This window comes from Anas platyrhynchos, chromosome 21 (assembly GCF_047663525.1).
Source record: "Anas platyrhynchos isolate ZD024472 breed Pekin duck chromosome 21, IASCAAS_PekinDuck_T2T, whole genome shotgun sequence".
In the NCBI taxonomy this organism is placed as follows: domain Eukaryota; kingdom Metazoa; phylum Chordata; class Aves; order Anseriformes; family Anatidae; genus Anas; species Anas platyrhynchos.
The window spans coordinates 17,568,680-17,670,322 of record NC_092607.1 but is presented as its reverse complement, the minus strand read 5'-3'; the positions used below and the strand labels follow the sequence as shown (position 1 = coordinate 17,670,322).

The 101,643-nt window shown below is 60.5% G+C and overlaps 11 protein-coding genes across 23 annotated transcripts; 5 read left to right on the top strand and 6 right to left on the bottom strand.

Annotated features, from left to right (window-relative positions):
- The first annotated feature begins 456 nt into the window (after positions 1–456).
- On the top strand, positions 457–2,248 carry PDRG1 (p53 and DNA damage regulated 1). Its single transcript, XM_038166463.2, has 5 exons — positions 457–645; positions 804–879; positions 1,005–1,079; positions 1,422–1,502; positions 1,817–2,248. Exons 1-5 carry the CDS (start codon positions 562–564, stop codon positions 1,897–1,899), a joined length of 399 nt encoding a protein of 132 aa, XP_038022391.2. The 5' UTR covers positions 457–561; the 3' UTR covers positions 1,900–2,248.
- Positions 2,249–2,481: 233 nt separating this feature from the next.
- Positions 2,482–14,286, bottom strand: TTLL9 (tubulin tyrosine ligase like 9). Of its 4 annotated transcripts, none has more exons than XM_072026324.1 (13): positions 14,029–14,286; positions 13,713–13,930; positions 13,166–13,277; positions 11,832–12,017; positions 9,820–9,888; positions 9,445–9,535; positions 9,034–9,074; positions 8,836–8,947; positions 7,943–8,001; positions 6,907–7,103; positions 5,094–5,231; positions 4,486–4,607; positions 2,482–3,929 (listed from the first exon to the last, which is right to left on the bottom strand). In XM_072026324.1, exons 1-13 carry the CDS (start codon positions 14,074–14,076, stop codon positions 3,859–3,861), a joined length of 1,464 nt encoding a protein of 487 aa, XP_071882425.1. In that variant the 5' UTR covers positions 14,077–14,286; the 3' UTR covers positions 2,482–3,858. The 4 variants fall into 4 exon arrangements, with proteins under 4 accessions (XP_071882425.1, XP_071882427.1, XP_071882426.1 ...); XM_072026326.1 differs by having other exon boundaries at positions 5,094–5,207; XM_072026325.1 differs by having other exon boundaries at positions 8,860–8,947.
- Positions 14,287–15,552: 1,266 nt separating this feature from the next.
- DUSP15 (dual specificity phosphatase 15) lies at positions 15,553–22,842 on the top strand. Its single transcript, XM_038166462.2, has 7 exons — positions 15,553–15,669; positions 17,569–17,602; positions 19,991–20,073; positions 20,486–20,535; positions 20,995–21,069; positions 21,558–21,729; positions 21,909–22,842. Exons 1-7 carry the CDS (start codon positions 15,649–15,651, stop codon positions 22,116–22,118), a joined length of 645 nt encoding a protein of 214 aa, XP_038022390.1. The 5' UTR covers positions 15,553–15,648; the 3' UTR covers positions 22,119–22,842.
- A 3,701-nt stretch (positions 22,843–26,543) lies between these two features.
- Positions 26,544–29,663, top strand: LOC101796142 (interferon regulatory factor 4). Its single transcript, XM_072026482.1, has 8 exons — positions 26,544–26,845; positions 27,108–27,297; positions 27,601–27,644; positions 27,751–27,853; positions 28,152–28,253; positions 28,335–28,730; positions 28,861–28,979; positions 29,080–29,663. The coding sequence occupies exons 1-8, from the start codon at positions 26,672–26,674 to the stop codon at positions 29,218–29,220; spliced, it is 1,269 nt and encodes a 422-aa protein (XP_071882583.1). The 5' UTR covers positions 26,544–26,671; the 3' UTR covers positions 29,221–29,663.
- A 654-nt stretch (positions 29,664–30,317) lies between these two features.
- Positions 30,318–31,935, top strand: FOXS1 (forkhead box S1). Its single transcript, XM_072026483.1, has one exon. It carries the CDS (start codon positions 30,458–30,460, stop codon positions 31,850–31,852), a length of 1,395 nt encoding a protein of 464 aa, XP_071882584.1. The 5' UTR covers positions 30,318–30,457; the 3' UTR covers positions 31,853–31,935.
- Positions 31,936–34,884: 2,949 nt separating this feature from the next.
- MYLK2 (myosin light chain kinase 2) lies at positions 34,885–42,173 on the bottom strand. The gene is made up of 12 exons (XM_038166457.2): positions 41,968–42,173; positions 40,136–41,205; positions 39,684–40,018; positions 38,788–38,893; positions 38,502–38,595; positions 38,239–38,348; positions 37,983–38,124; positions 37,815–37,885; positions 37,595–37,723; positions 37,324–37,476; positions 36,817–36,949; positions 34,885–36,430 (listed from the first exon to the last, which is right to left on the bottom strand). Exons 2-12 carry the CDS (start codon positions 41,188–41,190, stop codon positions 36,350–36,352), a joined length of 2,409 nt encoding a protein of 802 aa, XP_038022385.2. The 5' UTR covers positions 41,191–41,205; positions 41,968–42,173; the 3' UTR covers positions 34,885–36,349.
- A 2,867-nt stretch (positions 42,174–45,040) lies between these two features.
- On the bottom strand, positions 45,041–59,635 carry TPX2 (TPX2 microtubule nucleation factor). Of its 6 annotated transcripts, none has more exons than XM_027472741.3 (18): positions 59,483–59,635; positions 55,414–55,564; positions 55,076–55,201; positions 54,773–54,893; positions 54,097–54,228; positions 53,560–53,610; positions 53,309–53,431; positions 52,751–52,884; positions 52,402–52,559; positions 51,793–51,964; positions 51,509–51,647; positions 51,081–51,297; positions 50,775–50,873; positions 49,896–50,072; positions 49,606–49,752; positions 49,211–49,322; positions 48,385–48,572; positions 45,041–47,982 (listed from the first exon to the last, which is right to left on the bottom strand). In XM_027472741.3, exons 2-18 carry the CDS (start codon positions 55,514–55,516, stop codon positions 47,872–47,874), a joined length of 2,310 nt encoding a protein of 769 aa, XP_027328542.3. In that variant the 5' UTR covers positions 55,517–55,564; positions 59,483–59,635; the 3' UTR covers positions 45,041–47,871. The 6 variants fall into 6 exon arrangements, with proteins under 6 accessions (XP_027328542.3, XP_027328544.3, XP_071882762.1 ...); XM_027472743.3 differs by having other exon boundaries at positions 48,385–48,551; XM_072026661.1 differs by lacking the exon at positions 59,483–59,635 and adding an exon at positions 59,229–59,451.
- A 660-nt stretch (positions 59,636–60,295) lies between these two features.
- On the top strand, positions 60,296–75,129 carry BCL2L1 (BCL2 like 1). Of its 2 annotated transcripts, XM_038166460.2 has the most exons (4): positions 60,296–60,495; positions 61,938–62,007; positions 62,954–63,587; positions 73,394–75,129. In XM_038166460.2, the coding sequence occupies exons 3-4, from the start codon at positions 63,042–63,044 to the stop codon at positions 73,529–73,531; spliced, it is 684 nt and encodes a 227-aa protein (XP_038022388.1). In that variant the 5' UTR covers positions 60,296–60,495; positions 61,938–62,007; positions 62,954–63,041; the 3' UTR covers positions 73,532–75,129. The 2 variants fall into 2 exon arrangements, with proteins under 2 accessions (XP_038022388.1, XP_038022389.1); XM_038166461.2 differs by lacking the exons at positions 60,296–60,495; positions 61,938–62,007 and adding an exon at positions 62,616–62,768.
- Positions 75,130–75,808: 679 nt separating this feature from the next.
- Positions 75,809–80,531, bottom strand: LOC113839663 (bactericidal permeability-increasing protein-like). The gene is made up of 16 exons (XM_072026662.1): positions 80,346–80,531; positions 79,266–79,442; positions 79,009–79,123; positions 78,546–78,674; positions 78,318–78,473; positions 78,148–78,211; positions 77,976–78,036; positions 77,700–77,791; positions 77,439–77,615; positions 77,267–77,326; positions 76,853–77,020; positions 76,668–76,735; positions 76,435–76,477; positions 76,195–76,258; positions 75,986–76,062; positions 75,809–75,906 (listed from the first exon to the last, which is right to left on the bottom strand). The coding sequence occupies exons 1-16, from the start codon at positions 80,413–80,415 to the stop codon at positions 75,865–75,867; spliced, it is 1,563 nt and encodes a 520-aa protein (XP_071882763.1). The 5' UTR covers positions 80,416–80,531; the 3' UTR covers positions 75,809–75,864.
- A 2,111-nt stretch (positions 80,532–82,642) lies between these two features.
- On the bottom strand, positions 82,643–83,763 carry ID1 (inhibitor of DNA binding 1). The gene is made up of 2 exons (XM_038166453.2): positions 83,354–83,763; positions 82,643–82,935 (listed from the first exon to the last, which is right to left on the bottom strand). The coding sequence occupies exons 1-2, from the start codon at positions 83,672–83,674 to the stop codon at positions 82,894–82,896; spliced, it is 363 nt and encodes a 120-aa protein (XP_038022381.2). The 5' UTR covers positions 83,675–83,763; the 3' UTR covers positions 82,643–82,893.
- Positions 83,764–88,374: 4,611 nt separating this feature from the next.
- On the bottom strand, positions 88,375–99,525 carry HM13 (histocompatibility minor 13). 4 transcript variants are annotated; one of them, XM_038166326.2, is made up of 13 exons: positions 99,276–99,525; positions 98,239–98,337; positions 97,010–97,092; positions 96,092–96,180; positions 95,401–95,486; positions 95,173–95,298; positions 93,563–93,620; positions 93,189–93,272; positions 92,851–92,887; positions 91,791–91,893; positions 90,990–91,171; positions 89,229–89,422; positions 88,375–88,767 (listed from the first exon to the last, which is right to left on the bottom strand). In XM_038166326.2, the coding sequence occupies exons 1-12, from the start codon at positions 99,468–99,470 to the stop codon at positions 89,272–89,274; spliced, it is 1,293 nt and encodes a 430-aa protein (XP_038022254.2). In that variant the 5' UTR covers positions 99,471–99,525; the 3' UTR covers positions 88,375–88,767; positions 89,229–89,271. The 4 variants fall into 4 exon arrangements, with proteins under 4 accessions (XP_038022254.2, XP_038022256.2, XP_038022255.2 ...); XM_038166328.2 differs by having other exon boundaries at positions 91,086–91,171; positions 99,276–99,524; XM_038166327.2 differs by lacking the exon at positions 89,229–89,422 and having other exon boundaries at positions 99,276–99,524.
- Positions 99,526–101,643: the final 2,118 nt, after the last annotated feature.

Below are 101,643 nucleotides of genomic sequence, written 5' to 3'. Positions count from 1 at the left end.
AGGCTCTGGGATGGGCTGCCCAGGGAAGTGGTTGAGGTTAAATACATCCAGGGAGGTATTTATATACCTGGAGGGTTATTAAATAACTATTTCAATACCTCCAGGGAGGTATTTAAGAGACATTTAGATGCAGAGCTCAGCGATGGGGTCAGTGGGGGACTGGGCAGTGCTGGCTCAGAGGCTGGGCCAGGTGATCCCGGAGCCAACCGAGGTGATTCTGAGACTGTCCCCGGCCGGGGGGTGCCGGGCCTGGGCACCCCGGGCCTGGTGGCCCTGGGCCTGGTGACCTCGGGCCTGGTGGCCCTGGGCCTCCTGGGCCTGGTGGCCCCGGGCCTGGTGACCCTGGGGCCTGGTGGCCCTGGGCCTCCTGGGCCTGCAGGCCCCGGCCCTGAGGCCCTCGGGCTCCGTTCCCGGCCCGGTGCCGCTGCGGCCGCGCGGGGGCGCGCTGCGGGCCCGGCCCCTGCGGGCGCGGAACTCGGGAACGCGGCCGCGGCCTCCACCGGGCGGGGAGCGGGGACGGGACCGGGACCGGGAGCAGGGCCGGGAGCGGGGCCGCCGGGCATGGCGAGGGACCCGGGCTTCGTCCTGCGCTACCTGGCCGAGGTGGAGGAGCTGGCTGAGGATGTGCTGGCGGCACGGCAGCAGGTACGGCCCGGTACGGCCCGGTACGGCCCAGTAAGGCCCGGTAAGGCCCGGTAAGGCCCAGTAAGGCCCGGTAAGGCCCGGTAAGGCCCAGTAAGGCCCGGTAAGGCCCGGTAAGGCCCAGTACGGCCCGGCTAAGGCCTCCTGTGTCCCTCCCGCAGATCGTGGACCTGGACGTGAAACGCAACCGAAACCGCGAGGCCCTGCGGGCGCTGCACAAGGACCCGGAGCCCGAGGGTGAGGCCGGGCCCCGAGCCCTGCCCGGTGTCGGTGGCGAGCACCGGGAGCCCGGTGGTGCTGTGGAGGGGGGGAGAGGCAGTGGGTCTGTGCTGAGCCCCTTCTCGTGTCTCTGTGCCCTGCAGGAAAAGCCATGGTGTGCTTCGGGAACATGTTCGTGGAGCTGCCGAAGGCTCGCACCAAGGAGATGATGCAGAAGGGTACGGAGACCCCGATAAGGATGGAGATGAGCAGGGCAACGCTTCCCTGCTGTGTTAATTTCTGGCAGTGCCCCAAAACACTCACCAAGACTGGCCACTGTCATTGTCACACTGCCCAGGGCACGGTCCCAGAGCACATTTTGGCTCAAGGCTGCCAGAAGCTCAGTGCCTGCGGGCATTCAGGGCTGAGGTGGGACCTGGAGGTCCAGGAACACAGCCCAGGAAGGGCCCCTTCTGCCCCCAGGTCTGCGCTTCAGCACCGAGCATCCCGCAGGTTGTGTGTTGTTCCTATGCGAACCCCAAAGCCCCTACTCCTTCTTATCCCTGTCCCTTTTTTCTCAGATCAGGAGCATCTGGATGAGGAGATAAATAAGCTGCGGAAGGAGCTGCGCGTCAAGGTCAACCGTCTCTACGAGGCTCAAGGTAAACGCTCCTGTTCTTGAGCCCTACAGTGAGCGTCTGAGAGCAGATGTCAGGAGGAGGTTCCAGAAACTCGAGGTCTGGAGGCTCCTGGGGCCCCTTTTCCTCTCACTTTGCAACTCCTGCCCTGTTCCAGCAATACCGTGCTGCTTTTGCTAGGAAGCCGTCACCCAGCAGCGTGCTGAATATATTCCTAAAGCACATGGGGAGACCCTGTATCAGCTTCCAGTGCTGCTACTGCCCTCCCCAGAACAGTTTGATGGGGACTACTTAATTTATTTTATAGCAAACCCCTGATTTTCTGCACCTTCTCACAGGTAAAGCTGAGCTGAAGGGATTTAACCTGAACCCCATGACCACTGAGGAAATGAAGCTGATCAATCGCATACTGGAGGGTTGAGGCGGTGGTGCCATCGCCAGGGCTGTTTGCAGACCCCACTGGACGTGCTGTGCTCAGCACTGGACGTGCTGTGCTCAGGTGTCAGTCGTGGCACTCACACTCTGTCAGCCACAGCCTCAAAGATTTCCAGAACGCCTGTGTTGCTGGAGCCTCTCTCAGGTGATGGACTGAGTGGACACAGGGAAACATTTGAATCCTCAGCTGCAGCTCCTCTGGCTCTAAACCCTTCCTGCTCCTTGCTGGCAGAGCAGTGCAGAGGCAATGCTGGAACACAGGCGCATTCATGGCCTCTGACAAACACCCTCTTGCAAGTGGGATTATTAAAATCAGAGCTGCGGGACATTCCTAACTGTGTGTGTGTGTTTTCAGATTTTTGTGTGAGAGCTTCTGTAGCTTGGCTTCAGAGCTAGGAACAGGAGTAGGAGGAATTGTAAATCCACAGCGTGCCCAAAGCATAGAAGAGCTGTGTGTGCCTGTGGTATTAAAACAAAGTGAAACTGTGCATCTGAAACATGTCAGGAATCTCCTTAAAGAGGTATAGGGACGGACAGAAGGCAGCATCCTTGTAGTCTCCAAGGGAAAACACATTCTGCTGTCGAGAGGCAAGAGAACACAGAAAGTGAGGCTTTCCAGAACAAGATGATGGGATAAAATGTATGTACATTAACAAAACCCCGCAGCTTAAGGAGGGCTGACCAGGGAGATTCACTGCACCTGGCCAGTTGACATGACCAGTGATTTCTTCAAAGGCTTTAAAATTTGTCTTCTGCACTACCCTCTTTAGTCTGGACTTGTGACCCCCTTACAAGTTGTTTAAGACCTTATAAATTATTCATAATTAGTAATTGACTACAGTGATTTTTTTTTTTGGTATAGGAAACCATCTGCCCTTTGTTTTCCAAACTTCTGTGAAGACTGTCTTTGATGTAAATTAAGGACTTTAAATGTTGCATTTGTCCATGTTTCACTGTCTCTCCAGCTAGCTCACCTGTTCTGTCAAACCTAACACAAAGTTGGATCTGACTCTGCCCTTGCTCTGTGCCTTCCTGCAGCTTTTGCACAGCCGTGTCAAACTTCACGCAGCACCACCCTTTTCCTGGCTCCGTGATCCACCTTCCAGCACAACAGGTCAGAGATGTGTCCTCCAGTCAGCCCTACATTGCCTTGTTTAGCTCCACATGCACTTCAAATTAGGCAGAGTTAAAAAAAAAATCCTGTCAGACTCATTAAAACTGAGGGATTGCTCATTTTTAAAATTTTTAAAGCTAACTACCATTTATTTGATCTAAGTTTTAAAATTCTGCAACTAACACAACATAGCCTAAGTGTTCAACTGCAAGAAGCAAGGCTGTCCACTTCAGGCTTACGCTTCAGACACATAAATTAAGAGTAACATCAGCTTATTATCTGATCTGTCTTACCAGGAGCTTTTCAGAAAGCTGCATCTCTTCTGGAAGTGAATGGCAGTACCCTGCCAAGTGCCTGTGTTGTAACTACGCTCTTACATAACCTGTGTAGTACAGCCAGGAAATGTCTCCTTAACATGTGATGGCAAGGTTATTTTTACAGTATCATGGCAACAGGTTTTATGGTCTGACATGTTTCCATAGTAGTAGCAGCAGAAGGATCAGGTGCCCGCCTTCCTTAAAAGCTTTGTTTTGCTATGCAGAATGTGTTTAGCTGCTTTATTTTCTCCCAGTCTGTACAGGTTGCAGGTGGTCAGCTGAGGAGCCAGCATCACTTGTGAGTGTCTTGTGTTGGCCATTATGAAATATTTTATTCAAGCCTGTTGCAGCCTCCCAGCTGGGGAACCCTTAGGAAACAAGGTCAGCAGCCTTGTGCTGAGGCAGACATGTCCAGAGAGAGATGGGAACTGCTGCTGCATGATATGAGGAAGAGAGGCAGAGACACCACAGACTTCACTTACGGTGCTCTCCCAACCCAAGCTTGGTATCGGCCTCATGCTGTCTGCTGCGCAGAAAGAGTCCTGAAAAGCTGCTTCAGTTGTTGCTTCCTGTCATTATAGCAGCCTGCAATGAAAATACCAACAGGGGAGTTGCACATGACCTTACTCTTCATGCCTGTGAAGGGTAAGATAATTGCTGTACTCGTGTTTTTTTAGTTAGGAACTACAGGCAGTGATGATCATATGCACACTGAGCACTACAAAATAAACTTAAGATACATTAGCCTCTCGTAAGTATGACTTCAGAATCCATGTACTACTTCACAACAGTTAGATACACAGCTAGCTTTAGGGGAGTGCTTAGTAAATGGTTACCACAATCATTGTAGAGCAGATTTGCTGCGATACTGACATATGAAAAAACTCTGCAGTGACTTAAAACTTGAAAAGCAGGGCTACAAACAAAGTTGTTTCCCCTACATTTATGTGCTTGTTTTCAACAGTGCTTCTGCAGTCTGGTTGCTTATCTCTGCTTTTGGAAAACGTTTGTTCCTTTTGGACCCTTAATCCCAGAATCCACACTCCCTGTTCTCTTGTTCTCAAGTGCAAGGCGCGTGCTCTCCTCTTAGTGAGGAAAGGATGTGAGCAGGGCACCCTGCCAGTGCTGGGTGAGTACGTACCTAGGTGTGTGTTTGCCATGAAGTTCCCATTCACCAGGGTACCCAGGTTTCCCTCTCTGCTGACAGGCCCGTCGTTCCATATCAGATCAAAGCCTCCAACACGCTTCTCCTTCCCTGTCAGCCTACAACATCAAATACATGAACTGAAGTACCTGAGTAACGATTATCTGTCTGTGCACGGGAATAAACTCCCTGTCAGAGACAGAGCTGAACAGCTGAAAGCAGTGGACATCTTTCTACTATTAATATCCGAGGTTAGCACAGTTGTAAAGTCAATCACAAAGTGATGCAAGACAAGCTTCTTGGAACAGATTGCTCCAGAAGCGATAGGTGTGGGAGGCACAATGCAGAAGAAACTGAAAGAGTTCTTGTGCAAGTCCCAGCTCTAACACTGACTTAATTCCCTTTGCAACCCTGGGCTGTTTTGTTTTCCCCACTGAAGTGGCAGTAGGCTTGCTTGCTTTGCTCCGTTTCTGGAAATTTGTTATTTAACAGTTACAAAGCTTAGAGCATTACAATCACTTGCCAAGAACAGACAGGACAGAACCAGACCACCCGTTCCACACGTTAATAAAAGCCCTTAGAAGGTCATAAGCTTCTTTGCCCACCTGCCTTCCATGTCCACAATATGAAGTGTGTCTTTGAGAAGATGACACTTGAGTTCATAGTCCTCCTGGCTACTGGCAATAAGGGAAGGTGAAGCATTTACCTCCAGGAGCCAGCTGAGGAGATAAGACAAGAGTAACTTAGGGGGAACCAGGCAGTTTTGTCAGTGGTTCATCTAACAGAAGCGTCCATCCGCAATAACCCTCCTGCCTGCTAGCAGGATAATAAGTGTGAAGCAATAGGAAATCTAACCCCAAATCTCTTTACCGCACACCAAGCCAAAGAACATTCTGAGCTTATTGCAAAGTTTCTATTCCTGTTCTCAACAGTAATAAAGAAAAAATCCCTCTAGCATCCAGAAAGTCATGCAAGTTAAAACCAAACTCTAGATGAAGCAGTAAACACTGAGGGTAATTCACAGAATAAGCACTAACCCGTTTTTGGTGGAAGAATGCAAATGTATCCTGGGAGCAGTTTGCTAGCACAACAGCATTCAAATAGCTCTCCTACAAGAGCCAAGTAAACGTAGCGAACAGCAGCGGTGGCCTCTAAGCACTGTAACATCAGTGGCTTTTATTCCGATTCACCACTTGGATTTGTTTCCCAATGAACTGAAGTCACTCCAGCTGTTTATGTGCATGCTGCCTAAGCAGTAATTCGGTTTTAGGCTATGGACAGAGCAGACCGTACAAATTAGAGCTACCAGGACCACAGCTGAGCTGCATTTACTTGCTCATTCGAGATAAAGCTGTCTCCAGTGGTGCAACGTGAAATATTAGACTGATGCTGACAGGACACAGGGCTGTTACAGGTATGCCAGCTACTGTGTGCTGGTAGAGGAAAGAGTTAAAAAAAAATAAAAAAAAATTAAAGACATTTCATAAGAGAACACCATCAACATAAGTCATATCTGAGGGACATTTCCTTACCTATGGTACTATTTGCATTTTATATGATTAAGGCTGAAAGAATTATCCAATCTCATTGTCATCTCTGAAGTACTACTTGCTGTTTCTATTTTTCTCAGCTCATGTAATGACAAATCAGTTGCACTTTCAGGTTCCTGCTGTTGCAATCCTTGGGTTGCGTATGCAGCAGATAAAAACCTGAGAATTTCAGCTGAACGTTTAGTCATATTTTTCACTTAGTGAATAAAAGCTGAATTTAAAGATCTCTCAATAGAGTCAAATTATGTTTTCAGTTTTTTGGGAAGAGGGGTTGTTTGGTTGTTTTAAACATCCTCAGCTCCTGTGAAGCCTCTTCTTCTCTACAGTTAACAAAAGGCATCTCTTCCAGTTGGAGTCTACCTTTTAGCCAGCGTACCACAAACACAAGGGGCACGTTTTAGTGCTAGCAGCCTAATGGTGCTGGCTGGGCGTTTATCATTGCCAACAGGACACTGCTCCTCATTTATATTGCAGCAGAAAAGATGATTGTAACCCCCCCACCTCCAGCAATTGCTGTGATACACTGATACTCTGGGGGAAAACATCACAGAAATAGCCGAGTTAGCAGGTTTCCACAATGCAGTGCTAGAGATCCTACAGACAAACTCACATGGTGCGGATCCCTTTTAATGCACCCTGACACTCTGAGCAAAACCAGCTGTATTCCTTCTGTATTTCAGCTTCCTGTGCTTAAAACAATTCAAACCCCTCCATGCTTCACTTGCAGCTCCTGGACTGGCTCGCTTGTAGCCAGCCTGCAAGCAGCTATCTACGCTGAAGGCAGAAGCATCTCGAGGTGTCCCCACCACCACAGGGAAAGCAGCTGGCCTGCTACTATAATCCCTTTTATGTTCATTAACACCCTTACGGTTTCAGATTCCGATCGATCAAGATGTCATAGCCGTAGAGCTCGAAGCAGTGCTTGTCACTGATAATCACTTTCTGAACACTCTGGAGGCTCTTGATGAAAATGTTGTCCATATCCGCGAAGAGAACTTCCACCGATCCTGCTCCATGCTTGGCAGTCAAGTACTGCCTGAGCTGCTGAATCATCCACTTGCAGCCCTGAGACATCCAAACACAGTTATACTAAGCTGTTCCCAATGGGTGAACACACATTTTATCTGCATGATTTTCAGTTATCCCTCCATAGTCTCTACAGCCAAGCAAGAATTCTTAGCAAAAACCCAGAGACCAGAAGGCAAGGGCCACTAACCCCACGCTGCAGTTAAGCAATTCAAGCTTGATTGTTGTATAGCTATAGGGGAAGGGGGAAAAAAGTCTCCAGGTCCCCATCAGAAGTTCCCAAACAGCAAATCACCATCTTATCTTCTGTCAGGGTATTGCAGAGACCCTCCTTTCCATACAGATGAGAGATTTATAAGAGGGGATACACTATAAAAACGGGAAGTTCAACACAATCCTCTATTACTCCCAAACGTCAACCCTCATCTCAGATTCAGTAGGAATCTGACATCTCATTTAAGATTATTTTCTCTTTCAGCTGCCACCTCTTGAGACACGAGGCTTAAGAGTGACAGTTGTGTGCAGCAGTGGTAACCTTGTTGTATCACTGAGGTCTTAGAAATGAAGGGCCAAGTGATAAGGTATCTACAGCTCAGAAGAGCTCTGAGCAGAAAGCTATTAAAGTCAAAACCATCAGCCTTGTAGATGAGCAGACGGCTGCAATGCAATAGTTAAAGCAGAGCGCTCGCCCAGCCTCTCTCCTATCAATGAAATCACATTTATGGGTGTCTGGAGACAAGGCAGCACATTTAAGTGGCTGCCGCACATGTCCACAGCATGGCAGCTGGCAGGATGAGGTCAGCTTGCTCGCATCTGCCAGAAGAGCCCAAATGGCAGGCATCAGGGGAATAGTCTGCAGACAACACACACGTGCTCACCTTCTCGGGATCATAATCACGAGCAGTCTTTTGCACCGCCACATTGGTGAGATGAACATCTGGCATAAAGCAGAGATAAGGATCAAAGACACACAGATGCTGAACCAGTAAATGCTGAATTTTTACTCTAAGCCATCCTCCTTTGCCTCAGTACTAATTAATTATCCTCCTTGTCTGTAATCAGAGGCTGCAGCCACCTGAGCTTATATATAGCACTGCATGATATCTTACTAACAATTGCAGGAAAAAATAAAAGAGCAGTCACCTTCCAAACAGCATTCTTGAAAGAGTGACTGCCCTGAACAAACCATGTACCTCCTGGCTGGGATGAAGCTCTTCATGTAAGTGTGCCTCCAGACCCCAGTGCACCCCCACCCAAGACTGCTGTACCCCCATCCTGGTACAGCTTTGGGTCGTTCAGAGCACTCTTGAACTCTGCTGAACTTTCAGTGAGAGATGTGATGGATTTTCCTGTCTCCTAAGCCATCAAATTAAGGTCAGATACCTTTTGGGAAGATGTGTTAATCAAGTAAAAGCTATCAAACTCAATACAGTAACAAGCGTGACACATAGGAAATCAAATAGTTCTATCCCATGAATCACTCTGTCCTTCCATTCTGAAGCTAAGGAAGGGGAAAGGCAGCCAAAATTCAACCACTAACAATAAAATCAGGACTGACATTTCAGCATGGGTTCCTAGCTGATTTGTCAAACTGACATTTCCCATGATCTGGTGACACCAGCCTTCCAGTGAAGAAGAGACAGGAGAAACAGAATAACAGCAGCAGCAGGAGGACAAGAGAATCCTACAGGTGTCAGAACTGACAAGGCTCAGCTGATGTATCTAATACCAAGCAGTAAAACTGTACATTTATTTTCTTACCCCTCCTTACCACACACACGGACAGGTAGGATACAGTGATCATCTATGCTGTTCAGAGTAAATCGAGTATTGGAAAAGCGAGCAAATCCATCTCTGTATAACCAGGCCTTCAGTGGGATGTACTGGGAGAAAAGGAAAGGAACAACTGAGCACCGAGGGAAAAATCCAGTTTTGATGTAAGAATTTAGTAACGGTGGCTTGCACTTACGGATGTCACTAGAACATAAACTCTCAAGTCAAACTTTCGACCTATGAAGAACAGAAAAATAATGCAATACAGTCAGTACTGCTACCTACAAGTACCCAATATCAGTTTATATCTAATTAAGCACGCAAAGGTAGAGGACTGAGATTCATACTTTTTTTTTTTTTTAGAATCAGGAACATTTATCTAATATTAAGAACACCAGTAGGACCACTATTCCAGGTCAATGACTATTAACAATTGAATGACTATTTATTATTTATAGGCCCAGAAACAGGTCACTCCAGGAAGTTAGCCACATATGGTTCAGCACAGAGAACAACCTACGGTGTCCTCTCTGTCCAGGGGGAATCCCGTAGGTTAGGGTAATTTTTCCCCAAACCAGAAAAGCAGAGGCTTGGATGGGCATCTTACCTCCTATTAAGTATGGATTTTCAATATATTGCTGGGCTACGTAAGTTTCTATTTGCGTTTCATCTTTCTGCTCCTCTGTGCGGCCACCATCCTGCGAGAGAAACAACGTGCAGTTTCCCCTTTCAAGAAACTGTTTTTCCACCATCTTTCCCCACATACACTCGTTTTCTTCTGGATGCTCTGTCTCCATTTAAGAAGTCAGATCCCAGATAAAATATCCAATTATTTGGGAAAACCCACTCTAAGAAGCTTTGCTGTCACTCAAGGGAATAGCAAAGGAATATTGCAGAGGACAGAACAAGTCATTGGCAAAAACAGAGGATGAAAGAATAGCAAAAGAACAAGATTGCCTAAGGAGAAGACAGTTGTTCTCACCTTCTTCCAGTCAACGATATCCTTCAGTTTTCGGAACAGGAAGATTCCTTTACCTTGAGACCTGCCGACCTACAGCATGGAGAGGCAGTTACTTGCTGTCACGTTAGGATTTCCTGCTGTTCCCCAGAGTTTCAGCATAGCAGCCCTGCATAACCCGATTCATCATCTGTTTGTATGTAAGCGTATTTATTTAATGTTATGGGGACAGGGAGAAAACGAAGGGATCCAACAACAGCTCTCAAGTGCTAAACGCTCCGATTACAAGTGCTAGGAGAATTCCTGGTGGAAAGGGCAAAGCAGGCAGACAGCCTATGGGGAAGTTCCATAGTAACGAATAAACAACTCTGTCACATGCTTGCAGAAATATAAGTAACACAACATATGTTGTTGGGAATTTTTAAGTCACACTTGAAATTTGTGTATGCTACAGAACTTAATTAAACAGGGAAGTCATGAAAGATGTCAGAGAGCTACGGCAAGCAAGAGCAGAACAAACCTGAAGCCAGCCTAGTTTGTGCTATGTATTAAAAGCAAGTGAGAAGTGGTCTGGATAAGCCACCCAAGAAGCAAGACTCCCCAGAACACCTTCAAAGAAAGTCCAGATTCCTACAGATTCTGGCACCATGCACATCCTGACCTATAGTACCCAAGCATGGGAGGAGGCAGGCCAAGACATCACTACGTGGGGCTGCTCAAGAACACAGACCGACAGAACGAGCACCAGAGTTATTTTTACTTGTTTGTGAACTTCTCAGGTCACTCACAAACTATTTCATTTAAGAAGTTGGTAAAATCCCTGTAATCACTGGCTTTTCATATATCCTTGTTTACCGTATGCTGTTTTTTTCACCATTTTAATTGAGGTTGTGGGCATAAAAATCAGCTTAATATAAGGTTTTCCATTGACAATTAACACATCCCCATTTGCAGAGTTGGATAATCACTAGCTGCTATCCTCCTGGCTGTAATTCACATGTTAGTTTGCATAATTACCTCGCATTTTCTTCTCAGAAGCATGCCCTTACTGATGGGTCTGACTTGCAGCTACGGCAAGTTGTCCTGTCCCAACCTTCTTGCCAGACCTACGGCACAAAGCAACGTGCCCGTCCTCTCATAGTCCCACAGATCAGTGTATTTTTAATTACGCATCATGGCATGATACTCATGGCATTACACGGCCTGAATCAACTGGCAGAAGCAAGACATTTCTCAGCTTTACATTGAGATTTGTAAAGGAAATAGTACAGTTTTTTCTTGGTTCCCGAGGACGCTGGTTGAATTGGAAGTTGCTTCAATCAGCACAGTTCCACAGAGCCGTAAGTTTTGTGGGACAAATTGGATTCAGAGCACGAGGCTACACTTCAGGTCTCTAACTGCGGAGCATAAAAAAAGCTAATGCCAACCAAATCCACCCCAATTTACACTCCAGGCTGCTCGTGGAGTTTCCTGTCATCCTAAGAACGTTAAGAGATTAAAGTCCACTCAGTAAGTTGGCTGGATTTACAAGGGCTGACATCTAATGTAGTGGGATTTCCTTGAAACCAAACAGATGTTTTCATAGCTCCATCTTTAGGAGCTGCCTTAAAATACTGCTTAACCAGAAGCCCGATTAGACAGCTGCCCTACATACACACACACCTTCTTGTACACCTGCAGCTGAATTGAAATATTTCAGAGCATGAACTTGGCCGTAGCCCCATAGCAACAATCCCTAAGAGCACAATCTGTTCCTACACACAAAAATCCTGGGCTTTATACCCTCACCATTGAGTTAACTTTGGCTCTACAAATAAAATGAGCTGTTTTTCAGCTGCTGAAATAAATTGTGACACAAAATGCAGTGTTTTGGTAGTACGTGTTGGCCAGGAAACTGGACAGAAGTATTGCTGCTCCTAACCACCTTGCTACATGCCATTATTCCTGTGGATTTCCTGCATATTTTCCTCTCCTTCCACAGGATGAAGGCATCCATTCATCACTGTCTCACTTTCCTCAGAGGAACATACACTTACCGGTTTCATTATCCAAGTGGTGCCAGGCTTCTTGTGAAATTCTTCCACAAACAAATGGTACTCTGAAGGCATTTCAAACGTCTTTGGAAAAAAGTCACATTTTGCTGCCTCAAGCTTTCCTGCCTCCCTTTCTAACTGCTTCCGAAACCTCTTCAGGTTCTTCACTAAGTAATTCTTCCGACTCAGCTGGGTAGAAAGAGAAATATAAGGTTAGGTTCAACAGATGCTCATACAGCCTGACTCACTTTCATTGCCCTTGAGATGTTTCTGGTGACATCTGGGGAATCAACTGCACCACATATGCCTCAGGAAAAAAATAAACAAACGTGGAAATCATTGAGAACTGCTCTTGCTTTGTCGCAGAGAAGGCTTGATTTCAATTTTTATTTAATCCCTGCACAAACAGAGAGAAGCTAAACAGAGCAGGTTTTACAACCCATGTTTTACCATTTCTAACGTAACCTTTCAGTGCAGTCAACACACTCATTTCCAGCAGACAGCCCTGTTCAGCACTGCCCACACCGACAGCTGTAACCATGTCTGCAGGCAGGCTTAACCCAAACCACCGCAGCCCCACCGCTCCCCAGATTGCTGCCCCTGTGGCAAGATCAGCTGAGCTGGAAGTGTATCGGCTCCTGAACTGCTGCAGGTTACAGACAAGCGTTACAAACCACTGCCAGTCCCCATTTATGCTAACACTGGTGAGCATGAAGGCTCAGAACAGATGCACACCCTGCTCAGCAGCCCTTACTGCTGAAATGAAGTCAGCATCCATGAGAGGATGGGGGGCAGACCTCTGAGATGATAAGTTTTAGCTGCTGCAACTAAATCTGCTCATAAATAGAAATAAGGTTCCCCAAAACACTGCCCTTTTGGAGGACCTGTTGCAATGCACCAGCCTTAGGTGTATGTAGGGTAAAAGCTCTCTTTCACTAGGCAAACGAGAACACGTGTGTCCAATCCTAATGCATTAGAGACCCCGCCTGCAAACGTGTCAGGAAACTCACCTACACAGAGGAAGGCATTTTCTATTTTAACTAGATCCCCTACACAACTGGTTTTGTAATTTTCAAGATTCATGACCTTGCTGGTGCCTACTAAATTGGCAACAGGGTAAAGTGAAGTGTCAGGATCCAGAGCAAAGCCCTACCTGAGGCAGAGGGATGTTGATACATTCTGAAGGTTTATCAGAGCTGTAAGAGAAGCCAGTTTTCACGGTGGAAAACATGACCAGGTATTTCCAGTCATAACCACTTCTTGTGGAAACTTACAGGCAAGTTAAAAATACCTCCTCAAACCCTCCTAGTTTCACTCCACCTCTGAGGGGTTCTTACCTCATAGTGATTGCGAAAGTGGCAGATGCGAACATGCTCCTCCATGTACGCGTGGTCAAAATTCTCCCGAAGCCAACTGACATCACACCAGAGAAAATCCCACTCCTCCTCGCTGGGGAGGAAGGCCCCATGCAGAAAGCACCGCGCTTCCCCGGGGTCACCACCACCCACGGCCACCTCCCCTCCCCGCACCCCCTCCACCAGAGGAGAGATACTCGGGCTGGGGGCGTTCTCCTCATCTTTAAAATCAGAAGGGGAGAAATTTCAGGATTCCCCCCCCCCAGGCCTGCTTTAACCTACACAAACCCAGGATCTGCGGGCACAACCTGGGGAGCGCTATGGGGCTGCTCTGGGCCTGGCACCCAGCACGGCCCAGGCCCCAACTGCCCCGGGGGACCCCAAACTGCTCCAAGGGACCCCAAACTGCCCCGGGGGACCCCAAACTGCCCCGGGGGGACCCCAAACTGCCCCCAGGGAGCCGCTGCCGAACAGGAGGCGGCGAGAGGGACCCCCATGGCCGGGGGCAGCGGGGCCAGGCCTCGCTTACTCCTTCGCCTGCTGCCAACCGGGCCGGCTGCTCAGCACATCCAGGACGGGCCCGGTGAAGCCGCACTTGAAGCGGACACAGGGCCGGGGGCGGCCGGAGGGCGCTGGGGGCGGGAGGGGGGCGGCCCCGGGGGCAGAGCCGCCCGTGCTGCCCGGCCCGGCCCCGCCGCGCTCCGCCGGGCGCTGCTTCGGCTTCTTCGGGGCACGAGGAGCGGCGGCCTGCGGGGAGAGGAGCGGAGAGGAGAGGCGGTGAGAGGGCGAGGAGGAGGAGGAGGAGGAGGAGGAGGAGGAGGAAGGCCGGGGGGCAGCGGCCTCACCCTCCGCCCCGCCATGGCGCAGGCCCCGCAGGCCGCAGCCGTCGCCATGGCAACCGCAGCGCAGCAGGGGGCGCCCGCGGCCTAGGGCCTGGGGGGGGGCCCTTGGGCCTGGGGGGTCCCTCACGGTCACCCCCAGAGCCCCCCCAGTTCCAACCCGTGGGTCCCTAACGCAGCCCCGGGGTCCCCAGGGTGCGGGGTTGGCCTGGCTCCTTGCCCAGCCCAGGGGGAGTGCTGTGGGGGTGTCCCCTTGTTATGGGGTTGTCCCCTGCTATGGGGTTGTTCCCTTGCTATGGGGTTGTCCTTTGCTGTGGGGTTGTCCCCTGCTGTGAGGTTGTCCCCTGCTATGGGGTTGTTCCCTGCTGTGGGGTTGTTCCCTTGTTATGGGGTTGTTCCCTGCTATGGGGTTGTCCCCTTGGTATGAGGTTGTCCTTTGCTGTGGGGTTGTCCTTTGCTGAGGTTGTCCCCTGCCATGGGGTTATCACCTGCCATGGGGTTGTCCCCTTGCTATAGGGTTGTCACCTCCCATGGGGTTGTCCTGTGCTGTGGGGTTGTCCCCTGCTATGGGGTTGTCCCCTGCTGTCAGGTTGTCTCCTGCTATGGGGTTGTCCCCTGTCGTGAGGTTGATCCCTGCCATGGGGTTGTCCCCCACCCCAGTGACACCAAGGGGGCAGCTGCCACCCCACAGGCCCCACAGGGCACACAGGGCAGGGGCTGCAGGGTCCCCATAGGGGCTGGGAGTCCTGCCCAGCTGAGGACGGGGGGCGCAGGCCAGGCCCCAACCTGCCCCTGGGAGTCCTGCAGCCCTGTCAGCGCCCTGCAGGGACAGTGCCAACGCTTCCCAGTGCTCAGGTCACCAAAAGGACCCGGACTTTGCTCCGGTGTGGGTGACGCAGGAGGGAGGGAGCAGCCCTGGGGTGCTGGCTGGGCACCCGCCAGCTGAACCTGGCCTCTCAGGTGCCGGCACCCGCTGGTGCTGCCCGATCTGTGGGGACAAAAGGGACATTTCCCCCGGGAAGAGAGACATTTCACCTGTGTGCAGGTGGGTACGGAGCTGCCACCGCTGCCAGCCTGCGGTTCTGGGGTCCTGAGCCCCCCACGGCAGGCACAGGGAGGGCCGGGCATGCCACCGGGCGCTTGGCTGCGTGGCCAAACAGACTGTCCTTGATGGGGCAGGACAAAGGTTTTGTTCTTCTCTTCACACTGCAGCCTTGTCCGGCCGTGCTGGCAGCGGCGGCCGTCAGCAGACAGCGCGCCCAGCGCTCCCACACCACCGCTCAGAGGTGGAGTTTCTCCTCCTTTGTCTCCTCCCGGTAAGAAGGAGCAGTCGGTGCGAGGGAGGCGGGTGCTGGGGAAGGGCTTCGGCTTTGGCAGGAGCCTCAGGGGAAGCGGCCAAGGTCTCTCCTGGCCAGGAGAGCCCGCTGCTGCCGGGGGATTGGCCTCCGTGTGCTGAAATCAAGCCCCCCCGTGACAAGCGGCTGTCCCGCAGGAGCAAGCTCTTCATGACGAAAATCCTCCCAGGGAGCGTCCGGAGCAGCTTCGCCTGGGGACAGGGCGGACGACGGTAGCATCGGGGACAAGGACACCTGCTCCCCGCCCCTCCCGGGGCGCGTACTGCAGACCATGGGAAATGGCATGAGCAAGGTAAAGGGAGCGCCGGGGTGCAGCTCTGCAGGGCCGGGCGCTGCAGGACGGGCTTGCAGTGCTGGAGGTGGGAGATGTCGGTCTGCTTCTGGTTGCTCTGCGATGCCGAGCAGCGTTTCGCGTGCCAGGGAGCCTCCCCGCCGATGCTGAAAGCGGCAGCGGGCACGGCTGCTGGAGGAGGTTGTTTTCCTGCAGGCTGAGCAAAATCCGATGAGAAGCAGGCAGAGATGCCGTGCGGAGCTGCAGCTCGGACTTGTCCCCAGCCACTTCTCACAGGGCAGGCCAGGTTTGAACAGCACTGCCGGGTTCACAGCGGAGTGTGGAGGACAGGAGGTCACAGCAACCCCTCCGAGGGAGGGAGGAAACTTTCAACACCTTTAAAGCAAAGGCACGAGATCCCAAGCACACGCCAGCAGCCCTGTTAGACCCTGAGGGTGGTGTGGTGCCACGTCCTGTGCTTGCCAGCTCTGCACAGTGCTCAAGGCTCGACAGAGGGCACGGGCACTATTTCCTGCTTGTCTGAGCTTTTCCCAGGTCACAGGTGAACGGAGACATCTTCTTTATGCTTTAAACATCCCCTCCAACCTAAAACCACTCATTATCTGGGAAAGTTTTCGGTGTTTCAGGCAGAGCTGCAATGGCCCATTTTATTCAGCGAGGAGTGGATCAGAAAGTTACAGGGACAGGAATGTGCCATTATTCATGGCTCAGCGTCCTGCCCCTGGGAGCTGGCCTTGCTAAATGGCTCTGGTGCCATCTCATTTGCCGTGCAGCTGCTGAAAGTTAAAGGCGCCCCGTCGATATAAAATTGATCTAAAATTTAAGGAATCATAAAAAAAGATCTTTAAGCTGTTAGAGCAATAGAAATGTTTCCAAACATGAGCAGTGAGATAAGACATTGTGCAAGCACAACTGTGTTTGTAGAAATCCTCTCTGCTTGCCCAGGTCCCGGCCCACCAAACACGCAGCAGGGAGAAGCTGGAAGTGAACCTGAGCGCACAGAAGTGTGCCCAGGCTGTTAGTCCTCATTTTCCAAGATGGGAAACAGGAAAATACAAAACAGCTAAGGGTAGGAATGGATGCAGGGTGTCTCACTTCTGTAATCTGCAGTGCTGTTAATAGAGGCATTGTCAAGTAATTATCTTTTCATCACAAGAAGTGAAGTTTTGCAAGGCAATTCCATTCAAGGCACAGTGTTCAGAGCAATCTGTCCCAGGCCTGTTAGAAACGGGCTCCCCATGGAGCACAGGGAGCAGAGCAGAGCTGGGAACGTGTCATCACTCCCCACCCTGCCAGCGCTGGCCAAGGCTGTCCTGGGTCACGTTCTCCAGGTTCCCTGGGTCTGCTGCTTCCTCGTGCCTCCAACAGCAGGAGGAGCACAGGTCAGGGGCGGTCCGAGGCTGCCTTAAGGCGTACGCAGCGTGCTGAGCCCAGATAAAAATAGATAATGAGCAAAAGGAGCAATAAGAAATCGCTAAAGAAATTGAGAGTGAAATTGATAAGGGAGCAATAAGAGAGACCTGGCAGCCTTCCCGTGCCTGCAAGGGCCTGGAGCATGAGGCAGGAAGGCAGAACGGGGCTGCCACTGGTGTGGCCAAAGATCAGCTGGGCTGGATGTCAGGCACTGAGCTGCGCTGCTGCAGGCCTGGAGGCAGCGAGGTGACAGCGGACAGGTCATTCAGCCATTCTTGGTGGCAGCACTTATGCCTTTCCAGCTGAGGCTGGGCTCACCAGAGTGGTGAATGCTGCTGGTTCCCTTTGTGTGCTTCGTCCTGGCCTCTGCTGTGCTCAGGCAGAGGTGGTGGCAGGGGCAGGTTGGCACGAGGAGCCCCAGCACAGTGGGTACCAGGGACTGTGTTAGCTGCTGACGGACTGACACCTCTTCTCTGTGTCCTGCAGATCCTCCCCGGCCTTTACCTGGGAAACTTCATCGGTAAGCAGAGCCCCACGCCGCGGAGGAGTCCTTGAGCTGGGCAGCTCTGTCTGCCCCAACCCCACAGGCTCGTGCTGCACGGGTGGGCTGAGCTCAGAGGGTCAGCAGCAGCCACGTCAGGAAGGTTTAGGGGCTCCAGGGTGTGTGAGTGCATGATGCTTCCTCTTGCAGCTGAGGGATAAAAGCTGCTCTCCTGTTGCACTCCCATCATTCGGGTTTGTTTGAGCCCTGCTCAGGATGTCCCTTTACCTAGCAGATGGGCCAGCTCCTCCCTCAGCACTGCCTTCCTCTGCCTCCTCTTCCCATCTCCAGCCTTGCTTTGCTTTCCTGGAGTGGGGAAGAATCAGGAGCTCAGGCCTGGGCAGGTGCAGGTGCTGAGCCTGTAAACTAAATATTGTGGAGAGAAGCAGCAGAGAGCTGGAGCTAACTGGATAGGATGATGCCTCACCATCCTGGAATGAGGTTTCCTCTGCTACATGGGCGTGCAGTTTGTGTGAGCAACAGCAAGAAGCTCTGCCCTTGCTTTGCTTGCCTGATTTCTCCTTAATAGCTTTCCTGAGATCTCAGGAGACTGGAGGAAGAAGCTGAGCAGGGCCATGACCTTGTCAGGAAAGACCCAGCAGCACCTGGGCAGACGCTGTGACACCAACCAGAGCAGGGAAAGGTTGGAACCGAAAGCCCTCCTGAAAGCCTCGGCCTCCCCCATGTTTTAGCAGCGAGTAGGAGGGGGCTGCACATGCTGGGGTGTTTCTCCCAGAGGCTGAGTCGCCCTTCTCGCACCGAATCACTGTTTTAATAGGTTTTCACTGTCAGTCATTCATGACTAAGGACTGGCATCTGCCATGAAAAACCAGCATTTATCAGAGCTCCTGCCTCCCTAACGGCTCTTTTGACAGTTTGATTCCTGCTCTAAGTGCTGAGAACATTTGAAAACACTGGCATGAATTGCTAAGAAAATGTCATTAGAACCAGCGTGACAGCCCTGGCTGGCAGCAGCCTGGCCAGAGCACGCTCCTCAGCATTGGAAGGGAAAGTTTCAGGGGTCAGGGCTGGAGGAGCTGCTGCTGGCTGGGTGCTGTTTGGGAGCCCTGTGGGGAGCGCACCCAGGGGTACCCGGCTCCCGAGCCCTTCCCAGAGGTTACTGCAAGCAACCACTGATGTTTTATCTTGGCCTGATGCCACCGAAGCGTTGCTCTACCAAGAAATTCAGGGTGATGACAGAGATTTAAGGCCCGCTAAATTAAGCTCTGACAGCTCATAGAGACATTTTCTCCGACTGAAAGCATTTTCCAGCCGTAGTGAGGCTTTACAATCGTGTCACTAATTGCTGTCATTCTGCCTGCCAGAGCCGGGTGGGGAGGTGACAGCTGATGTACGAGCCCGTGGACAGAGGGTCCGCGCCTCCCTCCCCGCTGCACGCACACACCAGGCACGGACTCTAATGTGAAGCGTGCCTCTTGAGACTCACTTCTATTAAATATTCACATCATGCCATTAGCACATCATGTTTCAGATTCCCGAGCCAAGGTTTCACACCACTCGGAAGTTTAGAAACCCAAAGCTATGAGATGAGAAAATATTAGTACTCATCTCCTGCAGCTTGTGCACGATCAGCTGGTCATGGCATGAAAGGGAAACAGCTACAAAGCTGCTTAGCCAGCAAGATGAGCAGGCTATCCTCACAGCATAATAACTTTGATGCTAGACCAGTGACCAGAATCACAACCAGAGGCTGCTGAAGCATTAGTGCAAAGTAGGTCATTTCCCCAGAAAGCTGAGGGTACTTGATCTCTGTGCATGCAACTGCGGAGGGATGCACGCAGAGCGCTCCAAATGGCAGCTCAGTTGTTTTCTGCAGACCCCTCAGATACTAAAAACGAACTCGGACTCAGCCAAGCTCAATGCTGGTATGAAAAGCTGCAGCTCCGATTCTGCAGCCTGTGAGATGAATCGTTGAGGCTGCAGGAGGTCCCATTTCCACGTCGTGGTTGCACGGGAGAGGTGCGGTCTCAGAGCGCGTTCTTTCCTCCCTGAGCTGGTGGACAAGTAGAGGCAAGTGGGAAGCTGCCTGCTTGCACAAGAGGGTGCTTTCCCATGCAGACGTGAATCCAAGCAGAAGCAGCGAGGTCAAGTGCCTTTGGAGGGAGTAGGTCTCTGTTTTGGTGCCCCCGGGTTTGTGTTCCCAGATTTCCAAGAGGCGTTTGCATATTTGCCTGTGACTGCTCTTCTTCCAAGCGCGTCGATGTGCACAGGAGGGGGGTGTAATGCAGCTGCTCCTCCTGAGCACGGCTTTGCGTGCTGGTTTTTCTGCAGGAGGGTGGTGGATGTGCTTGTGGGAGGAGAAGGGTAAGAAACAACTACGTGCCAATATCTACTTTTATCCTTTAGATGCCAAAGACCTGGAGCAGCTCAGCCGGAACAAGATTACCCACATTGTTTCCATCCATGAATCCCCCCAGCCCTTGCTGCAGGTAAGGTCCCGTGCCTGACGCCAGCATGCAGCCTGCTGCAGCTCTTCCCACGTTGCAGCACCTCCCTTCAGCTCCGAGCATCCCGTGGCACATCCACCTCACCCCAGCAGCAGTCCCAGAGGAGCGAGGCAGCCCCTCTGCTCTGGGAAGTTTGCTGGCTCGTGATCGTAACCTGGCCTTGAATGCTGATGAGAAACAATTTCCAGCTCCCCAGCTTCATCTTATTTTCCCACCCTCTGCCACAAGCTTCCTCTCTCCCTGCTGCCCTCCCCGATGCACGTACCGAGGGGGAGAGCAGCCCCAACCCTGCACAGAGGGAAGCTGTGCTGTGGGAATGAAGCCCGAGGGGAGTGCAGGCGAGCAGATTGCAGGACCCTGGGGGCTGAGTTTCTCCTGTTCTCATGTCTTGCAGGACATCACCTACCTCCGTATTCCCCTGCCAGACACACCAGAGGCCAACATGTGAGTACTTGGTGAGGCCAGCGCCCAGATGGGGGCACGCAGGAGCTCGGTCTTTGCAGGGCAGCCAGTAGGACCCTGAGCCCTTGTGGTGCTGCATCCAGCTCCTCAAATGCAGCAACTGCAGCAGGTCCCAGCCCGGGGCTGAGGTGACAGGCAGCCTGTCTGCAGTGGGATGCAGAGGAGGAGGGAGCGTTCTACCTGGGAGCCTGGGCAGAGCTGCCTGGAGATGGGGGAGAGCTGGCCAGGAGCGCTGGCACAGTCGGAAATGTGAGCAGCCGTAGGCTTTTTCTTGGGAAAATAGCCCTGAGCTGCTTGGGTCTCAGCAGCTGGTGATGGTGTCTGTAAAGCAAGAGGCATTTTATTTTTGTTTGTCTTCAGACACTCAGGGCTGCATCACCTGCAGCCTAAAAATCTGGTTCCACACCTGTAGTCCTTACTCTGTGCTATTTTTCCTGCTAGCAAGAAGCACTTCAAGGAATGCATCAGTTTTATCCACCAGTGTCGCCTGCATGGAGGGAACTGCCTCGTCCACTGGTAAAACTCCTTTTCTTATGCCCAATGCCACGATCTTCCCAGCACAGCAGGAGGTCTAGCTGCCAGAACCCCTCACTTCAGCCACAAGTGTCTGCCAGGGGTCCCTGTGTCCATGAATCCACTCAGAATCCACCACCAGGCTCAGCTGCAGCCTCCAAACGAGCAGGATTTGGGGAGTCCTGGGGCTGGAGAACTGCTAGAGAGGGGCAGCTTTTTGCTGTCGTTGAGCAAGTGGGGAGAGAGCTGTTTGGGGCAGGCTTCCAGGCAGCAGCTGATACTTTCACTTCCCCAGGGGAGCGGGGTGTATTTATAGGCACTGAGCGAGAGGACCTTGGAAGGGCTTTGGCTTCCCAGAGAGCAAGTTCGCTGAGCAGGGGAACCAAAATAGCTGGAGCACAAGGGGTGGAGGAAGGGGCAGGCACGGGGTCAGGGCAGCAGGCGGGAGGGCACACCACGGGCAGCCTCCCATGTGCTTGTTCCCGTGCCAGCCTGGCCGGGATCTCCCGCAGCACCACCGTCGTCGTCGCCTACGTCATGGCCGTGACGGAGCTGAGCTCTCAGGAGGTGCTCGAGGCCATCAGAAGCGTGCGACCCGTCGCCAACCCCAACCCTGGCTTCAGGCAGCAGCTGGAGGAGTTTGGAAGCAGCGCAGCCCGCAAGGTGGGGACACGAGGGGGACGCAGCCTCTGTCACCTGCACAGCCCCGTGGCTCTGCTCCTCCGTGGGTCTCGGGGCAGGAACGGAGCCCAGGGGCACCAGACTCCTTCCCTGTGCCCCTTGCTTGCAGGCTTGGTTTCACACTTCAAAATAAGCACGCTGGGATCTTCTTCTTTCCCCAGATCCGCAGGCACCTGAGGCAGAGGTATGGGTCATCCCCTTTCAATGACGAGGAAGAAATCAAGGCCCTGCTGCCGGTGGGGAGAGGAGCACCCAGAGCAGAGGGAGCTCGGCAAGGACTGGTACCGAGAGCCAGGGACATGAAGAGCACCGCTCCCTTTCTGCTGCGGGTGAAGAGGACGTTCTCCTGCATCCCGGCTTGTCTGAAGTGATGGCAGCCAGGGAGGGAGAGCAGCAGAAATCACCTAATAACAGCCTGGTAAAAAACTAAGCTGCAGCAGCGCTGGCCTGGAGGGGAAGCGCTGTGCCGCAGAGCCACCCACAAGCACAGCTCCTTCTCCTCTCCGGGTTCAAGCGTGCCATCTTCTGTCCTGGCTTTCAGCTATCGGGGGAGGGATTCATTTGCACTGCTGCGCTCTGCAGAGCACTGCGGGGGTCAGCCCCTTCGTGCCTGGTGTGGGAGGACATCTGGTGAAAGCAGATGACGGTCCCCAGCTCACCGTGGGCTCTGGCTCTGGGCAGAGCCACAGACAGGGCTTCCCAGCCACCAGGTGATGCTGGCAGCAGCTTTAGCACTTCAGTACCAGCTGCATGGGCCTCAGGGGCGCACACGGGGTGCAAGGAGAGCTTGCTGACCCCTTGGGGCAGATTTCCCACCAGCAGCAGCAGCAGCAGCAAGCTTCCAGAGCCGAGGTGGCTGCGGGGCAGGGGGCACGCGGGTGCCCCCGGCGCTCCGGGCCAACCAAGCACAAGCCCCGAGCAAGCAGCGCAGCTTTAGGAGTTCATCGCAGCCCATTCCCACCGGTACCAGGGCACAATCTTCAAAGGGTGGGAAATAAATGTTTAACCTAGCCAGACCTCACTAAAGCGGAGCCTTAAGCCATTTTGCTTAAAGACTTTCTATGTCCTCGTGGTAATAAACGTTTCTTCTCTGCAGCCTGCCTGGGACGTGGATTGACTCGTGGGTGGTGGCTGGGTCACAACGGGGGCGCTGGGGCAGGAAAATCCTGGCATGGGGAGAGTCCAAAACCCATGGGCAGCACAGGGAAGGGGTGCAGCAGGTGGTGACACCAGTACAGAGGCTACAAGGAGGCAAGAGCTCCCTGCCCTCCACCCACCCAGCCTCACTTCCCAGCCCACATTTGCTGGGGGCTTGAGGCCCCGCAGTTACAACCCCACAGCAATGTTTTGGGAACTCCACGTGCAAACAGCACCGGCCATGCCCCAGCAGCATTGCCCTTGGTGGGAAGCCACCCCTGCCACCCCACAGGAGAGCCACTGGGAGCAAACTGCAGGGTACTCACGTGGATCCTGTTCTGCTGCAGCCTCTTCAATGCCTTCAGCTGGATCCTGCTGGGATCCTGCGGGGAGGCTGGGTGGTGCAAACCCCATTCCTCCCCAGCCCCATCCTGCTGACACCTTGTAGAGCAGCACTCACAGGTGGGGATGATGCTGCCCAGCTGGGCCATCAGCATCCCCCTGCGGGCACAGGTCCCTGGGGGCTCCCTCATCCCTGCTGACCCCTTTTCCTTCCCCTTTTCCTAACGGGGACAGCGTTCCTCCCCCCAGCCAGAAAGGGAGATTTGAGCCGTGCTCTGAGTACCAGACGCAGGCTCCCAGGGGGGAAGGAGCTGCCGGGGAGCGGGGATGGCCTCTGCCCTGGGTGCTTTCAGGAGACAGCACAGTCGGACAGGACGTGGCCATCAATAATTAATGATTGCTCATTTACTGCTGCCTGATGGCTCTGGCTGAAGGCAGGCAGCTGCCGGGTGTCCCCAGGGCCCCTCTGCACCTGTGGGCACTGCGCGGGGCGCACGGGGCTGTGCGGGGAGCAAGGAGGGGCAGCAGGCAGAGGGGCTTTGCCCCTGCTTTTTGGGGGTGTGTGCCAAGCAGCACTGCAGCTTTTGGCACCCCAAACTTCCCATCTTGTTTTCCTTAGGATAACTCAGCATCATCCCCCTCTCCTCTCAGCCCTGCCAGCCCTGGCTGCTTCCCTGCTCCTGGCACCAAGCGAGGTGCTGCAGGGGGGCTCCAGCCCTGGCCCCCAACGTGCTCCCCCTGCACAGCCGAGCCCTCCTGCCAGCCCCCTGCTGGGACACGCCGCACAGAGGTGTTTACACGCAGCATTTCCTGGTTCACGCTATAAACCCACACCAAGGCTGTGTGCAGAGCAATGGCATCTCCAGGCCCAGCTCCGCCGCACGGCAAAAACATATTTATTTTGGCAGATCCGGTGTGCACAATTGGAAAAAAACAGGTAAGGGCAGGGTTAGCTGCGAGTTAATGTTTGACTGCCTTTGAAGCGCATTTCAGCCTGCAAAGTGTAAGGGTTAAGCAGCTTCACCTTCCCTGTGCAGGGAGCAGAACAGCCGGGAAAATGCTTCTGAGCATCTCCCCTGATGGCAGGGTAATTACCTCCCTCTGGTCCTGCATGTCACCACCTCTTAGGAGAGAATTTCCCAGCTGATCAAGGCTTATCCAGCCGGGCTTTGTGTGGCTGAGGAGTTGGTGGGCTTGGACTAGCTCCTGGGCTTGGGGCTAATCCGTGCAAGCCACTGAGATGAGGCTGTGCAACAGCCCCTTGGCATCGCCTCGTCTCCCAAGGCACAAAGGGGAGATGCAAATCCCCCTTCCCTCAGTCCCAGGCCCTTTTCCTGGTAGAAAGCACCCGAATTACCCCAGCCAGGGGGCTGGAGAGGGCCAGGGCACTGCCCCTGCTCTGCTGCTCCTGGCAGAGGCCAGCACTGGGGGTGCAGTGTGGGGTCGGGGGCCAGGACAGGGCTGGCGCTCAGCCCGTGCGTCAGAGCCGCCGGTGGAAATCCCCTGCTGGCTGGCGCAGAGACCAGCACGGCTTCCTGCGCCGCTCAGCATCCCCTCCCCGTGTCCCCAAAACGCTGGCCTGGCCAGAGGAGCACCGAGCTGGGGCTGGCGGGTTCTACCTGGTACCCCAGCCCCCTCCCCAAAATCGCAACCCGAAGCGCTCGGCACCGCTGCCTCCTCCGGGGTGCAGGCAGGGCTCGGGTTAGCCACAGCCCTGAGCGCACAGGGGCAGGGCAGGCAGGGCAGGCAGGGCAGGAAGGACTTGCTCTTGCAGTGGGGAGGCCAAAGGCAGGCTCAGTGAGCAGAAAAACCCTGCCAGCGTGGCCGGTTCGCACAGCCCCACGTGCTCTGTGCCATGGGGCCGTGTCCCCGTCCCCACACCCTGCGGGGAAACCCGGGGCTGGGCGCAGGCAGCAGGGGGAGGCCGGAGCCTGGCACAGTGTCACCGCTTATTCATTTCGAGGATTTCAAGCTCAGAGCAGCCTGCTGGCTCTCGGGAGCCTTGTCTGCTTCCTAGCCAAGAGGCAACTTAATCTGACTCACAACTGGAGAGGAAACCCACCCGGGCAGCGGGGATGGAGGAGCTGCAGAGGTGGCCGCAGCCCCGGGCACGCTGCCCCCCAGCCTGCCCACACGGCTGCCAAACCGGGGTGGGCTGGGGGGGCTGGGGGCGAAGCAGGGGGAGATCCCCCTGAAAGAATTTTAGTAGATAAGATGGGCTCACGAAGCCGAAGGAATTTCAGTAAATAAGCCAGGCTGAGGGACAGGTACCGTGTCTTCCCCTACCTATTGTGCAAAGAAACTGAAACAGGAAATTCTGAGATTTCTCATGAAAAACAGTTCCTGATAGAAACAGGAAACGCATTTCCAGAACCAACTGAAACCGAATCTGCAGTTCAAGCAGAAGCTGAGGAGCTAATGAGTCTGCGCCGAGACGAGAGGTCAGCCAGTGGTGACGAGGAGGACTCGCTCATCTTCATCCCCACGACCCCCGGCGACCACTACCAGGAAGCGCTGCGCAGGCGTGGATAGGAGGAATTGGTGAAAATGAGTCCCTGGAATTAATTTTAATACAAAGTGGGGATAAGTCATGAGTATGTACAGGTGTCTTGAGAAGCTTCATGCCTGTCACTCTTCTCCACAACCAAGGCAAGTGCCGCGTTGGGGCACACACAACTTTGGTGGGACCCCCCCAGTGCTGAATAAACGTTATGTATTTTACAGCCTTACTGACCGTGGAGTTTGCTTTCCACACGCCACCCCTTCCCCTTCCCATGGGGTGGCTGAGCCAGGCTCCTGGCCGCAGGGAGGGCCAGGCCCCACTACGGGCAGTGGGGAGCAATGCTCGGGAGCCACCTGGGGGCAAAGGGGCTGTGTGGGGCCATGTGCCCCCGCTCATCCTACCCACAAGAGCAAAAAGCCCCCGCGAGGCTGCACGAGCTCAGCAAGAGGCACGGTGGCCACGAGCAATGCGCCCACCCATGGGGCCACCGGTGCCAGGAGCCCCCGGGGAAGCTTGGGCACAGGATGGGCCAAGCCCCTCCATCCCCGTTCCCATCCTGCTTCCCTCGGTGCCCCCCGGTTCTTCCCAGTCCCCCCCGGCTCATCCCCGGGCCGGGAGAGGGGCGACCCCGGGGGCAGCGTGGGGAGCCCCGAGGGGGCGCGGGGAGGTGCCCAGGTGCCCCGGGGGCGGTGGGTAGGGCTCCCCGCAGCACAGAGCCCCCAGGCACGGTCCCCTCGGGGGGGGGGTCCCCGGTGCCCACCGGTGCCCTCGGTTCCCCCCCCACCCCTCCCCGGGGCCGGGATCCCGGCGGCGCTGCGGAGGAACCGAAAGCGGCGTCCGGGAAAACGAAAGCGAAAGTCCCCGACGCGCCTTCGCTTTCGCCTCCCCGGCGCGCTCCCGAGGGCACCGCGGGGCAGGGCCGGACGCGGGGCTCGGGGCGCGATGGCGGAGCCGGGGTCGCCCATGAGGCTGAAGGAGTGGCTGATTGCCCAAATCGACAGCGGCCGCTACCCGGGGCTGCGCTGGGAGGACGGCCGCAGGACGCTGTTCCGCATCCCCTGGAAGCACGCGGCCAAGCAGGACTACCGGCAGCAGCAGGACGCGGCGCTCTTCAGGGTACGGACCCCCCCCGGACACCCCCCGGGCATCCCCGGTTCTGCACCCCAAAGGGCTCCCCCTGCTCCCCGCCGCTCCCTGCCCCACGGTTTTGACCCCCCCTGGCCGCCCAGCTCAGCCTCGAGGGCTCCCACGCGTGGGTTCCCCCCTCCCCAATCCTCCCCCTCCATCCCCTTCAGCCCGGTGAGCGGGGCTGGGGGCTGGGGTCTGGGCAGCCCCTGCAGCACCGAGCCCACCCCCCCCAAACCCCCCCTGCCCGCAGGCTTGGGCCGTGTACAAGGGGAAGTACCACGAGGGCACGGACAAGGCCGACCCGTCCACCTGGAAGACGCGGCTGCGCTGCGCCCTCAACAAGAGCACCGACTTCCAGGAGGTGCCCGAGCGCAGCCAGCTCGACATCTCCGAGCCCTACAAGGTGTACCAGATCGTCTCCGACGGCGCCCGCGACGCAGGTACTGCCCCGACACCTGCTGCCTGCTCAGCCTCGGGGCTCACACCCAGTGCCAGCCCCGTATCCCGTGGGCATCGCCGCCCGGGACCCTTCCTCCCTGCTCCTCTTCCTCCCCACTCCTCTTTCTCCCCGCTCCTCCGCGATGCCCTGGGCTGTTCTCAGGCAAAGCCCTTCCCGAGGCTGTGCCCTGGCTGCCCGCTGTGGGTCGGGGCTGGGTTTGCTTTCCCTGGGGAGCCAGCACCTCCCCGGGGTCCGTTCCTGCTGTCTGTGGGGCTCAGGGTTTTTTTTTCCTCGCTCCCCACAGAGAACGATGGTGGCCCGCAGCCCCCAGCCGGCGAGGACCCGCAGGTGAGCCAGCCCCCACCTAAAAGTGTGCTGTGTGGGGGGGTCCAGAGCTGGCTCAGGTGCCCCCCGCTGCCAGCCTGGCCCTCACCACCGCCTCTCTTGTCCCCAGGGTCGTGCTGTGGGGAGCCCGGCCGAAGAGGGCGTGCGGGGCGCCGGGGGGTCCTGCCACGCGGCTGCGCTCCCCCTGCTCTCTGCCCACCCGGCTGAGCGAGGTGAGAAAAGAGCCCTGGGGGTGGTGGGGGCACGCAGGATGGGGCTGGGGCAGGAGGGGATCGCTGCCCCCCCGGAGGCACCCCGCTTCCCAGAGCCTTGGGACCGTGGGAATGGAGAGCGAGGCTGGGGCTCCCCCCCCGTGCATCCCAAAACGAAGCTGCGTGGTTGCGCACTGAGGGGATTTAACGAGGTGCAGCAGCTGTGGGAAGCCCCCACCAACCCTGGGGGCTGGGGTTGGGACAGGACCCCCTTGGGGACAGCTGCCCACGTCCCTCTGGCATCTCCATCCCGACCCAGGGTACCACATACGGGGAGCCTTCTACGGCTGGAACCCGACCCACGGCCACTTCCTCCCCAGACCCCCGTCCTACCTCCCCGTCGAGGACGTCAACCACTCAGGTAGGAGCTGCCCTGACCGGGCTGCAGCCCCCGGTGTCCCCCCAACCTTGTGCTGACCCCCCCCCTCGCCCTGCACCGCAGACTGCTGGCTCCACGTCCGCCTCTACTACTGCGACGTGCTGGTGAAGGAGCTCACCACCCGCACGGCCGAGGGCTGCCGCATCGCCTCCCGCGCCGAGCCGGCCGAAAGCGAGCGCCTCTACGGCCCCTCGTGCATGGAGCAGATCGAATTCCCCCCACCGCGGGCTCTGGGAGGCAGCAGCCGGGTGGCTGGCGTGACCGAGGTGCTGGAGAGGCTCCTGCCCCACCTGGAGCGCGGGGTCCTGCTGTGGGTGGCCCCCGAGGGGGTCTTCATGAAGCGCCAGTGCCAGGGCAGGGTGTACTGGAACGGGCCGCTGGCACCGCACCGGGACTGGCCCAACAAACTGGAGAGGGAGAAGACCTACAAGCTGCTGGACACGCAGCAGTTCCTGCAGCGTAAGTGCCCGCAGCCCCCTGCCACCCTCGGGGTGACCTCCAGCCCCCCCCCAGGGTGTTGGGGACAGGTCCCATCCCCTGGCACAGCGTCGGGGGGGGGGACCCAATGCGAGCGGCCGGTGTCTTGCAGAGCTGCGGAGGTACCTGAGCCAGGGGCAGCCGGCGCCGCAGTACCAGATCCACCTGTGTTTCGGCGAGGAGTACCCCACCAGCGCCAGCCACCACTTCCAGAAGCTCATCATGGCCCACGTGAGTCCCTGCGGGGGTGGCGCTCGCCAAAACCATGAGCTGGGGGGAAGGGGTTTCGGGGGGCAGACCCCATCCTCCCGGTGGCTCTGTGCCTCCGCAGGTGGAGCCGGTGTTTGCGCGGGAGCTCTTCCATCACGCCCAGCGCATCGGCCCCACGCTGCTGCGCGACTGCCCCCAGCCCTGTGCCCCCGGCGCTCCCGGCCACATCGTCCATGTCCTCCAGCAGCTCTGCCAGCCCTGAGCGGGGCAGCCGAGGCGCGACGAAGCCTCCACCGTGCTCACGGCTGCGGGGAAAGGTGCTCAGCCTCCCCGCGGCTGCGCTCCGACCCTGGGGACGAGCAGCCTCCAAGCAGCGATGGCGCAAGCGGCCGTGTGCAGGGCACTTGGTGCAGCGGGGACGGAGGTGGGTGGATGCTGGAAGGAGCAGGAGCCGTGGTTTTTTCCCAAGAACTGCTGGGAACCATCTGGGGGGGGTGGCTGGGTGCTTGTTGGGCGCGCAGGGCAGCGATCCGGGCTGGCGGGGGGACAGGGACAGGCAGCTCCGTCCTTGTGCTTGGCACCGCGGGGCCGCGCTGTTTGTGGTGTGCAGGAATAAAAGTTGTGTTTCCTACTGCGGCGTGGGGCTGGGGCCGTGCCAGCAGCACCGCGGGGTGCCGGGACGAGGCGGGTGCGGGCAGCAGGGGGAGCTGAGCCGGGCACAGCCTCGCGGCGCAGGGCAGCGGGAGCTGAGCACCCCGCGGGGAGCCACGCGCCCTCGACACCCGTCCTGCCCTCTGGTTCTGGCCCCATGGTGTGGCCGCAGCAGAGGCAAGGTGCCCGTTAGCTGCCCTTGCAGCGTGGCACCGTGTCCCAAAAACACGTGCCTCAGTTTCCCCTGGTGCTGGGTGAGGAGCGGGGGTTGCGGCGCACCCTGGAGGCGATGTCCCCAAGCAGCTGGGCACGGTGCAGGGACACGGCGTGGCACGGGGACCTGGTGCGCAGCGGGGATCCCACACACTGCAGGGATCCCACACACTGCAGGGATCCCGCACCACCCCAGGAGGCAGCCGGGGAGCCGAGGTGCAGCTCAGCCCCATCCTGCACGCTGCAGCCCCCGCACCCCACCAGCATCAGCTCCCCAGGGGAGCAGCGTCCGGGCAGGATGAGCCCCAGACCCTGGGAACCTCCTGTGGGAAGAGGGTTTGGGGCAGCGGGGCCATGCCCTGGGGAGGCCGTGGCGGTGCCAACGCGTGGCCGCTGGCTCCTGGCCGCAGGGCTGGCCCTGGCGGCGCGTCCGGCCGCAGAGCCCGGCGCTGGACGATGGGGCCCCCGCTCCGCCCTGGGCGGCCCCGCGGTCCCGGAGAGGAGGGGCCCGCCGCCCCCTCGCCGGCAGGGCGCGGGAGGCTGGGCTGCTGCGGGGTTTTAACGGGCTCGGCCGGAGCCGGACGGCAGAAGCAGGAGCAGCAGCAGCAGCGGGACGGCCACGGCCGGGCGGGAGGATGCAGCCGGACATCCCCGTGGGCAGCGCGGCTCTGCGCGGCCGGCCGGCCACCGACGGCTCTTTCCCCGGTCCCTCTCCGCCGGTTGTCCCCGAGGCCACCAAGCCGCCCTACAGCTACATCGCCCTGATCACCATGGCCATCCAGAGCACGCCGGAGAAGCGCATCACGCTGAGCGGCATCTACCGCTACATCATGGGGCGCTTCACCTTCTACCGCGACAACAAGCAGGGCTGGCAGAACAGCATCCGCCACAACCTCTCGCTCAACGAGTGCTTCGTCAAGGTGCCCCGCGACGACAAGAAGCCCGGCAAGGGCAACTACTGGACGCTGGACCCCGACTGCTACAACATGTTCGAGAACGGCAGCTTCTTGCGCCGACGCCGACGCTTCACCAGGAAGAGGGGGCTCCGCGACGCACCAGGTGCCGAGGGGGACGAGGGGCGCAAAAAGCTCCCCAAACCCCGCTCGCGGGGGCCGCCCGCTGCCCTGCCGAGTGAGGAGGGGAAGGCGGAGGGCGGATTCGCCTCGCCGGTGGCCGCCGGGCGCCTGCTGGGCCCCCCCGAGCTGGCCGAGGGTGCTGGCGGAGGGGTGCCGGGGTGCCCTGAGCCCTGCGCCCGGCGGCCCCCCCCTGGGGCCAGGCAGCCCTGCCTGTACGTGCCGGACGCGCCGCAGCCCAAGGGGCCGTTCTTCGCCAAGGAGCCGTGCTGCCCACCCCCACATGGGGCCCCCCCGGAGAGCCGGCCAGCGGCCCCCCCCCAACCCAAGGAGACTGCCTTTGGGGGGCTCCCGGCGGCTCTGCAGCTGCCCCGGCCAGGTCAGTACCCGGTGCCCGGCGAGCGCCCGGCGCAGCACCGTGCCCTGCTGCCCACCGAGCCCAGGGACCCCGCGCAGGACTCCCCGGCCCCCACCGCGTCCCCCCGGGGCGAGCTGGAGTGCAAGGAGTCGGCGGCCCCCACCTTGGGGCTGGGCCAGCCCTTCGGGCAGGTGCCCCCCATGTTCCCCAGCGCCCTCCTGGGTGCGGGCAAGCCCCCCGCGCCCTGCTTCCTTGACGGCGATGGCTACAAGCAGCCCCCCGTGCCCGTTTTCGGCTCCTTCGGCCGCTCGGGGCACGAGGCTCTGGGTGGCAGCTACCAGTGCCGGGTGCAGGCGCTGAGCTTCTGCGTGAACGAGCGGCCCTGCGGCACGGCGCTGGAGCATCTCCTGGCCACAGCCCCCGCCGCAGCCCCCCCTGCCCCTCGCCAGGCGCCCTTCGGGGCTGCGGGGCCACGGGCGGGCGAGCAGAAGGAGGCGTGGGGCGCGGGGGGCGCGATCCCGCTGCAGGGGGGCAGCGGCTACCCCTTGGGGCTGCCCCACTGCCTGTACCGGACACCCGGCATGTTCTTCTTCGAGTGATGGACTGCTCCCCCCCCAACCCCCCCAGCCTCCCCCCGGCACCGTGCGGGGCTCCAGCGGCGGAATAAAGCACGTTCGCCCACGCTGCCTCTGTCATCTCTGCGCCCTGCTCGGGATGGGGAGCGGGCAGGGGCGCAGTGGGGGCTGCTCTGTTCCCATCCCCCGAGGCCACCCACCACGGCTCCCAACCTCATCGGCAAGGGGCAGGGGGACGTGCTGCCCCCCCAGGAGTGAGCCCCGTGGCCCCACATACCCCGCACTGCTCGCTTGAGCCCGGCTTCACCCCATGCTGCGCGTGTGGCACCAGTGGTGCCGGCCTCGGTGGGGACCCCACCTGGAGAGCCACTGGGGGGGTTGTAGGGGCTCTGTGGGATGGGGCGCAGGTGCTTGGCATGGTGTAGGGGGTATGGGGGACCCTGCAGCTCCCCGAGCAGGGGGTCCTGCAGTGCCAGGGCTGCCCGCGGGCACGGCTGTGGCTGCAATGGGAACGGCCGAGGAAAGCGGCTGCGTCCCGGCAGGATTCCTCCACCCTGAATCATCCCGGGCGGCTGCCGGTGAGGAGGCACCGGCTGAGTCACTGCTCCCACCGACAGGCTGGGCACGGGCTGGGCTCTGCTGGGGTGGGGTGGGATGGGGTGGGGTGGGGTCCCCAAGTAGCCCCGGGGCCAGGACGTAGCCACCAGCCCCTCTCCGTGTGCTGGGGTCGGCATCGCCACCGTGCCAGAACGGAGCCGTCCCGCTGCCCCAAGCTGGGCTAGGGCGATGCCAAGTGGGGACCTGTGCCCGTGCCCCCCACCCCCTTATCCCTGTTAAAGGACCCCCTGGGGGGGGCAATGCCCCCAGGCTGGGGGATGCAGGTGCACGGGGCTGCCCCGGCTGATCCCGCTCCACCTTGGTGGGGCCGTGGTGCGCACGGGAGGAGGATGCTGGGGGGGCTCCCCGTGATGTGGGGGGGCTGGCTGTGTGGCCAAGACCCCGGCTCCACAAGGCGAGCAGGACACAGCTCGGCCAGGCCCCGGGGGTCTCGGTGAGGGCCGGTGCTGGCGTCACTCGGGGACCAGGAGCAGCGGCACCGCGTCAGCCCCGTTATCGGCCCAGACAGCCGCTGCTGGGCCAGGAGGGGCTGCTGTTCGTCATCGCTGCAGCAGCGACGGTCACTCGTCCCTGGGCTTTGCTTTTTCTCCCTTTTTTTCTAATCTTTTTTCTTTTTTTTTTTTCCTTCCCTCCCCTGTGGAAAACAATATTTGAGCGCCTAGATCATGCTGGCGTCTCCGGAGCCGTCTGCAGCGAGCGCGGCTGACCTCAGCCCCCTCCTTCGCTCGGTCCCCCGGGGGCGAGGGAGGAAGCGAGCGCCGCGGAGCCGTGCCCAGGGGCCGTCTGGTTCCCACACAGCGCTGCCGGGACGCTCGCCCGCCCGGGCTCCCAGCCTCTGCTTGGGAACGCGCGGCCACGGCCCCCGGGCAGAGCCGGGCGCAGGGCCCAGCGCTGGGAGCACGGCGGGACCCAGCCCATCGCTGCCCCCCGGGATGGGGACCCGTCCCCAAGACACCCACAAGGTGCCGAGGTGCCCGGTTCGGTGCTGGGGCTGCAGCAGGATGGGTGCCCCCATAAAGGATGCAGAAGGGTTGGAGCTGGGGTTTGTGGGGTCCTGGGAGGGTGGCCCCAAGGGGAGCGGAGCCCCAGCTCTGCTGCCTGCAGCCCCCGGCATCGCTGATCCCTGAGCTCACCGGGGTGGGATGGGGACAGGGCAGAGCCCGGCCACCTCCTGTGCCACCACCCACCTCCAGGGCTCCCTTTGCCCATCCCAGCCCCGCTCCCCAGCACCAGCCCTGGCCGTGGGCCCGCTCCTCTCCCTGCCCTTCCTCCTCCCCGGCTCGCTGCCGGCTCACGGTGGGTGGCCTGGCCCCCCGCCCGCGCACCCGCTCCCAGCGTGGGCCATGCCGTGGCCGGGGAGCGCGCCACAAGGGGTCCTGGTGCAGGATCCCGAGCCCCCCAGCTCCAGGAGAGGTCCCGGTGCTGGTGCTGGTGGGTGCTGGTGGGCGGCATCGCCCGCTCGCCCTCTGTCCCCTGGGGCTGGTGTGGCCACGGGGACGAGGAACCCCACGTGAGGAGCGGCACCGTGGGCGCATGCTGGACCGGGAACAGCCCCGTCACCATGCCCACTGCCGTGATGGAGGCACAAAAGGGACCCGTGTGGGGTCCTTGGTTGGAAATGGGGCTGAGGAAGCCAAAGCAGGCTGCAGGGTGGGCTCCCCATCACTTCAGTGCTGGTGCCCGCGTGCCCCCGCACAGCACCGTGCCCCCCGGAGAGGCCACCCCGCACGGTCCCACCCCGGGGCAGCCGTGGCTCAAGCCGCGCTCGGGGCCAGGCTGGGAACTGGCACCGGCACCGGGGCCGCCCTGCACGGGGCTCTGCAGCCCCCGCGGCGCAGGGCAACGCTCGGCTCCTGGGGCCCAGACAGGAAGGAGACGTCACCGCCGCGGAGCGTAACTGGAACCAGATGGGGCCGCGCTGTTTTCCAGGACCGCAGGGTGGTCACCGGCAGGAACTGGTCAAAGGCTGCCGGCAGGAAGCGGGCTGGGAGGGACGCCCTGGGCCGAGCGGTGACCCTGCCTGCGCTGCCTTAACCGCTTCGGGGCCAGCCAGGGACAGAGGGGCACGGGGTGGACCCCAGGGATGGACCCCGGGTGCGTGGGGCTGGGGGCTCCGTGTGCAAGCTCAGCGGGACCCCCCCCAGCCTTTTCCTGGGTGGTGCTGCAGCCGTGGGGACACCTCTGTCCTTCTGTCCATCCACCTGTCCTCTCCTCCATCCATCCATCCATCCATCCATCCATCCATCCATCCATCCATCCATCCATCCATCCATCCATCCATCCATCCATCCATCCACCCACCCACCCACCCACCCAATCCCCCTTTCCTCCAGCCTCCCAGCCCCGTGTTGAGCTGCAGCCCCCAGCTCCTGGCTGCCAGATGCACACCCCCAGGGGTTTAACGCCCCCCCCCCCAGCCGGTGCCCAGGGTGCGGTGCTGCTCTCAGACCTGTACATTTATTTACAAGAAGCCGAGCGCGCGGGCAGGGCCCTGCAAGCCATGCACCGAGCCCAAAGCCACATCCACCTGCTGCCACCAGCGGGGCTGGGGGGCTGCTTTCCGCCCCCATCCCTACCCCGGGCCAAGCACCGAGGGCTCTGCAGCAGCCACGGAGGGCACTGACACCCCCGCAGCGTGCACAGCCCTCGCTCCACGGCACAAAAAAAAGCTGGGGGCAGAGCCCGGTGCCAACCAGCACGGGGCAAGGCTGGAGGCTGCAAAGCTGGGGGCTGCCGTGCTGCCAGGAGGGGGGCTCAGGGGAGGAGAGGGGGCTTGGGCTGGGCGAGGAGTGGGCGCAGCACCCGCTGCCCCGGCACACGGCGGCCCCGGCACGGCCCCGCTGGCGGCCGGCAGTTCCTGTGTGTTGGTGGTCAGCGCTGAAGCAATCCTGCCAGGAGCAAGGAGGGGGGGGAGCGCAGCCCCAGCTGGTCTGCATTAGGGCTGCTCGCCTTTATCTGGCTGAGAAAAGAGGGGGGGGAAACGCGTGAAGGAGAGGCTGCGCTGCCCCCCCGCTGGCAGAGCGGAGGGCAGGGGTGAGGAGGAACACAAAGCCTCCTTCTTCGCTCGCTGGCTCCCAGCTGGGGACGCTCCTGGAAACGTGCTCGGCGCTTCCTCCCTTCCTGTGCGCGCCGCCGCCCTCCCGGCTCCGGCATCCGCGCGGTGGTGGGGAGGCGATGCCACGGCCCCTGGCCCCTGCGCCAAGTCCCCCAGGGGGGTGTCCGGGTCTGCACCTGCCTTCTGCCCCCCTCCCCGTGCCACAAACCTGCTCCCACCGCGGGAGCAGAGCCCGGCACCACGCGGGGCAGGTGGGCACCTCGGGGTGCAGCAGGGTGTCTCCAAGCAGTGCCAACCTCGTGCCCGTGTGGCTGTGAGCGTGCAGGGCTGGCAGCAGTGCTGGCATCGGGCTGCTCTGAAGTCCCAGAGGAGCAGCGTGAGCGGGGAGCGGTGCTGCGGGTTGGGGAGCGCTGCTACGTGGTGCTGCCGTGCCGGGAACGAGCGTGGAAACCACCTCGCAGTCCGTGGAAATGCAGCGGGGAGCCTCGGCTCGCTGCGGACGGGGGTGGTTCAAGCCCTGTGAGCGCACAGAAGGCGGCTGTGGGTGAGGAACCCGCGGGGTCCGGGTCTCCAGCAGCCCCCCCGGTGCCCGGTGCCGGGGCAGAGCAGCGGCCGCAGGGGCAGGAGCGTGGAGGTGGCTTCGTGGCGAGGCGCAGCGGGGGCTGGAGCTGCCGGTTGATGAGCAGAGCTGGGGCTGCGCGGTGCCTGCGGGGCTGCCCCTGCCCAGATCCTGCTCCTGGCCAGGGGTGAGACCCCGGCACGGCCCCGGGATGGGGCTCGGCACGGCCCCCGAGCCCCCTCTCCGAGCGGTTCCTCTGGGCTCACGGTGCTCAGCCCCCGGCCCACGCTCAGACGCCCAGCGCCGTCAGCGACCCCGAGCTGGTGATCTTCTTGAAGCGGTTGGCAGCACACACCCCGATGAAGTTTTTCTGTAAAAGTCAAGAGGAGAGGCACGAGTCCGGCTGCAGACCTCGAGGCTGAACCCGGCGGCACTCCCAGAGCTGCTTCGGGAGCTGGGCCGGGGAGCTGGCAGCCGCCCAGGCACTGCCTGCACCAGCTTTTAGGGGAGATTCCTGGGGCAGGACTAACACCAGCCCCAGGAGCTTCCCTCCCCTCCATCCTGGCAGCATTTTAGATGCGCTCCTGGGATGGGCTCAGGGGAGTCAAAAAGGCACCAATGTTTGGGGAGGTCCCACCCGCGGGGCACCCAAGCTCCCCCAGACAGGAGAGCGGGGCGGTGTTGACCCCTGTCCTGTTCCACCCCATCCCATCCCATCCCATCCCACCCCACCCCACCCCACCTCACCCCACGCACCTTCCAGCGCCGCCGCATGACGTATTTCTTCAGCAGCACCTGGGACTTGAGGCGGCGGTTGCAGCGCTTCGCCTTCTCCGCCAGGTTGTTGAGCCAGGGATGCTGCAGGCACTGCCCCGCGCTCATCCGGCCGCTGGGGGCCAGAGGCCAGCGGGTCACCACGGGTCCCCCCCGCAGCCCCTTTCCCCCCTCTGACCCCTTCTTGTGCCATCCAAGAGCCCCCCGACCCCAGAATCCTGCGCCCTGGCCATCAGCCCTAAGGATGTGCCCAGGGATCGGTGGGACAAGGAGGGACCGTGAGCGCTCCAGCGCATTTTGCTCGTGGCCAGTGGCCCTGCAGGGACAAGGGGCTGTGCTTGGGGACAGCCAGAGGCCAGGGCAGGGCTTTGGGGACATGGCCAGCCCCGGCACAGGGGGCTGCACTTGAAATGCATGGGCTGGGCAGGGCTGAGAGCGCACAGATGGAAGGTGCCCGCCCTGGGGTCACCACGGCACCCAGTGTCACACCTTTTTTCTTTGATGATGAGGTTTGAGACAAAATCCTTGGCCTCGTCGGAGACGCTCTCGAAGGTCTCCTCGTCGAAGTACCAGTTGGCAGCCAGGACGTTGTTCAGCGTCTCGGTGTCGTTGTCACCCAGGAAGGGGGAGAGGCCGCTGAGGCTGGGGGAGCGGAGAGGGACGGGTGAGCAGGGGGTGCCCTGGGTTTGGGCACCCCAAATTCCCCCTGCACGGGGCTAACCCGGCTCGGGGGCTGCCCCCAGAAGGGACCCCGACGTACAGCATGTAGGTGATGACGCCCATGCTCCACATGTCCGTGGAGTAGGAGACCTGCTCGTAGTTGACCACCTCAGGGGAGAGGAACTCGGGGGTGCCAAAATTCACTTTCAGCTTCTCCTGGGGGTTGTACCTGTGGCCGGGACGGGGGGGTTCAGAGGCAGGGTGACGGGCTGGCCACCACCACGGGCAGCCGGACAACGGGGAGAGGGGGAGCACGGCACCTTCGAGCCAGCCCGAAGTCGATGATCTTCACCATGTGCCCGGTGGCGGCGACGCAGAGGATGTTCTCGGGCTGCGGGGAGAGGGACCCCCCGGTCAGAGCCCAGCTCCCGGGGCGAGTCCCCCCACCACCAGGAGCATCGGGAGCCCCCAGCGCCCCGTCCCCGCACCTTGAGGTCGAGGTGGAGGACGCGCATGTGGTGCATGAAGCGGATGCCCTCGCAGATCTGCCGGACGAACACCATGCAGTCCACCTCCGTCAGGTGGTAGTCGTCGTCCACGATGCGCTCGAAGAGCTCGCCGCCCTCAATGCTGCACGGGCACGGACAGGGGGGTCCCCGGGTCAGACGGGGGGTTCCCTCCCCACCCCATCCTCCTGCAGCCCCCTCGCCTGGGCGCTGAGCCCCGCGCAGCCCCGGCACTCACAACTCCATGAAGAGGATGATCTCCCGCGGCGTCTCGATGGCATCGTAGAGCTGGATGAGGTTCCTGTGGTTCAGCTGGTTCATCACGTCGATCTCCAGCAGCACCATCTCCTGCGGCAGCAGCCCCACCGGGGGGTTGGTGTCAGCCCCAGCCGAGCCACCGGCACGGGGCCAGGCTGGGTCACAGCCCCTGGGGAAGGGGGGGACGGCAGCGAGGAGCCCCCCGGTTTGGCACCCTGGAGATTCCCTCGAGATCGGTCAGACCTTGTCCTTGGCGCCCTGCTTCTTGATGACTTTGGCAGCCAGCTTGAGCCCCGTCTGCTTCTCGGTGCACGTGTGGACTTCTCCAAATTTGCCTCTGTGGAACAGGGGAGGCGTCGATGGCACCACGGCCACCTGGGGACCCCGGCACCCACGGCAGCAGCTCCCCGCAGGCATGGGCACCGCTCCGAGCTGGGTGCTGGAGGCTCCCCGGGGACCCCTTCGCTGCTCAGAGCTGGGGTAGAGCCAGGCATCCTCGGTCCCCCCCGCAGCCCAGACCCCTCCTTACCCCCCCAGGATCTCCTTGGAGCTGAGGTTGAACTGGGAGCTGACGTTGGCCGAGCGCAGGGTGACGATGCGGTGCGCGAAGGGCGCGGGCGGCGGGGGGACATCGTCTGCCGAGAGAGAGAGGAGGGGGTGAGAGGGGAGCTGCCCACCGGGGGACCCCGCTGCCGGCACCTTGGGGTGCCCCGTGCTGGGAGCTCGTCCCGGTGCCTCCTGCAGGTCAGGGACCCCCAGCAGCTGCCCGGCACCCCCAGCATTGCCCTGCTGTGTGTCTGTCACCCTGCCGTGTGCCCGGTGGCCACCCGTGGGCCACCAACACGCATGTCACACTCGCCCTCTCCAGACCACGCTGCTGCGTGCCACCCTCGGTGGCCACCATCCCATTTGGCACCCCTCCGTGCCACCCCATCCGTGCCCTGCTCACCCCCCCAGGACAGTCCCCACTCTGGGGCACCCCACGCACCCGCGCTCCCCACTTTGTCACGAGCTGGCCCCTCAGGGGACCCCCCCAGCCCCCTCCGCTCGAGGGTTTGGCACCCCCCAAGGACGGCGGTGCAGGACAGGGGACACGCTGTCCCTCGGCAGCGGCCAGGCGGCGGCTGTCAGTCCCAGGGCAGGACGGGCTCCGCGTCCCGCCGGGCAGCCCCGGGCAGCGCCACGCGTGCCAGGCTGGGCTGGGAGAAGCCTGGGGAGGGGACACGCCGCATTTAGCCCTGTTTACAGTGAAACCGGAGCTCGAAGGCTGCCGGTGGGCCACGAGCCAGGAGCAGGAGCTGGCGGCCCAGGAGGGCAGCGGCGGAGACGTGGCAGACCCCAAGAAAGGTGGTCCCGGGGTGCCACCGCCACCGGGCTGAGGACAGAGCCCAGAGCACGGGGGGCTGGGAGGTGGCGCAGCCTTACCCAGTATCTCAAAAGGGTCTTCCTTCCCAAAATCGGGGGTGAGGTAGGGGCTGGGGGGTGGCTCTGCCTCCGTCGAGGACGGCTGCCCCGCGGCACCGGGGCCGGGCTGCTCGGCGTCCCCAGGAGGCTCCGAACCGGGCTGGGGCTGCCCCGTGGCACCGGGCAATGTCCTCTCCTGCAGGGTGCCAGCGCTGCCCATGGGGTCAGGCTGCTCGGGGGGCCGCAGGACCCCCTGGGCCGGGGTGGGCTCCCCCAAACCTTCCGTTGCCGGTGCCACCGCGGTCTCCTCCGGTATCATCTCCATCGCGGCCACCTCCAGCCCGGGCTGCTCCTCCCTGGAAGCAGGAGCAGGAGGTGAGCAGCGCCCCAAGCCCCGCACCCGGCCCCGTGGGACCCCCTCCTCGGAGGGCACCAGCTCGCTGGGCAGCCCCCAGGGACCCCTCCCCGGGTACCTTTGGCAGGCGGCCGGGCAGCTCAGGCTCTGCAGCAGAGCCGGGCGCGAGGGCTCGGGGCCCCTGGGGGGCTGCTCCCTGCTGCTCTCCTCCGCTTTGTCCCCTTCATCCTGAGCCTCCGCAGCATTCGGGGTCTTCTCTTTCGTGGGCTCCTTGCTCCCATCCTGGATTGTGGCTGCCTCTGGGTTTTTTTCCTCCTTCATTTCTTTCTTCTCCCCATCCTGAGCCTTTGCAGCACGTGGTTCCTCCTTGGTTCCAGCCGTGGCGTCTTCCTTGGGGGGCTCTTCTTTGCCTCCATCCTCAGCCTTTGTCACCGCCGTGGGTTTTTCCACCTGTGCAGCCTCCTCCCCTCCATCCTGAGCCTTGGCAGGAGCTGCTGTGGCTTCCTCCTTCGCAGGAGCTTCTTTGCCTCCATCCTGAGTCTCTTTTGCAGCTGGGCTTTCCTCCACCTTTTTGGCTGCCTTCTCCCCATCCTGCGCCTTTGCCGCAGCCGGGGCCTCCTCCTGTGTGGGCTCTGCTTTTCCTCCACCCTCAACCTCTGGAACACCGGCGGCTTCCTCCTTCGTGGGCTCTTCCTTGCCTCCATCCTGAGCCCCTGCTGGGCCCTTCTCCTGTGCCGCGTCCCCTGCCTGCGGCTCCGCTGCAGCCTCAGCCTCGGGGGGCTCCCCCTTCCCTGCGCCCTGAGCCTGGGCAGCAGCCGGCTCCTTCCCCTCGGGGGGCTCTCCCCCAGGCTGGGTTTTCTCCTTCACGGGCTCTTCCTTTCCTCCATCCAGAGCCCCAGCAGCAGCCGGACCCTTTTCCTCCGAGGGCTTTGCCTCACATCCTGGGGGCTCCTCCTTGGCAGGCTCCTTTCCCCCCGCACCCTGAGCCCCACCAGCCTCAGCCTTCTCCTTCCCGGGCTCTTCCTGCCCTGCGCCCTGAGCCTGGGCTGGGGGCTCTGTGTCCGGGGGGGCTGCAGGGACAGGAGGGGTCGTGCTGGGCTCAGTTCCAGGGGGGGCCGTGCTCCCAGCCCCCCCGGTGTCGGCCGTGCTGCCCGCCACGCCGTCCAGCTCCATGGGTCGGCGAGGCTCCTGCGGGAGAGAAGGGGCGAGCTGGAGGCTCCGGGCACAGCGGGGGTCCCGGGGGGGCTCCTCTCCCTCCGCCCCGGGGGTTTTCTCGCTGGTGGCACAGGGACAGGCCCCGTGTGGTCCCCCAGGTCCATGCACCGCCCCGTTGTGCCCCGATATTTGCTGTGCAGTGACTGATCCATGGCCTGACCCCGGCACCTGTCGCTGCCACGGCACCGCGCAGGCAGCCGGCACGGCCGGGGTGCCAAACGCAGGCTGCGTCCCCCCCGGGGAGGGACAGGGGACACCGGGTGGCCACATGGGGAGGGGGCGAGGGGAGCATCCCCAGGAGCTGCTGACAGAGCACGGCCCCGTCTGCTGGGGGTCCCGGCAGCTCCCACACCGAGGGGCTGCAGGGGTTCGGGCAGCACCCATGGGTGCCTGTGTGCCAGCACAGCTCCAGGCCGGCAGCAGCAGCCCCCAGCCCAGCACCGCGGCTCTGCCCTGGCCCCTGTAATCCTGACCCTTGTGGGAACAATCCCACCGGTAACCATTCTGGCAGCGGGGCAGCTGCTTACTGGTTTTACTGGGCTCAGAGCTGCGGGCAGGGAGCGGCGTGAGGCTGAGCTGTCCCCGCTCCCCGCAGCCTCAGCTCCCCAGTTTCGGGGTTTGGCTGTCCCCAGGGCCACCCCACTGCCCCCAGCATGGGACCGGTGGCTACAGGGACCCCAAAGGCTGCGGGGACCCCATTGCCCACCCTCATAGCCCCCCCCCAGCCCCTTTTACCTGGGGTTCCCAGGGCAGAGGGCAGTCAGGAGAGCAGCATCGGCGCTGTGGCAGCGCCTGGCCGGAGCAGCCCCTTCTATACTGGGTGTAACGGAGCTGGATTAGTGCAGGGAGAGAGGAGTATCCTTTACACCAGCAGGAGCCGTCCCGCGTCCCCTTTCCCAGCACCTGTCACTGCTGGAGCCCGTTCAAAGGACACGCCACTCCTCGTGCTCCCGCCGGCCGGCACGGGCACCGCTCACCGGCACGGCTGGGGGGGCACCGGGTGGCCCCGCATGGGCACCCCCCAGCTCCCTGCAAGGGCTGGGCTGTCCCCAGCAGCGTGGCACAGTGGCTCCGGGGGGGAATTTTGGCTCCCCCAGTGCCACGCGGTGCCCGTGGGCATGACCCAAAGCAGAAGGGATGTCAGCGGGGAGCCGCGGCACCAACCCCTCTCCCTGCTGCAGCTGCGCTTGGGAACCAGCTGAGAGGCAGAAATGGGAATCAGAATGAATATTTTGGGGATCAGGCAGAGGAAAAAAGGACCCAGGGGTGCTGCTGGATGGGTCGGGGCTGCCTGCAGGCGCACGGGCACCGAGAGACCCTGCCGGAGGTGCACAGAGGGGTTTTGGGGCCTGGAGATGATTCAGCCCCAAAGGTTGCACCATTATTTTTTTTTTTTTTGCCTCACGCCCCCAGCCAGCAGAGCCTTGTTTACTTGAAATCTTTGAAACTTAAGGTGAGGAAAGCGTTGCTCAAGGGCACGCTGGCTCCGTGTGTCTCTCTCTCGGGTTTCTGCCGGGGGGTGGAGGTGGTCATTTGAGGTTTGCAGGAGGAACCCCAGGGTAACAGGACCCAGCCCTCCCCTGCCAGCCCCGCTGGGTGAAAGCACCCAGCCAGGAGCTGCCCCCGGCTCCTGGGGGGCACTGCCCAGGGCCAAAAGCACCGCGGGGACCCCCTGGCACGGCCAAATGCCTCCCCCTGAGCCCCACAGCGGGGGCACCACCAAGGTTTGGGGGCTCAGCACGGGGACGGAGCTGGGCTGGGACCCCCATGGGGTGGCCAGGAGCCACGGCCACCTCGCCCAGGGCACCCCGGGGAGGGTGCAGGGGAAGGGGCTTCGGGTGATGATGGGGGGCAATGAGGGGGGACGGGGCTCCTGCTGAGCTCTGCCTCCTGTGGTTTCTGCTTGTTAAAGCCTTAAATACAAACCTGGATGGGGAAAGCTCCAGGATCAGCTTTTGGAGGACCTGGCCCATTCCTACCCAGCTGGGTAGGGCAGGGAGGTGCCCAAAATGCTTCCCCACGGTGTCCCCAGCCTGTGTGGTCCTGGGCTGGGGTGAGATGCAGCGGTGGGGACGGGGTGAAGCCACAGCCCTGCTCCAGCAGCTGCACGACCCCAGCAAGGTGCTGGGCTGGCAGCAGCCTAAGGAAGCGATTATCTGCGAGAACAAACCTGCAGGGCCGGGGCTCGGTGCTATTTCTGCCTCCAAACCGGCCCCGCTGTCAGGGCTGGGTCCTGGGAATGCTCCTGGCAGGGCCCCACCATCCCAGCTCGGCCGTAACCTTTTCCTTTGTGCTCCGGCTGTGAGCAGAACCAGCTGCTTTGTACAACGGAGGCTCTTTTTAAAAAAAAAAATAAAAATAAAAAAATCTATTACCTACCCCTGGGGCTCCCAAACAGCCCCTGGGCACCCCCCGCAGCTCGGATCCGTGCCCTCAGCAAGCCTGGCTCTGCTCTCGGGGGTCTCTGCAGGCATCAAAGGGGGGCAGGCACTGAGCAGAGAACCCAGAGGGGTCACAAAGGAGCGGATTTGTCGCTTCCACCACCCCACAAAGCGGTGCAGCCGTGTACAGGTGGAGGTTGGAGCACCACGGGCACGCAGGGCTCCTTCACACCAGGCACCTGGGGGCCACCTCTCCATCATTTCACCAGCATTTCTCCTCCAGCCTTCTCCTCCCTGCCCTTGCAGTAAGAGCATCCAGTCCTCGGTGAGGGAGCAGCAGCCCACGGGTGCCTTGAGCCCCTGAGAGTGCCAAAAGCCACCGAGAGCACCCCCTGGAGCCCAGCAGGCTTTCCTCTGGTGCTTTCGGTCCTAAACTCTTGTTAAGAAGCTGCCTGAGGACCAGGTGAGGATGCAGAGCTCCAAGAGCAGGCACGGCAGAGCTGGGTAGCCAAAAAGGGCTCCTCTAAACCCTAAAAGTGTTCTTTTAAAAGAGGGTGAAGGAAGAGGTGGTTTGGTGCTCTTAAGGGAAAAACATTTGCAGGCAAAGGGAAAGGAGCTGGACAAAGATAATCCTCCCACAAGGAACAGCCTGCACACCGGGATTTTGCACACCAGGATTTGGGACACACTGCCCCAAAAAGCCCCCGGATGGCCAGCCCAGGGCTCCAGAGCCCTGCGGAGCACGGAAGCAAAGCAGCCACCACGCAGGTTTCCCAGGCTGGGAGGTGTTTTCCCTCCCCATTCAGCAGCTCGAGCCAGAGCCTGCGTTGCCTGCAGCTGGAAAACAGGCTGTCCTGGGGCGAGCTGGCTCAGCATCAAGCACGCCCGTTCCCTAGCTACTGGGTTGTCACAACTGCAGCAGCACACTTTAACCTTTACGCTTTTTCATGGGCAAGGAAGGCTCCCTGCGCCGGGCCAAGGCTCGTCCGTGCTCCAGGAAACTCAACACCTCGGCTAAATCGAGCGGTCGACGGCCCCACCTGAGCCCCGGCTGCACGCTGTAACAGAAACCGGCCACCCCAGGCCCCACGGGGCCAAGCCAGACACACTGGCAAGGGTTTAACTGCTTCCATCAGCACTCCGGACTTCCCTGGGCAAGCGGTGATCCTGGGTGCCAGGCACAAGAGGAAGGTGATGGGGAAAGTCCCGGCAGGCAAAGGAAAACCTTCCTGGAGCAACACAGCAGCCCCAGGATGGACCAAGCACAGAGCCACGGGGATGGAAAGAGCAGGAGTGAGTCCTGCAGCCACTCTGCAGAGGGTCAGGGCACCTCTGGTGCCAGGCACGGTTTGTTTGCACCCAGCAGGCCAGTGCCAACAGTCCCCAAGATACCCCCGGGGAGAAATGAATGAGAACCGAGGCTCTGAGAGTGTAATCAAGGCTTTTAATAACAATCTCCTTCACCAGCTAACAGCTTCCAACTCACAGCCACTCTTCAAGATGAAGTCCAGGAAATATCGCGGCTTAACTCCTGTTCTAGTCCGAGGTCAGAGAATTACTTCACAGAAACAGAATTTAGAAGAAGAGCAGAGAGGTTAGAGTAGAAGTGAAGCTGGGTGAAGTTCTACTTGATTATACCTGGCCCCACTCATCAGCTTTATGAGCAGGCCAGGGTGGCGAGTTTTGAATACATTTAAGAAAAACACAAATATTTAAAAAACAAAAAGTTACAAAATCCAAAGTTACAAAACACACACGGAAAGAACACAGATTTTACACCACTTTGTCATCCTACCCCAACGCTAAAGGCACGTGCTAGAGCTTGGTTAAATCCTGATCTACTGCTCCGTTGCTGTAACTCGATTCCCCCACTTCCACTCTAGTGGGACAAGCTGTCATCTGCCCATTTCTTTCTTGAAGCCTTAACCAAACCCCTTTGTGACTGACGTTCAGCTCCAGGACACCCTTTATTTACACGTTTCCTACATTAAAGCAGTTTTAAGAAGCCCCACACCACACAAGGCAGGGCCCCTTGAGGCCCTCTTTCACCAAGTTTGCAGTGTATGGGGAATATAAGAGGCCGTGGCTGCAGGGAGAGGTAATATCTTTTATTAGACCCAATGCTATAGCTGGAAAAAAAAAAACCTGACAAGCTATCAGGCATATGAACCCTTCCTCAAGGCTGAAGCAGGAGCCATGTAAGGCCATCACGGAAATCCAGTTGCTCCATCATTCACGGGTCGATATCTGCTCCAGCTCAGCAGCCTCGTTATCTTGCTTGCCTGTACATTCTTCCACAGCTCAGCAGCATTCAGGCTTTCCTCTGCCTTGCCATGAATATTTACAGCTCCCGCTGCCCACACACGGCCTGCTTCACAGGAACTGGCATTTAAGGCTGCAGAAGTTTCCTTGACTGCACATTCAAGGTCCCAATTTCTCTGTCTAGCAGATCAGATGGAATAGCTCCACTGAGACAGCAACAAGTTTAAGGCAGACTGAGAAAAAAAAATCCACACACCTTTGGTCAGACCCACACAAATCTGAGCAGTTTCCATCAGGAAAAGGATACTTACAAGTTCTTCTTGCTCCTGTCATTCTGGTAAGCTGCATGCCAGCAGGGCTGTCAGTAGCTACTTGCGACAGCCTCTTTGGCCAGGCTGTTGACAGCATCACTCTGACAAAGCTACCCTCAGTTCAGCAACATGGGGCTATTGGCAAAGTCAGTAAAAAAAAATAAATGACTTAAGCCATTCTGTACAACTAAGTCAATCTTTCAGGCTCAATTCTGTCACATACATAAGAAGGTCCTCAGGAAAGAAAGAAAAGCTAAAGCTTAGGCTAGAAGGAGCCTTGCCTTTTAGCTCACCGCTTTGAAGCAGCTCTGCTGCTCCACCATCACTCACTTTTTGGTACTGACATGCTTCTACAAAATCCCTTGGTCTTGAGTTCCTTAGTCACTCGCTCCCTACCTGCACAGCACTTAAAACTACACAACCAAGCAAGAATCCTCATGTCCTTAAGCTTTAAATTTTCTTTTCCTCCTTTTTGAGGCTGGTGTTCTTTCATAGAATATCATAGAACGGTTTGAGTTGGAAGGGACCTTATAGATCACCTAGTTCCAATCCCCCTGCCACGGGCAGGGAAACCTTCCATTAGAAGAGCTGGAGTTTAATATGCTCCTACAAAAAACTTTCTCACTGCTGGCAGTAGATTGCAGCTGCTGTAGCCTCCCAGCATTTCACTTTTCAGGGGAATTCCTGCCAAAAAAAATCTTCAGGTACAGTAAATGTTCATCTTTCAATTTAGCTCACAAAGGGCTTTCTGCCTTTTGCATCTCTGAAGATGAGGGAGAAGCCTGCACAGCCTTACAAGTCTCGAAAGCCTTTTACAATGCTAAGGGAAGAAATCATTCTTAGTGAAGTTTAATCTAGATTTGATCACCTCTTTAACAATACTGGAAGCTTTGCCCGCTAGCACATTAGAGCATTTGACCTATATTTAGCTCTGCTAGCCACACCAGACTGGCTGGGAGACAATGCATCTTTAGCCAGGATAATTGTGCTAGCACGAGCCAGGGAGGCAGCAAACAGTTATTTGCCAGTTAACTGATTCCCCAAATAGAATGACTTCAGCTGTAAAACAGCTGAAGGTTTAATGCTCTAATATACACAGGGAACTACTTTAAAGTGTGGGTGAGATTAATCTTAGCATTCATCTGAACACCAACAAGACTGACCTGCAACATGCTGGCTTGGGGAAGCCTCAAGGTACTCAACACAATTCAGACTTGAGATATACACTAAATGCCTAAGAGACAAATGTGAAATCAATGCTTCAATGTACAGAGACAAGGCAGCTCTTCCAGATGTGCACATCCCTATAGCTTCAGAGTGCCCTTTACAAAAAACTCTTTTGCAGTAAAGGGATTCAATGTGCTATCAATAGACAGCAATCAGATTATGAATTTTTATTTAGTTTAAGTACACTATGTTTGTACACAATATCAAAAACCTAGTTTACCTAGTTTAGAGACCAAGGTGTCTAGATGTGAAAAAAGGCCTTGGAGACTGCATGGCACTCCCTGTACGCTGTGCCTCAGCCACCTGTCTCAGCTGGAGTTAAACCACCCAATATAACAATAACGGAGCCAAGTGTAAGAGTTGAGACTGAGAAGTCACTAAAAACAACTGTTCCCTCTCTGCCTGTCAAGAGTGTGGAGCAGGATGTGCTCTCCCTCCTGCTGTCACAGGGATGCACATCAGCAGCGGAACCTATCTGAGAAGTTTGGAGACTTCGGCATCGTTAGCGGCTGGTCGCTGGCCTTCACTTCTACATTGCGGTATCTGCGTATGGGGTTTGCCTTGTGGACCTGGGAAAACCAAGGACAAAATGAAACAAATGGCTGCAGTTGAGACAAAGCTGAAAAATGCAGGTAGGATGCAGGCAGACATCCATCTGCAAGACCACCGCTCTGCGCACCAGGCACTGGAGGGAGCCACAAGGAGCTCACAGGACACTTTGGGGTTGTGGGTTTTACGAGGATTATTCTGCTCCAACAGCTAGGTGTTTACAGCTGAGGCAGCTGATGATTTTCAGAGCTTTTTTTTTTTTTTTAAAAAAAAAAAAAAGAACTGCTATGACATTAGCAAGGAGTCAGCTTGTGACAGGGAAACTTGAGAATACCGTCTTAAAAGCAGCTCAACATTGACATTAACTCACTTAGTACATTCACACATCCCTTTGGGTCCCTGTTTAGAAATAGCTCGCTTACCAGTTCTTGTCTTAGCTTAGCAACTTCTTCTTTTTCACGCTCTTCTTCTCGCTGTCTGGCCTCTTCTTGAAGTCTCTCCCTTCTGGCTTCTATGTTTGCCAATCGTTTTTCAAATTCCTGTCGCTCCTTAGCTCTTTTCTCTGTTGCCAGCTCAAAACTTTCAGGAACTACAGAACCAGAAAGGCTCTCTAAGGTTAGAAATAGAGGGGATAACATTGGTGCAAAGGCGGTCAGGTAAAGCAGTGCAGTACTAGTATCAAATGGAAGCCTCACTCTGGAGCGCTTCACCTCGTAAGAGTGGTTAGTAGACACATTTGGGGTTCTGGGGGAAAAGAAAAGCTTACAGCCAAATGCGAGCAGTGTTAATGCAGATGTTACCCTTGCCACGGGTGTCCTCATAGGAGGGAGTAAGCACACAATTGTTAGTACAAGCAAGTTTTTAGCTAGCTCCACACAAACTAAGCTGGAGATGCCTTCATCTTATTACAAATGGGAGAAAAAGACTGACAGCTGCTGCAGAAATACCATCTGTCTCTACAGGGAGCTCCTTGCATATTATATACCCTTATCCCAAGCTACTGCACATCAATCATCTGCCAATTGTAGCATAACTGTTAAATACAGCTGCTGTGTTAGTACAGGACAGGGGGGCAGTGGAGAGGAAACCCTTCCACTCCCTGGGGATACAAGCTGGTAGGGAATTAGTTGATTAAGTGCACAGCAATACTGGCTGTGCTGGTAAAGGTGTCAGCAACTCTAAGCATCACTTCGTGACATCAGTTCTGAGTTATCAACCAAGCCCGTGTAGCAAGTACTGTAACTCTACCTGATACTGGCTTATTATCCTTTTTAGGCACAAAAGGCTCCTGGTGCACCACCACGTTGGGGCGAGCTTTAAAACATGCTGCCTCCTTCTGCCTTTTCAAGTCTTCTTTAAGCTGCATGAGAAGGAAAGCCATCAAGTGCCAGGCATAACAGAAAAAAAAAAAAAAAAACATCTTCCCCCACCCAGAATTCAGCTCTCCTGACACTGGAAAAGCCAGTTTGATTTCTGATCAAGTCAGTCACACAGAAAATATTAGCAGAGTAAATACTAAAGACAAAACAATGCATTAATTCTTGCCTGACAGATCCTAATTAAACTCGAGCAGGACTCTTGCTGCAGTTGAGCTCAACTAGCTACGTTAAGTCTGTTCATACCCGTTATCTTTGTTACCCTACCTGCTGTTTCCAGCTCTGTAGCTTAGCAGCTCCCCTTTCATCGATCTGTAGATGGAATGGTTCAGGCTGAGTTGGGGTTTTGACCTTCTTTTCCGGCAGCTTAACACGGTCAAAATAAGGCAGAGGTAGCGCCTTGAACTTTGGCACCTGAAAGAAAGAGCTTGAAGAGTTCCTTGCCATTTCCTCAAAGGCACAAAGCTTTGGGTGCTTAACAGCCAACAGCAGAAGGCAAGTCCTGCAACACCCTTTCCACTTAAGGAGTGGAATACAAGGTAATTTTTAGCTCTTACCTCTTCCTTCTGCAATTCTTCTATTTTTTTCTCTTTTTGTATTAGCCGCTCTCTGTCACGGGAATCAAAAGAGAAAGGGCAGACTTCCACATGCCTCTGTTCTGGCATTTTAGGTTTGAAGGGCACTCCGTAATGTGGCATAGGGTTAGCTTTGATCACAGGCATTGCTTCCTTTTCCTAAGGAGATATTGGTGTTAGGATCTGACACACAGCACTACACTTTGGATTTTTGCAGAAAAAGACTACAATTCCTACCACAAAAAGACTAGAATTCCTGTAAAATAGTCATAACAGCATCAGTAAAACACCATCTTCTCGCAGCATCCTACCAAGTACCAATAATTTACAGGCAACCTGAACCAGAGACAAGATTTTTCTCTTTCTAAAGGGCTACTACTTCTAGTACTCAGCCAAAATTAGACTAATTCTTTAGCCTCCTCTTCACAAGAGGGAAGGGAAGAAAAGCATGAAGTGTTCTGAATCCTGCACCCTACCTTTAGGGTGCTAGAGTGACTGAGGTAATGAAGGTCATGTGCAACATCTGCCCTTCTCAGCAACAAACAGAGAAGGCCAGTGTCCTTTTTATCATCTAGAAGCCTAAGCAGGGTTTACTTCCCTCATTTGTAGCAGCAACACCTCAGCCTGGTCAGCGGCCTCACATTTTAAAGAGTTATTTTATTAGAGAATTCATTTTTGCAAAGCAAGCAGCAGCAGCTAAGTCTTCCGCAGGGAATGGCACAGAGGAAGGGAAGTGCCCAACAGGAGGGCAGGGGTCAGCCAAAGCAGAGCACCAAACCCAGCTGGTGAATGCAGGACTGGCTGAGGCAGGCACCGTGGTGGGAGAAGAAGGCTTGACTACAGCACGCTCACAACAATTACCTTCTCTTCATCTCTGTTAGACATTCGGGTTCTGCTTTTTGAGGCAAAGACAGGAGACTTGGGGACTGTAACTGGAAGCACCTTCTTCTCCGGAACACCCTGTTGAGAAAAGTCAGTAAGTGGTCGCCCAGATCAACAAGAAGTGCAGAGAAACCATCTGATACAGCAGTAGGTACAAACTGCAGTTCTTATCTGATGACAGACAACATTTACTGGAAGTTAAATACATAATACAACATAGCTAAGGACATTTTGAAGCTAATTGCCACCTTAGTCTGAATTCCTGGGCATTACTAAACTTCTTACCACAACATCCTCCAGGATTTTAGTTGGGCACGGCCTGGAGTGGAATTCAAAGTGTTCTTCTTCCTGCTGCTTCTTACTCTCACGCTCCTGAATCCTTTTCTCTATTTCCAAATCAAAGCCAACAGGCTGCGTGAGCTCCTTCACAGGGGGTTTCTTGGGCAGGACTGGTCCACTCTCTAAGATTTTGTGATCAAGCTCTCGTGCTTTGAATTTGTACCTATGCAGGAATAATAGAGAGAGTCACCTAAGCATTTTATGTGGCAAGATACAACTTCTAGCTACTGGCTTCTCACAATACAGGACAGCAATAGTCGGATACAGAAGCAGTTGTGTTGCATTGTGTGCAGCTCTTGTTAGTGTTCCTGAGAAGCGGCATTTCAGATGTTATTTGCAGTGCAATTCTTAGACTAGAGTCAACCTTTACTTACTGTTGAATTTTCTCTAATTCCTCTGCTTCCAGCTCCGCTGCACTCTTGCAGGTGACAGGTCTGAAGCGATGCTTTGTTTGAAGCAGTGGCGTTTTAGGGTTTGTAAGCCGAGCCTTCACTGGCTTTCTTGAGACCGGGCCTAGAAATTCAAGGTACAAAGACAAGCAGTTAATGGCAAGATCTGCAACAGACAGATTATTTGCTCAGCACAGCAACCAAAGCATCTTTTTCTACTACCACCTCTGTAGATAGCTTGCTGGCTGGACATAGCTGAGACTGCTCACCTTCCTCGGATTTCCTGCTCCTCAAATGGTAACGAGAGGGTGTGCGTCTCTGGAATGCTTCGACCTGCTCAGCAAGCGACACATATTCTGACGTGGTTTCTTCAAGTTTTCTTTTGTTTCCTTGGGACAGATTGAAGGGTTTGGGGACAGTGGGTCCCTTTGGCAGTCGCGCCTGGAAACAAAAAAAGTCATTATGGCCATTTAACAGAAGGATGCTTCGATAACACTTCCTTTTCCTCACTAATACACAATATCTGTCCCTTCACCATAAAAAGAAGGCGATGCTTCACATTAGATAGGTGTGACTCAACTGTCTGAACTTGCCCATGACTAGTCCTATCAAGAAACTGTATGAGGTAGGAGACTGAATGAAGCATGTGTGGTGACCAGTAGATCTGACATTAAAGAGACTGTTTTTTCCCCCCCAGAAGTGTCGTTTAGTATCTTGTGGCAGAGCAGACATGCAGTAAACTAACAGTTACATATGCACAACACTTGCCTCTCCTATGTACCTAGCAGCTAAGAGGGCTGCCAGCAGCATGTGCTAAAAGGAGAAAGGTGGTGGTGTGAAGAATCAGTCAGCTGACTGCTGGCAATATTGGTTCTTACCGGAGAAGAAGGGTGCTTCCTCAGCACTGCTGCAAAATCCACTTCCTTGTACTCATTCTCAGGCTGGCTTTCCCCATGTTGTTTAATTCTATTATCCGTGCAGAAGTGAAAGTCAATGGGCTTTGTTACTTGACCAACAGTTCTCTTCACGGGTTGTCCTAGGGAAGAAAGAGCATGTAAGTTCTGGAAGCGTTTTAGAGTAGGATCAGGGGAGGACTTTGGGAAAAAGAGGCATTTATTTCTAATAACTCGAGCAGTTTCTGGAGAACTCATCTATAATATTTTAAGACATGAGAAAATAAAATACTTCCAGGCAGTTTATTGGTAGTTCTACATTAGAAGAGCTCACCTGCTCCAGCAATAGCTGCTTTCAGGGACTCCTCGTTCTTCTTCCGCAGCTCCATAACCTCCCGCTGCAACTGCTGCATCTTTTCCAACTCCTGCTCTTCTGTACTCTTCAGCTTGCCAGCAAGATTGGTCCTCCTGCAGAAGCACATTAAGGACTGAGATGTGCCTTGCTGCTTCACTGCTTATTGGCGTATAAGAACATGCTTGTTTCTTACTTTACTGCAGAAGCATCACTTTATAAAAAAATATATACTTCAGAAAAGATCTTGTTGGGATTTTGTTTCCTCAGGGAAGCTGGCAGTAATGGCCATCCTACGTATCCAATTGTTGTATGCATGCTTAGTCACAGAGGAGAACTTTGTCCTCAAATCAAGAGGAAAAGTTTTTCTTTGCACAAGTTGAAGTGCATTTCATCCTAATATTGTTGCCTTGATTTAGTGTTTACTAAACGCAACACCATCACATGCTAAATTGACATGGAAAACATTCTAGCCAGGGCTGTCAGCTAAAGCACCCACCATCAGCAAAGACAAGCTTCAGTCACCAAAAATGTACCTACTTTAACATCGTTGGTGTGGAGGGCATGGTCAGTTTGCTTTTCCCTCTTCCTGGGGAACGGTCAGGAGGATGCAACGGCTCTTTCTTTGGGGATGCTTCTGTCAGCTTCTCTTTGCTGCCAGAGCTAGGGTATTAAATTACAACAAATCACTCCACTGCTGTGCTCTAAGTAAAAGATCACCTGCAGCTCTCACCACCATGCATAACATCCCAACACCTGGTGAGTTCTAAGGTATGCCAGACTGGCCTTACCTCGCCAAGGGCCCAGGTAAGGATCGTCTAGCTTTCCCTGGGACGCTAAGGCTGTAGAAGGGAAGATTAATTGCTGAGTTTGGGAACTTCAGCTTTTTCCTCAGAGGGTAGGAATACTACAGTTCATCCATGTACAACAGTATTTGAAAGATTGCCCTTTTTAATAAAATTCCTGACCTTAAGCTTATCACTGTACAATAACTTAGTGGTCAAGCTAGTTTGAGAAATGTTTTAGCTGCAACTCCTCCTGATGGACAAGTTAAGCCTGATTTAAGCTAGCTGACAGACACTGAGTATGTAATAAGAAGCTTCAGAAACCCAAGCCTGTTCCATTCACACCTCCACACAGAGCACTGCCTTCATGTCTTACAGCCACTTTCTCTCGTTTATGAAACCAGTATCTGGAATCAGGATGAGGTCAGCTGCCTCTAAACCTTCTGCACTGTTCTGTGAGAACCCTTCAGCAAAATGGAAAGCCTTTCAAAAGAAAGGGTGGTATCCCCCTACCCAGCCCCCAACAAAAGGGCTCTGACATACATTCTCATTTTTTTCAGGGGTGGAACCTCTTCCTTGCTAGCCAATGCAGTAGCATTTTTGTCCGCTTTGACCCGTGCTGGCTGTTTGCGCTGCTGTGTTCTTCTCTGCTTCGTAACTGGTCTCCTGCCCGCTCTGGAGTGGAACAGAAAATGGAGTTTAGCCTTCCCACGGGGTCTGAGAGGGCACAATCAGTGCAACACTGTCACAGCATTACCCAGCCCCAATGTGCTCTATGCGAGCTGCGTGCTTAACCTAAAAATCCAAACGCAGCACGAATTACTTCAGCTTTACAATCCACAAGCTTAATGTTCTTCGGTGTGTGAGTGTAGAGAGCCCCTTGCATTCATATCAAGAATGAGTTCTGCCCTACTCAGATATAAACAAAGAAACTTTATAAGCCGCTTCAGCTCCAGTTTCAGATATCCTCACATTCCAGAAGCTCCCAGTGCTACCAAGTCTCATTTGAGAAGTATGTGAGACGCTGCATTACATTTCCACCCCTCCAGACTGCCCCTCCTGATTAGCAAGCGGCTCAGCTGTACCAATACATGATCGGTGCTGGGGAGCTCCAGTCCTTTAGGATGACCCCAAAACAGCTGGAACTGCACACACTGAGAGCGAGGACCTGCTTAGGTACACCACCAACCCGCACACAAAGCAAACACCAGTATTTCACCTTTGAGATGCGTTTGCAGGAGCAGCAGCTCTCCAGCTTGTCAGGGACCCAGCAATATTCTGAGGAACCACGCTGGACTGCACATTTTCTGCCTCACCATCCTCTTCACCACAGTTTTCAGCTGAAAAGTGACAGAGGTCAGCTCATATATACGCAAAGACACATGCTAACATGAAGCTGCAAGGGGCCTTTGCTGGACATAAGGATAAGATGGTCCCAAAAGAGCCAGACTGAGGCCTTTTCACTACCCTAGTGAAAAACAAGTCAAGTTTACCCCCTCCTACCCATCCTCTGCCAGCTTACCCATCGTTATTTCTTGTGATGTGGCAGAAGAACAAACAGCATCAGGCTTCGACAAAGCAGGGCTGCTCTGCAAGATCTTGGCCCGATTTTCTGCAGGAGGGATATTCTCCAGGTTTGCTTGTTGGTCTGCAAGGAAAGAGTTTATAACATCGTAACGGCATCCAGAGGTATTGTTAACGAAGCCATCCATCAAATTACAGATCACAATCAAAGTTTAAATACAGAACCAAAACCCAAGCACGATGAATGATGCAGTCAACAATTTGACTAATCCACTGGCACAGAAGCCAAGCTCTCAACCAAAGAGAAGTCAAATCGAGGAGCTGCAGACAACTTACCAAACCAGGAGTCTGCATTGTAGCCGTCATCCTCGCTCAACGTCGCAAAGTTGATGCAAGGGTTTGGGACGTCGAAGGAATAGCGAGACTCTGGGTGAGACATCTTCGCCTCCACGCTGTCCCTGGGAGTCCTCCGCTCGCACCGTTAGTCCTTCAGAGAACGAGCACTGGTGAGCTGCTACAGCAAACCCCAGCAGAGGTGTCAGCCACCCACCCCGTTCTCCACCTCTTCCCCTCTCCACTGTTTCTAGAGACAGGCACTGAGAGTCTTTGGCACGTTCTGTACCACAGGAGGATTCACAGCCTTTGGACAGAAGGGCTCACAAGCAATGCAGGCTCAAAACCCTCAAAAGGCCGTATCTCAAAGGCTTCCTTTGTGCCTGGAGGTGCTAGAAGTGCGTTTTCAGAAGGAAGCAAAACACAAAGCCTTTCCAAGTGACTGATTTGCCCTTCCCTCCCTGAGGGCACGCAGCAAAGAAGAGTTCTTACTGTTACAGCAGAGATTTATAGAGCAAGCGCCTGACAATTCCAGAGCACTGCAAAGCTCTGTCTTTCTCCCTCAGAGGGCTACAAACAAGAACTAATAACACCAGCGCGCTCCTCTGCGGAGAATATCCATTTCCAAAACAGAAGAGTTCTGCGTAGCATTGTTACCAGCAGCAGGAAGGCAGCAGCACGGGGTGCTTGGCGAGTCCCCGGGCACTGCCCCGAGAGGGCGGCCAGGCTATAAACAAACCGCGTGCTGCGGGAGTGTCAAGAACAGTCCCTGCAGTTAATTAGTGGAGCACTGACAGCAGAAGGAATCCCTGTGTCAACAGGTGTTATTAAACACGAGGGAACAGGAACAAAGCCAGCAGCTCCGTTATAAATCTGCAAACTGCAACAAAACCTTCCTGCAAAGGTGTTCTCGGGATGCCTCACGCAGCTGCAAGGCAGAGCCCAGGAGGACATTATACAACTCTCCCACGGGAAATCACCTGGACGCTGCTTTTTTTGAGTTTAAACAATTCTAAAGCAGCACATTTGTGATCCACGAAGTCTGAGACCTCTGCCATGGGTCCAGGCAGAGCATGGTTCAACTTGGACGGCGTGCTCCATAAATAAGAATACGTTTAGGAGTAAATCCAAGCAGTGTTTGGGAGGCGCTGCTGCTGGTTCCAGCTGTCAGCCCTACCTCCTGGAGGTGGCCCCGCAGAAGCCCCCGGAGCCCCAGCCCCGCAGTGCTGCTGTTGGGGGCAGAAGGCCACCACGCCAGCATCATCCACACGGCTGAAGATGGCAGGGCAAGACCCAGAGAAGGCAAACAGAAGAATCAGAGCCAAAACCAACCGCAAGCGAGCTCAAGACACGGCTGGAATCGGATGCTTTCCTACCACCCTCAATCAAGATAAGGTTTCTGTCAACACCATCCCCTTTTTTTAAAATCAAATGCGTCATCTGCATTCTGCCCTCGCCCTGCCCAGCCAGCCCGCCAAGCCAAGCTCCGGGCGTCGTGTTTCACAGCGCCTCGTACCACTGCTGCAGAGCTGAAACCGCTTCACGTCACCCAAATCACTCCAAGATCTCAGTGTGTAAAGCCCCCGTCCTGCCCTGGGCAGCCCGGGAGGGATGCCTGCCGCTGAGCCCCTCGGGCTGGGCTGAGGAGGTGGCCACGAAATCAGCAGGAGCGCAGCAGGAGCACGCTTCCACACAGCAGGTTGCTTGTGTAGGAGTTATTCTGAATGAATCCCAGAGCCTGCTTCAGCCAGAGGAACTCACAGCATCCCCTCTGCACCTCCTTACCTGTCCCCCAGCTCCTGCGGGGAAGGAGAATCGCTGGGAAGCAGCAGGGGGCTGGGAGGCAGCTCAGCGCTCAGCCGGTGATTTATTGCTGAGACACTCACTGCTACGGAGCCTGAAACCAAAAACGGGCTCAGCCAAGTTCAGCTCATGGTTTGCTGCCTTAACGCATTCAAAAACACCTGATTGTAATTCGATGGCAGAATCACCAACATCTCAGTCTTTGCTTTGAAGGCAGGAGGCAAAACTCTGCCCTCCGCTGTAGGGCTCTTCCATGGGAAGCCAGGTGCAAACATTTCTCCTCATTAATAGGAAATTATTAGGAAATTAATAGGAAATCCTGCATTAAACCACACCACAGGGAAGGGAGCCCTGCTCCCCACATCCCTCACCTCCCACCCTGACACCAGCACTCGCAGAGCAGGGAGCCCACGGCCCCCTCCTGCAGCAGGCTCAGCACCCAGCTGGGTGGTAGCCGGACCAAGAGGAGCTCGGAGGAGGCAGCACCAGGTCCCCTGGCTTTAGGAGCAGCCCAAATTAATGTGATGAAAGCGACCACACGGCGAACACCTTGCTTCTCCTCGCTGAGCCAGGCAGGCCACAGCCACAGCCCCCCCTTGGGCAGTGCCCAAACCTGGGTGCCCCGCACAGCGAGTTTCCTTTGAGTACCTCCCCAGCACGTTCCAGAGGAGTGCCTTGGCCTGGTTTCGGTCAGTTGGCTTTGAGCAAGGATTGAGCTGAACTGGAACGAGAATTCCTGGCCCAGAATAAGCCTGATCCAACAGCGGGCACAGGATGTATTTTGGAATAACTTCACACCTCGCTCCGATCCAAATGAGCTTGAAAACACTGACACGATTCCACCCAGGTCTGCTCGGCCTCTTTGTTTCGGTGCAGTCGCCAATTTCCTGCCAAAAAACATCTCAGCTGGACAAGGCCTGAGAGGAACAACTCCAACAAGACCCAGCACAGTCCTGGCCTAGCTGCAACACGAGGAACTCGGCACCAAGCACGTGGTGAGGGAACGTTTCAGCACAGTTATGAGCTAACCAAAAGAGCCTCTTACTTTAGAGCAGCAGCCTGGTGGTCATCGAGAAACTGTGACAGCACTGCTGGGGACAAAGGAGCCTCCCAGCCCAAGTGTCAGAGAGAAGCAGAGCTGCAGGGGAAGAAAATTGATGTCTGCAGCACCAGCCTTTCTTCCTCTCGCACAGAGCGGATGATCCGAAGCTCCCAGATGCTTTTTGCTGGCTGACACACAAAGAGGCCTGTTATGAAGGGCTGCAGGCTGCCTCTCCGGAGACACGGCCCTGCCAAAGCCTCGTGGAAGCCATCCCACCCCGGAGCTGCCACGTGAGCTTCTCTTGCACGACGCCAGCAGCATCCTCGCGTCTTCCCCAGTGGGGTTAAGCGAGTTCTTGTAACCATTCGGGATCTGCAGCTTCTCTTTCTTCTCTGGTTTTCCTCTCCCAGTGATGTTTCCGCAGCACAGAACCGATGCTAATTCATCGCCCCAGGTGCAAGGCTCCCACCCCACCCCGCAATGCCCAAACCCAGGCTGTCAGACCAAAAACACCCAGGCAGGAGAGGAGCTCGCAGCGCTCCCCGGACCACCCTGAGCCACCAACTTCTCCTACAACAAAGGAGGAGCGAGGAGAGGAGCGAGGAGCCGGCGCTGCAGCTCCCCACGAGCAGCCTCAACCCCCCCAGCCCACAACGAGCACCCCCGACACCTCCCCGGGCGCACCGAGCTCCGAGAGGCGCAGGGCACGGGGCTCTACCGGGCACCGCAGGCTCGTTATTACCGGCACTGGGGCTCCTCTCCTTCAGCCGTGCCACACCGGGGGTCTTACCGTTCCCCCGGCCGTGTCCCCCCTGTCCCGTTCCTTCCCTTTTGTCCTCGGGGTGAGCACGGGGCCTCTCCGCGCTCACCCGAGGCCTCCATCCCCGGTCCCGGGGCTCACCTCGGCCCCACCGGCCCAGCTCAGGGACCCCACGGGCACCAACCGGGGCTCCCGGCCCCGTTCCCCCCTCACCACCGGGGCGCTCCCGGTCCCGGTCCAGCCACCGGCAGGGCAGAAATCGAGGCCTGGAGGCCGCGGTACCGAGGCCTGAGCCCGGAACAGGGCCCGGGGCCAACGGGGGCAGCGAATTCAGCACCGGGACCGGACCGGGGCAGCACCGGGGAGCGGGGGGAGCCAACCGGAGGCCAAGGGAGCCCCTTCCCGAGGTTCCCAGAGGTGCCGAAGCCGCCCCGGCCCCGCCGGGCCCCCCCCCGGCCGCCACTCACCTCAGCGCCGCGGCCGCCCTGCGCGGCGCCCCCGCCCGCCGCCGTTAACGGATTTCAAACGGGGCTCGGCCGTCCGAACCAGCCAATCAGCGCCCTCCGCACGGCCCCGCCGCGAGCTGATTGGGCGATCCGCCTCCAGGCTCCAGGAGGACCCGGATGTGCCGGCCCGCCGCGCGGGGGGTGACGGGAAATGTAGGGCACAAACCCACAGGGCAGTATGCGGAGAGCCGGAAGCGAACTACAACTCCCATAATGCACAGGGAGATGGAGTTTAGCCAATCGGGAAGGGCAGCGCTTTGAGTGATGTCCTGAGGCAGCCAATCAGCTGCTTAGGGGGCGGGTCTCTCGGCCAGGCGCCTCTCGGGGCCCGCGGCCGCCCTCTGCGGGCTCGGCAGGGCCCGGGGCGCCCGCCCGGCGGCACCGAGCGCGGCGGGGCCGGGGCTGTGCCGCGAGCACCTGCCCGGTAGGAGCGGGGGCTGCTCCGTTGTGAGCCTAGCTGTGCCCGTGGAGCCGCCGGGCCTCAGCCAGCTCCTTGCCACACGAGCCGAGGCAGCCGGGCCTCCCGCCGCGTCAGGGCCCGAACGGTGCTCGGGGAGCTGCGGGGGGCACCGGAGAGGCGCTGCGGGGCGGCCGGGGCCTGGTCCCGGTACAGCGGCACCACCGCGCCGCCGCCAGCAGGGGGCGCTCCAACCCCGCCCTCCCCCTGCTCTTCTGCGCCTGCGCAGTGCCGCGCCTTCCCCTCCCCTCCCTCCCCCTCCCCCTTGGCGCATGCGCACTGCTCCGCACCGTGCCTCACAGCGCCGCGCGCATGCGCAGTGCCCCCGCCCGCCCCCTCCCGCCCCGTCGCACCCCCCCGGAGCGCGGCGGCCGCCGGGCGGTGATGCGGAGCGGGGCCGGGCGCTGCTGAGCGGGCCGAGGCCCGGCGGGGCTCCCGGCGGCTCCCCGCATCGCTACCGGCCTAAGGCTGAGCCGCGGGGGCGCTCCCGGCCCGGAGCCTGCGGTGAGGCGCTGAGGTGAGGGGCGGAGCGGGGCGGGCCGTGAGGGACAGGCGGCTCAGCCAATGGGAGCGGCCGAACGCGGGCCACGCCCACACGGGGAGATGCTGGCGGCTGATTGGCTGAGGGGAGGGGTGGGGGGCGGGACTTAGCGGCAGGCCTCGTGCGGGGGCCCCGTGAGCGGCCCGGGACCGGGGGACGGGGGGGGGGGGCACGGAGAGGGCCAATCCTAATCCCAATCCCTGTCCTAATCCTAATCCTAATTCCAATCCCTAATAACAATCCCAATTCCTATTCACAATTCCAATCCTAATCCCATTTCCAATCCCAATCCCATCCCTAATCCCAGTTTTAATCCCAATCCCAGTCCTAATACTAATCCCAATCCTAATTCCAGTCCCTAATAACAATCCCAATTCCTATTCCTAATTCCAATTCCAATCTTAATCCCATTCCCAATCCTATTCGCAGCCCTAATCCCATTCCTAATCCCAGTCCTAATCCCAGTCCTAATTCGAATCCCTAATTCCAACCCCAATCCTATTCCTAATTCCCATCCTAATCCCAATTCCAATCCTAATCCCATTTCTAATCCTAATTCCAGACCTAATCCCAATCCTAATCTCAATCCTAATTCCAATCCCAGTCCTAATTCCAATCCCTAATTCAAATCCCAATCCTATTCCTAATTCCCATCCCAATTCCAATCCCAATTTCAATCCTAATCCCATTCCCAGCCCTGATCCCAATCCCAGTCCTAATTCCAATCCCTAATCCCAATCCTATTCCTAACTCCCATCCCAATTCCTATCCCAATTCCCATCCCAATTCCAATCCTAATCCCATTCCCAGCCCTAATCCCAATCCCAGTCCTAATTCCTATCCCTAATTCCAATCCTATTCCAAACTCCCATCCCAATCCCATTCCCATTCCCATCCCTAATCCCAGTCCCAATCCCAATCCCAGTCCCCTCCTTATACTCCCATGCCCCTGGGGGCTCCCCATCGCCCCCCCAGCCCTCCCCCCCACCTCATTACCAGCCCGGTGCCCACTGGAGCCATTCCCCGAGTCCAGGCCCCTCCATTCACCCCCCGGTGCCCGGTTTTCACCCTTTCAGCCCCAAATCCGAGCCACCCGGTGACACCCCCAGCCCCACACACCGGGCGGTACCGGGCTGAGCCCTGCCCGGCGCTGAGTCACGGCCCCGCGTTGGGCAGGAGGCTCCCGGCTCCTTCCTACCCCCACGTCTCATTGCAGCCACCCCTGAGCCCTGCCACCGGGATCCACCGGGAAACCGACCCCCGGGGGAGGCTGACGGGGCTTGGCGGAGCTCGGGGGGGCACCGGAACGGGCACGGAACCCCCTGAGAGCCCCGAGCAGGGCGAGGGAGGGGTGGGAGGGCTGGGAATCGCCTCCTGGCAGCCCCACGTTGCTCTGATCCAAACCCTCTCCAACGCAGCTGGTCCCGACGCCGAGCCGAGCTGAGATTTGCCAGTCCTGAGGTTTTTTTTTGGTCCTCTCCTCCCAGGGTGAGTACGGCAGCACCGCCGCGTCCTGCACCGGGTTGGGATCCCTGCGAGGAGGGAGGCTGGGGGGGGGCTGCCCCCTTCTGCCCCGGTTCTCCCAGACTCCTGGGAGAAACCAGTACAGGAGAAATGCCTGGAACTGGGAGCGCTGGGGGGGGTGTGCAGGGGGACCTGGGGCCTTTGCAGAAGAAGCCCAGCACTCAGAATTTGCCCGTGGAGACCCCCGAGGGTGCAAAATACCCCTCAAAAAAAAAAAAAACTCGTGGTTTTGTCGGTGCCTGGTAGCAGGAAGCATTTTGCAGAGCTCCCTGGGGGGGGGCTTCTCTTCCTGCCTTATTCCTCGGGACGCATTTTAATGCTGCACTGAGAGCCCCGGACCCCCCCAAATCCCTCCTCCCCCTGCACCCACAGCACCCACCCTCCCCGGGAGCCCCCCTAATCCTCACCTGCAGCTTTTAGGGACGCTTTGCCCCTTTTTTCCCCCTTTATAGGGTCAGAGGGACGCTGCCCTTTTGGGACCTGGCAGCAGGATGGGGATGGGGATGGGGACAGGCACCGGGGGGGCTGCACCGAGCCCTCCTCGAGCCGTTGGGCAGCGCCGTTGGGCAATCCCGGGAGAGGAGGGGAGGGGGGGGGGGCAAAGAACCGGGCCCTTTAACGGGCGGGGCTGGGGGCGGCGCTGCCTCCACCTCCGCGGAGCTCCGGGGCTGGCGGAGCAGCGGGACCGGGGCCGCCCGCAGCTCCCGCACAGCCGCCCGCACCCGGTGAGCCCGGGGGCTGCGGGGACAGGAGGGCTGGGAGAGGGTCCCGGGGTGGTTTTGGGGTGGTTTGGGGTTGATTTTGGGGTGGTTTTGGGGCGGTTTGGGGGCTGGGCAGCGCTATGGGGCTCGGGGCTGCCTCCTTAACCATTTCTCTGCCTCCTTCCCCCCCGGCGTGTGGCCGTGCAAAGGTCGGATGCTTCCCGCACCCTCCCGAGGGGGCTGATCCGCGGCGTGCTCCGGACCATGGACTCAGTGGGGGCTGCCCAGGTGTGAAAAATGTCCAGCGGCAACCGGGAGCTGGTGATCGACTTTGTCTCCTACAAGCTGTCGCAGAAAGGCTACAGCTGGAGCCAGCTGGAGGAAGAGGATGAGAACAGGACTGAGTTGGCTTCCGAGGCCGCCGCGGTGCTCAACGGGAGCCCCTCCTGGCACCCCCCAGCCGGCCAGGTAGTGAACGGCGCCGCCGTGCACCGGAGCAGCCTGGAGGTCCACGAGCTCGTTCAATCAGCCGCCGTCCGGCAGGCTCTGCGCGAAGCCGGGGACGAATTCGAGCTGAGGTACCGCCGGGCTTTCAGCGACCTCACCTCCCAGCTCCACATCACCCCCGGCACGGCTTACCAGAGCTTCGAGCAGGTGGTGAACGAACTTTTCCGCGATGGGGTGAACTGGGGGCGCATCGTGGCCTTCTTCTCCTTCGGAGGGGCGCTGTGCGTGGAGAGCGTGGACAAGGAGATGAGGGTCCTGGTGGGGCGCATCGTGGCCTGGATGACCACCTACCTGAGCGACCACCTCGACCCCTGGATCCAGGAGAACGGCGGATGGGTAAGGGGGTGCTCGCCGTGGGGGTGGGGGGGCTCCCTGCGGTGTCTGCCAGCGCCTGCCCCGAGGCATTTTGGGGTGAGCACAACCCTTTCCCTCGCCGTCCCTAAGCTCTGTCACAAGAGCCATGCGATGGAACAAAGAGTTCGTGCTCAGCTCCGTCCTTCCTCATCCTTTTTTCCCCCCCCTCCTCCTCCCCTGTTACATAAGAGACCCATTTTCCGAGAGCCTTTGGAGAAGCCTCCCGTCAGCCCTGCTCAGTTCTTCACGCGGCAGCCCCTTGCTCTCGGGCATGTTCCTTGTGGCATTTCACAGCGGGGAGCGCCGCTTCCTCCTCCTCCTCCTCCTCCTCTTCCTCCTCCCTGAGCTGCTCCGGGCTGGCCTGCTGGGGCACCAGCCACTTCTCCATTCTGCAGACGAGCCCTTCCTCGGCTTCCACTGCGGTCGTGGTGAAGCCAAACCCCCCGGCAGATCCCTGGGGGTGGCTCTGGGGCAGCTCCACGGGGGGGCTGGGGGGGTTTTGAGGCACGGCCCCATGCTCAGGACGGGATCTGCTGCATCCCCAGCTGCTCCCCCAGCAGGTGAGGCGTTGCTGTGAGCGGGCAACGTTCCCGAGATGCCTCCTGCGGCTTCCTGGGGCTGCCAGCGGGAGGTGCAGAGCCTGCAGGTGTCGGGGTTGGCTCCTCGATTCCTCCTCAGGGATTCCCTCAGGGGTAACCCTCGCTGGTTATAGGGCTCAGGCTGAGTTGGTGGCACCGAAATGATGAGGAATCGGTGAGGAATTGGTGAGGAATTGGTGAGGAATCGGTGAGGAATTGCCGCCTTTCAGCCCCTTTCAGCCCTGGCTGCAAGGATTTGGGCAGGAGCCCTGGAGCCCCGCTCCCCTTTAGCATCGGGGGGACCCCAGGAGCCCCTGGGGGCTCCCCAGCTCCCCCCTGCCGACCCCCGGGAGCACCCAGGGCGGAGCGGGGAGCACCCAGGGCACAGGAATTCCTGGAATGTGGCCGGCCTGGGGCACTGCCTGGGTGGGGCTGCTCAGGCAGCCCTGGGAGGAGGTTTCGATTCACAACCTGGGAGCTTCTACACTCCTCTGGGGGATCTGGGCTGGATCTGGCCCCTTAGTGCTCTGCAGATAACCCCCCCCCCCAGGCCAAACGCCGCCCAGCTCCTTCCCCCTCCCTCTCTCCCTCCCTCCCTCCCTCCCTCCCTCCCTCCCTCCAGGCCTGGGCTTTTAAAGCCTCAGATTAGTCTTGGAATTGAGTGATCAAATCGAGGTTTCCAAGCTGGTGTGGCCGTTGCTGTTAGTGACGGCCCGGGCTGTATCCTGGAGACCCGGGCGATAATGCAATCTGATTTTTTGTAAATGAACTCTCCGGGGGATTTAGATTAAATCACTGGTGGAAAATCACCGCTCCCTGCTCCTGCTCCTGCTCGCGGGGGGGGGAATGAAACACCTCCTCCCCCTCCTCCCCACCCCCAACCCACTATGGCAGTTAAAGACTCCTCGCTTTTATTTTTTTTTTGTGTGCGTCTGCCTCGAAATTCATTGTTTGTAGCAAATATTTGCTCAACAGATTGCGGGAGGGTCAGGACTGCTCCTCTCTTGAGCCGCCCGCCCGCTCGGGCTTTGAAGATGCCCGCGTGGATCCCTCCTTGGGGGGGGGGGGTGTCCAGGGGATGCTTGCTGGGCTCTCCGGGCCTCCAGCTGTAGGAACGAGCTGTGGTTTGGGATCGTGGCCGTCCCTGCACCTCCTGGGGGATGTGTGTGTGATGGGGAGGGAGCGCGGCTCTGTCTCAGGTGTTGGGTTTTGTTCAGCAGCAGGGGAACAAAGCACAGAGCAGCACGGCCGGGGGGGTGCAAGCTTGATTTGGGGAGGGCAGAGCTGGAGAAAGCATTTTCTGAGGGAGGAGGGATGGTAAAACTCCAGGCAGGGCACTAACGGGGGTGTATTTTGGCCCTGCTTTGGGTTCTCCCCCTCTCCCCGCAGCCTGGCACCGGGAAAGGGGACGCGAGGAGAACCCGAGGGGGGTTCACGGGCACCCCATCCGCTGTCAGAACCGAGGAGGACGCTTTCTGCAGGCAGATCCTTTAACCTGGCCCGCGTCCCGCTGGCTGCAAACTTTAAACAGGAAGGGTCGGAGGCGTCACGGGGTGCGGGGAGCCCCGGGGAGAGGGGAAGGCAGGGACCCGAGGTGCGTGGGGCGGCAGGCAGCGCTGTGCCGGCTGCTTCGTGTGCTCGAGGAAGGGAGCTGGGCAGGATTGTGCCACGCTGGGCATCCTCCTGCCTTTGCCTTTCCCTCCAGGCTGCGTCTCCCTTCGGAGCAGGGCTCAAAACTGGAGTTTGGGGTCCTTGGGGTGGGTCTGCGAACCCACAAGCGAGGGCTTTCCCCAGGGCTGTCCCTGGGACCCCCAAGCCGCCGGTGGTCCCGCGTGCCGGGCTGGACGCGTCGCGGTGCTCCACGGCGAGCTGGAAGCTGGCGGTTCTGTCCGGGGAAAACCCTTTGAAGATGTCAATGCAGCCAGCTCCTGTTCTATCTTTTTAACTTTTTTTTTTTTTTGGTGAATGGTAGGAAATGACTCAGAGCGTGTCATCTGACAGAGCACAGCTGGGACAGCTCGGCCCCGTGCTCGCGCTCCGGCCCTCTGCGCGGTTTCAGGTTGAGAGCTGGACTTCAGCTGCCAGCCCCAAAAAGGGTTTTGTGGCCCCCCTGCACACACCTCCTGCTGCTGAGCCCTCTGCACCCCGACATCTCCTCAGCCCCCCAAGATCTCCTCAGCCCCAGCTCGTCACGCTGGGCACGTGTGAGTCTGAATCATGGGCAGGAGCCCTGGCACGGCTGTGCCCTGCGCTCCGTGGGGCACGCAGCCACCTCCAGCAGCCCCCGAGGTGTCCCCTGACACCACCCGGGCGTTCCCACACAGCTTTTGGGGTGTCCAGGCACCGCTGCACCCCTCCGAGCTCTCTGGCTGCAGCCGGAGGTGCCCGGTGCCGTCTGCTTTGCGCCGTGCTTGTCTCACAGCCCGCACCCTGCACCGTGCCCCTGCTGTCCCCACCCATTTGGGATGCCACCGGCTGCTGGATGTCCCTGCGGATCTCTGCCAGCTCCCGGGGCTGCCCTGGGAACCGGGAGGTTTTTCTGCAGCCCTCCAGGAAATGCCATTGCCATGACTTCCAGCGCCGCTTCCTGCCCGGCCACACGGCCGCATTCCTGCCGCTAGGCCCCGCAGCACACGGAAGGACGCGTTCCCAAAGCTCTGCCTCTCTCCCCCTGTGCTTCTTCCTCCTCCTGCAGGGCCCGGGCTCTTCTCCTCGCTGCTCCTGGCCCCGTGCTGGGGTTTGGTTGCTCTCCTGGGAGGCAGCAGGGAGCTGCGGGGCTGTGAGTGCGAGTGCAGCAGCGCAGGGAGGGGGGTGGTGGCGGCGTTTCCTCCCCTCCCGGGGGAGGCTGTGGGAACTGGGGCTCGCGAAGCCTTTTGAGATGCTTTAATCCAAAGAGTGGTTATAAAACACCTGCCACAGCCCCAGCAAACTGCTTCGTGCCGCTCTGTGCTCACAGCTGCTCGGGGTAGCGCCAGTCCTGACCATCCTGCTCCCCTTCAAGGCAACCGGGTCCCTCCCCAGGTGCTGCCGGGTCCCTGTCCCATTTTGGGTGCATTTTCACATCCCAAAGAAGGAGCAGGGAGCTGCAGGGTGCTCTCAGCCCTGCAGAGCTGCAGCTTCTTGGGCCTGGGTGAGGACGAGAGGCTCCTCGTGATCCCTCTGCTTTTGGGGGCTGAGCCAAGCGCCGAGGGATCGGCCGTGCTCTCCGGCACGGTGCTGCGTGGCAGGGGAGGGGATCGCAGGCTCACGGGATCACAGGATCACAATTTGAGGGGTCGGAAGGGGCAGGGGGAGGCGGCTCTCTGCCTGCTGACCCCGCAGCCAGCGAGGGCGATTCCCTCCCGGCTGACTCAGGGTGAAGGCACCCGCCCTGCGCCCTGCTCCTTGCGCCCTGCTCGGGGCCGCGGTGTCCCCCGCCCTCCCAGAGGGATGTCACCAAAAAACACCATTGTTCCCAGCGACTGATAACGGAGGCATGAAAGGGAAGTGTCCCCCTGTGCCAGGGGCACTCCTTGGCTGGCTGCTCCGGCCTTGGACAGGGGGGAAACCCAGCTCCTGCTCCCCGTTCCTGCATGGGGGGCCCTGCAGGGAGGTGGCTGCGGCTGCAGGAGCTCCGAGGCCACCCCGGGGACGCCCAGGACGGGGATTTGGGGTCTCATTTGTAGCCCTGTGCGAGAGTTTCCCCTCGGGGGGCTGCGGGGTGGCCCCGGGGGGTTGTTGGGAGCGCTCAGCTGGGGAGAGGGGTCACGCTCTGCGGCACGGGGTGAGGGCACCGGGGGCTGAGCCGTTAGCAGATGGCTCCGGGTTGGGGTTACGGGGAGCAGGTGTGGGTTTCGGGAGGCGGCCCTTTGAGCGAGGGAGAGCTGTCAGTTGTGAACCCAGGAGGCTGAGCCGCGCACGGCTGGGGAGCCGTGACCTAGTTGCGCCGTCAGAACGCTCGGCTTTTCTGTATTTTTAGGCCTTTTGCTTCTTTTATTCACGCCTTTTAATTTAGGCAGCAAATAATAAAGGCGCAGGAGGCCGAGCGGTGCCGGGAAGGGCTGGCTCTGGGTGCAAACACCCCACACAGCTCCCGGGGGCAGCCAGCATCCCCTCGGACACGAGCTCACGTGTAGCAGCCCCGTGCCATCTCCCAGGATCTCAGGAAGGAAAACCCAGGCTCAGCTGCCTGCCTGCGGGGCAGCCGGGGCAGCCACCACGTGGTGAGGTTTTGGGGGGCTGTGCGATCCCCCCGGGGGGCAGCTGCTGGAGCTCCTCGCATTATTCTCATCCTGCAGGCTCAGCTCCTGCTTTAAGCAGATCCAATTAGCAGCAGGCTGCTGACGGCAGCTCGCAGGGGTCACCCTTGGGATGAGGAGCCCCGGGGCAGGGAGGGCGGGCTCCCCGTGGGCTGCCTGCCCCGGGTTGGGGTCCCGCTGGCTGCTGCCAGCCCCCTGCTCCCAGAGTGGCACCAAAAACCCCAAAGTGTGGCCACTTGGCAGCACGAGGGGGCTCTGAGGACCGAGGCTTCCCGGGGGCAGGACCCTGTGCCCACACGGAGGCCACCGCAGGAGCTGGCGGTGACCTGGTGGCTGCTCCCCAAAGGAGAACGGAGCAATTTGGGGGTTTTCTCCCCCTCTGCAGGGCCACGAGGCCATCCTGGTCTGGTCCTTATGCAGCTAATGCCGCGCTTTGTTCATCCCCAAGCTCTGCTGGGCCCAGCTGCACCTCGCTGTGCTTCTGTCACAGTTTGGGCTGGCAAAACCTGGGCTCCTACGGGCGCCGTGCGTGGCTGCTGCACGTGCCCCTTGTGGCCAGCTGGCTCGTGGCCTGGGCCAGGACCAGGAAGCAGGAGGTGGCCCGGGGCAGTTCCCGGGCGGTGCGGGAGGTAGGTGTTGAGAAAAATGAGGGGCTGCTGCCTCCGAGTCAGCAACCACAGCAGCCCCATGAGCGCGTCCGTCCCGTGACGCGCCAGCTCACAGGCATTGCGCTCGCCGGGGAGCTGATGGCTGTTATTAGGGCAGCTGAGCTCATTTGGAAGCTTCCAGCAGCACCAGCCAGGGATTATTTCATGGCTGGGGGAGCCCACAAAGGGGACACGAAGTCCCCTTCTCCTCCTGCACCGCCCCGAGACGTTCGCTGCATCGGCTCCCTCCTCGCCTCCTTCCCCCTCGGCTGCAAGCGAGAGCGCGGCCGGCGTCGGTGGAGATTTCACGGGGGCTGACGGGAAGTGAAAACAGAATGAGCACATCTTCCTCCCCTTCCTGCCCCTCCGCCCTTTCCCCTTTTTCATTCAGGGCCGTGCAGTCGCTGCAGCCTGGTCCCAGTTGGCAACTGGGGACCTCGATGGGCATTCACTGGGGTGCTGGGGACGGAGGCAGAGCCCCGGGGACCCGACACCCCGGGGAGCAATCCTGCTCCCAGCCCTGCTCAGGAGAGGTCTGGTAACGTTTACACACCCCAGGAGGAGATTTGGGGTAGGATTTGGTGTGCTTAAAGGCTGTGAGGTCCACGCTCAGCCCTGGCTGGGAGCGGGGCTCTGCACCCGGGCACGCGTGAGCTCCGAGCATCGTCCCCTTGGTGCGGTTCCCCCCGGATTTCCACGGGTGCTGCGACATTCAGGAGGAGCAGTGAGGAGGGGGAAAGGAGCCTTGCTCCCAGGGCGCTGCAGGACCCCAGAGATCTCCAAATTGCTCGGGCTCAGCGGCGTGAAATAACGAGAGCTCCCCCTGCCCCCCCGAGCGTGCCCCCCGCACAAAAGGCAGGCGGGCTGCGCCGCCCGGGGGGGCTCAGACACCATCTGTGCGCCGGGGGGAGGCATCAGAGAGGCCGCCTGTGCCCCGTAATGCCCTTGGGATAACAATCCCCAGCCCAGCAGGTGCTAATCCCCCGAGTGGATCCGGCTGGGCCCACGTAGACGGGTCCCAGATGGGGGTCTCGGTGTGGGGCTGGGGCTGCGGCACCTCTGGGAGCCCCCAGCCTGGTTTTGGGGTTCTGCCTCGGTACCCATGAATGTTCCAGCAGGTTTTGGGAACGGAGAGCGCAGCTCCCCTCTCCCTGCCTCCTGCTGCACGCAGCAGTCTCTGGGGGCAGGGAGAGGGGTCACGGCTGCTTTCCAAGCCCCTTTTTTGGGTTTGGATACCCCTGAGGTGGTGCTGAGCCCTGTGGGGTTATCACAGGATCCCTGGAGCTGGGGTGGGAGGAGGCTGTGCTGGTTTCTGCAGCTCTGTGGGGCTGCGGGCTAACCCCGGGCACCCCTGCGCTTGGTGTGGGGCTGGGCAGGGAGGAGAAGCAGGGCCGGGCCTGTTTAATGACCCTGTGGGATTTTAATCACCCCTTTTGGAGTTTATGGCCGCATCCAGGAGAGGCAGCACCCAGGGGAGCAGAGCGGGGCCTTTGTCATGGAGACGTGCAGCTGCCTCCCCGAGGTCCCTGTTAGCACAACACAGCTGGGGCCGGGTCCCTGCTGCCCCTTCTCCACCCCGTTGGCCCCAAATCCCACCCCATTGACCCCAAATCCCGTCTCCAACCTGCCCAGGGACCAGCACGGCCTCAGCACCGGGTGGCACAGCTCTTCGCCAAGCTGAGCCTGTCTCAGGGCTCTTTTTGTGCTCCAGGCCCTCGGGGCTGGCACCGCTGCCCTCCTGAGGGTCCTGCCTTGAGACCCCAAAGTTTTAGGGCCACCCACACACGCAGCAGCCGGGGGTTGTGCCCCCCAGGGGGGGGAGCAGGGCACTGGGGGCAATTCGGAGCCGCGCGGGGACCCGCCGAGCCGTGGGATCCTCTGGCAGCGCTCGTGTTTTTGGTTCTTCTGAAAGATCTCAGCTCTGCGTTCCCCCCCCAAAACCCCGGTGCTTCCTTCACCTGCACGGAACCCCCCAGCACGCCGGGGAGCGGCACGGCCGTGTCCCCAGGGAGGTTTTGGCTCCTCAGAGCCCCGTGCTGGTGTCTCGGTGCCTCCCCCTCCTGCACGAGGGGTGCTCGGGGTGCCCAAATCTCTGCCGCCCCCTCCTCTCCTTGGCAGGAGAGCAGATGGGGATTAACCGCTCACATCTGCTGCCTTCACCTGCCTCGGGGCCCGGCCTTGCTGAATCCTCTTTCCCAAAGCCCCGCAGCTTCTCCTGAAAGAGGAACCCGGGGTTGCGGCGGCTGGGTTGGGGTCCAGGCGGTGCCGCTGGATGGAGGCAGCTGGCGGGGGGCAGGAGGCTGAAACCTCGGAGCTTCCCCTCCTGCTTTCAGCGAGGTGCCACCAGCACCGCCGCTGCTCTCATCGCCCCGAGACACTTTGGGGCCGCTGGCACAACGGGGTCAGAGCCTGGGAGCACCCTAGGGTGCTTGGGTGCCCTTCAACCTCGTGTCCTGCCCTGGAACCGGGCAGGGAGAGGCAACGGGCACAGCCTCCTGCTGCTTCCTCCTCGCCTGGCCAGGGCATCCTCCTCTGTGCTGTCAGCAGGGAGGGGATGTGACGAGGCTGGTGGCAGAACACCCTGTCCTCTGGGGCGGCCCCGGGGCGCTGGAGACACTGACGTGCTGCGGAGCAACTCAGGAATTCCAAATATTTCCTCCCAGATAAAGGTGACCCCGGGGAAGGGGGAGGCCAGAAATATCAGGACGTGCCTGGGCAAGCCTGGGAGCCCGAATCTGGGGTAAAACAGGCGGAATCGGTACAGGGCACGCTGCACGGGAGCTGCAGGGCGAGGGGGGAACCACCCCTAACCCCAAAACCTGCGCCCTGGGCTCCTGCTCATGGGGCCCCCGCTCTGGGATGGTTCCCTGTGGGGCTGCTCCCTTCCCAGGGAAGGAGAGGGGCTCCCTCCCTCCCTCCCCGTGGCTCCTCTCCGCCTGTAGCAGCCGATAGCTCCCTCCCCGCCGCCTGCATTTATCTCTGGCTCAGCAAACACTTCCTTTTCTTAGAAACGGAGCTTCTTGGAACCGCCTTGCCCCAAGCTCCTGGGGCACGTAGCGCAGGAGAGGTGGCACGGAGGGACAAGGGGCTGCCCCCACGGCTCCTCTCCTGGCCCCCCAGGACCCCGTGCTCTCCTCCGGGGACCCCCTGCTCTCCTCCTCGTGCTCTGAGCTGCCCCCTCCAGAAACCTCAGCCCCGTAGGAGGGATGGGGGCACTTTTAGGAAGGGTCTGGCAGGAGCAGGGGGGATGTTTGAGCCCACCAAAGCTCTCCAGGAGCAGGTGGAGGTAACCAGCGAGGTGACCTCCCCTGGTGGGAGCAAAATTCTGCGTGTCTCGGGTGCGTCAGGAGCAGGGGGTGCTCCTGAGTTCTTCAGGGGATGCTCCTGGGCTCTGCTCCCCTCCACGAGGGAGGATTTGTCCCTGAAGGGGGAGCAGGGCCAGGCACAGTTTTGGCCGTTTCATTTCCGTGGCCTCCCTCTTGGGCTGGTGGGAGCAGAGCAGGCAGCAGCGGGCAGGACATCACCCCCATGAGGCTGTTTGCACCCCAAAAATAGGGCCAGGATGCATCACAACGCCTGCACGGGGTCTGTGCCAGCCGGTGAGCCCCTGGGGGGCACCAAGAGTCCCTTTGGGTTTCTGTGCCCCGGGACAAGGCTCTGGGCAGCAGCCCCCCGGTGTCACTGCCCCGTAGCTCTGCTGGCATCAGTAGGTGCTGGGGGCAACCTTTGGGTTTCCTGGCAGGTCCCAAAACTCATCAGCCCCCTCCGAGGCACCCTGCACCCTGCTGGGCACCTGGGGACACTGAGCAGGGTGGGGATGAGCTCCGTGCGGCACGGTGAGGGGGGTGCCCTGCGAGACACAGCCTCCCGGGGGGGAATTTGTGCTGGGTTTTCCTGGGAAGGGGTCTCCGTGCCAAGGCAGCTCCAGCCCGGCTTATCTCAGCTTTCCCAGAGCAGGCAGCTTACTGGAACCACAGCCACTTATCGGGGAACGCGCCGGGAGCACGGCTCGAGGCCGGACCCCGAGCTTCAGGAGCTCCCCAAGGCCGGCGCCAGCCCCTTGAAACCTTGGTGCTGCTGCTGGGCTGCGATAAACGGGGGGGTGCTGCTGCTCCCTCGGACCTCGGGGGCAGGATTCAGCCCAGCCTTCCCCCTGCTGCGATGCTCTCGGTGGCGCTTGGATGCTCTCTAAAATTTTGGAGAGCCCCGAGCGCGTGGGGCGCTCCCTGCCCTCGTGGGGTCCTTCTTGTCGTCCCCCCCCCATGTCCCTTCTTGTTCTTGCTCCCTCCCCGTGCTCACTGCTCTCCTTTTTTTTTCCCCTCCAGGAGCGGTTTGTGGACCTCTACGGGAACGATGCTGCTGCGGAGATGAGGAAGGGCCAGGAAACCTTCAACAAATGGCTCCTGACCGGGGCCACGGTGGCCGGAGTGCTCCTGCTGGGATCCCTGCTGAGCCGCAAGTGACCCGGCCCCCCCGGGGACGGCTGCGCCTTCACCACAGCCACTACACGGCTCCCGAGCACCCCCCCCGGGGGCAGATCCTGCTCCTTCCCTCGCGCCGCCAGCTCCTTTTCTCCTAGCTCCCCTGATTTGACCGTTCCGTTGTGTTTTCGGGGCGCTGAGGCCAAATTCAGCGCTTCAGCCGCCAGCTCCCGGTGCCGGGGAGATCCAGGCAGCCTCGGGGTACGGGGGGGGGGTTGGAAAAGTGCTGGCTAGAAGGCGCCCCCAGCCCTGCAGGGTCCCTTTAGATCACTTTGAAGAGAATAAACAGACTTATTTTTGCATGTGTGGGTGCGTGCGTGTGTGTGTAGATGTGTCGCTAAGATAAAGGATCCCCAGCCAGAGCCAGGGGATGGCGGGGGGGGCACAGAGCTGAGACCCTCCCCGTCCCCTCGCCCACCAGGACGGTGCCAGGAGGAGGCTGAGGCTGAAGCTGAGGGCGAGGGGCTCCGAGCTCGCCCGCCAGCCCCCTGCTCCCCCCTGGGGGGGGCAGCTGCTGGGAGCTGAGGCCGCCCCGTGGGTGCGCCAGGCCCAGGGCTGTGCCAGGGGGGAAGGGGCCTTCCTCTCCTCCTCCTCCTCCTCCTCCTCCTCCTCCTCCTCCTCCTCCTCCTCCTCCTCCTTTTCCCTCCTCTCGGGGTTGCTGTGTGGCTCTGCATGCCCCCCGTTGTCCCCCCCCCCCCCATGTCCTTCCCTCCCCACTTGTCCCCGCTCTTCGCTTTGGGGCCAGGACGGAGGCAGGCGAGGGGGCAAAGCGCTTCCCCCCCCCCCCAGCAGGGCAGGGACACACGAGGGGCTGCAGCACCCCAGCACCTCCCAGCACCTCCCAGCACCTTCCAGCACCCTCCAGCACGCAGGAACACAGCGGGGAGGCAAAAGGGGCAGGGGGAGCAGGACCCCACAGTGGGGGGGGGGCTGCCGGGACAGGACCCGTGGCGGGGCTGCAGCAGGCGAGGACCCGGGAGCAGCAGCCATGGGATCAACGTGGGATCCAGTGCATGGGATCCAGTGCGTGGGATCCACTGTGTGGGATCCAGCGTTGCCCCCCCAGTTGCTACCAGTCCCCATAGGGCAGGTAGAGGGGTCCGAGCCCCCCCGGCGTGGCTGTGATGGGTGCGAGAGGTGCGAGAGGTGGTGCCCGGCTTCATCCCCCCTCCCCAGCGCTGCTCCCACCCCAAAGCATCCCCTTGGTTTTTTGGGATGGCAGCGGGGCCGTCCCCCCCGGGGGGGGGGGTGTGTGTGGGGGGGCTGCTCCGTGCTCTGCTGTACATATCCGAGTAGTTTTTAATTCCTTTGTGAATACTCGAATGCTATTTTTGTTATCTGTCTGTCTGTATTTATGTCTGGTGCCGTGCTCCGGGGCGGGCTGGGGGTCGTAACGGAGCACCCGAGAGAGTGGGGTGAGAGCAGCGGGGGTGTGAGGGGGGGGACACCCTTTTCTGGGCCCCCCCACACCCCCTGATTTCCCCCCAGGATCTGCTCCCCGCGCGCCGCAGGGCGAGCGCCGAACGCTTCGGTTTGCAGGTGGAGGTGAGGCCACAAATAAACTCTGTCGGTGGAGCTGCTGCTGCTGTGCTGTGTTTTTTTTTTTTTTGGGGGGGTGCCACGCTGCGGGGGTCTTCGGGGGAGGCTGAGCAGGAGCCGGGACCCCCCTGTCCCCCCTTGTCCCCCCCTGTCCCCCCCTGTCCCCCCCTGTCCCCTCCTGTCCCCTCCTGGGGTGGTCACGGCTCTCCAAAGGGGCCGGGATGGTGCTGGGCAGTTTTTGGGGGGGGGCAGCTCCCCATCCCTGTGGTTCCACCAGGACAACCCCGTGCCCGTCCCGTTCATTTCTCGCTGGGACCGGGCTCCTGCGCCCGTCCCCACCCCAAATCTTCGCTCCTGTGCCCGTCCCTGTTTGGGGACATGGGGCCAGGGCGCTGCGCCAGGCGTTGGTTTGGGGGGGGACACGGGAAGGGCCAAGGACAAGGACAAGGACAAGGACAGGAACAAGGACAAGGACAAGGACAGGAACAAGGACAAGGACAGGGACAGGGACAGGGACAGGGACAGGGACACCCCCTCTGAGGATTCTGCAAGCCCTGGGGGGGGGGGTTTGGGGGGGGGTTTGAGCCCGGCCCCCTCCCGCTGCCGGTGCCGGTGCGGCGGAGCCGTGGCCACGGGCTCCATCCCGCGGGCGAGACGGGAGCTGCGGGTGCCGGGACACGGTGAGGGGGGGTTAAATCCCTGCTGGACCCCCCCCAAAAATGGGGACAGGGATGGGGACGGGGATGGGGTCCGCGGGTCCCCAGCAGCTGCGGGTCTCAGGGCTCGTACTGCAGGTCCGTGGCGAGGAGCATGAAGCCCTGCGTGGAAAATGGGGTGAGATTTGGGGAGGGGGGGACACGGTGACACCAGGGGTGAGGGGACGGGGGGGGCACCCACCTCGTGCAGCGAGAGGCGTGGGTGCACCAGGCTGAGGCCGCGGGGGGTGGGCAGCGGGACCCCCGACCGGAGCCGCTCTGGGGGGGGGACAGCGGGGCCGTGAGCGGGACGGACCCAAAACAGACCCAAAACGGACCCAAAACAGACCCAGGACAGCCCAGGGGGCAGCCAGGGTTTGGTGGGGGCAGCGAGGGGGGGGTCACACTCACTGTTTGCCCAGGGCACCCCGAAAAGCCACAGCCCGAACTTCAGCACGTTCTCCAGCTTCTTCACCTGCGGCACACGGCGAGCCCTGAGCCTGGGGGGGGGCTTGCACCGAGCTGTGCCCCCCCCCCCCAGCCCCCAGCCCCCAGCCCCCTGCTCCCGGCTGTGCTGGGGTCACCCCCCCTCCCCTATAGCCCCCCTATAGCCCCCCTATAGCCCCCCTATAGCCCCCCGTGGTTGCTCACCTGCAGTGGCCCCACCTGCGAGGTCACCTGCGCCACGCTGAGGCTGGAGGAGAAATTGGGGTCAGCACTGGGGTGGGGGCTGTGTCCCTGTGTCCCCCCCCATAGGGCAGGGATGGGATGAGCCCAGCAGGGCTGGGAGCCCCAGGGAGGGAAATGGCCAGAGGGGGAGGACGGGGGGGGCTTCGTGGGGGTGTCCCGGGGAGCCTGGACCCAACGTGGGGCTGGGGTCTCACCTCGTCAGCCGCACGGTGCCCCCCAGCCTGTTCCCACTGATGGTCGGCTTCCCCGTCACGTTGGCGTCCTGCAGCGAGAGGGGACGTTGGGGACACTGGGGCAGTGCCTACAGCACCCGCAGGGCCCCAGTAAGACCCCAGTAAGACCCCAGTAAGACCCCAGCCCCCCGGGGCCATGCACTCACGATGTCCAGCAGGAAGACGGGCGCACGGGTGGCGTTGGGCAGCACCACGAAGGCCTCGGCGGAGCCGTAGAGGGTCCCGTGCAGGGCATCGGGGTGGCAGGAGAGCAGGGGCTGCCGGCGGGCTGAGAGCTGCAGCTCCATGGGCAGGTCGGGGAAGAGCTCCTGCAGCTGGGGGGGGCGAGGGTAGGGCTGGCACCGAGCCCCCCCACGGGCACCCGGCACCGCCCCGACCTCGTCAGCACCCTGCCCTGGGGGCACAACGCTCCCCATCCTGCCCCCAATGTGCCCCGTCCCTGCACCCCCTCTGATGTCTCCCCCTCTCATGCCCCCCCTGGTCCCATCCCACCTTCCTGACCCCATACCCGAACCCTCCCGCAGCCCCCCCTGTCCCCTTTTCCCCCCCCTTTTACCCACCTGTGGGGAGAAGCTCCCCAAGCTCTTGGTCCTCAGCTGGATGGGGAAGCGCCGCGGGAGCTGGAAGGCAGCAGAGGGGCCGGGTGAGCGGGGTGGGGGTGGCCACGGGACCCCCCCCAGGCAGGGTTTTGTGGGGCAGCAGCGCCGTGCGGTGCCGGAGCCCCCCCCGTACCGCCTTGCCGGAGATGTTCCTGCGCAGGGCCCCCGCCGTGAAGTACACGAAGGCGGCGGAGTTGGCCACGAATTCGGTGAGGGCGAGCAGCACCATGGGCTCGTGCGCCTCGGGCAGCCCCACGGGTTTGGGTGAGAAGGGGCTCTGCCAGCGCCTGCCCACCCCGAAAAACTCGCCCTGCGTGGACAGACGGACAGATGGACATCGGGATCAGTCTGGACCCCCCCCTCAAACACTTTCCCCCCCCGGGGTTGGCACCACCTTGAGGCTGACGTCCCCGTGCTCCGCGGTGATGTCCGGGCGGCCCAGCAAGGAGAGGTCGATGGCAGCGAAGGGGTCGAGCTGGGGGGACACTGCAGGAGGCAGGGACGTGTTGGGGATGGGATGGGATGGGATGGGATGGGATGGGATGGGATGGGATGGGATGGGATGGGATGGGACATCCTCCTGCCACCCCAACCCCATAGACATGGAGCTAAAGGGGTCCCACAGACCCCTCCGGGCACCAGCCCCCAGCCCTTCTCCCCCAGCTCCCACCTCGCATGCGCTTTAGGGAAGCCTCCATCCTGCTGATGCTCTTCTCAAGCTCGACGCAGAGCTGCAAGCAGAGCAGGGCATCAGGGAGCAGCCCCAAAATGGGGTCCCCGAGCTCCTGGCTGGGCTGGGGGCACAGTGCCAGGGCCACCAGCAGCAGCAGGGCAGCGCTCACCTGCTTGTTCAGCTGCTGCCGCAGGGTCCTTTGGAACAGCGGCACCAGGAGGTTGTAGAGCCAGCTGAGGGGCACAGAACGGGGGGGTCCTCAGCTCGCCCCCAGCCTCCCCAACACCCCCACCCTCACCCCAGGCTTCCCCGTGATGGGAGCAGGGCGCCCAGCGTCACCTCTGTCCCCGGTGAAACTCCAGGTGCAGGTGGGTGCCGCGGGCATCGCAGCCGGCAGCCCACACGGCGGGGCGGCCGCCCTCGTCCACGCTCAGCCCCAGCAGCACCGCCACGGCCAGGTCGGCCACGTGAAGCTGAACCACGCCGCTGTCCTGGCTGGGGAACACGGGGGGGGTGAGCACAGGGCCAGGGGGGGGCCCCCATCCTCGTCCCCAGGTGCGGACTCACAAGGTGCCCAGCTGCGCGCTCCAGTTGGCGCTGAGCTGGATGCGGGCGCCCCGCACCGCCAGCCGCACGCCCACGTCCTCGGCGAAGCCCACGGAGGAGTCGTTCATCTGCAGCTCCTGGATGTGGATCCTGGGCACAACGGGGAGCCGGGGGTCATGGCAGGGCACAGCGGGGACGGGGACGGGGATTGGGACAGGGATGGGGATGGGGATGGGATGGGATGGGGATGGGGATGGGGATGGGGATGGGATGGGGATGGGATGGGGATGGGGATGGGATGGGGATGGGGATGGGGATGGGATGGGGACGGGGATTGGGACAGGGATGGGGATGGGGATGGGATGGGATGGGGATGGGGATGGGGATGGGGATGGGGATGGGATGGGGATGGGGATGGGGATGGGATGGGGATGGGATGGGATGGGGATGGGGATGGGGATGGGGCTGCAGTGGGGGCTCTTACCGGGGCACGCTGTACTGGATCTCCCCCAGGAAGGGGGGCCGGTAGGAGCCCTGCAGGTTCAGCTCGTGTTCCTTCTGCAGCTGTGACCGCAGCAGCTCCAGCCCGAAGTGCCGGCCTGGGGCAGAGCAGGGAGGCTCAGGGCTGGTGCCGGAGCACCCAGGGGTGCTGCTGGGCTCAGGCCATCCCTGGGATCTGGACATGGTCCCTGGGGTGCCCCACAAGCCCCCCTATCTCCCCTCCCCACCCCAGGCACCCACCGTACTCCAGGGCCCTCTGGGTCACCCTGCCCTTGATGCCAGGACTGGAGCTGGTGGCAGGCGAGCAGGCGGCCGGCAGGAGCAGGAGGCAGAACAGCGCCAGGGCTGAGCCCCACAGTGGGCGTCTGGGAGCCGAGAGCCCCCCCTCAGCCCTGGGGCAGCTGCGTGACCTGGGGGCTGGAGCAGAGGACATGGCTGAGCCCCCGACCCGCTCCCCGGCCTTATATCGGGGCGCCCCGGGGCTGACATCAGCTCCCCGTGCGCACGCCGGGGACACCGCGGTGCGCCCGCCGCTGAAAGCCCGACCTTGCCCAACGCGTGAGTCAGAGGGGAAGCCGTTCCCCCGCCGTTCCCCGTCCTGGGAGCGCAGGAAGGAGAGGGTCCCCCCCTGGCGTCACAGCCGGCCACAGGTTGCGTGGGACCGGGGACACCGAGCACGGCCACGGCGCTGTCCTCGTGTCCCGGCGGGAGGGGACGGCGTGGGGACGGGGGTGCGCGGGGATGGGGCGAAGAGGATGGAGTGGGGCTGTGTCAGGGGAGGGGGCTCAGCCCACGTGGGGATGTTCCCACTTTGGGGTCGCGTGGGGTCACCCAAAGCCTTTGGGGGGGTAGGGGAGCGCTGGGACACGGCCGGCAGCCCCAGACCACAGGGTGACGAGAAGGCAGGGGCAGGCAGAGCACGAGCAGAACTCTGCGGTCCCTCCAAAAGCCCCGTCCAGCAGGAAGGAGCCGTGCGGGCAGACGGTGGCCCCTGGGCTGGGGAAAACCCCCCCCTGGGTCCGGGCAGCGGCTGCCTGGGGAGCGGGGCCGTGACAGCCCCTGGCCAGGAGCACGGGAACACGCTCCCAGGGACCAGGGTCCCATCCCTGCCCCACGGGGGACACGGGACCCACGGCCAGCCCCACACAGCGCACCTCATGGCCCCCTCAGGAGCCCACTTGCCCCAGACCCCACAGCAGCAGCGATGTCCCCAGCACCCAGCAGCGTCCCAAAACCCAGCCCAGCCACCAGCGCTGTCCCAGCCCCGTGCCCACCCCGACCCCTCCACCCTTGGGTGCCCCATCCCGGGCCCGTCCTCACCGTGGCAGGCGGTGGCGGTGCCCCCCGGTGCGGGGGCCGTGGGTCCCATCGTGGGTCCCGTTTCCATCATCTCCCCCAGGGCTGCGAGTGGCAGCAGGGCCCCGTGCCGCCGGTGGCCATCCCGGGGCAGCCAGGCTGGTCCAACCAGAACCTCACCCAGGTCCCCGTGTCCCTAATCCCTTCCGGGATGAGTCAGGTCCCAGCCGCAGCACCCAGGGACTTGTTGGGGCGCGGGTGCCCGCAGGGACCCGGCCTTCCCTGGGGCTTTCCTGCAGCTCCTGGCACAGCCGCATCCGGCACACGGGCACGTGGCGGAGCTCAGCCCAACCCCACAAATCCCATCCGCAGCTCTCCGAGCGTCCCCAAAGGTGCCACAGCCCCCGTACACGGCCCCCTGGGGTGGAGGACAGCGGTGCCAGGGGGGTGAGGGCAGCGGGATGGGGTGGGAGCAGGGATGTGGGGCAGCGGGACACGGTGCCACGCAGGGAGCCCTTGTCCCCAGGGTGCCACGCACAGAGCCCTGGTCCCCAAGGTGTCCCCCCCCACACAGCCCTTGTCCCCAGGGTGCCACGCAGGGATCCCAGCTCCCTGGGGTGTCCCACACTGATCCCTGCACCCCAGGGTGCTGCGCCCAGCGCCCACCTCCCCGTGTCTCCATCCCCGTGCCCCGCACCCCTTGGCACGGCTGCGGCGGCTCTGCTGGAGCCCGGCACGGCCCCGCTGCCCCTTGCAGCCCCCAAAACCCCCCCGGTAAAGCCGGGCCAGGCCGTGCCCCCCCCCCTCCTCCCCGGGCCCGGCCGTGCAGTGCGGGCAGACACCGGGAGGGGGACCCAGCGGCACGGCCACGAAAGCGCCGCGCTCCCGGGGCTGGGACGGAGCCTGGAGGGGCCGGGGCGGCGATGGGGGGGTCCGGGGGTGCTGGGGGGGGGGGTCCTGGTGGGTGCTGGAGGGGAGCCAGGGGATGTCTGGGGGGGCGTCGGGCCGGTGGATGGGTTCATCCAGTGGGGTCCGCAGCCCCCGGTACCCCCCCGGTGCGTCCCAGCTGGGATAGGACCAGGGGGGGGCTGAGCACCAGGCGGAGCCGTGCCCGTGCCGCGCCCCCTGGCACCCTGCAGACCCCCCCCTAAAGAAGGGGAGCCCTGCGGGACCCCCACCTCGACCAGGAGCCCCCCAGCCCCCGACCCTCTGCCCCCATCCCCGGGCGCGCAGCACCGAGGGGGGCTGTATCAGGGGTGGGGGCGCACGCAGAGCCCCCAGACCCTGCTTTTTCCCCCCAGCCCCCCCGGGAAGGGCCGGGCACGGTGGCTCCAGCCCCGGGGGGGGGGCTCCTGAGTCATGGGGCAGCCTCCTGGGTGCCTGCAGGGCTGGGGGGCACCCACAGCTGGGGGGGGTTGCACAACCCCGGCCACAAAACTTCCTTCTGCTGCTCCGTGTCCCCAGGGCTGCTCCGTGTCCCCAGGGCTGGCCCCAGCACCCTGGGGCCCGCAGGAGCTGCAGCTCCGGGCAGCCCACGGTGGGGACTGTCCCTCAGGGTAGCCCACGGGGGGGCTGTCCCACACCGTGTCCCCTGCCCGGTGACGGTGTGTGAGTTACAGGAGGTCACGGGCAGCCCTGCGGGGAAGTGGGGCGAGGGCAGGCCCCAGAGATGTCCCTGGGCGGCTCACCCCATGGCACCCACCCGTGGGGACACATCCCAGCAGCGGGGGGGGGAAGCAGCTGCCCCCCTGTTCCATGTCCAGGGGTCCCCTCTCAGCCTCAAACCATGTCGCAGCACGGGGAGCTGGAGCAGGCTGTGCCCCCCCCCAGTCCCTGCTGGGGGGCAGCAAGGGCACAGCCCCCATGGGTAGGGGGCTGGGATGGGGATGTGCCACTTGCAGCCCCCCCACCACTTAAACTCACTGCAGGGAACCCCAACCAGCCCCGTCCCTGCCTCCTGAGCCCCCCCATGCCCTAGAGGGGGGTGTGAGGAGACCCCCCCGGAGCTCCCAGCCCCATAGGGGGGGCACAGGGAGATGGCAGGGCATGCCCACCCCTAGGTGTGCCTCCCCCCGGGGCTCAATGCCCACTGCCCTATGCTGGGGGGGGGGGTCACTCACACACAGCCTCTGCCCCACAGCACCCCAGTCCCACCAGTACAGGGGCCAGCTGAGCCCCAGTGCTCCCTCACAGCACCCCCATAGCCCAGGATGGGCTCCTACGGGACTCCCGATGCGTGTCCAGGCTCTGGGGGCAAGCCAGGAGGGAACCACCCCCCCCAAAAAAAAAAGCCCCGTGCAATGCAGCCACGAAGACGCGTGCCTGGTAATCAGGGCTTGTTTAATAACAAAACTCCAGCTATTGTAGAACAATATTCTCCAGCATCATTGTAATATACAATACAGGGAATGCTCTCAGCAATCTGAGAAGGTTACGATCCGAAGCCCCCTGGTTGGGGGGGGGGCTCCGGCTGCAGCCCCGCAGCTTCGGGCCCCCCCCCATCCGTGCCCGGGGGTCCCATCCGGAGCGCGGCGGCGCTGCTGGGGGGGGTCCCGGCGGGTCCGTGGTGGTCTCAGCGGCACAGGATGCGGTCGGCAGCGGGCATGCACGGAGCCTGCGGGAATGGGAACGGAGCGGGAGGTCAGGGCTGCTCGGGGACCCGGGGGGGGGGGGGACGACAAGGGGGTGACGGTGTGTGGGGGGCGCCCCAGGGATAGGGGGGACGGGCAGGGGGGGGACGGTGGAGGGGCTGTCCCGGGAAAGGGGGAAAAGGGGAAAAAAAAGGGGGGAAAAAGGGGAGGAAAAGGGGGGAAAGGGGGAAAAAAAGGGGGAAAGGGGGGAAAAAAAAGGGGGAAAGGGGGGGAAAAAAGGGGGAAAGGGGGGAAAAAAGGGGAAAGGGGGGGAAAAAGGGGGAAAGGGGGGAAAAAAGGGGGAAAGGGGGGGAAAAAAAGGGGGAAAGGGGGGAGGAAAAGGGGGGGAAAGGGGACCCCGGGGCCGGGCAGGGCTCGGTGCAGCCCCAGCACCGCACTCACCTCGGGGGGCTCGGCGTTGTTGGGGGGCCGGGGGGGCCCGGGCTGCAGCGCGAGCTGCAGGTCCCAGATGTAGTCGATGACATGCTGCAGCAGCTCCACCTTGGACACCCTCCGGTGCCGGGGCAGGGTGGGCACCAGCGCCCTTAGGCGCGAGTAGCAGCCCTTCATATCGTACAGCAACGCGGCCGCCGCTTGCTCCGCCGCGATCGCTCCCGGACCCGGGCCCGGCCCGCAGCGGGCGGCTTCCCCCGGCCTCACCGCCTTCAACGCCCCTCCGGGACCGGCGGGCAACGGAGACGGGGCGACGGCGGCGACCTTCATGGTGAGCGTATGGAGGAGCGGAGCGCGGCGGGCGGCGCTAGGACCCTGCGGGCGGCCGTGGGAGCGCTGCGCCCCCGCCGCGCCGCGCCGCGCCAATTATAGAGCGCCGCCGACGGGGGCGGGGCCTCGTGGGGAGCGGCAGCCAATGGCGGTGAAGAAGGGGCGGGGCCAGCGGCGGCCGCCCCATTCATGAGCCCCGAAGGGCAGAGCCTTAAAGGGGCCGCGGGTGGGTGGGAGAGAGCGGGAGGGGGGCTTGGGATACGAGGAGGGGGCTGGAGGGGTGCGGGGGGGCCCTCCCCGAAGCGAGCCCGTACCGGGGGTCCCCCACGACCCCCCAGCCCCCCCGCAGCCCCCCACAGCCCCCCAGGCTCCCCGCACCCCCCGGGGTCCCTCCTTCGCCGGGCTCCCACAGCCGAGCCCCCCCCTCCCCATTGCCCCCCCCGTGCCCTGCAGCCCCCACGCCCCCCCCACACCCCCCCACACCCCCCCACAGCCCTCCCACCCTCCCCGCCCCCCCCCCGCCCCCCACACCCCCCACACCCCCCCCAGCCCTCCCACCCCCCCCCGCCCCCCCCACCCCCCTGGCCCCGCTGCCGCCCCCCGTAGCCCCCCCCCCCCTTCCCCGCCCCCCCCCGGGCGCTCAGACCGTTAGACGCCAGGCCCGTGACGTCACCCATTCATAAAACCCCGCGCGCTGTCAGCGCGGCGCCGGGCGGGCGGTGCCCATGGAGACGGGGGCGGGGCTGGGGGGGGGAGGGGGTGTGTGGGGGGGCACCTGCGGCCACCGGGGCACAGCCGCGGGGCACGGGACAAGGGGACACGGGGACACCCCCCGGGGACCCCGCAGCCCCGGCCCTGCTCGCCCTCGGGCCGCCCCCCCCGGAGCTCCCCCCGGTGTGCGCGGCTGCGGCTCGGGGGGGACCCGGCTGCGGGATGGGGACGGGACGGGGACGGGGACGGGGATGGGGAGGTCCCCCCTGGGCGGCTGCAGCCTCGGTGCAGCCTCGAGCCGAAACCAAACCAGGCCCTGCCCCGAAGGGCTTCCGATCCGGGCGCTAATTAGCGCTAATGATCGTGCCCGGCTCCCCGCACCTGCATCTCTTTGGGGGGGGGGGGCTTTGGGTAGGACCCGACCCCGCAGCTGCAGCAGGAGCAGAGCGGCCGGGAGCAGCTCTCCGGGGGCAGCTGCAGCCTCCTCGGCCACCCGCACGCTCGGGGACGTGTGAGCGAGTGTGCAGGGCACGGGGGCACGCACACGGCCGTGCATGCACGCACACGCACGGGCGTGCACGAGGAAACGCAGTCGTGCACAGCCCTGTGGAAGCCCCCACGTGCACAAACCCGGCCGTGCGCAGCGGCTGCAGAAGCAGGGATGGACGCGGGGACACCGCGGGTACCCCATGTGGGTGCCCCGTGCTCCCCGTCCTCGTGGCGTGGCTGTGTCAGGGCCAGGCCTTGCTGTGGGGGAGCCCCGCAGCATCTCCCTGGGTGTGGGGTGAGCTGAAGGCTTCTCCTCATCTTCCTCTGCAGGGTGGGGGCAGCCCCGAAGCCTGCTGCGCATGGAGGGGCTTTAACGCAGCACCTCGGGGCTCTGCGTGGCCAGGGACAGCTGCGTCCCTCCGTCCTCCCATCCCTCCGTCCTCCCATCCCTCCGTCCTCCCATCCCTCCGTCCTCCCATCCCTTCATCCTCCCATTCCTCAATCCTCCCATCCCTCGGTCCCTCCATCCCCCTGGCTTTGTGAGCACATCCGTCCCTCCGTCCCTCCCTCTGTCCCTCTGTCCCTTCATCCCCGAGCGGTTCCCAGGGTGGGCACGGCGCTGGGGTCGCCCCCTCCATTCAAGGGCCCCGAGGAGGGGGCCTGGTGCTGCCCGGTTCCCACCGCGGTTCTCAAAGCCACTAATTAGCCCCCATCTGGCGGTGGTGGCCCGGCCGCGGCGGGGAGGCCGGGGACATTGTGCGCAGGAATGCCTTTCAGTGCCGCCGGCCCGGCCGCGCGCCCGCCAGCTGCACCGCCAACAATGCGCCACGGCCGGGACGAGCCAGCCCCGAGCACCCCGGGTGGCGTTGGGGACATGGACACGGGCGTCCCCTCGTCCTGCGGGGGTCCTCCTGGTTGTGGGATCCCCCCCACTTCGGTTCTTTGGGGTGCTGGAGCTGGCGGCGTGGCCCCGTGGTGCTGCCCTGGTTGTAGCCGGGTGCCGGTGTCGGCCCCCAAGACGGATGGCTTCATTTCCATCTCAATTCTGGGAACGGTGGCCTCGGCCATATGGCGCTGGCGGGGCGCAGCCTGGCCGGGAGCGCGGCTGCTTTGCGCCGAGCAGGGGTTGCCCAGCAGCCGAGCACATCAAAGCCCCCGGCCGTGCCCCCCCCCTGCACCGGCGGGACCACACAGGGCACGGCCGCACCGAGGGGCTGCCTGCGCCGTGGGGACGATAGGGACAGGGGCTGGGCAGTGCCACGGCTCCGTGGCAGCACCCAGCCCCGGGTGCAGGGCTCTGCAACGTGGAGCCGAGTTCCCCAGCGGGCACTGATGCGTTTGGGGGGGGCTCAGGTTTGGGTTTTGTGCCCCTAAAAGCAGCAGCAATGGGATGGGCTCTGCAGGACGCCACGGAGCCAGACGTGGACGCGTGGCTGAGCACAAGAGGGGATCCCATGAACCCACAGACACCAGGGTGCCCGCGACATGAATGGGTTCCCCCCCAAATTTTGTCTACTCAGCCCTCTGCATCGCCTCCAAGCCCAGCCATCCCCGTGCCTATCAGGAGCCCCAACGCTGCCTGGGGCCAGCAGCACCCGTTGCACAGCTGGAGCGGGGCCGAGGCCTGAGAAAGCCCCCGCGCGTTCCCCTCCCGCCTTCTCCCTTCCCCTTCCCGGCTCCATCCGCTGCAGCCCAGACCAGCTGGAGCCAGGCGGCCCTTCCTGGGATTTATTCCAGCTTCCTGCCCCTCCTCGCCGGCAGGCCAGGGACGGGGCTGCTCTCGCCTGCTTCCTCTCCCTGCTCGCAGCCGACGGCCGGGCGCCGGCGCTCCGTGGGACCCCGGCTCTCACCAGCGGCCCCCCCATCGTGGCCGGGTGTCCCTGGCTCCAGGTGCTGGGACACAGCACCGGGGGACGGGGTGGATGGAGCAGGGTGCTGCCCCCAGCACCCATCCCTTTTAGGGAGGCTCTGCAGGGCGCCGGGGACCAGCAGACCCCACGTGTTCCCCCCAAGCACCCCACGCTCAGCGTTTGCACCCATGGGTGCTCCCTGTGCACCCACAGCCCGTCCTACTGGGGTTGTGGGGCTGAGTTCAGCCCTTGGCACAAGGGGAAGGTGCCTGGGGTGTCGCAGGCAGTGTTTGAGGAGGGGGAATCACCCCAAACCCCACATCTAGGGCAGCAGGGATGGAGCCATCCCCCAGCCCCGTGGACGGAGGGCTCACGCTGGAGCCGGGGGGATTTTTCCGTGTCCCCCACAAGCCAAAGGGACCCCACAGCAGGGGGAAGGTGGCTCAGACAGAGCGGAGCCGCGCAGCCGCTGCAGGACCCAGGTGCAGCAGGGGCAGGAGAGCCCCGGGGGCCGCCCAGGCGCTGGCTCTGCTCCCAGCTCCTTGCAGGGCCCGAGCGCTTCCTTCCTCCGGGCTCTGCCCCGCTTATCGGCCGGGCAGGGCCGGGGTGACCCCGCTGTCCCCTCTCCGTGCCTTTCCGCTCCCCGTGGCGCCGCAGGGAGCCCCTTGGAAAGCTCCCAGCTCGCTGCCACGCTCCTGCTGCCCACAGCTCCGCGGGCAGAAGCAGGGAGCGAGGAGGCAGAGGGCGATGAGAGGGGCACGGCTGGGGGACCAAACGCACCCCAAAACCACGGAGGCTGAGCGGGGATAGGTGCGAGACCCCCGGGGATGCCCCCAGCCGAAGTTTGGGAGGACACGGAGCCTCGTGGGACGTGGTGAGAGCCCCACAGCCTCGGGCACGGCCCCACAGCCTCGGGCACGGCCCCACAGCCTCGGGCACGGCCCCGTGTCGTGGCCCCGTGTCGTTTTCCACGGGGCACTGGAGCCTGGTGGAATCACATCTGGAGTCTAGACTCAGCGGCTCTGTGGGCCGGGCCTGGCGGCCGCGCGGTGCCCAGGCCCCCGCTGCACACTGTTTGCTTAGCTGGAGGTATTTAATTGGAATTAAAGTGGCCCCTCTTGTTTTTGCGGACAGGGCCGTTGGAAAAAGGAGCTGTAAGTCATAGAAAACATCTGTAGGAGCCCGCGCGGGGTCATTAGATGGCAGAAGGCGAGGCGCCACTTTTAGTGCTCGCAGCCCAGGCGGGGAATAATGGCTCAATACGGCTTTTGTGGAGGGGCTGCCAAGCCAGCAAACACTTTCTATTTATTCTGGCAGTGGGCACGGCCCGAGGGATGCGGGATCCTCTGCTCGCCTGCCCCGAGGCGGGCAGGGAGGACAGTGCTGGTGCCGCAGGGCGCAGGGCAAACGGCCCCAAGCAGGAACCAGAGCTTGGTGCAGTGGCCACGGCCCCAAATATTGGTGCTGCGGCATCGAGGCCAGGTTGGGGCTGGGCAGAGCACAGCAGGAGGGGAAGGGGACGGTCACTTGGGTGCAAAGAAAAGGATCCCAGACCCCAAGGGGGGAAATAAAGCTGCTGGAAGGGCTCGGATGCTCACCCAGAGCTCATGCACCAGGCTCGAGCAGCCCCAAGAACCCCCCCGGCACCGCTTCCTTTGAGATGGTTTAATATGAGAGAAAGCAAATGCACAATACAAAATTTAAAAACCGGCCTGTGGGGTGCCGCCCGCCCGCCCCGCGCCCCCAAAGGAGCCCAAGCGAAAGGGAAGGGGGGGCTGCACGGCCCCTGGGGAGGGGAGGGGGGTGGACACGCGGCGTACATCAATGCCCCCCACCTGGGCGGCTGCTCCGACACACACAACACGATGCTCTGGCACAATTGTCTCGTCGTCTGTCACTCGAGGGGGGGTCTGGAAGGGTCCCCAGCCCGGCAGCGCCGAGCCTGGCCCCCCCAGGCAAGGTCACTTCTCCTTCTTGTCAGCTGCTGTGGGCTCCTCTTTGGAGGCCCCCGGCGCCTCCTTGGGGGTAGAGCTCTCCTCGTAGCTGGGGACAGAGGGATGAGAGGGGTGCAATTAGCAGGGGGGAGCCCTGCCCTGGGGACAAGAACGTGCTGAGATCAGCCCGGAGCACCAGGAGGGCTTGGTACAGGGGGGGCAGGTCGGTTCTGTGCCTGGGAGCTCGTCCCTCCACACTGATTCTTTGATTCTTGCTCCCAAAAGCACAGCTGGGCTCCCCAGATAGCACCAGGCTCTCCACATGGGGCTGAGCACTGATTTTCGAAGGGGGGCTGCAGGAAAAACAGCAGCAACACCCCCAGGGCCACGCTCCTCTGCCTGCAAAACCCCCGCAGCACTGCCCTGGGCCCTAACGGAGGAGATTTGGGAGCACAGGGGGCAGAGCCGTCAGCTCCTCGCCCCCCCTTTGGTCCCCCCAGAGGAGGAGAAGGGAGCCCAGAGCAGAGAGGCGAAGGCTGGGGGAAGGGGAGAGCTGGGATGAGCCCCTACCTGGCCAGAGCGAGAGACAAAAAAAGGGCACCGTGCTCGATTGCTACATGGCACTGGGGCTTTGCTGCCGGCGTCGGCGGGGGCAGGATAATTTCTGCTGCATGGAATCAGCCAGGCTGGCCGGCGAGCCGGACACGGTGGGGAAGTGGGTGAGGCGCGGCGTGTGCGGCAAGATTTCAGCAGAGGACTCATAGCTGCAGGAGAAGGGAAGCAGGAAGGGAAAAGGGGAAGGACAGGGCAGAAAGGAGAGAGGGGGAGAGAGAGAGAAAGAAAAAGCAGAAGAGTTTCCAAGTGAGACAGCTGAAACCCCAGCACCCTGCACTGCCAGCCCTGGGGGGGGTTAAGGGCTGAGACCCGGGGAGGAGGCAGCCCCTGGGGGAGCAGAGGGGGAGAAAAGAAGCTCTGGTGCAGCTGGAGGACAGGGGGGGCACGGCAGGGGAGCAGCTCAGAGCCAAGGTCAGGATCTGACCATCATCACCACAGCACCGAGCTGCCCCCAGGCCGAAACCCCCCGTGTGCAGGGAGCTGCACTGGGCAGCGAGCCCAGTGAGCAACTGGGAGGAGTGGAAACGTTGCAGAGGAGCTACACCTGGGGGGGAAATTCCTTGCAGTGAGGGACGAAGCCTGCAGGCAGGAGCCCTGCCACGTCCTGCTTCCCCCGACAGCACCTGGAACAATTTCCAACCCCACAGCCCCGCTGTTCGCCCTGGCAGAGTTCCCTCCCAGCAGCAGGCAGCGCTTTGGGGGTGTTTTTTCCCCAAAACCAGCTGCCAGGCTCCACGGGGGGGTGGGTTTGCAGCCCCTCAGCTCGTTTTTTCCCTCCCCCCCAGTTTTGTTTTCCTGGGGCAGGAGCAGGGAGGTGCCGCTGCGGGCGGGTGAGTCAGGGCGCACGGGAGAGCGGCTGCAGGAACCCAGGTGCACAGGAAGGACGAGCCCAGGACACTCGGTGCCTGCAGCAGAGATCGTCAGAAGCCGACATCAAAGCACGGGGCAGGTGCTGCAGGGCTGGGGAGCCGGGCCCAGCTGACAGCCCGGTGGGAACACGCATACCTGCGGCTCCCAGGGGAAGGGAGGAGGCTCTGGGGCAGCCCCACAGCCCTCACGGAGCTCAGGCTTTGGTTTTCCTTCCCCTCCTGGGCAGGCTGGGGGCTCGGGCTGGCCCCCACAGGAACCCCCAGCAGCCCTGGCTGGATGCTCCCTTCCCTGCTCTGCTTCAGGTGCCCTCAGCCACGGGCAGGGAACAAATATCCCCGCAGCCTGGGGCTGTGTGTGTGTGCAGGAGGGGGCAGCCCAGCCTTTTTGCCAAAAAAAAGCCTTTTTGCTGCTGCTGGGCGATGCCTGGAGCACAGCAGAGATCCCTTTTTCCAGCTCCTTTTTTTTTTTCCCCCCACACATCTGCAGTCCCAAGGGAGCCAGCTGCAAAGCGCCTCCCCTACCCCAGCGGGGAAGCCGGGATGTGCTCGAACCAGCCCCGGCTGCTCCCGCAGCTGGCTCCAATTCCATCCTCCCCCACCCACGGGCGCTGGGACACACAATGACCAAGTCTCTCTCGGCACCAGGTGCGCGGTCCCACCCTCTCCCTTGCCTGCCAGAGCAGGGGAAGAGCTCGGCAGCTCCCAAAACGCTGCCTGCCCCGTTGGGTAGGGCACCGAGGGCTCCCGGGAGGTGGCAGGAGCCAGGCTCGGCGTGTCCGAGCACACACCCGGCTCCCTCCGCCTCCGCAAACGCGCGCACGCACACCCCGAGCCTGCCCAGATGAACCTGTCCCTCCAGCTGTGCCCGGGCGTGGGAACATCTGCATGCTTCCTGTGCTCCAGCGCCGTGGGCAAAACAGCTCCGACCCCCGCCGAGGCCCACCTGAACATTTCGGTTACTTCTCCCTTCGCCAAGGCCACAAGCAGGGGGAATCCGATGCACGCGGGGACCAGGTACAGCAGAGCAGGCTGCCAGAGAGAAAAAAAATCGATTAAACCCAACCACAGATGGCCCCTCGGGAATCAGGGCCCTGTCCCCACCACATCTCCACTGTGCAGAGAGGGGAGAGCCCCAGCAAGCTGCTCCGAGAGCCCACCAGGACAAAAACCCTGCCACAGGGACCCAAAGTGGCACAGAGGCTGCCTGGCAGAGGGGTGCCAACCTCCCGGCTCGTGCTGGAGGTGAGAACCCAAAAGCCACCCATGAGCCAGGCTGCCTGCAAGGAGCACGGGTGGCTGTGCTCACCCACAGCTCAGCACCTTCCTGGGCACCTCCTCAGGCCCCAGAAGCATCTGGGCACCCACTGCGGGCTGTGAACACACCGAGAAACCCCACAGGGCAGGAACAGCACCCGCAGAGTGCTCCTGGAGCCCCCCACTGTGCTCCTTGGGTGCTGAGGTGCTGCTCTCAGCCTGAAGGCTCAGCTCCAGGCAGACCCACGGGGGTTTGGAGGAGGGCAAACACAGGCAGGAGCTGGGAAAGTGAAGCCAAAGGAACATCTGCTTTTTCCTGGCGTGCCTGGGATGCTCGTGGCCAGGCTGGCGCGTCCGGCCGCGTGCCCCCGTGGGGCAGAAGGGCAGGGCTCACCTGGGCGTGCTTGAAGATGTGCATGATGAAGATGGTCAGGCCCAGCCCGAAGATGTAGGCCACGAAGCTGGTGTAGAAATACGTGTGCGTGTTCTTCTTCAGGCTGGAGGGAAGGGAGCAGAGCAAGCTTAGTTCGGGCTGTGGGATGCCAGTGGCTCAAAATGAGCTGGCCCAGCCGCCCAGGACATCTCCCACCAGGTCTGGGTGCAGGGAGCAGAGCTCTCCACAACCTCAGGGCCAGCACAGAGGCTGCCACCAGCACAGCCCCCGGTCCTTTTTGGGGCTGGATGGGGTTACAGCCATGCGAGGTGGTGGGGAAGGGAAAAGGCTACAAGATCCTACTGCTGGGTGGCCGTGGGGTACACGAATCAGTGCTGGGACCCGGGGAGAGGATCCCCCCCGCTGTCCTCCCCCGGCTGCCTGCTCGCTGCACGTGGCGTTTGATCGCTGGGATTCCCAGCAGGTGCAGGCAGGATGTGGGTGGAAACACCTGGAAGTGCTGGCAGGGAGCAGAGGGGCTGTGCAACAGCGACAGGAGCGGGGCCACGGCGCTGCAGCTGCACGAGGCAGCCCGTTCCCAGCAGCTCCCGAGCCAGAGATGTGGGGCTGGTGTGGGGCAAGTGCTGGGAGCTACGCCCCAGCAGCAGGTGCAGCCGCCCTGCGTGGGAAGGAGCTGCCTTCCCCCGTGGGGACAGACACACGAGCAGCACCCCAGCTCTGTCTCACTTTATTTCCACTTCTCCTCCACGCCACGGCAGCACGAATTCTGCTCCTTGGGGTCAGGGAGCCTGCGAGGTCGCTGGGTGCTGCTGCTCCCCCCCTCTCCCCATGAGCAATGCTCACGAGCTCAGGATTTATCCCCACGCGCAGCCCTGCTCATTTCTGCTCTTCCAGGAGCTGCTTCTTCCAGCTGCTCTCCTGCATCCCCACCCCAAGCCCCAGATGAGAGCACACAGCCGAGCTCCTGGCTTCCCCTTCCCCTTTTTTTCCCCCTACAACAACAACCGGAGCACGCTGCAAGACCCAGGCTGTGCGGGACCCTTCCCCACCACCCCCTCACCTGATGTCAAAGCGCAGCAGCAAGGCGATGAAGATCCCTGCAGGGAGAAGGAGAGGATGGAGGCAGAGGAAGGCAGAGCCTTCAGCCACCCGCGGCCGTGCCTGGGCTCACAGTGCCCTCTCGTGGCACCGGGACAGCACCGGCATGGCCCCGACCCCAAGGGGAGACCCGGGGGGGGGGCTCTGGCACCCACCCACGAAGCTCCCAGCCCCGGTGTGAGGCTGGGGGGGCTCCAGCACGGTCAAAAGCACAGCACAGGGAGTGATCCCCCTGCCTGGGGGGGCTCCCCGTGGCTGTCTCGCTCAGTCCTGGTGACGTTCTCCCCCTTGTGTCCTCACCTGGGATGACAATGTCTCCCAGCCCCAGCATGGCGAAGTTGTCGGCCTCCAGACCCTTCTCCAGCAGGTCCTGAGGGAAAACCACTGCGAGAAAAGAAGTTGGGGCAGAGCTCAGCACCACCGTGCCCGGCCAAATAGGATCAGGCAGGACCCCAGCCCCATCCCAGGCCCCCTCCCGCTCTCTCCTGGGCCAGCCCCAGGCACTGGAGTGGGAAACCCGAGGGATTTCCAGCCCCGTGCATGGATCTCGGCTGCAGCTCCCAGAACCCGAGCCACTGCCCGCTCCACCACCCCCAAATTCACATTTATTTATTTATTTTTAAAGCAGCTGCAACTGCACCCCTGTTGGGGGGAGCTCGGGAGCATCTACTCACGTTTTATCGGAGCCTCGAACGATTTGGCAACCGTCACCATCACGTTGGTGCCAAAGACCTAGGGGCGAGCAGAGGAGTCGGGGTGAGGACGACTGCACGGGGACACGCACTCCGCAGCATTTTCCCCCCAGCAGTGCTTGGAGAACCCCTTGAGCCCTGAGCAGGCTGCTTTCAGCCCCGGGGAGCCACCGGTACAAAGTCTGACCGGGTGCAGGGAGCTGCCTGCGGGTCCCAGCCCAAAAGCCCCAGGGACGGAGCAGTTGTCAGTGACGTTTGCTCCAAGGTCAGTGCCTGTTCTGCACCGTCAGCTCCAAACACCAGCACCTCTGGGGATGGACTGTAAACACGGAGGTCAAAAACCCCGCTCTGCTCCCTTCCAGCTCCAAGCCTGGCTGCCCAGCAGCAGGGAGATGAGCCACACGCTGGTTAATGCCTACAGCTCTCAGCTCTTTCAAGAAAATCCTTAAAGCAAGCTCTGGTCTTTGCCACGGAGCCACAACACTCCGTGCTGGCACCAGGTAAAAGAATCTGGTACGATTTCTCCCCAGGACCACACAGGGGAAAACACCAGCATCAGCACACCAAGCAATTCCACTTCCTTTCTGAAATTCTCCTCGGATCTCTCTGTGATTAAATCCATGCTAAGAGCCAAGTGCCTGGTCCCTGCAGGGAGCAGCTCCACGTGGGGAAGCCGACCTGGATGGGCAGCAGCAAGGCTGAGCAAAGAGGGTTGCGTCCTGCACAGCTCTGTGAGGACGCTCACACCCCAAAAACAATGCAAGGTGCTGGGTACATCAGGTCTGAAGGCTTGCTGCTCTCTTGCTGGGAGCACTGGAGGTGGCACACGGACAAACAAAGCACAGCTGAGATCTGTGGAACGGGGAGCACTGGCCAAACACAAAAACACCGCAGCCAGGCTTAAACAGGGCAGGATTCCTCAGGCATCTGTGGTGCTGCTGGACAGACCTCAAGGTCCACAAGCTCTGAGACACACTGAAACAGCGATTTGGAAGGTGGAGGTGGACAGGAAAGACTAAGGAATACAGACATTACACAGGACTCAGGAGAAAAGGAACCAGAACCGTTGCAGAAAGATAAGGGAAACCTGGGAATAAAGACACGGGAGGGCTGTGCTGGCTGAGCGAAAACGCCTGGAGGCACTCCAGCATTTGGTTCTCGGTGCAGAACAGAAGGACACCGAGGAAGCCAGCTGATGACAGAGCCGAGGCACCGACACAAGCAGGAGCAGCAGAGCCCAGAACAGCCTCATCCTGCAGCCAGGCACCGGGCAGCTCCTAGGAACACAGGTCACCAGGACGGGACGTGCTCGACACACGGGCAGCCTACAGCAACCAGGCTCCCCGACGAGATCCCTGCAGCCCTGAGCACTCGAAGCCAGGAATTTAAAAACACAGCCATTTGCTGAGCCACGTTCGGCCTCCGTTTGATTCTGTCATCCCCACCGCACCCCTCCGGGCTGAGGAAGTGGAAATCCTGACTGCGAGTGTGTGTTCAGCCAGCGAGCTGCCTCCGAAGAGGCACGAGGCCACGCACATGCCTTCCGCCACCAGCTGCAACTCGCGTCCGCCCTGGGGAGTGCTCCCGTTTACCCAGAAGACGTCGTAGATGAAGAGGCCCCCGAGCAAGATGCAGCCGGTGCTGACGTTGTTCAAGTGCAGCAGCTCCACCCCGTTGAGGGAAAACGCCAGCCCGAAGAGATTGTTGGCGATCCAGTGCTGAGGAGGACACAAAAAAAGGAGAGGTGAGTCCCCGGGGCACGTGCAGAGCCGCAGCCTCACGCCTTGCCCAGTCCCTGCCCCCCCAGCAGGCTCTCTCACCTTCCTCAGCAGGTACCAGACCCCGACAACACTGCTCAGGGCCAGACACACCAGATCCTTGGTGTCGAACTCGTAATTCACTATTTCTGCAATAAAAGAGAGAAGTCAGCCGCGGGGCAGGCCCGGCAGCTTCCCCTCCCGTGGAGGAGGGCGAGTTCACAGCGGGGCAGCACCACAGACCGCAGCGCTCCTGCCCCAAAAAGGGGAATCCTCCCCTAAAAACGGCCGTGCCCACAGCCCCCAGGTCCAAATGACGTGTGAGCAGCCTGCACTGCGAGCCAGACCTCCTCCTTCAGCCAGAATCTGCCACAAGAACAGCATCTGCCAGCCTTCTGTCAATAAGGAAATTGGAGTCAGGCTCTCTCCTAGGGCAAGGAGGGGCAGACCTGCTCCCTCTTCCTGCACCCAGTTAACTCCTGGTGGTATCATCAGAAGGTAAGGCATTTAACACCAGCCACGAGCCCCAATCTGTAACTCTCTGGGTTTGGGAATTCCCTGACAGACAGGGATAAAAACAGGGAGAGTGCTGGTGTAAGACAATGTCTGTGCAGAGCTGGCAGTGCTCACGCTGGCTACAAGAGGCAAGTCTTTGGGAAGGTTGTTCAGAAGGGCTGAAAGTCAAAACAAGTAAAACAAAACAGTGAAAGAAGAAAACATTCAAAAACCTGGAAGGACTGACAGGCTAACATACCTTCCTTGCTCTCCCCGGAGCCCTGGGTGAAGAGGAGCTGGTACTGTTTATTGGGGAAGTTTGCAGGGAAGAATCTGTTCATCATGGGGCTGGGAAAAGAAAAAAGAAAAAAAAAAGGTTGCAGAGAAGGGCAGTTCTACAGAAACCCCACCCGAGGCACTGCCCAGCACCTCCACATGAACATCGGTCCCCTCGCAGGGCAGGGAAGTCCCAAGGTTTGCCATGTCAGGGACTGGAACGAGCCCCAGCTTGTCACCAAGTGTGGGAGCTCGTCCTCCCCCGAGGGCTGATCCACGGGCACGTCACAGTCCCCAAACGCTCTAGGGAACAGTCACAAAGCGCCTCGTATGGGAAGGGAGATCCCAGCCCTGATGGGGCTTGCACTGTGCCCCCAAAAAGCCTCTGGGCATCCAGAACTGGTGAGGCCACAGCTCTGTGAGCGAGCTGGGAGCAGGGCCAGAGCCCAGGCGGAACGGCAGCGCTGCTTTAGGGAAAGCATCTGGTCCCCAGCTCAGGAAACAGGAAACCAGCTCTGCTTTTCGGTTACTGAAACAACCCGAGCTTTCAGCACCTTGCACCAAACACGAGTGCGAGATGTTGGGGACGTTACGGAGAGCTCCAGCTGCCCGTGCCAGCTGCTGCAGGAAGGGAACTGCGGTGCTGGGGAGCTCGGCCCTCCTCGAGGCAGCTCCTCGGGGTGGGATGCTGGCTCCTCCCGCTACGAGCTCGGAGCACAGCACCACTGGGACTGCTGAGCCTTGGCCTGCCCCAGCTCCTGCAGCAGGACGGGCTCACAGCGTGCTCCAGCCCTGCCTGCCCTCCAGATCCTCCGAGGGAAAAGCCTCCAGGAGCTGGGATTTGGCTCTGCCACACGGTGACAGTGCTTTACGCCGCCGTGCCACCCGCTCAGCACCCTACCTGATGGTGTGGGACAGGGCGAGGATCCCCAGCACGAAGAAATACATGGACAGCAGGAGGTTGATGTACTCTTGAGAGAATATCTGCAAGGGAAAACCACGGGGAGGGGGTTACTGCTGTGTTCTCCTCGCTGACACCGAAGGGAAATGCCTCACTGTGACCGACAGCCGCTGCGGCGGTGCTCCACGGGGACGGGAAGGAGCTGCAATAACCCAAATCCTTGCCCTGCTGCTATAAAATATGTTGGAAATAGCTGCCTGCTCGCAGAACACACGAGCTGTGGCACACCTGTGAGCCGCTCAGCTCAAAAAATAACTCCTGTGCTGCAGAAAGGAGGGCACGGCTCCCCCGCCAGGTCCCCGCAGAGCAGCAGGGAGCGGGGCAGCATCCGAGCGCTCCCTGCCCCAGTTTTGCGGGGTGTTATTGGAGCTCCTGCCCCCCAAAACACACGGCTGCTGCTCGGTTCAATCCCACCCCGTGATTCAGAGCTTGCAGCACCCCTGGAGAAGTGATTTGCCACGGCCAGAGAGCCGTGGGCCCTCGTGCTCTCCTGGGAGGAAGGACGGGGGGGCAGCAGAGCTTAGGGCACAGCACAGACACTAAAAGGGAACACCACAGACCATGGGGGCACACTGCACGTTCCTAAACTCTTTCCTGGCACCTAGAGAGGAGGCTGGCGGATCAGGGGGCTGCCCCACTGCCCCCTCCAGCAGCAGCTGGGCAGATTTACTCCTTCACTGCTTTCCTAGCGTTAGCCTGAAGGAGGAGCTGCAGCCCCGTTACCCCACTGGCAAATCCAGGGGGAATTCAACTGGGGGAGCAGGGAACACTGCTGGGGAGGCCAAATCCTGCCCCCCTGCCACAGAGCTGGTCCCCACGCAGCCTCAGTGGCCTCCACGCAGCCTTTCCCCGTGGCACGGAGCTGCACAGTGCTGCTGCCAGCCCGCAGAGGCTCAGGCAGGCCGGAAGCCACCTGGGCTGGCTGCTGCCCGGTGCCCGCTATCAGCAGAGATAAGGCTGTAAATTCAAATATTTCTAGCTCGGTACAATAAACCCCACCTCCTGAGCTCTCCCCAGCAGGCCAGGAGCCAGGCGAGGTGCCTCTCTGCGGCCCCAAGCTACCCAAAGGCTGCGCAGCTCGGGGAGAAGGCACGTCCCCTGCTTGGGGACACCGGGTGCCTTCTGTCCCTGCAGCAGGGAACCCAGCCCCGTTCCTGGGGTGCACTCACTTTAAAGAAGAGGTAGAGCCCCAGAAGGGTGCAACTGGCAACGATGGGAAATCGAGCAGCATCTCGGCTGGTGATGGTCTCCGGCATCTCCGAGGAGTTCTGGGGAGGGAAGAAAAGGACACGAGTGGGTTAATGTGACCTGTGCTGTGCCCTTGTACCCGACAGACCCAACGGGGACCCCGCAGGGCTCCGTGGGGGCACCGCGGTGGCTTTGTGGAGGAGAATCCCAGCAGCTGGCCCCCTCTGGTCCCCAGAGCTGGGGCTGCGTCACAGGCAGAACCCAGGACGGGAAAAACAAACCTGCATCCATCCTTCCCGGGGCTGCTCCAGCTCCCTGCGCTTTTCCTCTCGGGAGGGGAGCGGCGCTGCCCCCTCCTGCTCTGCGTTTTTCCCTTTTCTACCCAGCGCAGAGCCGGGCCCCTGGCGGCTCGTGCCAGCCCGTCCCCATCTGTGCACACCATATGGCCACCACGTTCCCAGCGCTGCCGCCCTCCCGCCAGCCCCTCGGTCCTCACCCCGCTGCTGGGACGCCCCCTCCCCACCCCGGGGGTCCCCTTCCTGTGCCCCCAGCCCCGCTCCGTGCTCCCTGCGGGCAGACACCGGCACCCAGCACCTGTCAGGGCGCCCGGCCGCAGGAGCCGTTATGCAAAGCGGCTCCATGGAAGCACTGGCAGCTCGGGAAGGGAAACACGGGCAGGATCACGGGGATCACGGCCCCGGTTACCGGGCTGCGGGGAGCACCGGGGCACCACCGGGAGCCGAGGGGATAAATATCAGCAAGAAGCCGGGCTCGGGACGCAGCCCCCTCCATGAGGCATTGCGGAGCACCGGGGGGAGGGAGGTCCCGGGGTACCGGAGGGGGGGGTACCGGGGCACCGGCGGGGGGTTACCGGGCACCGGCAGCTCCCCGGTGCCTCCCCCGACCCCCTCACAGGGCACAGCCCCAGCGGGCCGCGAGAAACTGGTGCAGGCCCCCCCATCCCCGGTGCCCCCCCCCCCTCCCGGTGCAGGCCCGTTACCGTTAGGCCCGCCGTTACCTTGCTCTTAGCGCAGCTAACGGAGCGCAGCGCCCCGAAGAAGATGGGCAGCAGCGCCATGAGGACCAGGCTGCCGTAAGCCAGCGCCATGCCCTCGGGGGTAGCGGGCGGCCGGGCGGAGGCGGTGGCGGCGGCGGGGGGCGAGGGGGAGGCCCCGGGCCCGGCGCTGCCGTTGAGCGCCGCCGCCTCCTCCATGGCGCACCGACACGTCCCCCGTACCGGCCGGAAATGCGTCACACGTCGCGCGTGCGCGCGTGCGTGCGTCACGGGCACGCCGGCCCGCCGCGCGTTGCTAGGAGACGGCCGGTTGCGCCCCCCCCTCACAAACACGCCGCCATTTTTAATGCTGTTGTAGAGCTGTGTATAGAGCTCTAAATGGGCCTCTGGTACAACGCCAAATAGCCCCAAAGTTGCCTCTAATAAACTGTCAGATCTACCTCCAAGTACCTCAGTTTTGTCTCCAAATACACCTCGAGTACACCTCCAAATTTACCTCCAAATATACCTCCAATACATCTCCACAGATCCCTCCAAATACACCTCCAAATGGTCCTCCAAATACCTCCAAATAACTACAAATAGACCTCCAAACTTACCTTTAATAAACCTCCAAATCTACCTTGAAATACCTCCATTTTACCTCCAAATCTACCTCCAAGTTCACCTCGAATACACCAAATATGCCTTGAATACACCTCCAAATTTATCTCCAAACGTACCTCCAATACATCTCCAAATATCCCTCCAAATACATCTCCAAATGGTCCTCCAAATACCTCCAAATAACTCCAAAGAGACCTCCAAATTTACCTCTAATAAACCTCCAAATTTACCTCCGAATACCTCCATTTTACCTCCAAATCTACCTCCGAATGTACCTCCAAGTTCACCTCGAATACACCAAATATGCCTCGAGTACACCTCCAAATTTACCTCCAAATTTTTCTCCAAACGTACCTCCAAATATACCTCCAATACATCTCCAAATTGAACTCCAAACTTGCATCTAATAAACCTTCAAATTTACCTCTAAATACCTCAATTTTACCTCCAAATGCACCTCTAAATGGACCTCCAAACTTACCTCGAATACACTTCCAAATTTATCTCCAAAGATACCTAATATACATCTCCAAACATACCTCCAAATACATCTCCAAATGTACCTCCAATACACCTCCAAATGGACCTCCAAACTTACCTCAAATACACCTCCGAATTTATCTCCAAATGGACCTCCAATACATCTCCAAATATACCTCAAAATATGTCTCAGTGTGCCTCAAAATACCTCCAAACTTACCTCCAAATACATCTCCAAATGTACCTCCAAATACACCTCCAAATGGACCTCCAAACTTACCTCGAATGCACCTCCAAATTTACCTCCAGATTTATCTCCAAAAGTACCTCCAATACATCTCCAAATATTCCTCCAAATATATCTCCAAATGGACCTCCAAACTTACCTCAAATACACCTCCAATTTTACCTCCAAATTTACCTCCAAATACACCGCCAAATTTATCTCCAAATACCTCCAAATACACCTCCAAATGCCTTCAAATATACCTCCAAGTGCTTCCAAATTTACCTCCAGATTTACCTCCATTTCCCTCCTCGCTGGGGGGCAGATGGGGCCATCGCAGCCTCTGCGGGGTGGAGGGACGGGGAGGAAGATGAGGGGCGAGGGGTGGGTTGGACGCTGCGTGTGCGGGGTCTGGGGGATCCGGGGCGATGCCGACACCCTCCCGACACCATCAGGATGAAGGGGTTGGACTGAGCCGTCCCGTGGGTCCCTTTGAGCAGTCAGTCCGTGAATCGGTGCCGGTTTTGGGGCCGTAGTGCGAGGCGGATCCCGCTGATGGATGGCACACGCCTGCTGGTGCTCGGCCGCTGCGCTGTGTCAGCCCGGCGTTGTTTACCCCGCCGCTGAGGATCTGTGCTGACATTTTGCCTGGGAAGGGGAGAGCGGCGGTGGCTGCCTAAGTATGGACAGCATTTTTGGAAGGGAGGGAGAGGGACGGGACACGGGACAGCTCCGCAGTCCGTACCACGTGTGGCTCAGGTCTGGGGCTCGGGCTTCGCGTCCAGCCCCGGGTTTGTTGTGCCTCGTGCATCCCGCGTCCCCCTCGAGGGACCGTGCTTCTGCCCCGCTGTGCCACCCCCTGTCCTCTCCCAGCCCACCTGCACGCAGCAAACAGCCCTTTTTTGCTTCACGCTTCCCACAGCCTGTAAATTCTGTAAATTCTGTAAATTCAGCAGTTTCTGACAGCTGTGTCTTGTTACGCGGGGAAATCGACCTCCTGAACCCACAGCGTGTCCCTGTGCCACCGCCGGGGTCCCATCGTGTCCCCACCTGGCTGCC

Bases quoted from the DNA above. Each gene is read 5' to 3' on its own strand.
- DUSP15 (XM_038166462.2), top strand. From the start codon at position 15,649: ATGGGAAATGGCATGAGCAAG. The intron at 15,670-17,568 runs GTAAAGGGAGCG...TGTGTCCTGCAG, and splicing joins TGGGAAATGGCATGAGCAAG to ATCCTCCCCGGCCTTTACCT. The intron at 17,603-19,990 runs GTAAGCAGAGCC...TTTATCCTTTAG, and splicing joins TTACCTGGGAAACTTCATCG to ATGCCAAAGACCTGGAGCAG.
- TPX2 (XM_027472741.3), bottom strand. From the start codon at position 55,516: ATGTCTCACCCAGAGTCTCGCTATTCCTTCGACGTCCCAAACCCTTGC. The intron at 49,323-49,605 runs GTAGGGTAACAA...CTTCTCATGCAG, and splicing joins TACAGAGCTGGAAACAGCAG to CTTAAAGAAGACTTGAAAAG. The intron at 47,983-48,384 runs GTAAGCGAGCTA...TGGTTTTCCCAG, and splicing joins CTAAGCTAAGACAAGAACTG to GTCCACAAGGCAAACCCCAT.
- LOC101796142 (XM_072026482.1), top strand. From the start codon at position 26,672: ATGGCGGAGCCGGGGTCGCCCATGAGGCTGAAGGAGTGGCTGATTGCC. The intron at 26,846-27,107 runs GTACGGACCCCC...CCCTGCCCGCAG, and splicing joins AGGACGCGGCGCTCTTCAGG to GCTTGGGCCGTGTACAAGGG. The intron at 28,731-28,860 runs GTAAGTGCCCGC...GGTGTCTTGCAG, and splicing joins CACGCAGCAGTTCCTGCAGC to AGCTGCGGAGGTACCTGAGC.
- MYLK2 (XM_038166457.2), bottom strand. From the start codon at position 41,190: ATGGAGCTGGACGGCGTGGCGGGCAGCACGGCCGACACCGGGGGGGCT. The intron at 38,596-38,787 runs GTAAGGAGGGGT...CCTGTTCCACAG, and splicing joins TCCAAGGAGATCCTGGGGGG to AGGCAAATTTGGAGAAGTCC. The intron at 37,724-37,814 runs GTGCCGTGCTCC...TCCCGGCCACAG, and splicing joins GACTTCGGGCTGGCTCGAAG to GTACAACCCCCAGGAGAAGC.
- TTLL9 (XM_072026324.1), bottom strand. From the start codon at position 14,076: ATGGCGACGGCTGCGGCCTGCGGGGCCTGCGCCATGGCGGGGCGGAGG. The intron at 13,931-14,028 runs GTGAGGCCGCTG...CTCTCCCCGCAG, and splicing joins GCGCCATGGCGGGGCGGAGG to GCCGCCGCTCCTCGTGCCCC. The intron at 13,278-13,712 runs GTAAGCGAGGCC...CTTCCTCCCCAG, and splicing joins GGTTGGCAGCAGGCGAAGGA to CGAGGAGGAGTGGGATTTTC.
- PDRG1 (XM_038166463.2), top strand. From the start codon at position 562: ATGGCGAGGGACCCGGGCTTCGTCCTGCGCTACCTGGCCGAGGTGGAG. The intron at 1,080-1,421 runs GTACGGAGACCC...CTTTTTTCTCAG, and splicing joins CAAGGAGATGATGCAGAAGG to ATCAGGAGCATCTGGATGAG. The intron at 1,503-1,816 runs GTAAACGCTCCT...ACCTTCTCACAG, and splicing joins CCGTCTCTACGAGGCTCAAG to GTAAAGCTGAGCTGAAGGGA.
- FOXS1 (XM_072026483.1), top strand. From the start codon at position 30,458: ATGCAGCCGGACATCCCCGTGGGCAGCGCGGCTCTGCGCGGCCGGCCG.
- HM13 (XM_038166326.2), bottom strand. From the start codon at position 99,470: ATGGAGGAGGCGGCGGCGCTCAACGGCAGCGCCGGGCCCGGGGCCTCC. The intron at 97,093-98,238 runs GTGAGTGCACCC...TTTCCCTTGCAG, and splicing joins GGCTCTACCTCTTCTTTAAA to ATATTCTCTCAAGAGTACAT. The intron at 89,423-90,989 runs GTTCATCTGGGC...CTTCTCCTGCAG, and splicing joins GGGCACAGCTGGAGGGACAG to CTATGAGTCCTCTGCTGAAA.
- LOC113839663 (XM_072026662.1), bottom strand. From the start codon at position 80,415: ATGATGGAAACGGGACCCACGATGGGACCCACGGCCCCCGCACCGGGG. The intron at 78,037-78,147 runs GTGAGCGCTGCC...CTCTGCTTGCAG, and splicing joins GGCAGCAGCTGAACAAGCAG to CTCTGCGTCGAGCTTGAGAA. The intron at 77,021-77,266 runs GTGGGTAAAAGG...CGCCCCCCCCAG, and splicing joins TGGGGAGCTTCTCCCCACAG to CTGCAGGAGCTCTTCCCCGA.
- BCL2L1 (XM_038166460.2), top strand. From the start codon at position 63,042: ATGTCCAGCGGCAACCGGGAGCTGGTGATCGACTTTGTCTCCTACAAG. The intron at 63,588-73,393 runs GTAAGGGGGTGC...TTTCCCCTCCAG, and splicing joins TCCAGGAGAACGGCGGATGG to GAGCGGTTTGTGGACCTCTA.
- ID1 (XM_038166453.2), bottom strand. From the start codon at position 83,674: ATGAAGGTCGCCGCCGTCGCCCCGTCTCCGTTGCCCGCCGGTCCCGGA. The intron at 82,936-83,353 runs GTGAGTGCGGTG...CCATTCCCGCAG, and splicing joins ACAACGCCGAGCCCCCCGAG to GCTCCGTGCATGCCCGCTGC.